This window comes from Molossus molossus, unplaced genomic scaffold (assembly GCF_014108415.1).
Source record: "Molossus molossus isolate mMolMol1 unplaced genomic scaffold, mMolMol1.p scaffold_m16_p_10, whole genome shotgun sequence".
NCBI lineage: Eukaryota > Metazoa > Chordata > Mammalia > Chiroptera > Molossidae > Molossus > Molossus molossus.
Window position 1 is genome coordinate 4,631,225 of NW_023425345.1, and position 140,257 is coordinate 4,771,481.

At 50.9% G+C, this 140,257-nt stretch overlaps 5 protein-coding genes across 11 annotated transcripts in view; 3 read left to right on the plus strand and 2 right to left on the minus strand.

Annotated features, from left to right (window-relative positions):
• Positions 1-28,155: 28,155 nt before the first annotated feature.
• On the plus strand, positions 28,156-48,100 carry CBX7 (chromobox 7). Of its 3 annotated transcripts, none has more exons than XM_036251214.1 (6): positions 28,156-28,278; positions 30,481-30,524; positions 37,060-37,125; positions 41,486-41,552; positions 44,256-44,607; positions 44,995-48,100. In XM_036251214.1, the coding sequence occupies exons 1-6, from the start codon at positions 28,210-28,212 to the stop codon at positions 45,150-45,152; spliced, it is 756 nt and encodes a 251-aa protein (XP_036107107.1). In that variant the 5' UTR covers positions 28,156-28,209; the 3' UTR covers positions 45,153-48,100. The 3 variants fall into 3 exon arrangements, with proteins under 3 accessions (XP_036107107.1, XP_036107108.1, XP_036107109.1); XM_036251215.1 differs by having other exon boundaries at positions 44,998-48,100; XM_036251216.1 differs by having other exon boundaries at positions 44,535-44,607.
• A 4,505-nt stretch (positions 48,101-52,605) lies between these two features.
• On the plus strand, positions 52,606-59,634 carry LOC118623525 (DNA dC->dU-editing enzyme APOBEC-3H-like). 4 transcript variants are annotated; one of them, XM_036251211.1, is made up of 7 exons: positions 52,606-52,697; positions 53,084-53,160; positions 53,846-53,926; positions 57,607-57,763; positions 58,426-58,693; positions 58,914-59,032; positions 59,367-59,634. In XM_036251211.1, exons 1-7 carry the CDS (start codon positions 52,644-52,646, stop codon positions 59,505-59,507), a joined length of 897 nt encoding a protein of 298 aa, XP_036107104.1. In that variant the 5' UTR covers positions 52,606-52,643; the 3' UTR covers positions 59,508-59,634. The 4 variants fall into 4 exon arrangements, with proteins under 4 accessions (XP_036107104.1, XP_036107105.1, XP_036107103.1 ...); XM_036251212.1 differs by lacking the exon at positions 53,846-53,926; XM_036251210.1 differs by lacking the exons at positions 52,606-52,697; positions 53,084-53,160 and adding an exon at positions 53,212-53,680.
• Positions 59,635-81,268: 21,634 nt separating this feature from the next.
• Positions 81,269-91,630, minus strand: LOC118623274 (DNA dC->dU-editing enzyme APOBEC-3F-like). Its single transcript, XM_036250769.1, has 8 exons — positions 91,418-91,630; positions 89,934-90,231; positions 89,389-89,504; positions 84,755-84,777; positions 83,553-83,694; positions 82,097-82,364; positions 81,773-81,887; positions 81,269-81,627 (listed from the first exon to the last, which is right to left on the minus strand). Exons 1-8 carry the CDS (start codon positions 91,628-91,630, stop codon positions 81,561-81,563), a joined length of 1,242 nt encoding a protein of 413 aa, XP_036106662.1. The 3' UTR covers positions 81,269-81,560.
• Positions 91,631-96,210: 4,580 nt separating this feature from the next.
• On the minus strand, positions 96,211-99,930 carry APOBEC3A (apolipoprotein B mRNA editing enzyme catalytic subunit 3A). The gene is made up of 5 exons (XM_036252695.1): positions 99,834-99,930; positions 98,892-99,033; positions 97,321-97,594; positions 96,786-96,900; positions 96,211-96,492 (listed from the first exon to the last, which is right to left on the minus strand). The coding sequence occupies exons 1-5, from the start codon at positions 99,860-99,862 to the stop codon at positions 96,462-96,464; spliced, it is 591 nt and encodes a 196-aa protein (XP_036108588.1). The 5' UTR covers positions 99,863-99,930; the 3' UTR covers positions 96,211-96,461.
• Positions 99,931-138,390: 38,460 nt separating this feature from the next.
• The window catches only part of CBX6 (chromobox 6), a 6,368-nt gene continuing 4,501 nt past the window's right edge, over positions 138,391-140,257 (plus strand). For both annotated transcript variants that reach the window (XM_036252351.1, XM_036252352.1), the window contains exons 1-4: positions 138,391-138,513; positions 138,690-138,733; positions 138,886-138,951; positions 139,093-139,159. In XM_036252351.1, coding sequence (XP_036108244.1) covers positions 138,445-138,513; positions 138,690-138,733; positions 138,886-138,951; positions 139,093-139,159 — 246 coding nt within the window. In that variant the 5' untranslated portion in view covers positions 138,391-138,444. The remainder of the gene's footprint in view (positions 138,514-138,689; positions 138,734-138,885; positions 138,952-139,092; positions 139,160-140,257) is intronic.

A 140,257-nucleotide genomic window follows, 5' to 3' on the forward strand; every position in this document is an offset into this window, starting at 1 on the left:
TATGAAGTATATATGTGTGTGTATTAAAAAAAAAAAAAAAAAAAAAAAACTCCCCTCATCCCTGAACCAACTCCCTCCTCTCCATCCAAAGGCTCCCCCTCTAATATACTCAATGTACACCCTTAATTATGTATGTGCCCTCAACAAGTGTGTAGCTTTTGTAGGGGTGGTATGTATGCGCATTGTATTTTAGGTTTACACATTATGTCAGACACCCCATTTTATTTATTTCCCTTTTTACTTAAAACTAGGTCTTTTTGGTTTGACCCATGTTGTCCTACAGGTGGGCTACCTCTTAACCGCCGCATGCATCCTTCACCTTTCACTTACTCTGAGGGCTGCCCGAGTCTCCTCCGACTGAAGCCGCCGTGCACAGTGCTGCTGGGAGCACCTGGACACGCCGCCGGTAGACCTGGTTGGACCGTGCTCTGAGGGCCACACTGAGGAGTGGTCACGGGCACATGCTGTCATAATTGCTCCAAGTCCGGGCCTGTTGCTTCTGGGGGGGCAGTATCATTCATGCTCCGTAGGCAGTATCTGGAACAGTCTGGTGGGAAAACAAATTAAGATAGCAGTGGGAATTCTTTGGTAAAGCAGGTATTATTTTGGCAGAATGAACAACTGCCCCCTGCATCCATGTTTGGGCTTATGAATAAACAGGCAACATAACTCACGGTTCCCCCGGGTCTCCCCTCATGATCAGGGGAGAGAGAGTCTTGTCTGGTCCACTGGAGGGGCTGAGATATTGGGTGGGAAAACATTCAGAAGCAGGGAGAGACTTCAACCCCAGAGATCCCAGAAGTTGAAATAGCTGCTGGGAATTTGGCATGAATGGGAGGTAAAGGGAACAGCCCCTAGTATAGGGCCCAGCACACAGTAGGTGTTCAATTAAGATTTATCAACCAAATGAAAGAACAAATGAAGGAATGATTGGTTTGTGCCTCTGCTCATGTATGGGGTGGTCTGTGCTGCTGGGAATCCCAACCTTTACTTCCTGCATGGGCTCTGCCACCTGGAGATGCCCACTTGTGAAGGGACATCTGTGTCCTTGAGGCCCCAGACCCCTGCCCGCGATCACCCTGCCTGTCTCTTTACAGCCTCCCGTCATTCACTCATTCATAAAATTCTCCCAGACTCCTAACTTGGCCAGGCCCTGTGCTAAGCTCCTGGGCAGCCTCATTCTCAATGGATTGTGTGGACTTTCCTTTTGGGGCATTTATTGCAATTTGTCACTGTCTTTTTATTTCTGTGATTATTTTTTAAAAATGTAAGCCCTGGCTGGTTTGGCTCGGCGGTTGGAGCGTCGGCTTACGGACCAGAGAGTCCCGGGTTCGGTTCCTGCTAGGGGCACGTACCAAAAAAAAATTTTTTAATCTAACCTGTTAACTAATGACTTTTACTCATAACAGAAGTGGAATTGCTGAGTGTAGGGTGAGCTTTACGTTCAGCTTTAGTAGACAAGGCCAAACAGTCTCCCAAAGTGGTTGTACCAGGTTAGGCTCCCTCCCACAACACTGTTCTGAGAGTTCCAGTCGCTCCACATCCTCACCAGCACTTGATATTTTTCTATCATTGCATTTTTAGCAGTTTGGGTGGATGTGTAGTGGTATCTTGTTGTGGTTTTATTTTGCATCTCCCTGATGACTCATAATGTTTTCAGGCATTTAAGGCCATTTGAAGAGCCTCTTTTGTGAATGGCTTGTTCACAATCTCTTGCCCTGGTTGACACTCTTTTTCTTATTGATTTGTAGGAGTTCTTTACATATTCTGGATATGAGTCCTTTGTCAGGTACATATTTTGCAGACATTCAGTGAAAGGTTCCGAACCCGGGACTGACGTGGTTGAACTGTTTCTAAAAGCTCCCCCTGGCTGCGGGATGCAGGACAGACGTGAGACCAGGACGGAGGGTGCCACGGTGGAAGCGACCAGGGCGGTGGCTGTGTAGCTGGATAGCAGCATCGCGATCTAGAGCTACTTCAGCAGCAGAATTGACAGGCAACATCTGTCACGTCACGTCATGACAAAAACAAGATGCATGTGGTGACAGACAGAGGGGGCGACAAGGCTGGCTTCCAGGTCTCTCTGGCTGGCTGGCGAGCTGACGCATTCTGCCCGCCTGGGTTTGGGCAGCCAAAGGCAGCTTTGTCCTCCCAGGCTCCACCCAGGCCTGTTGGTTGCAGATGCTCTGGGGTCACCGTCGGGACACTGGAAAGAGCACCCAGTATAGAATCTGGGTCTCCCCTGGCAACCAGAAGACAAATTCCCCCCAGCTCCCAACACACACATGGTTGAGCTGGTCCAAGATGACCCTATGCCCCAGATGGGTCGGCAGCTGTGGGATCTGGGCTCAGCCGGGATGGACAATGACCCCCTGTCTGCAGTCTCCTTGCCCCTGCTGAGCCCAGGTCAAAGGATGACAGTCCTGTTCTGGCCCTGGGAATGGGTGGGAACATCCTGCAGTGTCTGGGCTTCTGCTGAGCAGCAGGGACCACACTGGAATTGGACCTGAGTCCCTCCCAGGAAGTGAGGACCCCCACGCCTGTACCCCTGGTTCATTTCTTGACAAAGGTCCTGCCCCTCTCTGTTTCTCAATGTACACTTGGGGAAATCCCGGCCTTCTGCCTCTTCCGGCGTGGGTCAGCCCATGCCAGCACTTCTCTGCTAGGGGAATCGAGCCTCTCATTGTGCAAGGGAGGCAGCACGCACCGTGCGCCGCGCTGGGCCCCTTGCTCACGACGGGATGTCCACCACGCCTCCCAGCGAGCTCTAATAGAGGTGGCTGCGTTTTTCCCTTGTAAATGAGGACACTGACTGGCCCAAGTTCACACAGTCAGGGTGGCGGAGGCAGGATTTGAACTTCAGCCAACTGGACACTGCCACCTCTTTTCCTCTATTTCCCTGGGGCATTCGGATGCCCTCTGAACCAGTTGCCTCAGCATCTCGTTACCCTGTGTGTGGGAAGGGGCCTGCTCTAGGCTGTGCTATGGGCAGTCTTGAGAGAACTCAGGGGCCTACCCTGGCTTGCCGTACCCTGCCGGGTCACGATGGGTGAGTCACTTCTCAGGGCCTCAGCCTTCCCATCGGAGCAATGGGGTAATCCCAACCCGCCTTGCTCCCAGGGTTCTTAGGTGAGCAAGGTGTGGAAGGACCCGGCAGAGCGGAGCCCAGATGGAAGAGGCTGTTGGCTTTTGTCACATGCTACTTGTTTGGATCTTCCCAGTGCTTGAGCTGACCTTTTCTGTTCCCTTTTTTGGAAGGGTCAGCTCACTTCCCCACCCAAGCCCTCTCCAGCCTGCATTTCCCCAGAGTAATCAGTCTCCAGCTGCCCAGTGTCCAAGCAGGCCCTGGGTTCCGGCCGACGGTGGCCGCCCCCGGCCCGGGGCTCCAGGGCGGCCAGATGGGCAGCTGGTACTGGCGGCTGGAAATAGCCGTGATGAAGATTCCCCACTTTCCGGGGCTCAACCACTTCCTCTCTGACAGCACGGTCTCCAGAAGGCTCTGCTGGGTGGCCTGGAGTCACTCCTTGGGGCTTTGTCTGTTGTTCTCGAGTGTGTCCTGAAGCAGCAAATACTGGGGGGCTCCCTCCTTGACATCCATTCCCTGATGGAACGCATGTTACCCAGCCCATGGCTGAGTGGGTTAGACACGGCCCCAGCTCCAGGGGACCCTGGTTTGTTTAAGCCAATTACTAAACCCCATCCCCTGGGCACTGTGATTGTGTCGGGGATGGACACCTGGCCCAGGAACCCTGCTTGAGGTCTCCAGGAGGTAGATTTGCTCTCTCTCTACTGGATGTGAAGAGAAGCAGGTAGACCCAGGCCTGATTGGGGGCCATTCTGAGACCCCCAGGGGAGCAGCCTGGGAAAGGAAGAAATAGAGGCAGAGGCAGAGGTAGCAGGTCCTGCCAGTCTGTTTGCATGGCTGGGTCAAGCTTCGCTTCAAACCTCAACTACCCCTGTGCTTTTCAGTTACTGCACAGCCCAGAGATTTCAGTGTTTGAAGCCAGAAGGTGACTCAGAGGCCTTAAGGTCGACGCCCCTATTTTTCAGATGGGAGCGTTGAGGCCCACGCTCTCCAGCCTCACCTGGCTGCAGGCCGAAGGGCTCCGGCCCACAGGCAGGGGGTGAGAACCCAGCTGTGCCCAGAGTTCCCCAGGCCAGACCTGCGGCCAGGCGTCTGGGGAGTCCTTTCTCCTCCCCCACCCCGGTTCATCTGAGGATGACAGCTGTATTCTGCTTTGCTAAACCCGGAGTAGGCCCAGCATGTGCACGGACTGTAAATAGCTGTCACTGGTGTATTCTTAGTAGCCTACAGGGTCAAGTCCAAACACCTGAGCCTGACATCCAAAACCCGTCCCCTCTACCTTGTCTCCTCATCCTCTCTGCTCCTCCCTTGCAGCCAGAAAGGGAAATCGTGGCCACGCAGACCCTCGTTCCTGAAGAAATGTGCTGTCTCTCCCCGGGCCAAAGGGTGTGTCACTTTCACAGTCGTGAACCTCAAGTTGATCCCGGGTGTTTGTTCCAATTCGCTATTTCTGTACCATAAAGCAAAGGCTTACGCAGGCAACAGTCATTTTATTATCTCTCGTGGATTCTGTGAGCCGTGGGCTTGGGAGGGGCTCAGCTGGGCGGTTCAAGCTCTCACAGGGGGGCAGTCAGGGGAGGCCGGAGCAGCCGGTGCCGGCTGGACCGCTGTCTCCAGGGACTCCGCGCCTGTCCGCGGCCGCTCCACCTGGGCCGTCTGGACGCCCTCCCAGCACAGCAGCGCGGCCGAGCACGCGAGTTCTCCAGGATGGCAGGTTTCCTCACCGGGCTGCAGAAGCAGGCGTTCCATTGGTCACGAGTGAGTCACAGCCTGTCGGGTTGGCGGGAAGGGGAATTAGACTTCACTGCTTAGTGGGGGGTGCAGAAGGTTCTGGAAGTGCTTGTGGGTGGGAGATGTTGCCAGCTTGGGAAATGCAGCCTGCCAGAGTGCTGTTGGGCAAACGGCTACATTCCTCGGGTCTGCTAGCACCCCTCCACCTGAGAGGGCTTTCTCGCCTTTTCCTTTTTCGGCAAACCTCCAGGGCTTCTTGCCTTGTTTGAAGCACACGGCCTTGCTGCCTTTTCACGGACACAGCAGAAGGAATCACGGGAGAACTTCCACAGGCTCTGGCTCACACCTGCTGGGTTCTGTGCTCCCTCCCGGGCTTGTGGATGGAGTCTCTGTGAGTGTCCCCAAGGCCCTTCACGTGGGCCCTGGGTCCCGTCTGTCCCTCCATAATTCACACCCCCCCTGCTCCACCAACACCTCCTCTTGGACTCATTCCCCACGAGAGAACAAACAAAACAAACACCACGCCAAACCCATAACAACCCTTCTTCACCCCATCAGTCAGGTTCTCTGCTCCCAGGTCAGCTCTTACATCTGCGGGACCAGGGACAAGCGTAGAGACGGAGGACCACACCTCTGTCTAAATATAGAAATGATATAAACACATTAACCACCTGTTAACTATCTCCTCTCTTCCCGCTGGAGAAGCAGACCTTCTCAACAGGGGTTTGGCACTAGACTTCTCCCACTTCTGCAACATGGGGGCATGGGAGAGCCAGCCTTGGCCCTGGCCCTGGTGCCCAGCCCAGCCCCCTCCTTCCCTCACACCTTGAACAGCCTTGAGCACCTGTGTGTGGACACCCAGCCCAGCCCAAGCTCTGTCCAGTGTCCCTGAAGAAAGCAGCTGCCCCTTGGCCACATTTGGGAGGGCAGCAGGAGGAGGACCCGGAAGCCTCTGGCCCCTCCCTGCTTCCCTGTATAGCCACGCCCCTGGGAAGAGCTGCCTCTACTTGCCCCCGCCCCCTTTTTGAATCCTCATCTGAGGTATGTTCATTGATCTTAGGGAGAGAGAAACATTGATCTGAGAGAAACACCGGTTGGTTGCCTCCTGTATGTGCCCCGACCAGGGATCAAACCTGCAATGCAACCTAGGTATATGCCCTGACTGGGAATCGAACCCACAACCTTTTTGGTGTATGGGATGATGCTCCAACCACCTGAGCCACCTGGCCCGGGCTCCACTTGCCCTTTTAAAGTCCTTTCTCTCCATTCTTTCCCGAACTCTCCTTCTCTGATCCAGCTCCCACCCACGCTCTGCGGGAACTGCTGAGTCTCCATCGATCTCCACGCTGCTGTGCTGAGCACAGCTCCCCTGGGCCTTCCCCTCCCCAGCTGCTCAGTCTCCTCTGCTGGTCATCTCCCTGACTTCTAAATGTGTGTGTGTGTGTGTGTGTGTGTGTGTGTGTGTGTGGCGGGGGGGGGGGGCTCAATCTTTGGACCTCTGCTTTGTCTACACCCATTCCAACGGCATCTCCTCCCATCTCATGGCTCAGTTTTCTCCCGCAAGCCAATGATGCTCAAATGTGACGCCCATTCAGGCTCCTGGACCTGGCTGTTTGCTCTATGCCTCCCCATGATGTCTCACTGGGTATTTCAACCCCCACCTGTCCGACCTCAGTGCCTGCTCTCCCTGCTCCTGACCACCTTAAACCTGCCTCTCCTCTCTGTGCTGGAATTGACCTTGATCCTCCTCTTTTCTTTCCCCCTCCCCCACCCAATCCACTGCAAACACTGCCAGCTCCTTCACTACTTCTCACCTGCAGCTTCAGCCCAGCCTCGCCCTGCAGCCCCTCACTGCCCCCACCGCAGCTGCAGCCAGGGCCTTCCCGGCTCGAACTCCCCACGGCGCCCACGCTCACTCAGCAAGGGCCGCAGGATGGCCCACAAGGACCTGTGGGCCCCACGCTGACTTGGCCTCCCCTTGCTCTGCGGGGCTCGCGTTTGTGGTGCCCCCAGCTTGAAGTCTTCCTCCTCCAGACCCCACACTTGACTTCCTTGGTCTCTGACCAAATGCCAGAGTGAGGCCTCCCCTGGCTGCCCCCCATGGCTTCCCGCACCCCACCTGGCCCTGTCCTTCCTCAGGGCACTCCGATCCCTGGCATTAGACGGATTTTGCTTATTAATTGTTCTATTGTCTGTTTCCCTCCATTTGAATGGAAGCTTCACTGCAGGACCCCAGACAGTGCAAGGCATGTAGTAGCTACTCAATAAATAGTTCTTGAATGAATGAATGAATGAATGAATGACTTGCTAATCAGTTCTTGCATTCTTTCCCTGTGAAGGCCGACTTAGCTTCAGAGTCTCTCTCTGCTCAGCACTCAGACTGCTAGTGATTTGTCAGCCCTGCCCTACAGCAAACCCATGCTCCAGACAAAGGGCAGGTGCCCCAACTGCCCACCATATTTCCCTCCACTACCACATCCCCTTCCTGAAGCCTTCTTATGAGCAGTCACCTCCTCCCTGAAGCCCTCCTGATTCACCCGTCCTCCCCTTTCTCTGGTGCCCTCTTCAGAGGGACCACATTCCAGCTGTGTCTGCATCACCGTAACTGGTGACTGTCCTACCTCCAGATGCTTGGTGCGCTCACCAGGCAGGCCGCGCCTTGGGCGTTCCGCAGTGCCCTCCGGCGGAGCCCCAGCACACAGGAGGTGCTCGCTCAGCGTTTGCTAACTTGAGCTGAACATCTGGCTTAGTTTTATGTTTAATATTTTCCATTAGGCCTTCGTTTCCTTTATTTTAAATCATGTTTATTTGTTTTCTAGTTCATCTTTAATTTGTTTTTATTGCCTTTATTCTCCTTTTTCTGATTAAAAAACAAACATGTCTTCATTGCAGAAAATGATGAAAATATGCAAGAGTATAAAAGAAAAACAAGATTGTTCATAATTTAGTAATCTAGAGATAATCATGATCAACATTAACATTTGATGTATTCACTTTAACTTTTTCTTCTGGGTGCACATTTTTTCTTTTACTAAATCTTATATTGTGGCCATTTGTTATGTCTGTTTTTCAAAGACATCATATTGCATGGCTATATAATATTCCACTGTAACAGTTTACTGTAGTTTATTTAACTAAGTATTCTACACAGAAATGATCATAAGACATGTAGTGCCTCCCTGTCCTACACACACACACACACACGCGCGCGCTCACACTCACCCCTCCCTCAGACACACTGCCACACACACCCGTGGCTCCCGAGCTGCACAATAGAGGTGACTTCCCAGCACAGGGTGAACAGTGCACTGGTCATGTGGACCCAGCAGGGTGGGGTTCCAGCCTTTTCCTTTTACGTTCCTCAGACAGATAGATGTCGAGACAGACACAGACAGGACAGGCAGACAGGGAGAGCAGGAAGCCGGCAGGGGGTGGGGCACAGGAAGGTAGAGGCAAAGGCTTGGGGTGTTCAAGAGAGCAGGTGATGGGAATGTGTGGTTGTCGGAAGCAGGGCCCTGGCCCCAGACAAGGGCAGGTGACAGATGGGTTCCTCTGCTTCATACTCTCAAGGGTACGCAGAGGGAGGTGCATGGTCACAGAACCAAAGACTCGAATCTCAGAATCCTGAGACCTCAGAGGGTCTGAGTGGGCCTGGCCGGGAGGAACCGTCTTAGGCAACCTCCGACGACGGTCAGTGCAGGTGCTGAAATCCAGTGGTTGGAACCTCTTGGGGTTCCTGACTTGAGCAAAGAGACTTTTCTGCCCCCTTGTGTGGCTCTGTCCCCAGAGCCAGCATGAGCTCTTGAACTTTGCAATAAAGTGGGGCATTGAGTGTGACTCCCTGGAGGGTCTCTAGGACTGGGCAGAGGGGACGTGGGTGGTCCTTGAGCAGCAAGAGAAGAGAGAGGAAGACTGGCCAAGACCTGACCTCCGTTGTGTCCTGGTAGCGCAGCCCCTGCCCCACCAGCCCTGAGCGACTCCTCCAGGGTCCTCAACTGCACAGGGCAGCCTGGGGCAGGGCAGAGGCGCCGCTGCCTAGGGTCGCCTGTGCGTAGGCTCTGTGCCCTGTGGAGGCCTCTGTGGCAGGCCCCTGGCGCTGTCCTGTCCTGGCTCCTTTCCAGATGCTCTGGCTCACAGGCTGAAACCAGAGGCTTTGGCAGAAGAGCAGGGTGGCTTTGGAGGGGACTAGCAGGGTGGCTTTGGAGGGGACTAGCAAATGCCTGGGGTCCAGAGTCAGCCTGACCTGGCTAACTGGGACGCTGGACCAGTCATTCCCCTCCCAGGACCCCCAAACACACCCAGGCAGGAGGCCCCCGAGCCTGACCACCCGGGCCTGCGCGTTTCCAGGTCTTCCCTGTCTCAGGCCCGCAGGCCATCTCTGCGGCTGGAGTTGGCCCCAGATAAACAAACAGCGGGAACCACATAACCTGCGTCTGTGCAGCGCCCTTGGGGAGGAGAAGAGGCTCTGCAAAGAGGCAGTTACTAGACGGTGACACCACGGTGTGGCAGTGCTGAGGGCCACAAGCCTCCCATTTTACAGATGGAGAAACAGTCCCAGAGACGGAAAGCAAGGTCCCAGGTACTAGAGACTAGAACCCAGGAGCCCACTGTCTCTTCCCTCCCACTCTCCAGAGCGTCCCTGGGGGTGGGAGGCAGGCTGGGGGGCCCCACAAGGTAGAACTGAAAGCAGAAACCTCTTCTTGTTGACGGACTGCCTCTAGGTCCCCCCCCCCCCCCCCCGTTCTCTCTCTCCAGGGATGGGGTTTGTCAGCTTCTGTGATAGCCTGGGGTGAGTGGGACTGGTACCAGAGTGTCCCCTCTCACCCCAGATCCAAGGGCACCCCAAGCGGGGTGCTGCTCTGCCACGCTGGGCCAGGCTGGCGCTGGGCCAGTCTCTGAGCGGCGACAGTGAGAGGCAGCTGGCGGGGCTGCCGCCAAGAATGCGGAGAATGCAGAGTGGCTGCGTCCTTCCCGCTCCTCTTCCTCCCCGAGAGGGAACAGGATATTCCCTGTCCAGGGAAACCCAAGTCCTGCCCCTTATGGGAAAACCGCGGGCCCTGTGCTGCTCCTGCGGGGAGCGGGCACCGCTGGGGACGCAGCGCGTCGAGGAAGTGCGAGGCGCTCAGCGCCCGTTCCCTCGGCCTCGTGAGCACGGGAGATTCTGCTCACAGGTCAGCACGGAAGGCTCGGCGGGCCACGCAGCTTGCCCAAGAGCACCGGCTGGCAAGTGGCAAAGCCAGACGTGATCCAGGCCAGTCTGACTGCGACGCTCTCGGCCCTCAGGCCGCGTGGCCTCAACGCCACCGTGGCTGCTGGGGGCCGTCCCCTGGCGCCCGGGCCCTGCGGAGGATGGGGGCAAGCTGCAGAGGCAGCCCCTTCCTGTTGGCAGCTGGTCTTCCTGGCAGTTGGCAAAGGGTCAGTGTGGGAGGTCTGTCTCAGGCCCGGAGGCTGGAAGGTTAGCTCCAGGCCTTTGCCGGGGCCCAGACCCAGCAGTGCCAGAGCCAGGCCGGAGCTGCTCCGGGCCGGTGGGCAGGGGAGGCTGTCCCTTGGGGAAGGGGGCCCAAGGACAGAAGGTAGGGCTCTGGGAAGGCTGAAGGGAGAGGCAGGGGTGGGGAGACAGTGTGAGCAGCACCCCGACTTCAGTCCTGTGACTCTAAAGTTTGCCCCAACTGTGTACCCATCGCCTCCTCCTTCTGGTCCCCGGCCCTTTGTCTGGGCTGCACCTCTGGGCATCACCCTGGCAAGTTCAGGTGCAGTCCTCCCAGCCCTTGACTGAACCGGGGCTACTGGCAGGTGGGCGACAGACAGGACCACGGAACCTTGGGCTGCGCTGCAGGGGGTGCCCAGACCCAGGCTCACCCCAAACCAGGCCCCTAGTCGTCGGAGAACAAGGGGCCATTTACACAGGGGATTAACCCATCAGAGGCGGGAGAGACCTAGGCTCCCAGGGGCCAAGGTACAAGCCCAAAGTCACAGAGCTGTGATTTGAATCTTGCTCTTGTCTCTGGCACCCACCACCCTCAAGGGGGTCTGGGCTGAGCCACTGGCCCCTCACCTTCCCCATGTCTTCACTGCCCGGTCACCTAGCCCCTGAGGTCTGGCTGGTTCTGTCCCAGTGTGTTGTCCTGCCCTGGCTCCTGGTCCCCTGGGGTATTGGGGTCAGGTAAACAGGATCCCAGCGCACTCCCTGACCTTGTTTACCCCCCGAAAGAATGTAAGGGCATTCTTCCCCTTTGCAGCCTGTGAGTCACCGCTCAGCAATGTGCCAGGCTCCCGCCACTGCCTGTCCGGCCCCCATTCAACCCCCTCCGACCCCGGCCCCTTGCCTCCTCACCCAGTGATGTCAACCGTGTCACCCCCTCCCCACCCGCGGGCAGCCCACCGGGCCTTGAGTCACCATGACGACAGCTCACAACAGGAAGCCAGGCGCGAAGGCCTGTGCCGGGGCAGAAACACAGGAAGCAGCGCTGAGCACGGCAGCAGCATTGTCAGCCTCGTAAAAAACAACAGGACAAAAAATTTAATGAGAACAATTAGCCCAAAGAAAAAGGAAAAAAAAAATAGGCCAAAAAAACAAACAAAGCCAAACAGCCTGAAGGCAGGAGGCTGGCGGAGCTCCAAGGACCCCGTGTTTCCCCTCCCGGCACAATGTGGTTAAATAATACTTCCTTCTCAGAAGAAGGCTCCTGGGGTGTCCGGGGGGAGAGAGGTTCTTCCAGTGGCTCCTTTGCTGAGCACCCCAGCTTCTGAGGTCCCTAAGGCTAGCCTGACTCTCCTTGGCTCCTCCCAGTAGCCCTGACCCAGGCCCAGCTCTGTGACCTCCACTGAAGGCTTTGGGGGGCCAGCTGGGCTAGTCATCCCTCCACCCCCAGGTATTATTGCTCCCCAAGTCCTGCAGGGGCCGACAGCCAGCTTAGGAGAAGAAACTGAGCTAGGTACACAGGTGGAAACTCAACTCCTGGCTGTGAGGTTCTGTGCGGTGACCACCTCCCTTGAGCCTCAGTTTCCTCACTAGCTCCCCATCATCCCCACCGTCAGCACCACCGCCCCCCTCACTGAGGTTCATGAGTGGCGCACGAACTCTGTGTGTTTGCTCGGGACCAGAGAAAAAAATGAATGAAGCAGAAGTTACACAGAGGCAAGGTGCCACACAGCAGCTTGGCGTGAGCTCAGACACGCAGGACGCCCAGGGACGGGCAGAGCTCTGGGGACAAACAGAGGCTGGGAAGACTTGGTGGGCTTGGTGGGCTCTTGTGGAGGGGACTGAGCCCTGGGGTGGGTGCAGCGGAGGACCCTCAGGACTCCCTCCCTCTCAGCAGCGAGGGCTCTGGCCCAGTGATTCTGCCGATACTACAGTGTCGCCTGGCATCTGGCTGGTGCCTGCGGAGAGGAGCCTGCGGCGGGGAGGGCAGCTGGAGGCAGTGGGATCCTGGCCTCTCTCTCTGTTATCTGAGCAGGACTTCGGACAAGGCAGGTTCTGGGGCAGAGGAAGCCACCATTCAGGTCCCTGGGAACGTGCTGAAGATAAATCATCCCGGCGGGACAGGGGCAGAGCGCAGGCCACGGCGGCGGTGGGGGCTGACCCAGCCCGCTGTGGGCCAGCAGTTCCTGCCCACGGCCAGAGAGAGAAGGAGCAGAGCAGACAGGCTGGGCCGTGGGAGACTGCAGGCAGAGGTGACAAGGTTGACTGAGGCTCGGATTTGGCCCCAGGCGGGCAGGGAGGCCACCCAATGGAGCGATGGAGCGGACCAGGAAAAGCTAGGAGTTTGTTTAGCAATTATGAAAGAGGTAACTGTTCTGCTCAGGGGCACAGCCTGCGCACAGGTGTGCTGGCGAGAAAGCCAACGTCTTCTGGGCATGGAAACGGGACCCATGTGACTGCGGTGGAATTTGGTATCACCACGTTCAGCGGAGGCCCGATGGGAAAGCGGTGCGAGTCAGACCGCGGACGGCCTCGAGTGCCACGCCCAGGCGTCGGGTCCTGGTACTCAAGGGGCCAGAGGGCCACTCTGCTATCTGGTATTTCTGGACGAATTGGGAGTAGGGGTGGGAACACACAGGGGAAAAGCATAGGAATGAAGATCAGGGACTCTGGGGGCTACTGACTTGGTTTCTTTTCTTTTGAACTCAATAACAATGACACATAATAGGTGCTCAATCAGTATTTATTGACTGAATGATAATCACCCTATACTGACAGATATTTGTATACACTGTCTTATTCATTCTCACCTTAACCCTGTGAAGTAGGCCTCAGTCTTCCCGGGTTTTTTTTTTATCCTCACCCGAGGACATTCTTCCATTTTTTTGTTCAGATAGAGTGGAAGGGAAAGAGAGGAAGCAAGAGAGAAACATCGATGTGAAAGGGACACATCGAGTGGCTGCCACCCGCACAACCCAACCAGGGCCGGGGACAAACTGCAACCGAGGTACATGCCCTTAGCGGGAACCGAACCCTGATCTCTTGGGACCGCAGGCCGACGCTCTAACCGCTGAGCCAAACCCGCCAGGGCATCTTCCCGGTTTTCACAAATGAGAAAATGAAGGCTCAGAGAGGTGGAGGAAGTTGCCCTAGGTTGCACAGCATATAATGCTGGAGCCAGATTTCAGCCCAGCCAACTCCACCTGCCATCTCAGCCATGCCACACCGCAGTGTACCCGGTGCCAGCTCCATGCCAGGCTTTGGGGACACCCAGCTATGCCTCCGAGGAGCCCCTGGCTTAGTGGCTCACTTTTCCCAGCTGTAGACTGAGGGGTGTGGAAGAAGCCCCAGGCCCCTCTGAGCTCTCCCACCACTGTCCTCAGAAGTTGCAGCAGTGGGGGGTGGGGGGGGGGCATGGAGAGCAGAGAGGCTGGGAGACTGGAAGGCTGAGACCCAGGAGGCTGAGAAGAGATCCCATCACTGTGGGGGTCCCCAGGGAGAAGGCGCAGAGCCAGGGCTTGGAAGACAGAGGAGAAGCAGATGTGTTGGGGCAGGAGCAGGGCAGCCAGGGCCAGGAGGGCGTCCTCAGTTCCCGCCCCTGGTCCTGGGGCCCTGGGCCTGTTCAGCTGGAAGCCAGGCCCCAAACACAGTGGGTAGGGTTTGGGGCCGCACCTGAGGGTTTCAGGTGGGACCAGAGAGGATGTGCCTACCCATACCCATCCTCCTGCCTCCTCATCCGGTGCCCCTCATGCACCTGCCCCGGGTGGAGGTGTGGGAAGGACGAGGATCTCTTCCGATCTCCGGTGGAAATCCTCCTGGGGGTGTTGATGGGCTGCAGGAAAAGGACATGGTCCTGTGGGCGGTGTGTCTGCAGCAGGTGAGGGGCAGGGGCTGCGTGGGGCAGGGACTGGGCCGCTGGAGGCCCGAAGGAGCAGGTGGTCTCCTAGGACAGGAGGGGACAAAAGGTCGTCACAAATAGCTGAGGAAGGGGCACTGGCCTTGGAGCCACCAAGCCAGAGTCCTCGTCGTGGTTCTGCTCCTTACCAGGGGTGGGGTCTTTGTTGCGTTATTCTTCTCTCTGGGCCTCAGTTTCCTCAGCTGTGAAACGAGGGGCTCTGACTGTAGGGAGAGGCAGCAGGCCCGTCTATGCCTGAGAGCGTGGACTGGCCACTGACTGGGCCGTTGGGAGGCAATCCTGGCCCCGCAGCCACGTCAGACAGACCTGGCTGGAGGCGTGTTAACAACACACAGTGCAGTGTGGGTCGCAGTGTGGAGTTCTGGCTCCTTCACTCACTAGCTGTGCAGTTTGGGCAAGATGCTCAATGTCTCTGTGCCTATTTCCCACCTGCAAGAAGAGGATTGTAAGAGCACCCACCTCCTGGGCTGCCGGACGTGAAGAGTTAATGCACCTACACTGAGCAGGTTGTGGGTGCCCAGGGAGCCATCCTAAGGTGCTTTTAACTGGGGATCCCCGGACAGCTTCACTTCCAGACCCCGTGTCCACCCTGGTCCTCAGGCAGAGATGGGAACAGGCAGAGGAGGAGGCAGGGAAAGTGTGAAACTGTCTAACCCAGAGGTTGGAACTGTCTTCCTCGGCCTCTGTCTCCTGGCCCTGACCATGGTCATCGTGGTGCTGGGCCATGGGATCTGTCTCTCTCCCTGAACGGGCAGGGGCTTGGCACACAGCAGGGTCTGGCTGGGAGGTGCATGATCACAGGGGGAGAGTGCGTGGCCTGCGTTTCTCAGTGTGGCACTTACTCTCTCGGGCTTCAGTGTGCTCCTCTGTTGAATGACAGCCAGAAGCAAGAGGACCAGAGGGCATCACACAAGGGGAGGGCCTGTGCGGTCTGCACCCAGGAGGTGCCCCTAGTGCTCCTGGCCTGTGCCTTCCCTTCCAGAATCCAGTTCCTCACTCCTCCACCAGCCACACCCCCTTACTGGTTCTCCCTGAGCAGTTCATACTCATGCTCAGTGTCTGCCCTAAAACTAACAAGACGTGACCCCCAGCTCCCACCTATCCTTCTCCCCTTTTCCTTTTGTCCAAATTCCTCTCCCCGCCTCTCTGATGCCATTGCAGTCACTGCAGTCACAGCTCTCAGCCTTCAGCACCTTCCGTGTCTCCCTCCCTCTTGGCCCCAAGACACCCCTTCTGCTGTTCTCCTCTGACCGCTCAGTGGCTCCTTCTCAGTCTGGTTGGCTTCCCCTGCCAGCCTGGAACCTCTGACCTTGTTCCTGGGGCCTCTGCCTGCAGCCTCTTCTCTCCTCCCCATCCCAGGCACCACATCCACGCTAATCCCTCCTTAGCAGGGCCATCTCCTAGCTGTGCAACCTTTACCTAGATGCTTAACCTCTCTGCGCATCCATTTCCTCATCTGTAAAATGGGGCTAATAGTGGCTTCTGCATCCTACGGTGCTGGAGGGATTAACTGAGAAATGAAAGCACCCAGAATATGCCTGCACACAGCGACGGACTATCCAAGTAACACAGCCAGTAAGTGGCTGAGTGGGGACTTGAGCCCAGGCCTCCTGGATTCCAGTCTCGTACTCCTCCATTTTTTGTGTGACACACCTATTACACTTCCCTAGAAGGTTTTGCAGTGTAAAGCAGGCATTTCATCTGCTGTGGTGGAATCTCAGACACATAAAAGCAGATGGAACAAGACCCCCTGTGGACTTGAGGTGACATCCAGGGCCAGCCTAGAGGGACACTGTTGTGTTGCTGTTGTGCATCCTGCAGGAGGCTCTGGCTTTCTTGGGGCTCCTTCCCATGAGGGAAGTTGGAAAAAGCGCAAGGGGCAGCCAGACACCTGGGAGTCTGGCGCCACCTGGTGGTTAGAGTGAGTCCCACTGTCCTCCAGGACTCGATGGGAATCCTGGGCATCCAGCATCCTGTAGCCAGCCCTCTGCAATGCTTTTTTCAACCCTTTAACAGCCTTCCCACCTCCTTCAGCCCCCGCCTTCTGCCCTCTTCTTCCATGCCTTGCTGAAGGCCAGCCTCTCACTGAGTATTTATTTATTCACTCAGCTGGCCCTAGGCATGGTGAGATGAATAAAACGTGTTCCCTGTCCTGGAGGAGCTCCCAGTCTAATGGAGAGACACACACAGATTGAAAGCAGAATCAGGACTGTGATTAAGAGAAGCCCAGAGGCTTTGCTGGGGGTAGGCAGAAGGGTAGTCCAGAAGGCTTCATGGAGGAGGAGACCTTTGGAGGAGGGTTGGGAGGAATGCCAGGAGGAGAACAGCATCGGCAGAGTATGGAGCTCCGGAGCTGAGCCTTTCAGTGGCTTGATGTCGGTGGGTGTTTTTTCCAACACCACCAAGGAAAGGTCACCTCGTTAACACAAACTCAGAGGTAGTTAAAAGGGGTTGTTATGAATATCAAGATACCTCTGCCACTCTTATCACTTAGGAACTTCCAAGGGTTTTAAGAGCTCTGTGCTACAAATAGGGAAGAAGACCAAATATATATTTTTATTATAATCACAATAATTAGTGGGGAGTGATACTGTCGCTCTGGCTGCTGGTGCTGGATGGAGGAGGTGGCAGGGACTGAAGTGAGAGGTACTGGGAGAGGGGGTGGTGGTGACTATAGGGGTTAGGAGAAGGGGATGGAATTGAGAGATGGGCAGGAGGTGAACCAGAGAAGGTTCTGGGACACCATTCAGGATCTGAGAATCTGCATTTTATATTAAAAAATCAGACTTTAAAAATATATATTTAATTTTATTATTGATTTTAAAAATCAAATGTTAATTCATCATTAATTAACTGAAAAACCATATGATCATCCCAATAGATGCAGAAAAAACATTTGACAAAATTCAACACTCTGTTATAATAAAAATGCTCAGCACACTAGGAATAGAAAGAAACTTTCTTAATCTAATAAATAATGTCTACAAGAAAATCTATAGTTACAGCTAATAGCATAATTATTGGTAAAAATATGAGTGCTTTCTTCCTAACCATAGGAAAAGGCAAAGATGTCTGCTTTCAATACTTATGGTCCTTATTGTACTGGAAGTCTTAGCCAGTGCAATAAGGCAAGAAAAAGAAAGACATATAGATTAGAAATAAAATAAAACTGTCTGTATTCACAGACATGATCATCTATGCAGAAACCTGGGTGGAATTTACAAAAAAGTTAATAGAACTAATAAATGAGTTTGGTGATATTGTAGGGTATAAGATCAACATTAAAAAATCAAATTTAGGCCCTGGCCGGTTTTGCTCAGTGGTTAGAGCATCCATCTGCAGTCCAGAGAGACCCGGGTTCAGTTTCCGCTAAGGGCACGCGCCTGGGTTGCAGTTTGTCCCCAACCCTGGTTGGGTCGTGTGGGCGGCAACCAGTCGATGTGTCACTTTCACGTTGATGTTTCTCTCTCTCCCTCCCTCCCACTCTATCTGAACAAAATATCGAAAAATGTCCTCAGGTGAGGATAAAAAAATAAATAAAATTTAGTTCTATTTAGTATTCATAAAAATTGGAAATTAAAATTTAAAAATACAACTTATAATCGCAGTGCAACACTTAAGTATAATTCTGACAAAGATGTGTAGCAACTGTACTCCCCAAACTACAGAACATTGCTGAAAGAATTAAACATGGACTAAATGTTCATGTTGTTAAATGGAGAGTTATAACATTTTCATGGATTGGAAAATTTAATATTGTTAAGACAGAAGTTGTTTCCAAATTGAGCTACAGATTCAACATAATCCCATTAAAAATTTAAGCAGTCTTTTTTTTTGGTAGAAGTTGACAAAATGGATAATTATATATATGTAAATGAACCTTGATCCTTCCCTTACATCATATACAAAAATTAACTAATAATAAATCATATACCTAAAGGTAAGAGTTTTAGTCTTTTGAAAGACACTATTAAGAAAATAAAAGCCCAGCCGGTGTGGCTCAGTGGTTGAGCATCGACCCATGCACCAAGAGCTCGCTGGTTCGATTCCTAGTCAGGGCACATGCCCAGGTTGTGGGCCTGATCTCCAGTGGGGGGCATGCAGAAGGCAGCCAATTGATGTTCTCTCTCATCAATGTTTCTTTTTTTATCCTCACCCAAGGATATTTTTCCATTTTTTGTACAGATAGAGTGGGAGGGAGAGAGAGGAAGGGAGAGAGAGAGAGAAACATCGACGTGAAGGGACACATCGAGTGGCTGCCACCCGCACGACCAACCAGGGCCGGGGACAAACTGCAACTGAAGTACTGCCCTTAGCGGGAACTGAACCCGGGTCTCTCCAGACCGCAGGCCGACGCTCTAACCGCTGAGCCAAACTGGCCAGGGCTATCATCAATGTTTCTATCTCTCTCTCCCTCTCCGTTCCTCTTTCTCTAAAAATCAATAAAGAAAAAAGATTTTAAAAGAAAATAAAAGACAAGTCACAGTCTGGGAGAAAATATTTACAAAACATGTATATGATGAAGGACTTGGAATATATAAAGAATTCTTATAACTTGAGAACAAGAAGACATCAACCTGATTTTTTTTTGAGAGAGAGAGAGGAAGGGAGAAATAGAAACATTTATGTGAGAAACATTGATCAACTGCCTCCTGCACGCCCCCTACTGGGGATCGAGCCTGAAACCCTGGCATGGGCCCTGACCAGGAATCAAACCAGGACCTCTCGGTCCATGGGACAATGCTCAATCTACTGAGCCACACTGGCTGGGCTGATTTTTAAAATGGGAAAAAGATTTGAAAACATAGTTTACCAAAGAAGATATATGAATGGCAAATAAGCACATGAAAAGATGCTCACCATCTTTAGAGAAAGGCAAGTTGTCTACATTATATCAGTACACATGCAATATCAATATATAGTTAAAATGAAAATGATTGATGATATCAAATGTTGGCAAGGATGTGGAGCAACTGGAATTCTCAAACAGTGTTGATGGGAGTGTAAAATAGTCCAGCCATTGTAGAAAACAGTTTGACAGTTTCATTTTTTATTATTAAAGTTGACATACTATATTAAATTGGTTTCAGATGTACGACATCGTGATTCAACATTTATATATCTTTTTTTGTCATTGCCAATCCTCACTGAGGATATTTTTTCCATTAATTTTAAGAGAGAGTGGAAGGGAGGGAGGGAGGTAGAGAGAGAGAGAAAGAGAGAAACATCGATATGAAAGAGACACCTCGATTCGCTGCCCCCCACACAATCCTGACCGGGGCTGGGGATTGAACCTACAATCCAGGTACGTGCCCTTGACCGGGAATCAAACCCACAACCGTTCGGTGCACGGGCTGATGCTCTAACCACTGAGAACACTGACCAGGGCATCAATATTTATATATTTTATGAAGTGATCACCATGACAATTCCAGTAACCTTTGTCATGGTACAAAGTTGATATTATTAACTGTATTTCCTATGCCGTACATTAGATCCCTATGAGAGTTTCTTTAAAAGTTTCCATTTACATCCCAGTGATTCCACTTCTCGGTTTCTAGCCAAGAGACACAAAAATTACTTTCTAGGCTTGCTCAGCAGGTACGGTTCTGAGATTTCTTTCCCCTTCATTCCTGCATAAATCCCTTTGTTTATTTACACCTTCCTCCTAGTTCAGTGGCTCTCAACTTCCTAAGGCCACACCCTTTAACACAGTTCCTCATGCTGTATGTGGGCGTATCTGCATGTGGGGGGACCCGCCTGGAGACGGATAGAGGAGCGGTGTCTCGGTTCCTAAGACCATCGGAAATATGTGTTTTCTGATGGTCTTAGGCGACCCCCGTGAAAGGGTCGTTCGACCCCCAAAGGGGTCGAGACCCACAGGTTGAGAACCATTGTCCTAGTTGGTTTCCACCTGTTACAGAGACTGAAGGCGCTTACCAAAGCCACGAGCTCCTCCGCTCCCTTGGAGCCGGGGAAGCTGACCCAGTTCCTTACACCCGCACGGTGCTAGTTCTGGCCAATGACATGTGCCGGGAAGGTGTGTTACTTCTGTGGAAGTGACGTGCCTTCCTTACTCTCTCATCCTTTGTCCACCAGCACACTGTTCCTGTAGGGAACTCTGAGACCCCAGGGATGGCAGACTGACTAGGTGAAAGAAGTCTGGGTCCTGAATGACTGTGGGGAGCAGCCTCCCCCACTTCCTGCCCTGGCCTCCACTGACCCACACTGGACTCTAAGGTGGTCAAGAAATGAATCTTTAGTGTACTTAACTGCTGAGACTCTGTGTGTGTGTGTGTGTGTGTGTGTGTGTGTGCGTGTGTGTGCTCGCGCGCGCGCGTGTTTGGTCTAATAGCTAGCATTACTTCCCTTAATACATGGCCATTCTTGCTGAAGTCGATTCTCAAATAACTTCCTAATGGGTGTTTAGGAGGTAAATCTCCAGAGTTCTTGCATGATCTTGCATGAGTTTGCCTAGTGAGGCAAACCTGCTAGTTGCCTACCTGCTATGAAAGAAACATGGTGTGATGGGTGGAGCTGGAGCTCCATGATGGGGCCACGTGGCAGCAGTATAAGGTAAAGGCCTGTGAGATCAGAGAGATGCCAGCCCTCATCAATCTAAGCTACTGAACAAGCAAGCAACGCTCCCCATGGAGCCTTGTTAGATGAGAAAAGTAACCTATTTATTTAAGGCACTAAGTTGTATCTTTTGTCACATAGAACACTTTTAACTGGCCCAGAAGGTATATAATTTTAGATTCAAACTAATTTTCCCTTAGAATTTGAACTTTCTCTGCTGTCTCTGGCCTCTCTGTTGTTGGTGATGCCAGACTGATTCATGTTCCTTTCTTTGCGATTTTTATTTTATTTTATTATTTTTAAATCCTCACCCAAGGATATTTTTCCATTTATCTTCCGGTAGAGGGGGAGGGAGAAAGAGAGAAACATCAATGTGAGAGGGATACATCGACCGATTGCCTCCTGCACGACCCCAACCAGGGCCGGGGACAAGCCGCAACCCAGGTATATGTGGAATTGAACCCGCGACTCTTTGGTCTGCAGGCCAACGTTCTAACTGCTGAGCCAAACCAGCCAGGGCTTTGTGATTTTTTTTAAACAGAAAACTTTTAAGTTCATGTTCTTTTTGTCCTTGATATTCAGACATTTCTTAGAGTGTCTAGGTGTTAGTCTTTTAAAAAAATCCATTCCGTTCATCACTTGATGAACTTTCGATTTGATGTCTGTGTCTCCGTTCAGCTCTGGGAAATTCTTTTCTACCATTTCTTCGTTCTACCCTCTGTTCTCCCACCTTCTCTTTCTGAGACTCCTGATAGCTGATGTTGGACCAGGATCAATCTTTTCAAGCTTTTATCTTTGCTTTCATATTCTCCATCTTTGTGTTCTGTGTTTTAGGGGCCACTAACTGGTTTTGAAAATGTCAACAATATGTTTAAGGTTGAATAACTCTTATTTTTATTTTTTTTATCCTCACCTGAGGACATTTTCCCATTTTTTGTACAGATAGAGTGGGAGGGAGAGAGAGGAAGAGAGAGAGAGAGAAACATCGACGTGAAAGGGACACATCGAGTGGCTGCCACCCGCATGACCAACCAGGACCGGGGACAAACTGCAACCGAAGTACGTGCCCTTAGCGGGAATCGAACCCGGGTCTCTCCGTACCGCAGGCCAACGCTCTAACCGCTGAGCCAAACCGGCCAGGGCCAACTCTTATTTTTTGATTGCTCCTTTCTCCTAGCATCTCCTTCTTGTTTTCTGCATGTGGTATCTCCTAAAATAACTCTGAGGCACTTTGACCACAAAGTTACCTTTTATATCCTGACTTGTTTTTATTTTCTTTTGAGTTCTTTATTTTCTGTTACTCTTAGTATTTCTCATTCAGCTTCAGTTCTCCCTCAACTCTCTGTTATTTTAGGATAAAGACAGAAACCCTTAACCCAGCTGAAAATGCTCTCTATAGTCTGGCTCCTAACTTGAAAAAAAATCCTCACCTGAGAATATGTTTTATTGATTTTAGAGAGAGAGAGGAGGGGGGACAGAAGAGAGAGAAAAAAACATCGATGTGAGAGAGAAACATTGATAGGTTGCTTCCCGTAGGTGCCCCAACTGGGGACCGAACCCATAGCCTGTGTATGTGCCTTGACCAGGAATCAAACCCACAACCTTTTGGTGTAAGGGATGATGCTCCAACCAACTGAACCACCTGGTCAGGGTCTGGCTCCTAACTTTTCACAAACATTTCTTTAAAAGTTTCAGAAACATTTCTTTTACATTTAATTTTTGGAGTGTGATACACAATACATCCATAAGAGAGTAGAAAACATGCAGACATTTAAAGAATAATAATATGAATAATAATAATAAAGCAAATGTCCACATAAACAACTTCTAAATTAAGAAAGGGCACCTCACCTGGGCTGGGTGCTCCTCCACACCACCCTTCCATCTCTCCCCAGGAGGAAGTCACCCTTCTGATCTCTGCAATAATCATTTCCTCGCCAACACATTCCTAAAACGGCGTTTCGCCTTGCCGGGTTTTGAACCGGAGTAGTTAGGTGGCACCGTTTGGTTTGCATTCTCGTTTCTCTTGCTAAACATTATTTTGAAAGGTTCATTCAAGTTGATGTGCAGTTCCTTCCATTTTAATACTGGATAATAATCTACTGTATGAATCTTTCAGACTCTAACAGCCCAGCCCACGGGATTTGGGGGCTGTTACCGGTTTTTACAAATATTGTCTCTATGCACATTTCCAAGCAGGTCTTCTGGTGCGCATGTGCAAGAATTGCTCTCAGGTGTGTCCCTAGGGTGCAAACTGCTGGCTCACATCGTGTGCAGGTTTACATCGACTCAGTGGTGCCAAACTCATTTCCAAAGCAGTTGAACCCCTTTGAATTCTTACGGGCTGTGTCCGTGAGTTCATGCAGGTCCACATGCTTGTCAGGACTCGCCATTATCAAGCTTTCAAATGTTTGCCTATCAGATGGGGGTGAAGTTGTACCTGGTAGTAGGTTTATATTTGCATTATTCATGAGGTTGAGGAACTTTTTCTTTTATTGATCACTGGTGGTTCCTCTTTGTGAAGTACCTGTTCCATCTCTTGCCTCCCCTCTGCACGCCTGCCTTCAGTGGATTTCTATCCTCCTCATTGAGTCCAGGGACTCCTTACATGGTCTCCTAGGTCAAGTTCTGCGTGCTTAAAATAGCTTCTTTATCTTTTTCCCTATAGAGTCTTTTGATAAAGCCAGTTTGTAATTTTAATGTAGTTGAAGTTATCGATGTTTCTTCTATGACTTCTGCTCTTTGTTTCTTGTGAAGAAATGATTCCCCACCTTATGTTAACAAAGACATTTTCAAATATCACCTAAAAGTTTCACTTTCCACATTGAAGCTTTTCAGTAATGTGGAGTTAATTTGGGGGCTGTTGGAGATGGAACTTCATTTTTTCCCATGTGGATAACTAGTAACCCCAGCACCATTTATTGAAAAGTTCATACCCACTCACCAGCAGATTTTGTCTCTCTGTCTCTGTCTTTCTCTTTTATGGGCTTTCATTTTTGTTCCATTGTCCTATTTGTCTATTCTTGTATCAATAGTGCACTGCCTTATTTGCTGTTGCTTTATAATGTCTTGGTATCTGCTAGAGACGATGCCATCACCACTATCTCTCCCTCCTCCTCTTCCTCCTCCTTCTCCTCCTCTTCCTCCTTATTCTCCTCCTCCTTCAGGGAATTCCTTAGCTAGTCTCAGCCGATGGACACTTCCATATAAACTTTGGATTCAGCTCATGCAGTTCCAAAACTAAAAATAAAAAAATCTGTGGTGATTTGCATTAGGATCGTCTTAACTCTATACCAATTTGGAGAAAATCGACATGGTTTTAATACTGAGTCTTTCAATCCATAAATGTGCCTTCACTCTCCATTTTTACATCTTCTTTAATGTCTTATAATAAAATTGTATGATTCTATTCCATAAGGACCTTGCACATCTTCATTAGATTTGCTCCTAGGTACTTGACATATTATTATTATTATTTATCCTCACCAGGGGACATTTTTCCATTTTTTGTTCAGATAGAGGGGGAGGGAGGGAGGGAGTGAGGGGGGGAGAGAGAGAGAGAGAGAGAGAGAGAGACATCAACATAAAGGGACACATCGAGTGGCTGCCCCCCCCCCGCACGACCAACCAGGGCCGGGGGACAAACTGCAACGGAGGTACGCACCCCTAGTGGGAACTGAACCCGGGTCTCTCTGGACCGCAGGCTGATGCTCTAACCGCTGAGCCAAACCAGCCAGGGCGACATATTTTTATTATATTATAAATGATCTTATTTTACTTCATTTTCTTTTTGTCTATTGCTTGCATAAAGAAACACAAAACAACAGATATTTGTATATTGATGTTTTAAATTGACTCAGTAATAAATAATCTGAAATTTTTTTTGATTTTTCTATATAAATCTGAAAATAATGACGGTTTTGTTTATTTCTAATCTTTCCACCTTTGTTTTATTTTGCTATCTTACTGTCCAGTAGAAACTTGATGTAAATCATATATGCAGGCCACATGTATAATCTGAAAATTTCTAATAGCTACATTAAAAAATTAAAATAGGCAGCTGAAATTTTTATATTTCATATAACCCTATGTATTTCAAAATTTAACTATTGTTTCAATATGTAATCAATATAACATTATTAGTGAGACATTTTAAGGTGGGTATTTTTATTTGTTTTTTGTTTTGTACTAAGTCTTTAAAATCCAATGTGTATTTGTGTTACTCTTACATCTCAATTCCGACTAGTTACATTTCAAGTTCTCAGTAGTCACAGGTGGCTAGTGGCTACCATATTGAGCAACACAGGTCTGGGATAGCCAGTGCAATGTTTAATGGAAATGGAGATTGCAATCATTCTTGCTTTGTTACCCATCAGACGGGGAATGCTTTTAACACTTCACCAAATTTTAATTAGGATGTTTGCTGTAGGTTTCTTGTAAATAACTTTACTGGGATAAAGATATTACCCTGTATTCCCAGTTTGCTACAAGTTTTAAAACATAAACAGATGTTGAACTTTCCCTGCATCTTTTGAGATGACCATATATATGTCTTTCTCCTTTAACTTTTAATGTGATGAATTGACTGATTTTAAAATGTGATGTCAACCTTGCACTTCTGAACAAGACCCAATTTTGTCATGATGTATCATCATTTTTATATACTGTCAGATTTGGTTTGCTGTTTTGTTTAGTATTTTTGTATCTATATTCATGGGGGACATTGGCCTATAATTTTATTTTTTGTACTGTACTTATTCAGTTAAAAATACTTTATAATTTCCATTATGATTTCTGTTTTGATCCATCAGTTATTTAGAAATGTACTTCTTAATTCCCAAACATATGGGGCTTTTGAAGTTATCTTTGTTATTGATCTCGGTTTATTTGTGTTGTGGTAAAATATATATATATACTCTATCTGATTTCAGACAAAATTTCTTGAGATTTATTCTTTTTGTGAATATTCCATATGTCTCGAGAAGGAAAGTATTCTGCAGCTGAAGCCATGATGTTCTATAAAATTCTGTTAGACAATTTTCTTAATCATATCCTTATAGAATGTTATGTCTGTTTGTTCTACTAATTACAGGAGGGATGTGTTTTAAAATCTCCCACTATAATTGTGATTTGTCTATTTTTCTGTGTAGCTCCTCTTTGGCTTTCTTATATTTTAAGATTGTATTTGCATGCAACTTTGAACTTGTTCTTTCTGGTGAACTGGAGCATTTTCATTATGAAGTGACCTTCTTTATCTCTAGTTTTTTTCTAACATTAAAATAACTGCAGTAGCTGTTTGTTCATTAGCCTTTGCATGCTATCTTTTCCCCATCCATTTACTGTCCCTCTTTCAGTATCCTCATGTTTTGGAAGTGTCTCTTGTGGATGTCTCCTATAAATTACACGCAACTGGATTTTACCCAGTATGAGAATCTTTATATTTTAACCACAACATTTAGTCTAGTTGCATTTATTGAATTATAGTGCATTTGAATTTATATCTGTCATCTATTTATGTCCCACCTATCTTGTATTTATTTTTCTCTCTATCTCTGCTTACTTTAGGATTAATTAGGTTTTCTCATTCTATTTTTGCCCTCTAGTAATTTGGATAAATATTATATATTGCACTTTCATTCTTTTAATGTTTATCCTGGTAATGACAGTTGCATTATTAGGTCATCAAGTTTAAATGTATTTGTTGTCTATCTTCACTTTCCTCCTGAAGAATATAAGGATCTTAGAACACTAACTCCAGTCACCCAAGTTATGTGCCATTGTTGTTATGTATTTTAGCTCTATTTTTATCCAGAAGACATGGCTATTGTTTTGTATTATCAATGTTCTTCATTGTTCTTTATTCCCTATTGCATTAGACCTCTGTCTATGCTCCTCTTCCTCCTGTCTGAAGTACCTCCGTTGGAATTTCCTTTAAGGAGGGTGTGCTAGTGATAAAATCTTAGTTTTTTTATTTGTGTTATTGTTTCCCTTCGTTCTGGCAAGATATTTTCACTGCGTACCTAATTTTTGAAAGAAATTTTCACTGGGTATATCATTCTAAGATGATGGTTATCTTCTCTCAGAACATCGGAGATATTTATCATTCCTCTGCCTTCTGGCTTCCGTTGCTTCTGATAAAAAACCAAGTATAAAATTGTCGCTTCTTTTTTATTCTTTGCTCCAGACAGAAGCGTTTGGACTTATTTCTGAGAGGAATAGGGAGCTATGAAAGATTTGTAAGCTCTGGTCACCCAGCCAGATCCGCCCTTTCGAAAGCGCACTCTGGCGTAGAGTGGATTCGGGATCGGAGGGGATGGCAGCTCAGTGAGAAGATCGCTGTCGCCGGCCAGAGGCAGGACAAGGGCCAAGGGTGGCAGAGAGGCAGGACCTGGGGTCCACTGCGGTAGGCGGCGGGAGCCCGAGGGGCCCAGGCGACTCCGGGTCCCTGACGAGGATGAATGGAGGTGCCAAAAGAAAACAGAGGGGTGGTTTGGGGTGGGTGGTTATGAGTTCGTCCCGGACTTCAAGATCCATTCATTCCCCAGGAAGTTGAATACCGACTATGTGCCAAGCGCCCTTGGGGAGCGTGGCAGCCAAATCCGTTCCCGTGTGTACCTTTTATCCGCCACGGCCACTCCGGTCGCAAATTATAGCCTAGGCGGGGGCCCTCGAGACAGCACTCGCGTCTGACCCGGCGCATCTGCACGACCGCCCACGGACCGCCGGACGGATGGATGGAACGACGGACGTGGAGGGGCCTGTTCAGCACCGGCCAAACTGCGCCGCTGCGGAGCCGGATCTAGGGAGGCCGCGGTGCTGCGACTTCGCCGCAGCTTGGGAAACCCGGGCCGCCTCCGCCTTCCTGGAGCGCGGGGTCTGCGCCGCGGCCCCGCCAGCTGCCAGCTACTTTGTGGGAGGTAGAGCAGATGGCCTCCCGGCTCTGCCCGTTTCCTCATCTGCCCAACCCGGGCCATGCCGTTTCCAGCCCATCAGAGTCACCGGGAGGATTTTAGGAAACGCGTCTGGGCGTTAGAATCCCGAACCGCCCGGGAGTCGAGAGGTGCCCACGCCAAGAGTTCGGCCGGCTGGCGGCCTGGGTGAGCGGCGCGCAGACCCTACCTCCCGGGGGCGGGGCGGGGCTCCAGAGGGGGCGGGACCTGGCTCCAGAGGGGGCGGGACCGGAGGCTAAGGAGAGGCGGGGCCTGCCGGGCGCGAGCCGAGTCCCCGCCCCGCCCACTCCCCGCGCGCTCGTTCGCTCGCTCGCGCCGAGGAAAACGTTGCGCAGGTTCAAAAATGGAACGTCGTCGGCGTGAGGGAGCGCGAGGGGGTGTGCGCGCGTGCGCGTGCGCGTGCGCGCCCGGCCGAGGGTGACCGGGACCCCGCCGGCCCGAGCATCGCGCGCCGCAGCCGCGGCCCCGCAGCTCCGCCCCCGGCCTGGCCCGGCCCGGCCACGGGCCCGTTCGTCCGCCACCCCGCATGGAGCTGTCAGCCATCGGCGAGCAGGTGTTCGCTGTGGAGAGCATCCGGAAGAAGCGCGTGCGGAAGGTGAGGCTGCCGGGGGGCGGCTCCCAGGACCCCTTTGGGGTCCCCTCGTTTTCCCAACACTGTCCCCTCCACGCTGGGGGCGAGGGGAAATGTAGGGCGGGGAGCCCAGGCAGCCCCGCGCTGCTGGGCTTGTCTCCCCAGCCCGTGCCTCAGTTTCCCCCGGCACCTTGTAGAGCGAGCAGAATAAAAATTGTCGCCCGGGATGTTGGGAGCAGCTGAGCCCGCCAGAACTGGAGATTAGGACCGGGCTGTAGGGATCCTGAACTCCATCCTTCCTCATCTTCCCCTGCTTCTAAATGTGGGGAGACTGAGGCCCAAGTTGAGGAACCGACTTGCCTAGTGCATTAGCGTCGGAATTGGGTCTCGAACACAGGACTCTGCACTGTTGGTACCAAGACCTTTGAAGTTTGAGGCGGGGCTTCGGAACACCCTCCAGCCTCTGAAGTCTAACCGCTGGACTTGGACCTTTTCCGATCCTCTCTGTACCCCCACCTCCATCTTTCTCATTCTCTTTCAGTGCACACCCCTCTGTTTTCCCCACCCCAACTCTCAGCCCCGCCCGGCAGGGCTCAATGAAGCCGCCCACAGCGCTCTGGCTTCCTCGAAGCTCCTCCCCCTTCCTATCCAAAACACAACACCCTGCAATTAAGGACGGTTCTGCTGGGTTCGGGTCCCCGCGTCTTCCGGCTGGACTTGGGCGGTCCACACTTCCTGTGCACATTGCAGAGTGGGCTCGCCTCAGATTGGAGGTTGGGGATGGAAGTCCTTGGGGAGAGTTCCTGTCCTGGAGGCACTCTTCACCATCCTTTTCCCTGTCTCATTTCTGCAGTCCCTTGGGAGGCTCCAGCAGCAGGGTTGGGAAGGGTCTTAGAGGTCACCACCTCCCATTTGAGGCAGAAACTGAAGCCCAGGCAGGAGAAGTGAACTGATCAAAATCACAGGACCAGTCAGAGATGAAGGGAGAGCGAGGAGCTCAAGTTGGCAGATCGCCAGCTCATCATTTGAGAGAAAAAACTTAGTCCTGGCATCTTGGGCCAAGACTCAAGGTCATGGTGGGCCATGAGCTTTCTTCTTCTTCCATCTCTGATGGGGTTGAACACTCTTCAGGTTGGGGCTGCCCCTCCTCCTTCTTCCATCATCCAGACTTGCCTCGATTTTAATTTATTCCACAGAGCCCAGTGCTTTTCATGGAGTGTAGCCCAGGCAGGTACAGTGGTTACCATCTTCTACACCAGACCTGAGGGGTAGTGCCAGGGAATGAGAAGCATCATTCTTTCAGCCGTTCATTCAAAATAAATTTATTGAAGATCTGTTATGTCCCAGGCACCTTCTAAGCCTCAGGGAGGGTACACCCCTTCCCTCCCAGAGCTGGCATTCTGGCAGAGGAGATGCACGATGAATGAGGAAACGCAAACTAATGTCTTCCAGTCCCCACTTTCATGTGCTACACAGAAAGACAACTGTGAGGTGGGAGGGATGGCATTAGAAAGCGTGGCCAGGACAGGCTTCTTTGAAGAGGTGACATCTTGGTCTCAAAGTTCGGTGTGGAGGGGTTTCACCTAATGGTTGGGGTTGGACTGGAAACTTTTAAAGGCCCCTGTCAATAAGAGGAAGGGAGCGGCCTACCTCTATTTTCTAACTACTGGAGGGGTGACCATCATTTCTGTAGGTGGAGATTTTGTCAGCCTTCTCTGGGGTCCTTCCAGGGTCTTTTGAGTTGAGAGACCTAAAGTCACTGGCCTGTCACCTCTGGGTCAGAGGCAACTTTTTCTAGGAAGGGGCTGGTGGAATTAGAGCTGAGGAATTTACTACAATTTGGAGAGTCTTCTGATCTAAAAGGGAAAGAGAGTTATGGTCTTAGCACTTAGATTCTAGACACTGGATCTTTGGTGATGCATACCCCCACGTGGTCTCAGTTTCCCCATGTGTGACATGAGCTCCAAGTTTCTGCCACAGGAGCCCCAGAAGTGTTTGTGGCCAGTTGCACTTCTGTGCTCTAGTAGGGAGGGCCATCTGGGGTGGTCATGCAACAGCCAGAGTTTGGGAGGTTTCTGGGTTGGTGGGGATCTAGTGGGGGGTTCTCTGGTCTGTGTGTATGTGTTGGGGGACATCCATCTGCACGGGAGATTAGGCCTTGCTGTCCTGTGAGTGGTCATTGGGGCAGCTGTATATCTCACTGTGTCTGCTTCTCTTTTTCCCCAGGGTAAAGTCGAGTATCTGGTGAAGTGGAAAGGATGGCCCCCAAAGTAAGGTCCTTTGTGTGTGTGTCTGCCTGCCTGTACATCCCTCCATCCACCTTTTGCCCTCTCTCCTGCCTCGCTTTTAGCTCCAGCTGCTCTAGTAATTGGCCAGTGGGACTTGATTAAATAATCTTCTCTGGCTTTCAGTTGCCCCTCTGCCAGCTAAGGGGCTTGGAGCACATGAGGGTCAAGGTGGGCTCCAGCTTCTCTTCTCAGCTGCTCCTCTCCAGTTAAGTTCCATCTTCTGGTTGGAGGCTTTTTCGGGCACCTGGGAGGTGAAGGCCCAGCATTTTGGGTTCAGAGATGCCTGCTGGCCAGGTGGAGGGATCCCCAAGCCATAGCAAGTACAGTGCTGGACAGGGGTTTGTGAGACTGGGTAAGACAAGGCTAGCTAACCGGGTATGAGTCCTCAGTGCCATAGAACTAGGGACAGAACCTGAGCCCACCTTGCCTTGGTCCATTCTATAGACCAGGTTCCCATACAGCCTTGTGAGGCAGGTGGGATAGTAATCTCTAAAGATGAGGAAACAGGCTCAGAGTAGGTAAGCAACTTGCCTTGGGTCACACAGCAAGTGGGGTCAGAGTTGAACTAGGCCACCCCATTTTCGGGTATCTCCTCTGTGCTTCCTCCATCTTAGAGTTGGGGAGCAGGGAGCTGGTCTAGGACCCCTCCCAGTCTCTCCACCTCTCCTGCGGAGGTCCAATCAGGAACCTTCACACCAACCAATCACCTCCCAGCAGGGAGTTGAGGGGGGTGGAGAATAAACAAGTCGTGGGGCCTCCCCATTGGTCTGTAGGTGCCCCACCTTCCTGCCCTGCCTCCTAGAGACTGACTCCTGGAATCCCCCTCTACTCAGAGCCTCTGCTGTCTGTGCCAGGAACTTTCTGCTGTGCTGGTGGTAGGGGGCTGACCTGGTATTGGGTCCTGGGAATGTCTTAGGGGCACGGTGGCAAGAGACAGTAGAGAGGAAGATGATCCGTGGTGCCTCAGCTTCTTTATCTGCAAAATGGGTTCAATAGTCCAGGCTTTGCCCCCCTCACAGGCTTCTTCACTTTATGGGGTGAAAGGCCTGGGTACATGTTCATGGTGACCTGCAGGCATCCTTATGATTGGAGTTGGTGACTGGCAAAATTTGTCTATTTCTCCTGTCCCTGATGCCCCTTCCCAAACACCCCAGGAGTGAATGAAGGTCCCTTTCTCCACAGATGTGATGTGGACTTCCAGCCTGGGTGCAGGGACAGTATGAGTGTGGGAGAGCTAGAAAAGGAAGATGCCAGGGCAGGCAGCAGGAGCACTGGCTTCCCCTAGCTTCTGCACCAGAAGGCATTGCATTGGAGTGTGGTCCCAGCCTAGTGGCCTTCAAGGCACTGTTGGCTATTTTTCCTTTGGCAGACTCCATCTTTTGAAAGATTTCCTTCTCTAAACAAAGGCACTTATCAAAAGTTCCTTCTCCCACTTTGATTAATCCCAAATGAATATGTCTGCCCATCAGAGCTTCCATCAGCAGGAAGGACCTAGTGCTCCAAGAGCAGTCCCTCCATGTTTCTGCTGGCCAGAGCCCCAACCCAGGGGCCTGCTTGTTTCTTAACATGAGGAGACCACCAGATGTGCCCTTATGACTACCTTTTATGACCCCACAAGGGGTTCTGGGAGCCCTGTTTGACCAGATGACCATGTGCACCTCTGGCTCCCTCACACTTTGGTCCTGGGTTCCTATCCAGCTGTGAGCCCTTGGGCAGGTCCCCAACATAGTGGGAACTTTGCTTCCTTATCTCCAAACTAGAATAGTAAAGCCTCTGTCACAGCGTTGTTATGAGGATTAGATGATTGGCCAGAAAGTACCTGGTACATTCTCAGCCAACCAAGCACTTAGTAAATGTTTGCTATCAATAGAGTTAGGCAGCTTGGCTTCTAGGTCCCCTGCCCCGCCCTCAGCCAGGCGAGGGACCTGGGAGATTCCATTCCTCACAGGAGCTCAAAGTGGCCTAGAAATCATTTAGATCAGTCCTCAGATGGGGAGGCTGAGGCCAGAGAGGGGTGGTCATTATCCGAATATAACCGTCAACCCCGTGCAGCGTAGTCCCCACTTCACCTGGGGGGAGGGGGGGCATAGCTTCATTTAGAGGGAGAAGCAGAAGGTCCAGGGCTTCTTTGTAACCCATTTGGTCTTCAGTCTCCCCTCCTCAGTGGGTCTGGCTTGGAATAGAGGCTGATAAAGCAGGTGGGGAGTGGATAGTTGGGCAGGCTGCAACCTGCAAGCCTAGGAGCCATGGCTAGGGCATTACCAGCCTCAGCGGGGAGGGGAATTCAGATTCTCCTGCTCTGCAGCCCCCTCCTCACCCTGGCCAGGGAGGCTTATGTTACCAACAGAAACAATAGAATACTCACTTTGCCTATAATCTCTCCAAAGGGGAGACAAATGACTGCCTTTCCTCCCCAGCAGGTGGGGCAGAGGAGCTGTCTTGCTAGTTCTGGAAGGAACAGCCAACCAAATGGCACCGAGAAGGGCTAGGGGCACAGGGAAGGGCTGTCGTCTTGGGGCAGAGGATGTTAAATCATCAGCGGCAGTTGCTCTCAGCCCGAGAGACCCTCAGATATCCCACTCTTACTGCAATCAGCTCAGGACTGCTGTCCTTCCTTTCCCACTAGTGAATGCTACTGCATCTTCTAGGGTGGACCACCTCCATGGAGCTTTGGTAATGATATTGTCAGTGGGCACAGCAATAACTGGGCTGCTCATCAGTAAGCCCCTAGTATGATCAGGCTTTGGCCTATTTAATTGACTCATGGCAACCCATTTTACAGATGGGGAGACAAAAAGCCTCAGCAGAGGAGCCCTTGCCCGGGGTCATATAGCTGGGATGATTTGAACTTCAAGCTGTCTGACCCCATGGCTTGGAAGCCTAGCCCCTTTGATACACAGTGGGCTCTCTGGTAAAGGTGACCGAAGATCTTTTGTGTGTTGGCCTGGTGGCCAGTTCAGTGGGAAGTGCTCAGGCTGCGGAACCAGACCAGACTGCCTTTGAACTTTGCTCTATATATTTAACAACTGTGTGACCCAGGGCAAAGCCCTCAACCTCTATGCACCCCCATCTCACCACTTGTGAAATGAGGCCCTAGCCTCACAGAGCCTGGCCATGGGCTGCCCTAACAGTTCCAGAGGCAGAGAAGGCGCTTTTTTCTCCTCTAAGACTGCGTTTGGGCAGCCACAGTAGCAGAGTCCAGGATTCGGGCCCTAGTAGGTTTTTGTGCTCTCTAGGTTTTCGAAATTGGCTTAATTAATGCATATTTGCTTTTATTACGTACCATACTGAAATAAGTGCTTCACTGGGCTTAACACAACTAATAGTCATATCAACCCTAAAAGATAGGGACTATTTTGGTACCCACACTTCACGCATAGGTAAACGGAGGCCTGAATCACTTGCTCAGAGCCACCCGTGCTGGCTCGTCCCCGAACCCCGCGGTGCTGGGTCTCATTCCAAGCAACATTATATTGTAGTGGGATGCTGCAGGAGGCCTTGCTCTGTGGGGCGCCCCGCCCCCAGCATGGCGGGATCCTGCGCATACCAAGCTCCAGCAACCGCTTGTGCCTGTTTACCCAGCCCGGGGCTGGGGCTGCCGGTCACGTGGCCGTGTTTACCTCTCAGCGGGCACGCGCCGTTCCCGCCCCCTCTCCCCATTGGTTGGCCTGGTAATCCGTACGTGCCACTCCTGCGTGCGCGCGCGCGGCTCCAGGGCTGCCGGAAGAGGGGCGGGGCGGGGTTACATGGGCCCTCCGCCTCTCTCGGAGCGCTCCGTATCCGCCCTGCCGGTACCCACCTCCTCTGCACGCCATGTCAGGCCCGCCCGCTGTCGCCTAGGTTGTGGACCATGCCGCCTGCGTGCTCCTGTGCTCCTTGCGCCCGGCTATTCCCAAATTGGGTTTGCCTCTAAATCGCCACTCTGAGGAGGGGCGCTAGTGGCCCCCATTGTAGGGGAGCCCAGGGTGTTGGACAGATACTTGTGCAATCCACTCCCCTTGCCCTCCTCTAGCATGGAGCAGGGCCGGGCCTCCTGATGGCAAATTTGATCCCGCATGGACCGATGCCCCAGGCCAGTAACAGCCCCCTCTGAATCTGCCAACGCTTTCTCTTTCTGTGCCTCTACTGTGTGCCAGGCCCCCATGTCAGATACTGAGGGCCTGCTCAGTCAGGCAGTGCCCCTCTCCCAAGGACATCCCAGCTCCGCGTGGAGCCAGATACAGTGACAAATGAAGTACCCGAAGGTAGAGACAGGGTGGCTGAGATTCAACTGAGTTCCAACTCACTGTTTCAGTGGCCTTGGCAAGTTGCTTACCTTCTGGGTCTCAGTGTCTTCATTGGGGTCACCTATCTCATAATGGTGCTAGGAGGAGTGGATGGGTCCCCGGCAGGAGTCTGCTCTCATTGCTTTCTGGTACTGTCTGTGGTGGGGCTAGTGATTCTAAAATGAAGGAACAGGTCCAGAGAAGGTTAGGGACCTGCCAGGAAGCACACAGCAGTGACATCAACAAAAATGGGCAGGGCAGAAAGGACTAGGGTCAGGGAGACATTTCAACAGTTAGAGAAGGAGGGAAAGAGAGGCGGCCCACAGCAGGAACATGATGCTCCCCTTATCACTGGTTCAGCTGAGCAAACTCAACCTTCCTTTTGGGGGAAGAAGGTTTGGAGCCTCTGCTAGCCTCTGGTTGCTCATAGTTTGGGTTTTACCCAAAATATATACATAACCAGTTTCAGTTTCACATTTCTTCAGGGTAAGCAAAACTGCAGTGGCATCTAGAGCCATTCCCAGAACACCTGGGGGTTGGACCTGGGCTGTGTGCTCTGAAGAGGGGTTACAATATGCCCACCAGGATGCCAGCTGCATTCACCAGTAATTATGGCAGGTGCCAAGTGTAGCACTAAGGCCATAGAGGGGCTGGTTCGTCCTGCTGGAGTGGGACAGTTGGGAGAAGATCTCAGGGAAAGCTATAAGGACCTAGCTCTTAAAGGATGAGTAGGAGTCCTCTGGAGGGACTGTCATCCCAGACAACAGTGCAGCATGTACAAAGGAAGAGAGGTGTGATGTGTTTTCTCAGGCTCAGCATGTGGCACTTGGGTATGGGCTAGAAGGTCCTCAGGGCATGGACCTTCATTGCTAAGTCACAGAGCCTGACTGGGTCAATGTGAAGTAGCTATGCAGCACTGTCATTGGAGAAAGGAGCAGAGGATTCTGTCCTTGGGCAGCTGTTGTTCATGTCTAGACTGGACGACTGTAGGTTTCACAGTGCCAGGACAATTTAAGATGAAGGTTTCGGCTCAGCTGGTTCGGAGGCCACAAGGGCAGGGGCAGTGCCTAGCCTCTTTCTGCTTCCCTGATACCTGCTCATCTCCCTTCTTATCCAGCAGAGCTGGGGGCCGCCTCAGCCAGAAACATAGTCCAGTGCTTAGGTTTTGTTTGTGCATATACATATGCACATATACGTATGGGCATAATTGTATATTTGTATATATCTTTATTTGTATGCATGTACATATAGACACATATATATATGTTTTAAGTTTTTAATTTTTATGTACTAGCATCTGTTTATAGTGAGGGATACTGTTCTTCCAAATATGGAAGTCATATACCGTTATTTTTTTAAATAAAATTAAATACGTGAAAAAGTGAGCTGCTTAAAGGCAGATACTAAGTAAATAACAGAGCAGATGGAACAAGGATGGCTGAGCTCAGGAAGTGCTGAGCTGTCTCAGCCCAGGTCTGTCCCAGCGGGGGATACTCTCTGGTCTGGGAGTGGTGGAAGATCCTCTGGGGAGAATCCTAGGGGGTCCTAGCCCTATGACCATTGCACCAGTCACTAGACATTTACCAAATTCCTGCTGTGTACTAGGCCCCGATACAAGGGCACTTCTGACCTGGCCTTGATGCACAGATGAGTGCCCAAAAGGGAGGGAGCAACTCATTCTGGCAAGAGAGGCTGTGCTGGGGCTGGGGTTTGAGGAGGGGGTGGGGATAATAACAGTGATAAGCACAGAATACTTCATGTATGTTAGGCCCTACTTTGAAAACGTAGACATATGAATGCATTTTTCAGCAGAATCTTTTGCAGATGGGGAAACCAAGGCACAGAGACCTTAGAGAAGTTGTTCAGGATCTTATAGCTATCAAGGGTAGAGCTGGGATTTGAACCCAGGCAGAAGGTCTCAGAGCCCCTGCCCTTTACCACAGGCCCTGCCCTCTTCCAGGCACCCTGTGCTACTGAGGAGGACACGAGGCCTAATTGGGAGTTGGACACCGATATTTATAGGGTACTGTGATCAGTGCTCAGAATGAGGGGAGTTCTGGTGTGTCATTAGAACTCCTAGGAGACCCCTGACCTAGTGTGGCTGGCCGGGGACAGCTCCTAGGAGTAGGTGACAATTTCCTGGACCAGTAGGGGGCAAGGGCCTACAGAAAGCGGGCCCTGGTGGAGCAGCTGTGGCTTCAGTGAATGCCAGGGGAGAGCAGGGCAGCTCTGACCTCTCGTTTCTCTCCCAGGTACAGCACGTGGGAGCCAGAAGAGCACATCCTGGACCCCCGCCTGGTCATGGCCTATGAGGAGAAGTAAGAGGCTCAGCCTGCCCCGGGGCTGGTCAACAGACAGGCTTGGAGGTTTCCTGGCGAGCCTGCTGCTGGCTTGGCCTGGAACAAGGGGCATGGGCATAGGCACAGGGGTGGGGTTCTGGCAGGGACAGCGCAGACTAGTCTAGCTGGGGGAAGGTGGTGGGCACCAATTCCAGGGAGGCCAGAGTTCCTGGTTAATTTCCTGTTGCTGGGTGATGTTGGCTACTTCCCTCCCCTCCCCAGGCCTCGGTCTCTCTACTGTAACTGGGCCACCCCAATAACCCCTGCTGCGGCTTCTCCATAAGATAGGGGTTTCAGCTGAGGTGATGAATGTAAAAATGTGTCATGGAGATGCCCTTTGTGTGAGGGTCAGCAGTATCAGTAATGCCCATACAGGCCACTGGGGAGAGATCAAAGACATGCTCTCTGGAGATTCCCTTAGCAGAAGACAATCTGATGAAGCTCAGGAAAGGCCTGGGGTTGGGGGGTAGCTTTGGAGCCAGGGGACCTGAGTTCTGGTCCCCACCACTTTGCCCTCTCCTAGCTGAGTGGCCCTGGGCAGAGCCACCTGGGTCTCAGTCTCCCCCATCTGCCAAGCGCTCTGCTGAGACACAGGTTAGTGATTGGCAGCTCCTCCGATGGCCATGAGAGCACATCTCAGCGAGAGCCTTTGACAACATGTCCTTTCTGCTGGTGGGGGCCCTTTGAGCAGAGTCCAGCCATTCCCTGCTGCTGTGCGAGTCCGGTCTCACTGGGCCCTGCCAGCAGGCAGCCCGCGCCCCGCAGCTTCTCCCCAACCACTGACTTTTACAGTGCAGACCGTCTCCTAAAATCAGCCCTTCTGGTAGCCTCCTGAGACAGGGACGAGGTCTCCTCTGACAGGTGGGGAAACAGAGGCTCTGAGGAGCTGTGACACTTGTCCAGGAGCCTCACAGCTGGGAAATAGCCCAACCAGGACTCAACCCAGGCTCCTGACTGCATGTTGGACGTCCTTCCTCTGGCCCTCGTGCCCCCTTCTCCTCTCTTCTCCCCAGGACGTCTCCTGCTGCCGATTCAAAGGGCCAGCTCTCACAGTCCTGCCTTTAAAAATGAGGGTGTCCCTGGCCCACTTCTTTCTGATTCCCGAGAGCTTGTGGGGTCTTCACCAAAGTGGTTGTGACCCTGGGAAGTCCTGTGGGATGCCCTGGAATGTGGTGAGGATACGTGGGCAGGCACCGAAGGCCTGGATTAGAGTCCTGGCGCCTGGCTCTGCCACGCACCAGCTGTGAGGTGTCGAGCAAGGCCTTTCCCTCTGAGCCTCGGCTTCCCCATCTGTGAAATGGGGATAACATGCTGACCTCATGGGGCTTTCTTGAGAAGTAAAGGTATGTGACAGCACTTTGTAAACCCATGAGTGCGGACACACGTGTGGATATTTTCTGATGGTAATTGGGGTCAGCTAGTCATTCTTTGGTTCATTCAACAATCTTGACTGAGATCCTAGTATGTGCCCCGCACTGTTGCAGGTGCTGGGGTCCCAGCAAGGCACAAAAGCAACGCATGTCCCTCCCCCATGTGGCTCACATCCCAGTGTGGAGACACGCTATAAAAAGTGCACTAATAGCCCTGGCTGGTTTGGCTTAGCGGTTAGAGCATTGGCCTGTGGACCCAAGAGTGGGTTTGATTCCGGCCAAGGGCAGGTACCTCGGTTGCAGTTTGTCCCCGGCCCTGGTCAGGGTCGTGCAGGAAGCAACCAATCGATGTGTCTCTCTCACATCTGTGTTTCTCTCTCTCTTTCTCTTCCCCCGCCCTGCCCCCTCCCTTCCACTCTAAGCATAAAAATGGAAAAAATATCCTCGGGTGAGGATTAATTTTTAAAAAAGTGCACTAATAAATATATACGATATCAGATGGTGATCACTGCCTCAGTGATAGGGTAGGGGTCAGGGAGGGGGATAGGTGGGGTGCTGGTTTCCTAGGCTGATAGTGGTTCATCAGAGACCTGAATTAAGTGAGGGAATAAACCCAGTGGGTGTTTTAGAGGACGTCTGGGCAAAGCACAGTGAGTGCAAAGGCCCTGGGGTGAGGCCTGTGTATGAGGAGCAGCATGGAGGCAAGTGTGGCTCTGAGTGTGGCTGATTGGAGTGATGTGAGCTGGGAAACTGGGGGATGAGGGAGGGTTGGGACAGCCAAGGGAGGGCAGGGGCACCTGAAGCTTGGGCTGGCACAGTGCAGAGAATGGCATGATATTTTGAGCCGAAGTCAGTCATTAAGGAACAAATTCGGAGCTTGGAGACGTCTACAGGCCCACTGTGTGGCTGTCTCACACCTTCTCTCAGTCTTAGTTAAAAGGGAGTTGTGTCCACTTACCACATGCTGTGTTCCTGTTAAGAACCCTGCCTATTAATACAGCGTTATTGAGAGCATACAATAAAGTAATGGATTTGAAGCTTGTTCCTCTTAAGAGCCCTGGTGATCAGCTGAGGAGGGAACCTCTTGCTCCGGACAAGAATACTGAGGCCCAGAGAAAGGAAGTGACCAGCCAAGGTCTCCTGTGGGTCAGGGTAGAGCTGTTCCCGAAACAGAGTCCTGGGTCCCAGCACTGGGTTCTGAGAGAAGCTTCTCAGCCTGAAGGGCTTGGGAGGTTTGTCCTGGTGAGCCGCCAGGAGCAGCATCACAGTCTCCTGGGTGCTTCTATCAAATTCTGGTTCCAGGTCCCCACAGTAGACCTGCTGAAGCCAACTCTGTGGGGCCCGGGCGGCTCCACCTGGTGTATTACCTCCAGGAGCCCTGGAGACTGATGTCCCTGAGGGTGGGCAGCTGCTGCCTAGAGGAAGGGGAACGGTGGATACAGTCTCTCAGGATTCTTGGGTTTCGCTGAGCTCAGATTTTAGACAGGCCTAAGGTCACACACCCAGCAAGGGGAAGTGCACTGTTAAAAAAAAAACAACTTCCGTGACTGCAAAAGTTTTTAAAAGAAAGGGTTTATTGGGCCATATGTAGGCCCAAAAGGGACCAGGTCCTGGGGCATAAGGTTGAAGTCAGCAGCTGCAGGGCTTGGTGGAGAGGCGACATGTGCACCGTCCTCGAGTTGACAGGGGCCTCTGGACACGGGCGGGCAGATGTAGGTTTACACTTGTTCGTGTGGAAAATACTAGAATAGCTAATACAGAAATAATACAAGATGAGTTTTGTTTCTCATACTGTCGCCCACCCCGTGCATTCTGTTTTGGGGAAGAAAGATGTAAATTTGGAAAGATTTTACAGATAAGGGGGCAGGAAATAGTGAAGTGGGTGAGAGACCGGAAGGAAGAAATACTTTCCGCTTTTGATCGGTACGGCCCTGAAGGTTCATGCCTGCGCAGGTGTGGTGGTGGCCGGTGGTGTCTGGGTGGACTCCTGAGGTCGATTCAGGATTCAGCGGACATGTGGGCATGTGAGCCATCTTTGGTCAGCGGCCCCCACCCTTACCAGGCGGACTCGCTGTCTCTTTCTCCTACTGTCTGGCTCACGGGAACGGAATTCACAACATCTCAGAATTTTTCTCTTGTCGGGGCGAACTCCTGCCCTCACATTCCTGCTCCGACCATGTGGCCTCTGCCCTGGGGCCACAGAAAGTGTGAATGGAACGAAGTGCGATGGGCAGAACGAAATGACTGACTTTCCCACCACTCCAGGCACGGTTGTTGGCAGCTCTGTGGTGATTTCTGGTGTGTGTTGGTGTGGCTTTGTTTGCAGCTTCAGGTTGTGCCTGTGTTTGTGCATTTGGGATATGGGGAGGCACCCAGCAGTCTGTCATCTCCTAGGGACTCAGTGTAGGCCACTGTAACTCCCTTCCCACAGGAGACAGTCCAGACGAGTAGAAGCCCGTTCTCCCCACCAGTCATGGAGATCCCATTGGGGGACCCCAGGTGGAGGGAGGGACATGCCGATTCTCTATGGCTGCCCTGGCACCTCCAAGGCAAACTTGATTAACAGGTTTCTGTGTAACTCTCCTTAAAGTGGAAGCTGGAACTACATTCTTGGGGGGGGGGGTTCCACTAGCATGTGGAGCAGAGCTCTGGCATGACCCTGGAGCCTAGTAAAGAGCCACATAGTTTTGGAGATGCCACCTGAGTCCCACCCCAGCAGTTGGGACCAGTGGCTGTGCCCTCGCCTTTGTAAGCTAGGAAGACCGAGGCCCTGGGAGTTAAAACAAGGGACCCTGTTGTTATGGCCTAAAGAGAGCAACAGGGAAGAAGTTCTACCCCAGGATTGGGGGTGGCCTGTGGAGGATGCCCCCTCCCCCATAGACTGTAGAGGCAGGGTGGAGCGGATACCCTACTTTCCCTTAAATGTCACCAGTGTTTTCTTTTCTTCTGCCATCTGCTTTGCACCCCAGGGAGGAGAGAGACCGAGCGTCGGGGTATAGGAAGAGAGGTCCGAAACCCAAGCGGCTTCTGCTGCAGGTAACCCACCAGCGCTGGTGCCCACCCATAGGTCCCCATGCTCACCGTGCAATTGCCCAGCTAGTTGAGCCAAACCACTCCCTCTCCTCAGCCTCACCCAGGGATCTGTGGGCGGGAGGCACTTGGCCTCCACCCGAAGCAGAGAAGTAGTTGGGGAAAGTCGGAATGTGGGGCTCATGCCCCAGGAAGGCAACGGGTGGGGGTGCTGTGGTGGGAAGGTGGGTGGACATATGGCTAATGGGCTCCTGGACTTTTAAAAGCTTAGAATCTTATAAATGAGCCTTTTTGATATTCAGAGTCCCCAAAACACATGATTGTAATTGAGATCCTTAGAGACAAAAACTTTAGAATTGAGAAAACATGGGAGCCTGGAATTGTAGGATGCAAGTAGAGGAGGCTCTTGGCATTCTGGACCCATAGTCTTGGAAGGTCTTAGAAATATGTCATTTTTGAGTGAGAAGAACCCTATGGGGCTTTCTTTTCCTACTCTCTGCCACAAGTGGGCCTAGACTCTGACATCCTGTTGCCTAGGCCTTGGGGACACTTTGCTGACCCCACTGCTCTACACTGAAAGAGGATGGAGTTTGAAGTAATGTTGTTTTGTGATTTGAGGCAATTATGTTATGTGATTAGCTTTTCTGAGCCTAAGTTTTCTCATCTGTAAAATCAGAATGATGGGAATACCTGCTCTCCTGAATTTAGTAAGTCCCATCCAGGTGTTTGGAATAAAAATAAGTCTTCTAGGTCCATGTGCTGTGTGAGCCATGTCTTCCCTCCTGTCCACTCTTGATTGTGTATCACTTGAGGCTTTTGCCAGAGTAGATGGGCCTCTCTTCTTGCAGTGGGTGGGTTCCACAGGGCTTGATGTAAATTGGGTCCCAGGAAGGAAAGGGACATCTGTCAGACATCTCCATGCTCAGCTTCGTGCCCAGTGCTCTACAGAATGGCCATACTTCATCTGCACAGTAAACCTCTAGAGAAGGTGTATTATCATCTATTTCTGTGTAATCAATTCCCTCCTAGCTAAGCAACTTAAAGCAATAAACACTTGTGATATCACACAGTCTCCGTGGGTCAGGAAATTGGGAGTGCTTTAGCTAGCTCTTTAGTGATTCTAGTTTGGCTCACAGTCATGATGTCGGCCAGGGATGCACCCATCTGAAGGCTTGACTGAGGCTGGATGATCTGCTTCCAAAGTGCTACGCACAAGCGCTACTCACAGGCGTGTCAGGGCAGATGTTGCCAGGGGGCCTGGTTCCTTACCCTGTGGCCCTCTCCAGAGGGCTGCTGAGTGGCCTCACAGTATGGCCACTAGCTCCCCCAGAGTCGGTGATCCAAGAGAGAGAACAAGGAAGAAGCAGTGTCTTTAATGGCCTAGCCTTAGAAGTCCCACACTGCAGTGTTCAGCGCACGAGGGGACCACACACAGGTGCGAGTCCCCAGAGGCAGGCATTGCTGGGGCCATCCCGAAGGCTGGCTACCATAGCTTCTTCACTGTTTCACGGAGGAGGAAACAAGCCCAGGTGGGCCGGTGGTTTCCTAGGGTCACACAGCTGGATTAAAACCCAGATCTGAGTTCTGACGCTCCTGGATCCCTGTTAGTAGCTGTAGTTCTCTCGTGGTGAGGTAGAGAAGGACAAAGATGAGTCCACCTTGCAGAATGGGGGAGAGTTTACTGGGCTTGTGATGGCCTGCGAGCCAGGCCGAAGAAATGGGTTTTGATAAAGCAGCAAATAGGATAAAGCATTGAAGCATTCTCCCAATCCCTCCCAGTTCAGCCCTCTTCCCATCACCAAGGCAGCTCACACTCCACGCCCACAGATGGGCATGAGCAGGTGGGACTAGAGAATGGAGCTTGCACATGTGATCTTTGTTCCCACCTGGACATGTTTGGCCTACAGGTCCCATCTGATGGCCCCTGTTTTTTTTCCTGGGAGCTCTCGGCCTCTGGTGAGAGGTAGCAGTAGAAGTTGCTACACCAGAGTGATCTAAGCCTTCCAACATTCTAGCACCAAGGATCTTTCCTGGACTTGTATAAATTACCCCCCAAAGTCAATAAGACAAATCCCCAAATTGTAAAACACCAGCCCTTGAGTAGTGGAAGAACCTTCCTTTCAGCCTGTTTTAACAAGAATGAGGCAGGCCATCAACAGAAGCCTAGGCCCGGATGGGGCCACATAGCAGCTCAGGGCTGAGCAGTGCCCTAAAGGGATCTGGGGTGCCCGCAGGCTACTGGCAGTGCCCTGCGCCACCCAGTGCTGCGTGTCCCCCTTGATTAACTTGCCCCAAGAACCTTCAGAGCCCTCTGCCTCACATCGTCTCCCTGGGGAGCTGTCTGTCTCAGCTGTGGGGGTCCTTCAGTGAGCAAAGATTCCTTCTCTATGATGAAGAAGAACTTAATTTATCTGCTTCAGAAATCCAGATCTGTTTTTGTACCTCTTGTACCTCCCCTGTGTACCAAAGGCATATGCCTGTGGCCCTCCGTTCCTGAGCCCTTCACAGCCCCAGGGGGGATGAGGCCCTGTGGGCTGCAGGACGGGCTGGTTAGGGTGGCTCTGGGCTGGGCTGGGGGCGGGGTGATGGCTGCCTCTGGGCCATGAAGCATGGGGAAGGGCACTCAGGCGGGGGGAACAGCATGAGCAAAGGCGCGGCAGTGGGTGGGAGGGCAGGGCTGACCCGCCGTGCCCTGGCTTGCCCCCGCAGCGGCTGTACAGCATGGACCTGCGGAGCTCCCACAAGGCCAAGGGCAAGGAGAAGCTCTGCTTCTCCCTGACGCGCCCACTCGGCAGCGGGAGCCCTGAGGGGGTGGTCAAGGCGGGGGCGCCTGAGCTGGTGGACAAGGGCCCTTTGGTGTCCACCCTGCCCTTCCCGCTCCGCAAGCCCCGAAAGGCCCACAAGTACCTGCGGCTCTCACGCAAGAAGTTCCCGCCCCGCGGGCCCAACCTGGAGAGTCACAGCCATCCACGGGAGCTCTTCCTGCAGGAGTCACCGGCCCCGGACGTCCTGCAGGCAGCCAGCGAGTGGGAGCCTGCTGAGCAGCCCCCTGAAGAGGAGGGTAAGGTGGTCCAACCCGTGGCCCAGGCCCAGAGACCCTCAGAGCTGGAAAGATCCCTTGAGTCATCAGGTTCAGCTGGCCTAATGCCCAGAGAGGGCATGGTGTGCTCCGGAGGCCACACACAGCCTGCAAGGTCCCTGGTGCCCAGCCCAGAGCTCTTTCTGTGGTCCTGCTCAGGATGACTTCTGGTCCAGCCAGGAAAGATACATGTAGTGACCTCCTCCCATTTGTCCAGTCCTGAGCTAGGCCCTGACCTGGCTGGAGACTCAGAGGACAGCCTGGCGTTGGGGGTGGGGAGTAGTCTGCATGCTGCCACCTGTTCCCAGCTTCCCCACCTTGTTGTCAGCACTGTCCTCTATCTGTCCTGTCTTTCTTCCATGGCTATAGCAGATGCAGACCTGGCAGAGGGGCCCCCTCCCTGGACACCTGCGCTCCCCACAAGTGAAGTGACAGTGACCGATATCACCGCCAACTCCATCACCGTCACCTTCCGTGAGGCTCAGGCGGCTGAGGGCTTCTTCCGAGACCGCAGCGGGAAGTTTTGAATCACCGTTTTTACTTTCTTAAACTGTTTTCTTTTGGGCTTGGGGTGGGGACTTCCAGAGATGGGGAAGGGTTGAAGGTGGGGTAATTATTTTATTTAAAAATATGGAACAGGAGAAGGGGGAAGATCCCAACACTCTCCCACCATCCTGCCCCTTGCTGTGTGAGTGATGTTTACAGAGATGCCTCCAGGTCTGTTTCTGGTGAGGGAGAGGGGAGGCCTGGCACTGCGCTGTCAGTTTGGGTACAATGTCCAGGGCAGAATGGGGACAGGGCCACCCTCCCTTGGACACCTCCGTCACCATTCTGCTCTAGACACAGCAGCTCGTCCTAGTTACTACAGGAGACTGGAAAGGCCCAAAGCCTCCCCCAGCAACCCACCCCAGCCTTTCTGGTTGATTTTTCCTTTTCCCTATTTTTGGTGGGGAGGGGTCTTTATTTGTAACTTTGCACTCCAGCTTGCGGTGGGGTGGGAGGCTGCCTTTGACCAGGGTGAGGTCAGAGAGAAGGGGTAAAAGGAAGGGTTAGAGATTGCTGCAGTGTCCCGTGTGCCCAGTTCCTGCAGGGAGGTCCCTGCCTTCCCCGGGGTCTCAGCAGAGCTGCACCTCCGCCCGTCCCTGCCTGTGAGAAACACTCGTGTGCACGCCCAGCTGCACGGGCTCACGCACACCCCACCCTCTTGCCCCAGTGAGTGCGTGCATGTGCCTGCAGACGTGTGCAGTGGGTCTTGCAAATCTCCACTTAGAAGCTCCGATCAGGTGAATGTGGGGTGATTCACAGCACAGAACAACTTGCCACGGGCACCACACACTCTCCCCTTCTGGCACAGCCCATTGCGTGACAGGACCTAGCCCAAGTCCCTTTGCTGGAAGCTGTCGGCGGGCCTGGCCATGGCCAGCCGGGGGTGTGAGCTCCCTGCGGACGGGCCAGGCCTCCGAGCAGCTCTGGCTGAGGCACTTGGGCCCTGTGCTTCCTCGCGAGGGGCTCCTGTTCTCTCTGACTCAGGTGACTTTCCAGCCCTTCCCGCTCCCCTTTCTTTGCCCTCTCCTCAGCTCAGCCCACGCTGGGTGTGTGGGTGGTGGTCAGGGAGGGAGGGCATGTCCCACCACCTTCTCAGGGCAGCCTCAACTCCCTGCATCCTTCCTCCTTACATTCTGTACCCCTCTCCACCGCCGTCCATGCCGAAGCTGGGCTGGCCTTGTTCCCCGTGGTGGGGCCTCTGCCATGTCTTCCTGCGGCCGGGCCCACTCCACCCACGCACAGGAGGCTGCCTGCCGGGAGGAGGGGCACTCACTTTCTAGTTTGCACACGTACCCTGTGGACTGGTAGCTTCCCTGGCAGTGAGGAATGACTTCTCCCCTCCCCAGCCCTCTAGGGGAGAAAAAGCCAGGTGACTGGGGGGTGAGAGCTGGGGGTGCCAGAGAGCAAGTGAAGCCTGGCCCCCCCACCCTTCCGCACCTGCGCTGTGCCGTTTGAGGCAAGGGCAGGGTGATTCCTCCCCAGACCCCTGCTTCCCAAGCTCCCAAACCAAAGACAGCCTGCACCCCATTTCTGTTTCGGGTGCCCTGCTGGCAAGATTCTCAAGTCCCTGGTCTCTCTCCTCTTCCTCCTGAATCCTTCATTGTCCAGGGTCAATTTAGTGCTTCCATTGAGGGACAGTCCCCTCCAGAGTGACTTGATTCCCCCCAGCCTGGGGAGTTGAATCTAGAGGATTAAGTGGGGTGGGTCAGGGAAGGGAGGGGCAGCTGCGGGACCCTGGGAGGGGAAAGGCAGCTGGAGTTGGGCACTCTCCCGGCGCGGTGCTGGAGGGCGGGGCAGGGAGGGCCCTGAGTGCTGTCGGCTCCTGGTGAGCAGCTTCCAGTGTAGGTCATGCTCCACACGCCAGGGGACACGGACCTCTCTGTCCCGTGGGCACTTTCAGAGAGCTGTTTGTGCAGTTTGCAGAATCAGGACCTGGGGGCCTTTTGTAGAATGAGGCAGACGTTTTTCTTTTGGCAGCAACGGAACACTTCTTACTCAGCCTTTCCCCGGCGCCCTGTCTCAGAGAGGGCTCAGCCCTGCAGGAGCCTGCTCCCTGGGAGAAGGGCTGTGGTCCATTAGGACCCCCTCCCCCAGGACGTAGACCTCTATGAGGGGTCGGGTGTGGCCTTGCAGGCCTCTCCTGGCCCTGAGTGTTCCAGCCTGAGAGGGGAAAGGGGAACACTGGCCTCCCACTCACCCCACCTCCACCCAGGCCAGTGGTCGAGGGGTGGGGGCTTAGAAAGCTTGGACCACCTGCCTCTCTTCCCCAGCTCCCACCCGTTTGAATGTAGGTGGTACTTTTCTTTTGCTATGAGATTGGACAAGAAGGATGTTCTCCACCCCTGGCAAGGCCACTCGTAATGCCGCCGCAAGCCCTGTTGGACAACACACTGGTCATCGCCCCGTTGATCCCATTGCCAACTTCTCTCCTGCTGAGGGAAGGCCCTATGCTTCTGTGTCGCTTTGCTTTATAAGTGGCCAGCCTGGCCTCCAGGTCTCAGCACAAGAACGCTTCCTTTGCACAGAATGAGCAGTGAGCTTTGTTCAGACGAAATGAATGTACTTGGGAGGGTTGGGCGTGAACTGACCCCAGCACGTGCCTTTCTGAGTGGTGTGTGCTGGGGGAGCCAGAGTGGATGCAGAGCTCGGTTTTATTTTTGTACTGACATTGGGAAGAGACTGTGTAGCATCTATTTATTTAGATGATTTATCTGGTAAATGAGGCAAAAAAATTATTAAAAATACATTAAAGATGATTTTAAAAAAAGTTCTTGTGCATTCAGTTCCTCTTTGATGGCATCACTGCTGTGCCAAGGAAAGAGCTTGCCCTCCAGGGCGAGCCTGGGGTTTAGGCCCGAGGTCTGCCAGGTACTGACCATGACCTTGGACAGGTCAGTTTTCTGTGACCTTCAGTGTAGAATGAAGACGAATTCAGGAGTGGGTGGGAAGTGGGTGGGGACTGGGAATGGGGTAGATGGGTGCACCCAGCTGTGTGGTCAGGGTTAGAGGAGAGGAGTGGCTGGGGTGGGCTGGCCCAGGGTGTGCTTCTGTTACCCCTTGTTCATGTGTGGGCGGGGGGCACACCTGGCCTTGCTGGCGGCTCCTAGACCGCTCCCTTAGGAAGTGGGGGACTCTCCTGGCTGGTTTGGTTCAGCGGTTGGAGCGTCCGCCTGTGGACCAAAGGGTGTGGGTTCGATTCCGGTCAAGGGCATGTACCTGGGTTGTGGTTTGGTCCCCGGTCCTGGTTGGGATCATGCAGGAGGTGACCAGTCAGTGTGTCTCTCTCACATCAATGTTTTTCTTTCCCTCCTACTCTATCTGAAGACAAATGGAAAAATATCCTCGGGTGAGGACTAAAAAAAAAAGAAGACCAAAGTGGGAGACTTAGCATCCCTTGTCCTTAGCTTTGAGCATTGACCCTAATTTGGACCCCCAAGAAAAGTCCCATAGGCACCCGGTACACATTCCACCGGGCCTCAGGTCTGTTTCCAGAGCACAGCCTTCTGTGTGGGCTCTCCCACTGCATCTTTCACGGCTGTGTCAGCCGTGGTGAGGTGGCCCCTGGCTGCAGAGGCCTCTGGCTGGAGGCAGTGCTCCTTGTCCTCAGTTCTTGTCTTGTAGGAACAAATTCAAACAAGGGACAACAAGTAGCAAAGTAGGCGAGGATTTATTTGCAGAAACGAAATGCATTCAGATATAGTCAGAGGGAGAACTCAGCCGCTGAAACCAAACCAAGTGCCCCGCTCATTTGGGGTTTGGGGAATTTATACCCCTAGGCGGGAGTGTCCCTAACTGTCTCCTCCCTTATTGCTAAAAAAAAATACATGTATCTTGCCCTGGCCAGTTTTGGTTTTTTTGTTTGTTTGTTTTATCCTCATCCGAGGACATTTTTCCATTTTTTGTACAGACAGAGTGGGAGGGAGAGAGAGGAAGAGAGAGAGAGGGAAACATCGATGTGAAAGGGACACATCGAGTGGCTGCCACCCGCACAACCAACCAGGGCCGGGGACAAACTGCAACCGAGGTACATGCCCTTAGCGGGAACCGAACCCGGGTCTCTCCGGACCGCAGGCGGACGCTCTAACCGCTGAGCCAAACCGTCCAGGGCTCCCTGGCCAGTTTTGCTCAGTGGTTAGAGCATCGGCCTGTGGAGCAGAGAGTCCCGGGTTTGGTTCCTGCTAAGGGCATGTACCTCGGTTGTAGTTTGTCCCCGGCCCTGATTGGGGTAGTGTGGGGGGCGATCATTCAATGTGTCTCTCTCACATCAATGTTTCTCTTTCTTCCTCCCGCTCTATCTGAAGATAAATGCAAAAATGTCCTCGGGTGAGGAAATAAATAAATAAATAAATAGTCTGTTTTTTAAAATGTATGTGTGTGTGTGTGTCTTCAAGCTATAAGACTTCTTCACCTGGGTGCTATACCACCAGCTGGACCACATCCTGGAGAGACTCTACATCTCCCTCACACAGGACCTGTGGCCTTCCTTCTGTGTCTAGTTTGGGGTTGTCACGTCTCATTCATATCCCCCACGCCCTAAATGCCTTACCAGCTATATCTTTCTAGCTGCCAACTCTAACAGGTGGAGACAAATACTTAGGTTATGGTTAGCTGGTCAAGTCAGCACAGCTAGGAGGTACTGAGCCAGGAAAGTGAACCGTGTCTCACGACAGTAGCCCCCTTATCCATAATTTTACTTCTCGTGGTTTCAGTTACCCATTGTCTGAGAATATGAAAAGGAAACTTTGAGAAATAAACAATTCAACATTTTAATTGTGTGTCTTTATGAGGAGCGCGATGAAATCTGCCTTCCCACCTGTCCTGCCCAGGATATGAAGCATCCCTTTGTCCAGTGTCTCCACTTGGTATATCCTCTCCCATGTGTTAGTCACTTAGTAGCTGTCTCCGTTAGTGTCCAGGACGGCGGCACAGGCCCCACTGGGGTCGTGGCCGCAGCGAGTCCTCTCGGTCCCACCAGGGACTCCCCACTACAGCCCTCTTGCCGGCCTCCTTGAGTCTCATTAAAACCCTGCAAAGCATGTGGTAAGTGGACATCACTCCCTTTTCACCGAGACAGAGAAGGTGTGAGACAGCCACACAGTGGGCCTGCAGACGTCTCCAAGCTCCGAATTTGTTCCTTACCGATGGACTCCTGCTCAAAATATAACGCCATTCCTCCACCAGGACGTACTCCGCCCTCCCTGCACTGTGCCAGCCCGACCTTCAGATGCCCCTGCCTTCCCCTGGCTGTCCCCAACCCTCCCTCATCCCCCAGTTTCCAGCTCACATCACTCCAATCAGCCACACTCAGAGCCACACTTGTCTCCATGCTGCTCCTCATACACAGGCCTCACCCCAGGGCCTTTGCACTCACTGTGCTTCACCCGTACGTCCTCTAAAACACCCACTGGGTTCATTCCCTCACTTAATTCAGGTCTCTGATGAACCACCACCAGCCGACCACCTAGGAAACCAGCACCCCACCTATCCCCGCCCCCCCGACCCCTACCCTATCACTGAGGCAGTGATCACCATCTGATATCATCATACATGTTTATTAGTGCACTTTTTATAGCGTGTCTCCACACTGGGATGTGAGCCACATGGGGGAGGGACATGCGTTGCTTTTGTGCCTTGCTGGGACCCCAGCACCTGCAACAGTGCGGGGCACATACTAGGATCTCAGTCAAGATTGTTGAATGAACCAAAGAATGACTAGCTGACCCCAATTACCATCAGAAAATCCACACGTGTGTCCGCACTCATGGGTTTACAAAGTGCTGTCACATACCTTTACTTCTCAAGAAAGCCCCATGAGGTCAGCATGTTATCCCCATTTCACAGATGGGGAAGCCGAGGCTCAGAGGGAAAGGCCTTGCTCGACACCTCACAGCTGGTGCGTGGCAGAGCCAGGCGCCAGGACTCTAATCCAGGCCTTCGGTGCCTGCCCACGTCTCCTCACCACATTCCAGGGCATCCCACAGGACTTCCCAGGGTCACAACCACTTTGGTGAAGACCCCACAAGTTCTCGGGAATCAGAAAGAAGTGGGCCAGGGACACCCTCATTTTTAAAGGCAGGACTGTGAGAGCTGGCCCTTTGAATCGGCAGCAGGAGACGTCCTGGGGAGAAGAGAGGAGAAAGGGCCATGAGGGCCAGAGGAAGGACGTCCAACGTGCAGTCAGGAGCCTGGGTTGAGTCCTGGTTGGGCTATTTCCCAGCTGTGAGGCTCCTGGACAAGTGTCACAGCTCCTCAGAGCCTCTGTTTCCCCACCTGTCAGAGGAGACCTCGTCCCTGTCTCAGGAGGCTACCAGAAGGGCTGATTTTAGGAGACGGTCTGCACTGTACAAGTCAATGGTTGGGGAGAAGCTGCGGGGCGCGGGCTGCCTGCTGGCAGGGCCCAGTGAGACCGGACTCGCACAGCAGCAGGGAATGGCTGGACTCTGCTCAAAGGGCCCCCACCAGCAGAAAGGACATGTTGTCAAAGGCTCTCGCTGAGATGTGCTCTCATGGCCATCGGAGGAGCTGCCAATCACTAACCTGTATCTCAGCAGAGCGCTTGGCAGATGGGGGAGACTGAGACCCAGGTGGCTCTGCCCAGGGCCACTCAGCTAGGAGAGGACAAAGTGATGGGGACCAGAACTCAGCTCCCCTGGCTCCAAGTCCACACCGCTGGACCCAGCCTTAACAAAGTACCACAACTGGGTGGCTTTTAGCAACAGCAATGTGTCCTCACAGCTCTGGGGGACAGACGTCCGGAGTTAAGGTCGGCAGGCTGGGCTTTCTCTGAAGGCCCCTGTGTCTGCTGCAGGGGGGACCTTTGCCCTCTGGTGTTGCCCAAAATCCTTGGCTCGAAGAACATCCCTCCGGCCTCTGTCCCCACATGGCCTTCCCCCTGGAAGTCCGTGTCTGTGTCACCTCTTCTTGTAAAGGCACCAGTGGTATTAGATCAAGGGCCCACCCTACTTCAGTATGGCTTCACCTTAAATAATCACATCTGCAAGGACCCTGATTCCAAATAAGGTCACATTCTGAGGTTCCGAGAAGGACATGAATGGGGGAGGCAGAATCTCCGACCCGGTCCACACATATTTCACGTGCACGTTGAAAACTTCCTCACATACGTGGTAGAGACGACTAACTGTCCCACTGTATTAAGGCTCCCATTTCGGAGTGTATAACCCCTGATTTTTAGCAGCTTATCCAAAATGAAGGCTGCATTTCCCAGACTCCTTTGCTGCTAGGTCTGGACAAGTGACTAAGTCCCGGTCAGGGAGATGTGAGAATGAAGTCCATATGGCAGCCTCTGGGACCCCGCCTTAGCAGCTAGCTTGGCCTGTGCCCTGTCTTCTCCTCTCCCCCATCTGGCTGACAGAACACGATGTTACAAGTGTCTGCTCGCTGGGCCAGGAGGACAAAGTCCCCACATGTCCCGGGGATGGCCTGGCAGGACGCTGGGAGCCCCTGGGTCCTGAATGACTGCAGTCACCGTCCCAGCTCTGCGGCTCACACCTGGACTCCTGTGTGAGGTAAGCGGCCGCCCAGGGCGGCGGGCTGCAGGAGCCCAGGGACACCGTCACCCTGAAGAAATGTGAAACTGAAACTGTTTACATATGTATTTTGGGTAAAACCCAAACTATGAGCAACCAGAGGCTAGCAGAGACTCCGAACCTTCTTCCCCCAAAACGAAGGCTGTTTGCTCAGCTGGAACCAGTGATAAGGGGAGCATGGTGTCCCCGCTGTGGGCCGCCCCCCCTCCCTCCTCTAGCTGTTGAAACAGCTCACTGACTCTAGCCCTCTGTGCCCTGCCCACGTCCCCACCACCCTGCCCACTTTGTGAGTGTCATTTCTGTGCGGTTCCTGGCAGGTCCCTAACCTTCTCTCATTCTCGGTTTCCTCATCTTGGACTCACTAGCCCCACCAGACAGCAGCAGAAAGGAGTGAGAGCAGGTCCTGCCGGCACCCGTCCACTCCTCCCAGCACCGTTATGAGGTAGGTGACCCCGATGAAGACACTGAGACCCAGAAGGTAAGCAGCTTGCCAAGGCCACTGAGACAGTGAGTTGGAACTCAGTCGAATCTCAGCCACCCTGTCTCTACCTTCGGGTACTTCACTTGTCACTGTATGTGGCTCCCCGCGGAGCTGGGATGTCCTTGGGAGAGGGGCCCGCCTGCCTGAGCAGGTCCTCACTGTCTGACCTGGGCCTGGCACGCAGTGGGGCACAGAAAGCGCTGGCAGATTCAGAGGGGCCGTTACTGGCCTGGGGCATCGGTCCTAGCACAGTGTCAGATTTGGCAGCGGGAGGCTTGGCCCTGATTCGTGCTGGGGGTGTGGTTTGCACAGGTGTTTCTAACACACTTGGTTTCCTACCAATGGAGACCATAAGCGCCCCTCTGCAGAGTGGGGAGCCAGAGGCCACAGGGAGGGTGAATCTGCTTTGCATAAGGCTGGGCACAAGCAGAACAGAAGTGCGTCACAAGCCGGGCACACAGCCGGGGCGAAGGGGTGGCAGGTGAAGCATGCAGAGGGAGGGGACTCAGGATGGGCCGGAATCCTGCACTATTTGGGGGACAGTGGGCCCCTCTTGTCCCGGCACACCAGCCCATCGCATTCTGCCCCACCCGCCGCAGCCCCCACCGCCTCCCCTGCTGTCCTCACTTTCACTTTCCCTTTGCAGTGACCCTGGGTCCTGGGGCCCCGCGGAGCCCGTCTCCAGCAGAGGTGGCGCTCTGCCCAGAGGGGGGGCAGAGGAGAGAAGGTGAGTCTGAGCCTGAGGAGGCTCACACCCAGGCCCCCTCTGCAGGAAGGGCTCAGCGGAGAAGGCTGGGCGGCCCTCAGACAAGGGACTCGCCTAACGCAGAGGCCCTGGAGAGGAGATAGAGCCAGATGCCCATGGCAGCCTGGCCGGTTTAGCAGCGGTTAGAGGGCGGCCTGCGGTCCCGAGAGACCCGGGTTCGGTTCCCACTAAGGGCACGTACCTCCATTGTAGTTTGTCCCTGGCCATGGTTGGTGGTGCGGTGGCAGCCAGTCAGTGTGTCCCTTTCACGTTGATGTTTCTCTCTCTTTCCCTCTCTCTCCCTCCCACTCTACCTGAACAAAAAATGGAAAATGTCCTCCAGTGAGGATAAAAAACAAACAAATAAACAAAACAAAAACAGACTGCCCGTGACAAGGCAGGCCCGGGGCAACCCTGCTGCAGTCAGGCTAAGTCAAGGGCCCGAGTGGAGGGAAGAAGGTGGCTCTGAGGACCCAGAGAAGCCCAGTCACCCCAGGGCCTCCCACCCTGGGTTACCATGGCCGGAGAAAATGGTTCCACCACTTCAGACAGTTGTGGCAAGCCTGCCACACAGGCCAGGGCCAGACCGCCCGGACCAGGCACCACTGTCCGCCCACCTCCTTGACGCAGGCTCTCCTCCTGCCTCCTGTCCACCCGCCCTGGGCTCTCTCTCTCTCTGTCTCTGAGCCATCTCTGCAGGGCCTGCTCCTGCCTCCTGTCCACCCTGTCCTGGGCTCTCTCTTCTCTCTCTCTCTGAGCCATCTCTGCAGGGCCTGCTCCTGCCTCCTGTCCACCCCGCCCTGGGCTCTCTCTCTCTCTCTCTCTCTCTGGGCCATCTCTGCAGGGCCTGCTCCTGCCTCCTGTCCACCCCGCCCTGGGCTCTCTCTCTCTCTCTCTGAGCCATCTCTGCAGGGCCTGCTCCTACCTCCTGTCCACCCCGCCCTGGGCTCTCTCTCTCTCTCTCTCTGAGCCATCTCTGCAGGGCCTGCTCCTGCCTCCTGTCCACCCCGCCCTGGGCTCTCTCTCTCTCTCTCTCTGAGCCATCTCTGCAGGGCCTGCTCCTGCCTCCTGTCCACCCCGCCCTGGGCTCTCTCTCTCTCTCTCTGGGCCATCTCTGCAGGGCCTGCTCCTACCTCCTGTCCACCCCGCCCTGGGCTCTCTCTCTCTCTCTGGGCCATCTCTGCAGGGCCTGCTCCTGCCTCCTGTCCACCCTGTCCTGGGCTCTCTCTTCTCTCTCTCTCTGAGCCATCTCTGCAGGGCCTGGTCCTGCCTCCTGTCCACCCCGCCCTGGGCTCTCTTCTCTCTCTCTCTGGGCCATCTCTGCAGGGCCTGCTCCTACCTTAGGCCCAGCCCTGCCTCTGCAGCAGCCGCAGCACCTCCCGCAGCCTGTCTCCACGGCACTGTCATATCCCTCAGCAAGGCCACCGGGGCTTCCTAAAGCCCATTGTTCAAGCTCTTCTGTCCACGTCAGGGTCAAGGACAAGTGAAGCAATTGTTGGAGGCAGCTAAAAAGCAGATTGATTCATTTTATTTTAAAAACTTACCCAATTTCCAAGGAATGTTCTAATTTCTGCTCCATGGAGGGAAAACAAGAAAAGAAGAAAACTTGTTCACCATGAAGACACGGCCAAGTGCGAAATATCAGATTGACCCGTGAGCACTTCTTCTGGTTGTTTCTGGCCCCTACTCCTCTAGCTCTTCAAGGCCCAGGGTCAGCATTTGTGCTGTTAAGGTCGTGCGCCTGTCTAGAATCTGAAACAGTATTTCAGCCTGGAGTGTCCACGTTTGCCCGCCCAGTAGGGAGTTTCCCAGAATGTGGGAACTTCAGGGCTGAAATCAGGAAGATTTTGTCCTAAGTGTGCTCTGAGTGGGTGTCTTCCTTTTAAGCCTCACCCTGAGGGCAGCCGGTGGCCCTCACTGGGAGCACAGGCTTGTGGCGATGTCCCTGGTCAGTAATAGGAGGCCAGTCTTAGATGGTCTCTTCAGCAGTTGTCATCCAACTCCACTGGAAGATTCACTAACTAGCATGCAACGTCAGAGGTGGGTTTCCATGGATGGAATTAATGCTTCTGTGAATTAGCATAACAGATATCAGAAATGGTTCTTCACGGGTACAGTCAGTGGTGTTTCAGTGAGTTGGCAGGAAATATGGGGGAGTCGTTTCTGGCTTTGCAGTAACAGGGTATGCAAATCAATTGCACCCATGAAGGGCACCCTCGGCTTGATTCCTGCATTCAGAGGTAAGTGTCTGAGATCTGCAGTCACCTGAGAGTGACTCAGTGGTCAGCCAGGTCACAGTAGCCATAGGTGGACTGTCCAGGACAGCAGACTGGGGTTCCATCAGGCCTCCCACGCTTGTTCACACTGGTGTCCACTTGGTTACGTATGTCCCCGTGCAGCCAGGTCTGGCCAGAGCGAGCTCCAGACACTCCCTGGGGGCGTGGCAGGAAGGCGCTGAGTTCTGGGCCCCTACTTCTACCTGTGCAGAGAAAACAGCATTTCTTTTTTTTAGAAAGAGAGGAAGGGAGAGAGAAACAGAAACATCTATGTGAGAGAGAACATAGATGGGCTGCCTCCTGCACACCCCCTACTGGGGATTGAGTCTGCAACCCAGACATGTGCCCTGACCAGGAATCGAACCAGGACCTCTCAGTCCATGGGACGATGCTCCATCCACTGAGTCACACTGGCCAGGCAGAAAACAGCATTTCTCAAAAAGAATCCATTGGTTCTGCATGCCCGTGTGGGCTAGGTCACTTTGCAAATGTAATACTCAAATTTTTTTTTTTATCCTCACCCGAGGACATTTTTGCATCTATCTTCAGAAACAATGGGCGGGAGAGAGGGAGGAAGAGAGAGAGAGGAACATTGACGTGAGAGAGACACATCAAGTGGTTGCCACCCACACGACCCCAACCGGGGCCGGGGACGAACTACAACCAAGGTACCTGCCCTTAGCGGGAACCGAACCCAGGTCTCTCTGGTCCGCAGGCAGATGCTCTAACTGTGGAGCCAAACTGGCCAGGGCTGTAATATTCAATTTTTAAAAAGCAAGACATAAAATGGAATATTCCATAAAGTATAACCACAATTAAGGTGAGTAACAGCTATGTGAGTTCTTCAGCCAGAAGTTTATGTCACAATAGTCCCTTGATAACACCAATGTTTCCTGTTTGTCTGCCTCTGTGTTCTTTGTACACACAAAATTGTGACGCACACACCCAGGCAAAGAGCACAGAGGTAGAGGAAGCATCAACTTCCACCCCTCAGTCTCCAAAGAGAAGGTTCTGGCATTGGACACATCCTGTGGGATCTGGGGCTCAGGACACAGGCCTATGAGCCAAGGAAGGACATGTAGTGACCAGTTGTCAGGGTGCGGCCCCCACCCAGCCCAGCCGCCCTGCCTTCAGTGGTTTCCATGATGGGTGCTGGTGGGGGCTCAGCCGGCTGGAGATGGGAGGCAGCATGGAGGTGGCAGATCTCTCTCTCCTCTTCCTTCTCCCTTCCCAATCCTCCTGGCCCACGAAGAAAGAGGAGATACTTCCTTACCACCCCCAGAGACCCAAAGAGACCCAAAGAGTTGGGTTCAGAAGGTGACAGAACCTGGAATGACATCAGGGGATGCTCTCTGCATCTTCAATGTTCTCTTTCCTCTTGTGCAGAAACACAATGAACCTGCTAACAGAAAGCACCTTCTGCTACCAGTTTGGCAACCAGCACAAAGTCAAGGAGCCCAACGGCAGAAGGAAGACCTACTTGTGCTATCAGCTGAAGCTCCCCGATGGTCAGACACTCCACAAAGACTACATTAAAAACAAGGTGCCCAGCGGGCTCCCTGGGCCCAGGGCAGGAGGGATAACCGCAGCCATTGTGCAGGGAAAATACTGGGACTGGCTGGCTCTGAGTTGGCCCTGCTTCCCCGGAACTCTGTGTTCCTTCCGTCCTGGGCTTAGAGAAGCCATTCCCTCCAGCAACGCTCTGCTTGCCCGTGTGACAAGCTGATGTTTACTGGTCCTCCATCTCAGCTTCGCAAAGCCAAGTGCTCTTCCGAGGACTGGGTGCTTCCCTCCACCTGAAGACCTCATAACACACCTGCTTTCCGCTTGTTTTCCGAGCTGGCTGTCCCTCCTCCTGCTGCTCTGGTCTGCTTCTGGGGGCCCTTAGGTTCAAACATCTCCAGACAACTTCCTGGACAAGTGTCAAAACAGGTCCTTAGAGCGTTCAGGACTCTGCCATGGGGGTGTCTCTTTGCTAAGCCATCACTTCTCTGGTCCGATTTGGATCAAGCTGAGGATGCTTTGGGAGTCTTGAGTTACTGGACGAGTGAGTTAATGAAGGAATGACTAATGAAGGAAGGAAGGGGGTTCTTTTCTGTCTTAGGCAAGTTTACATATTCAAAAGTTCACAAGGTAGAGGTCATGAACCTCTGGACTCTGCCTTTTAACCAACCCATCCTTCTCTCTGTCTGGGACCCTCTCTAGAAAAAGCAACATGCAGAGATTTGTTTTATTGACAAGATCAACTCGCTGAACTTGGACAAAACCAAGAGATACGACATCATCTGCTTTATCACGTGGAGCCCCTGTCCCTTCTGTGCTAAGGAACTGGTTGCTTTCATCAAAGATTGTCCCCACCTGAGCCTGGAAATCTTCGCCTCCCGCCTGTACTTCCACTGGATCTGGGGATATCAGGTTGGGCTGCAGAGTCTGCGGCAGCCCAACATCCAGGTGTCGGTCATGAGAGAAAAAGGTAGGAAGAGTGACAGAGCTGTCATCAGGTGGGAGAGTGCGATGCCAACAGGGAAGAACCCCTGGGGGTGGGGCATGACTGGACAGGAAGGGTGGTGGCCCAGGTGAGGCCCAAGATAGGATACCACCTGGGAGGGACAAGTCCAGGGAGAGGAAGGGGGGGAGGGGGAGGCTTGCCGCTTCCCTGCCCCTTGGGCCTGACTGGGACCCTCTTTCATCAGAGTTTGCTGACTGCTGGGAAAACTTTGTGGACAACCAGGGAAAGGATTTCAAACCCTGGGAGAAGCTGACTCAGTACAGTACAAGGATAAGGCTCCGGCTCGAGAGGATCCTCGGGAAGGTGAGGAGCTGCCCAGCGCGGGCCCCAGGCCCCCCGCATCACCTTCCCAGCCTCAGCTGCCCCTTCTCCACGTCATTCTCTCCTTGTCCTCTCTCCCACTGCCCCACCCTTTCCTTTTCCCCGCACCCTTTTTACTCTCCTCTCCCTCCACGGCCCCAGGTTGCTTCCTTCTCTTCCTTTCCTAAGATTCTTGTCAGCTTTCTGTTTCTCTCAAGGCCACGCTGGCCCTCGCTGAGCTGGCTCGGTCCTTGTCCCGGCGTCTTCAGCATCCCCCGTCCTGCCCGTCCTCCCGGCACAGCATCCAGTCAGTGCTTCCTCGTCCCTCTCTCAACAGACCCACAGAACACACCTGGCCTCGGAGCAGAGCTCAGAATGCATTCAGGATGAAAACGACTGCGTGGATGCCATCAGAAACCTGAACTTGGATGCCCATCACCCTCATTACGAAGAGTGGACCCAAGACGCGTGTTCCTGAAGCACCTCCATGCTGCGTGAACTGCTGAATCCCAGGAGCAAGAAGTGAGCTCCGGGCATGGCCGCCCCTCGCCCAAGTCCAGAAACCCTTTCTTCCTCCTCTTTCTTCTGCTTTCTTTTCCCTTATAAGTGGCTGTAAGTGTTTATGATTAAAATAATAAAGATGATTTTTAAGTCTGTAAAGTGTTGGTTATTTTCTCAGGGGGAATCAGGTCTTCATTAAATGAGGATCAAGGACTTCTACAGCACCAAGAAAGACTTTTATTTGAAAACTCCCTGTATAGCCCTGGCCGGTTTGGCTCAGCGGTTAGGGCGTCGGCCTGCGGTCCTGAGAGACCCGGGTTCGGTTCCCGCTAAGGGCGCGTACCTCGGTTGCAGTTTGTCCCCGGCCCTGGTGGGTTGTGTGGGTGGCAGCCACTCAATGTGTCCCTTTCACATCGATGTTTCTCTCTCTCTCTGTTCCTCTCTCTCCCTCCCACTCTACCTGAACAAAAAATGGAAAAATGTCCTCGGGTGAGGATAAAAAAAAAAAAAAAGAAAAAGAAAACTCCCTGTATAGTCTAGAATAGTTGGATCATTTCGTGGTCCAAGTATTCTCTGTTCCTTCTCAGTATTTAATAAGTGTCTAAAAAATAAGGTGAAACTCTCCTTAGCTGGTTTTGCTCAGCAGTTAACGTCGGCCCTCAGACCAAATTCCTGGTCCGGGCACCTGGCCTAGTCAGGGTGTGTTTGGGAGGCAACCAGTTGATGTGTGTGTGTGTCTCTCTCACATCAATGTTTCTTTCTCTCCTCCCCGCCCCACTTCCACTCTATCTAAAAATCAATGGACAGCCCTGGCTGGTTTGGCAGCAGCTAGAGCATCGGCCCATGAACCAAAGAGTCACGGGTTCGATTCTGGCTAGGGCACGTACCTTGGTTGCGATTCGTCCCCAGCCCTGGTCGGGGTCGTGTGGGTGGCAACCAGTCGATGTGTCTCTCTCCCATCAATGTTTCTCTCTCTGTGTCTCTCCTCCCACCCCTTCCATTCTATCTAGAGATAAATGGAAAAAATATCCTCAGGTGAGGAATAAAAAAAGTAAATAAGTAGAATCAATGGAAAAGTATCCTTGGGTGAGGACTAACAAAAAAAATTAAAAATAAGGTAAAACTCTGTGAAGTGCAGTTGTCCCATAAAATTGAGTGGGGGTAAAAATAGCACTTTGGTGTTGTTATTCGGCGTTCTTAATTGAAGACGCAAACACAAACTCGGGCTTACTGAACCTTGAGGAAAGACAGAGGATTAGATTCGGGGGTGTCAGAGCCAGGAAGGAGCCACCAGATGCTGAAAGCTTGTCGAGTGAAGGCAGCAATGTTGGTGGCAGTATGTTCCAACCAAACCAGCCAGCCCTGGAAGGCGGGTGCTGGCACAGAACTCTCGCCTTGGCTGCCACCCGTGCCAACACCCCCACCCGAATGGAAGAAAGGAAAGAGGACAGGAAACAAGTTATAATAACTAATGAACACAGGATAAGATGAAAAGAGTAAAATCAAGTGTATCCCACTAATAGGAACAGAAAAAATTCTTCCATATATTCTCACAAGAAACACTTTTGAAAAATAGATATTGAAAATACAAGGGATGAACAAAGAGATACCAGACAAATGAAAACTTAAAAAGAAAGGAAGAATGGCAATATTACACAAGGTGGAATTTAAGGCATAAGCAAGTTAAAGAGGGACGTACTATAATGACAAAAGACACAATTAAAAAGTAAAATATAACAATCATAAACTTGTACGTACCAAACAACATAGCACCCAAAAACATAAAGGAAAACTTATTAAAAACTTTAAGTTTTTAACCAAAGAAGTAAAAGACCTATTTGCAGAAAACTACAGGTCATTGAAAAAAGAAATAGAGGAAGATATAAAAAAGTGGAAGCACATACCCTGTTCATGGATTGGAAGAATTAACATAATTAAAATGTCCATACTACCCAAAGCAATCTATAGATTCAATGCAATCCCCATCAAAATACCAACGACATATTTCATAGAACTAGAACAAATACTTCAAAAGTTCATATGGAACCAAAAAAGACCCCGAATAGCCACAGCAATCTTGAAAAAGAAGAACAAAGTTGGAGGGATCACAATACCAGATATCAGGTTATACTACAAAGCGACTGTAACCAAAACAGCCTGGTACTGGCACAAGAACAGGCATATAGACCAGTGGAACAGAACTGAAAACCCAGAAATGGACCCAAGGCAATACGCTCAATTAATATTTGACAAAGGTGGCAAGAGCATACAGTGGAGTAAAGACAGCCTCTTTAATAAATGGTGTTGGGAAAATTGGACAGCTACATGCAAAAAAATGAAACTAGACCATCAACTTACACCATACACAAAAATAAACTCAAAATGGATAAAAGACTTAAATGTGACCCGTGAATCCATAAAAATTCTAGAAGAAAATGTAGGCAACAAAATTTCGGACATCATACGGAGCAGAATTTTCACTGATACATCACCTAAGGCAACAGAAATAAAGGAGAAAATGAACACATGGGACTACATCAAACTAAAAAGCTTCTGCACAGCAAAAGAAACAATCATCAAAATGGAAAGGCAACCCACTGTATGGGAGAACATCATTGCCAATGATGTATCAGATAAGGGGTCAATTTCCAATATATACAGAGTGCTCATACAACTCCACAAAAGGAAGACAAAGAACCCAATTAAAAAATGGGCAGAGGAGCTGAATAGACACCTCTCCAAACAGGACATACAAATGGCCAAGAGACATATGAAGAAATGCTCAACATCACTAATCATCAGAGAGATGCAAATTAAAACAACTATGAGGTATCATCTCACACCTGTCAGAATGGCCGCCATCAACAAATCATCAAACAACAAGTGTTGGCGAGGGTGTGGAGAAAAGGGGACTCTAATACACTGCTGGTGGGAATGCAGACTGGTGCAGCCGCTATGGAAAACAATATGGTGCTACCTCAAAAAATTAAAAATTGAACTTCCATTCGACCCAGTGATCCCACTGCTGGGAATATACCCTAAGAAGCCTGAAACACCAATCAGGAAGAATATATGTACCCCCATGTTCATAGCAGCACTATTTACAATAGCTAAGATCTGGAAACAGCCCAAGTGTCCACCAGTAGACGAATGGATCAAAAAGCTGTGGTACATATACACAATGGAATACTATGCAGCGGTAAGAAAGAAAGATCTCTTATCCTTTGAAACGACGTGGAGGGACCTGGAAAGTATTATCCTAAGTGAAAGAAGCCAAGCAGAAAAAGACAAATACCACATGATCTCACTTATATACGGAATATAATGAACATAACAGTCTGAGGAATACAGTAGACCCAGACACATGGAAGTAGGGCACAGACTGACATCCCTCAGAAGAGGGGATGGGGGGTGGGGGGGTGGGAAGAGATAAACCACAGAACTTATATGCATGTATGCATGACCAATGGACATGGACAACTAAGCCGGGGACAGGGTAGAGGGGGGGTGGGGTGGGGGGTGCCAATGGGGTAAAAAGGTAAAATATCTGTAACAAAAAAATAAATAAATAAAATTCAAAAAAAAAATAAATAAATAAAATAAAATAAAAAAGTTACCATTGTAGTTGAGTGACAGTTGAGACTTCATCTTGTATTTTATTCTCTTAGTGCCTTGGATGCACCAGGGAAGAATGAAACGTTGCTCTCCTTCCTAGAAGGGAAGCTAAACATTAGTGTGACCACAGGGCTCTGTATGAGTGGTTCTCGAAAAAAAAAACAAAAAAAAACTTTAAGTTTTAATGTTGTGGCAATGTTTATAGCCCAGGGAATAGGTAGGATTGGTCTAAGTCTGTCATATAATTCTACTCTCCTTTACTGGACACTTTTTTAGCCTATCTTGAAGCTAGGCCTGGCTGTAGGACCCAGTTATGAGGAATCAAGCATAAGAAATTATCTGCCTGAGAACATTCTGTTTTTTATTTTATTTTTTGTTTCAAAGACATTTCAAGCAATTTGGGTTTAAGTGCACTGTCTCTCCCTTGTTTTTCCTGCCAATGATTGGAGTAGAATATGTGATGTCTGGAACTGTGATATTTATCTTGAAACTGTGATATTATCTTGAGTGTGAGGACAAAGAGCCAACATGTTGAGAATGGTGAAGCAAAAACCTGGGAAGAGCTCTAGTCTTTGACGACATTGTTAAGCCACTGAAACACTGTCTAGTCTAGAAATATCTACCTCCAATCTCCTTGTTACATAAAATAGTAAATGTCTACATTATTCAAGTCACCATCACCCAGATATTTTGTTATTTGTAGTCAAATGTGCCCTAACTGATGTAACTTCAAATCCACACCTACAGGACACAGAAAAAGCCAAACTCAGAAAGAAAAAAAAAAAGAAACAATAAATTAAATGTTTTTATTACAAAAAAAGAGAGATGAATAGAGTAATATGCTGTCCGTTTTAAGAAATTAGATAAAGCAATAAAAGAAATCAGAAGTAGAAAATTAACAAAGATAAAAGCTGAAATTAATTAGAAAAACTACTAGATTTAATAAATAAATTTGGCAAAGTAACAGGATACAAAATTAACATCCAGAAATTGATGGCATTCTTATATAACAATAATGAACACTCAAAAAGGGAAACTAAAAAAAACAAAAACAAAAAACATTCCATTTACCATTGAAAAAAAAACAACCCCAAAAAACAAAACTTAAGATACCTGAGAATAAACTTAACCATGGAAGTAAAAGACCTGTTCTCATAAAACTACAGAATATTGGGGAAAAAAATAGAGGAAGATATAAAAAAGTGGAAGCATATACCATGTACATGGATTGGAAGACTTAACATCATTAAAATGTCCATATTACCCAAAGCAATCTATAAATTCAAAGCAATCCCTATTAAAGTACCAATGGCATATTTCATAGATCTAGAACAAATACTCCAAAAGTTTATATGGAACTAAAAAAGACTCTGAATAGCCACAGCAATCTTGAAAGAGAATAACAAAGTTGGAGGGATCAAAATACCGAATATCAAATTATACTGCCAAGCCATCATAATCAAAACAGCCTTGTACTGGCACAAGAATAGGCATATAGATTGGTGAAACAGAACAGAGAATCCAGAAATCGACTCAAGACATTGTGCGCAATTAATATTTGACAAAGGAGGCAAAAGCATAAGTGGAGAAAAGACAGTCTCTTTAATAAATGATGTTGGGAAACTGGACAGCTACATGCAAAAAAAAAAAAAAAAAAATGAAACTAGACCACCAACTTATACCATACACAAGAATAAACTCAAAATGGATAAAAGACTTAAATGTAACTTGTGCAACCATAAAAATCCTAGAAGAAAATGTAGGCAGCAAAATCTCAGACATCATACATAGTAGAATGTTCACCGATAAATTGCCTAGGGTAAGAGAAACAAAGGAAAAAATTAATAAATGGGACTACATTAAACTAAAAAGCTTCTGTATGGCAAAAGAAACCAGCATCAAAATTAAAAGGGAACCCACTCTTTGGGAAAATATATTTGCCAATGATATATTGAATAAGGGGTTAATATCCAAAATCTATAAAGTACTTATACAGTTCAACAAAAGGAAGATAAACAGTCCAATTAAAACATGGGCAGAAGACACTTTTCTAAACAGGACATACAAATGGCCAAGAGGCATGAAAAAATGTTCAAAGTCACTAATTATCAAAGAGATGAAAATTAAAACAACAATGAGGTATCACCTCACACCTGTCAGAATGGCCGCCATCAACAAATCATCAAACAACAAGTGCTGGCGAGGGTGTGGAGAAAAGGGGACTCCAGTACACTGCTGGTGGGAATGCAGACTGGTGCAGCCAGTAAGAAAATCATGTGATCGTATCAGTGATGCTGAACAAAAGCTCATAGGAGTCAGCCATCATTAAAATACTAAGTAAAAGAGAAATAAAAAAATACTGAAGTGTAGAAAAAGATTTTTAGAAAAAAGACAACAACAAACATTATTATAAATGTCAAAATATTAAAACCATTTCAATTAAATTGGGAACATTACAGGAATGGTGCCTATTTCCACGTATTCAACATTGTCTTTGAGTTCTAATGATTGCAATAAGACAAAGAAATTCTATAATTAATGTAAACATTAGAAAAGAAGGCATTAACTTCCTTCTGTTGTTGATGATGATCTTATACCTTCCAAATCCAAGAGACTCAAATTTGGAAAAAGAAAAAGAAAAAAAGAGAAGCAGAAAATACTCCCAGTAAATAAACCTTTTTCTCTATATGAACAACAATCATCTGGAAATAGAAAAGGTGATTCCCAGCCAGTGTGGCTCAGTGGATTGAGCATCATCCCATGGACTGAGAGGTCCAGGTTCAATTCCTGGTCAGGGCACATGCCCAGGTTGCAGGCTCCATTCCCAGTAGGGGGCGTGCAGGAGGCAGCTGATCAATGTTTCCCATGTCAATGTTTCTATCTCTCCCTTCTTCCCTCTCTAAATAAAAATTTTTGTTAAATATTTCAAAAATAAATTAAAATAGAAAAGGTGCTATTATACTTACAATGGCAATAAGAATTATTAAATCAAATCAACATACAAAAATCAGTTGCATTTGTAGGCACTGACAATGAACATTCTGAGAAGGAGATGTAGAAAACAATCCCGTGTACAATAGAACCCAAAAGAATAAAATACTTAACCAAGGAGTTAAAAGACCTATACATGGACAACTACAAAATAATTGCTGAGAGAAATTAGAGAAGACACTAGTAAATGGAAAGATAGCTCATGTTCATGGATTGGAAACTTAATATTAAAATGTCCATATTATGCACACTGACCTATACCTACATTGCAGTTTGTATCAAAATCTCAATGTCACTTTTGCAAAATAGAAAATACATCCTAAAAGTCATATGCAATTTCATAGGACCCTGAATTGCTATGCAAACTTAGAAAACATATAACATGCTGGGGAAATACCACATCTCAAAAATTAAAATATGACAAAGACAAACTGAATAGTTCCCGATGCCACAAATAAATATTTATTATTATTAAAAAGACTCAGCCCTGGCTGGTGTGGCTCAGTTGGCTGAGTGTTGTTCCATGTCCCAAAAGGTTACGAGTTTGATTGCTGCCAAGGCACACGCCTGGGTTGTGAGACCCCATCCACCGTCAGGAGCATGCAGGAGGCGGCTGACGGATGTTTCTCTCTCTCTCTGCCCCCTTTCTCTCTCAGAAAAACATATGAGGGGGGGATCAGCCTGATGAACAAAGATTTCAGTTTCACTTCCTTCATTGGTGCATCTCAGTAAAGAATGAGTCATTAGATGACTCAGATCCTGTATCATCATCAGACTGAAATGTTTTATGTGTGTATGTTTGGTGTGTTGTTTCACATGTCTGGAGGGTTCAAAAGAATCAATCATACCAGATCAGCAATTGCCATTTAAGTGTTAAGGGGCTACGGTTAATCTAATTAATAATAATGTTTACCTGCTAAAGGAAAATAGATTTTCAGAGTTATATTACCTTCATAAATTGTGCAATAAACAAAGTACCAATACTCTTGAGTATTCCCCTCCGTGGACAAAGATCTCCTAGACAGTAAACACAGTATCAGTAACCTATTATATTCGTTGAAATTAAGATCCCCTGAAAGTAACTGAAACCCCAAACCTAGGGGCTTAAACTACATGCAAGTAGGACCTCCGAGGATGGCCATGCAGTTGGTTCACCTCACAAAGCCAAGGCCTTCGGTTCGTCTCCTCTGCCACGTGAATGGTGTCCCTGGGCTCCTGCAGCCCGCCGCCCTGGGCGGCCGCTTACCTCACACGGGAGTCCAGGTGTGAGCCGCAGAGCTGGGACGGTGACTGCAGTCATTCAGGACCCAGGGGCTCCCAGCGTCCTGCTAGGCCATCCCCGGGACGTGTGGGGACTTTGTCCTCCTGGCCCAGCGAGCAGACACTTGTAACATCGTGTTCTGTCAGCCAGATGGGGGAGAGGAGAAGACAGGGCACAGGCCAAGCTAGCTGCTAAGGCGGGGTCCCAGAGGCTGCCACATGGACTTCATTCTCACATCTCCCTGACCGGGACTTAGTCACTTGTCCAGACCTAGCAGCAAAGGAGTCTGGGAAATGCAGCCTTCATTTTGGATAAGCTGCTAAAAATCAGGGGTTATACACTCCGAAATGGGAGCCTTAATACAGTGGGACAGTTAGTCGTCTCTACCACGTATGTGAGGAAGTTTTCAACGTGCACGTGAAATATGTGTGGACCGGGTCGGAGATTCTGCCTCCCCCATTCATGTCCTTCTCGGAACCTCAGAATGTGACCTTATTTGGAATCAGGGTCCTTGCAGATGTGATTATTTAAGGTGAGGCCATACTGAAGTAGGGTGGGCCCTTGATCTAATACCACTGGTGTCTTTACAAGAAGAGGTGACACAGACACGGACTTCCAGGGGGAAGGCCATGTGGGGACAGAGGCCGGAGGGATGTTCTTCGAGCCAAGGATTTTGGGCAACACCAGAGGGCAAAGGTCCCCCCTGCAGCAGACACAGGGGCCTTCAGAGAAAGCCCAGCCTGCCGACCTTAACTCCGGACGTCTGTCCCCCAGAGCTGTGAGTGTTACCAGCGGGCCGGCCTCAGGCTGGCTTGGATTGTGTGGGTTCCTGACTTCATGCAGGAAGGATTTCATAATATGAGTCAAGGTGATTCTGAGTCAAGGTGATGTCGAGAGTACGTTTGTTACAGCTGGGGACAGCGAAATGGAGGAAGGACGTAGGGTGGAAGAAGCAGCAGGAGAGCCCAGGCGGTGCTCTGCTTTGACTCTAGAAATGTTATAGGAAAGAAGGGAGCCTGGCGGGGCTGCTGTCAGCTCAACGGGAAGTCAGAGAAAAGGGGGCCTTGGAGACAGGATCAGGAGGTGAGCCCAGGTCACGCTGCCGCTGCCCACTGCTCCCCTGGTTGCAAGTCTCGGAGGGATCCTTAGAAATAAAGAGTTCATGACTGGGCAGGGGCCTGGGGGCGCACTGAGTCTTTGTCCTGAGGGTTTTACATCCCCTTTTTCCCCCCTGTAGGCAAGAATCTCAGGGGAGGCTTTCAGTAGAATATTCATCAGATGTCCAGGTGCATTTTTAATATGCTGATGCATCACAATGAACGTGTAGAGGAGTTCTGGATTCTTCTTTGATCTGTTTCATTTTTCTCTTAGGTCTGTGTGGTTTTCATGGGGTTTTCGTTATGTGTCCTTGGGTTTAGCTGGCAGTAATGGCATGAATTGGGTCTCTGTTCTCTACTTCTCCAGGCCATGGTATTTAAGCTACATGTTTCCCGGTTAGGGAGCAGGGTGGAAACTACTTGCTCTCAAGTGTCCGTGGCTGGGGAAGATAAGGTCTAGCGATTCACAAGCTGACTGTAAGCTACCCGAACTGTTTGGCCTTGTTTAATTTTCTTGTCTCAGTTTCCCTATTCCACTTGCCCAGGACTTTCCCCAGCTCTTTAGTATCCTGCCACGGAGGATACATTGCTGCTGCCTAAAGCCACCCAGTTTGTGGTACTTGGGTATGGTACCTTAGGCATACAGGAGTTTTCTTTTTTCTTTATTGATTTTTAGAGAGAAAGGAAGGGAGAGGGGGAGAGAGAGAGAGAAACATCCATGAAAAAGAACATCGGCCCTGGCCGGTTTGGCTCAGGGATTAGAGCATCGGCCTGCGGTCCAGAGAGACCCGGGTTCGGTTCCCACTAAGGGCACGTACCTCGGTTTGTCCCTGGCCCTGGTTGGTCATGCAGGTGGCAACCACTCGATGTGTCCCTTTCACATAGATGTTTCTCTCTCTCCCTCTCACTCTATCTGAACAAAAAATGGAAAAATGTCCTCTGGTGAGGATAAAAAAAAAAAGAGAACATCAACTGGCCACCTCCTGCATGCCCCGCACTGGGGTTGGGCCCACAACCTGGGCATGTGTCCTGACCGGGAATTGAACCGGCGACCTCTTGGTGTGTGGGTCAGCACTCAACCACTGAGCCACACCGGCTGGGCAGGAGTTCTCCTTTATCCAAGGCTTTGCTTTCTGTGGTTTGAGTTACCCATGGTCAACTACAGTTCAAAAAGATCAAAGGGAAAATCTAGAAATAAACAATTTAGAAGCAGAGGGTGAAGGGGGCAGGAGCCAGAGCTGTTCAAACCATCCTATGTCCTCTTCACTGTTGTGCCTTCTGACCCTGAGGCTACGTCAGAATCCCACTTGGGAAAGACCCCGCCTGCAGGAGACAACCCGGTCAGTCACTTCTGGGGAGCCGCTGGCCCAGCTGACCACTCTGTCCACAAGTCACAACATCCAGAGTGGGGCTGTTCTCCCATGGGGGTGGCCCACCCTCCCCTCCCTCACCTGGCCTCCCGGATGTGCCCTTTACCTGCTACCTGTTCAGCTGGATTGGTCTCTCTGCCACTCTGACCTCAGCCACTGTTAACCCTCCTGGGACTTGCTCAGCCTTTCTCACCTGTGTGAAGAAGACTGCTCCATGATGTCATTGCTGTTTTGCTTGAGAGCAGGACCGAGGCCATTACGCAGATTGCTTACGGCAGAATACTCTTAGAGACTGTCTGATAGTAACTGATGCTCATTCGGACATAAACAGGCCCCTCCGCTGCCTCCTGCCGAGGGCTGCTTCCTGGAACAGGTTGCTGTCCTGACCTGGTCAAGCGTGTGAAGTGACTTTCTGTACCTGGTAGTATTCACACCCTGGTACCCATGACCATCCACCACCCTCTGTAATTATTTGGTGAGTGTCAAGCAGCTCAGGAAATATCCCAAGACCTGCCCCTGTGTAACTTTCCCTTAATAACTCTATCGGTTGCCAGACTGGAGAGGTCTGCCTCTTTCCTCTGCCTGCCGCTCACAGAGGTAGGTTGTCAGTCACAGGGCTTTCCCCGAGTCTGTGTGTACAGACCATTTGTCAGACGGCCCCTTCCTGGTTTCCGGTACTGCTATCTATCTTCCTCTTGTTCGAGCTCTCATTTTACTGATGGGCTGCTTGATTGCCATTTTCCTGGGGTTGTGGGGGAAGGAGAGGTAAACACTCGGGTTCAGTTGGCCTACTGAACCAGAGGTGCAGGCAGTGTTGGCTGAGTCATTGCAGGGATGAAAGAATACAGAGAAAAGTGAGCAAATCGCTGAGTGGATGTAAATGTTCACTCCTTCTTGAGAGCAAAGCATATAATTGTCAACTCTCTCGGCGGGCCTGCCGCGGTCATAGCAACGCAGTGAACTACAAGCAGACACTGCTTGGAGTGAGGGGGAGCATCGCAAGGCAGCAAATGCTCAAGGTCTCTGGATGCAGCCAATTTATTTGCAAAGTGGTTCCCTAGGTTGCATGGTGTTTTAGGTAATTAAGTCCTTGAGATTGAGTCTCTGCTCACCCTACAGCCAAGCCCAGCATATTTCCTGTCTCTCGTTGTTTTCATCATGACAAATACATTCATGCTTGGCATATTGCCCATTGTTGCTCCCAGCACAGCTTTCCAAACCCCATATCCATGCGCACCTTATCTAGTCACACGCATACTTTGATCCTTGGCTGGCCAGGCCCCGAGAATACACACCTCAAGGTTACATTTTGTTCATCCACCAAACCCCCAACCCTATATATAATATTCTAGTAATTGAGGCCTGGCAGGTGGACAGCTCCTGGGGTCAGTGGTTACTCAGCTGAACCTTGCCCCAACCTTCTCCACTTCCCTGAGACCCCACTGGCCACTCGGCCTCCTTGGCAGGACTCTTTCCTGTCTGTGGTGGGCAGGGGCCCACATCCTACCTACACTCCCTCCAAATCGGAATGCACCCCATGAGGAGAAAGGCTGAAGAAACCACTGTGAAGGACAGACAACAGGGCAATAAAACAAAAGAACATACAGCTAAAGTACTGTGAAAACTTGTAGTTAAAAATTTCCCTCTTGGTAACCTTGCCCTGGACCCTAAGGGGATTACAGGAACTAGGTAGGAGGGAAGGAGACAGGCATCGGCCGGAGCTGACCACTACACTGTGCAATAGAACTGCTCACCCCTCAGACACAATGGCTGACCGCAGATATCCGCTTCTGTGCGTGCTTGCTCGCTGGCAGACCCTTAGCCCAATTCCTTAACAGGGGCTAAGACAACTGTATAAGCAGCCCTCCCCCTGAGCTCGGGCTGCTCTCTCCTCTGCATAGGGTGGGACGGTCGCCGGCGGCTAATAAAGCTCTCTTCTTTTGAACCCAGTTCGGAGTCTGAGTCTGGTCTGTCTCGTTGGTCTACAACATTTGGACGTCCCAGCAAGATAGACAAACGAGGTCCCCCACGTCGGCGGGTCGACCTCCTAAGACCCCGGGAGACAGGTCCATCCCGGGAGCGGACAGGCGGTCTAGGGGAAGGCCTCGGAGAGACGTTCCTCCGTCCCGATGCCATTCTGCCCTGGAATTGTCTCCACTCCAAATCCCATCTAGAGAGCATCTGGAAACCCTGGGCCCAGGTTCGGTTCAGCAGACGGGACGTCCCCCGGTAAGTCTGTTTCTGAAAACTCTGCAGAGTGAGGGGAAGTGGATCTGCTGGACGCAGCATAGAGATCCTGCCCCTGGGCCGTCGCTCTTGGCCCCGGTTCGGTTTATCTGGCAACTTCCTTGTCAGTCTTATTTGTTTGTCCTTTTGTGTTTTGTGTTTCTGTGTTGTGCTGGCCTGTGTCCTTCAAAATGGGTCAGGGATCTTCAGGACCTAAGACCCCTCTTCAATGTCTCCTTGATAACTCCTCAGATTTCTGCATGCGCGCCTCAGGTCACCACGTCATGGTGGGGAGCCGCAGTCCAGCTGCAGCGGGGTCCGGGGGGCCCGCAGGGGGTGGGGCGTCGGCGCTGGGAGACAGATGACTACACGACTCAGAGCAAGTGTGGCACTGTTCCGATTTATTGCAAATTTCTATGTGCTTATATATTTTCTTTTTTGGCATAAATCTAACATTTGAGGTTAAAGAAGCAGGGAGTTACACTCCATAGTACCAGGATGTTAGTTTCATTTTATCAGAATTAATTGATAACTTTTTGTGTTTATAGATACAAAGAAGGGAGTAGAGTAACCTGTAATATGAGACAGAGTTTTCTATAGGCCCTTTGTCTGAGATTAATAGTTGAACTTTATTTAAAATCTAGTTCTGGGTTTTTAGATCAGCTAGTTTCTGATTTACCTCCGTAACTAACTCAGGACAACATTTCTTATAAAACCTATTCAATTAATTACAGTGATTGAGATTCCTTCTGTTCCTTTGTGCGTAAACAAGGGGGGCCTTGGCATGCGATCGTTCCATGAGGGAGCTTGCGTAAGGAACGTAGTCCGTCTTGGTTAACTATTCTTATTCTGTCTGGGGAGGAGGCACAGGAGTATAAGGTGCCTCTATTAGTTCTACCTGTTGCAATTCATCCATGAATTGTTTATTAGGGACTTTTGGGGGAAATTTTTACCTAATTGAATTAGTAAATTATTAAGACAGTCTGGACAAGCAGTGGTGACTGTTTCAGGGGAAGCTGGAGTTTCTTCAGAATTTAATTGAAGAAGCATGATTTCAGATACCTTGTTTGTTATTCCCAGGTTAGTCATATAGTAGAATAATAATTGTTATAATTCCCATAATACCGATTAACCCCACCCCCTGCCACGTCCTCCTCCTAGAAGATGCGTCCCTGAAGCTTTCTTCTCCACGTCCGGACGTTGTCAGGCAGTGTGGCTGGAAGAGACTCGGCAGTGGACCCTGGGTCCCCGCGCACTCTGCGCGAACTGGAGCGGCCCCCTTTCCGGGTCGCCTGGCCCTCTCAGGCACTTTTGATTTAGGCTATGTGTTTGCAGTTCGGGGCGTCATCTGTGGGAATCCCGGACACCCAGACCAAATTCCCTATATTGATGTTTGGATTGACATGGCTACTGACAAGCCTAATTACATTAAGAAATGCTCCTGCCCTAATAGGAAGAATATTTTAATTGCCCAGCTTCTGCGGAAGCCTCAGAAGCCCTTGGCTCCTGCTCCCTCCCGAAGGCTTTACCCTGTTCTTCCAGGTCCCCCAGAAGACCCCTTCACTGACCCTTTGGACCACCCCCTTATTGGCCTCCGCCACCCACCGCTGCCGTGGCCGGAGAGGCTGAAGCCCTTCGGCCGCTCAGTCCTCCCCATACCCGTGGCGGCACCCCTTCTAACCCCTCCGCAGGCGCCAGACTCCTCGGCTGCCGTCCGGCCCCTCCGTCAGGTTGCTCCACCACCGGCTGGAGACCAGACTCGGCCCTTCATGGTCTATGTCCCCTTCTCAACAAGCGATCTGTATAATTGGAAACAACAGAACCTTTCCTCCTCTGATAAACCCCAAGGTTTAATCTCTCTCCTAGAGACAGTCTTCCACACCCATCAGCCACTTGGAATGACTGTCAGCAATTGTTGCAGGTCCTGTTCACCTCCGAGGAGAGGGACAGGGTCCAGAGAGGCAGGCCACTATCTCCTTCGAGCAGGGGGGCTCCACCCTGACCCTGGGGGAACCGGCGGTTTCTCTCCTGCTCTCTGTGCCTTTATCTGAGGAGTACCTTCAGTTAGGAGAGCCCCCCAGAGAAATCCTGAATGCTCTCCTCGAGAGATGGGAAAAGGAGATACCGGGGGTGTGGACGGAGACTAACCCCCCTGGCCTAGCTAAGCATCAGGCTCCAGTTGTAGTACAACTAAGCAGCAATGCCTACCCCATTCGGGTCCACCAATACCCGATCTCCATGGGCCAAGCTAGGAATAACTGCGCATATTAATAGACTCAGAGAAGCTGGCATTTTAAAACCTTGCCAGTCGGCCTGGAACACTCCCCTCTTGCCAGTTAAGAAGCTGGGACTGAGGATTTTAGGCCAGTCCAAGACTTAAGGGAAGTAAACACTCGGGTGGAAACCATCCACCTCACGGTTCCGAACCCTTACACGCTTCTGAGCCTGATCCCTCCTAGCCGTGTTTACTATACTGTCTTGAACCTCAAGGACGCCTTCTTTCCAATTCCCTTATCGCCTCTCAGCCAACCCATCTTCGCTTCGAATGGGCTGATCCGGAAGGGGGATTCTCAGGACAACTGACCTGGACCTGATGCCTCAAGGACTCAAGAACTCTCCCACCATCTTCGGTGAGGCCTTGAGCAAGGACCTCCAACTGTTCCGGGAAAGGTACCAACACGTCACCCTGCTACAGTATGTAGGTGATTTGCTTCTAGCAGCCGCTTCTCGTCCTGAATGTGAGGAGGCCTCGAAGGCACTCCTACTAGAGCTAGAACACTTAGGACATCGGGTCTCAGCCAAGAAAGCTCAATTATGCACCACCACCGCGACCTACCTGGGTTATGAACTCAAAGAAGGACAACGGTCGCTCTCCAATAGCAGGATAGAGGTGGTCTTGAAAATCCCTACCCCCACGACCAAGAGGCTGGAATTTCTTGGGGCTGCAGGGTACTGCCGCCTCTGGATCCCTAGCTTTGCCGAGATCACTAAGCCTCTCTATACCAGCACCAATACCTTAATCTGGACTGAGATAGAACAACAGGCCTGTGAGAAACTAAAAACAGCCTTAATGTCTGTGCCAGTCCTAGCTCTGCCTGTATCACTAAGCTGTTTCAGCTCTTCCTCTCTGAGACTCGAGGCATTGCCAAAGAGGTCCCAGTCATTAGGGCCCTGGAAGAGACCAGTTGCCCACTTATCTAAGAGATTAGGCTTGGTAGCCTCCGGCTGGCCCAGCTGCCTGCGGGCCATAGCAGCTACTGCTGTTCTAGTTAAAGAAGCGTCCAAGCTGACTCTAGGGCAAGGCCTCCAGATTATTGGGGCGCACTCTGTTGAGGCTCTCCTCAGGAGCCCTCCGGACTGGTGGATGTCTAACGCTCGGATCACCCAATACCAGGTACTCCTCTTAAACTCCTCTTGAATCCAGTTCCTGAAGACCTCTGCCCTCAACCCAGCCACCCTGCTGCCTGACATGACCCTCAGGCTCCCTTCATGACTGCTCAGACATTCCTGAGACTCTAACTAACCTGAGGTCTGACCTAACTGACAACCTCTCCCAACTCCAGAGCATGCTCTCTATACAGAGGGGAGCAGCTCCATCTGGGAAGGGGTCCGATATGCGGGAGCAGCGGTAGTCACGTAAGACAAGGTCATCTGGGCCCAGCACTAGGGCACGGGGCTCCAGCTCAGAGGGCTGGACTAGTTGCTCCCACTCAGGCTTGAAGATGGGCGAAAGGCAAGTCAGTAAACATCGACACTGACAGCCGCTATGCCTTCGCCACAGCCCATGTCCACGGGGCCCTCTACCAAGAAAGGGGACTCCTAACCTCAGGAGGGAAACATCAAAAATAAAGAAGAAATTCTTGCCCTCCTAGAGGCCATTTGGCTACCAACAAAAGTGGCCATTATCCACTGCCGGGGCCACCAGAACTCCGACACCCCTGAAGCTAAGGGGAGTGCCTCCGCCGATCAGACAGCCAAGGAGGCTGCCCTAAGACCAGTGGGGCCACCAGAGATCCTTCCTGTCCTTCCGAGGAAAAGCCTCCCCAAGGAGCCCGCCCACACCCAAGAGGAGGGAGAACTTGGACGGAGGCTCAGCTGCAACCAGGGGCCGCGCGCGCGGCTGGAGGCTTCTCCCCGACGGGAGGATCCTCTTGCCTGCGGCTCTAGGCCAAGAGCCGATCTCTCAGCTGCATCAGGGCACCCACCTGGGCAAGACTACACTCTCCAGTCTCATAGCCCAGGACTTTGATGTCCCAAACCTCAACAGATGGATAGAATCTGAAATAAGGAGATGCCCTGCCTGTGCCCAAGTCAACTCTCACCCTTGGGAAACAACAGACCTCGGGACCCGAGAACGAGGCACAGCTCCTGGTGACCACTGGGAAACTGACTTTACTGAGGTCGCCCTGGCCAATACGGCTACAAATATCTGCTTGTTTTCATAGATGCCTGCTCCGCCTGGACTGAGGCTTTTCCCACCAAGACTGAAACTGCAACCACGGCAGCCGGTCACTGCCCTCTGAGATAGTCCCCCGATTTGGCCTCCCTCTAGCTCTGGGGTCCGACAATGGCCCGGCATTCATTGCTCAAACCACAAAATTGTTAGCTAAAGCTTTAGGGATTACTTGGAAATTGCATTGTGCCTACAGGCCTCAGAGTTCAGGACAGGTAGAGAGAATGAATAGGACATTAAAGGAAACTTTAACTAAGCTCCACCTTGAGACAGGCGACAACTGGGTAAGGCTCCTTCCCTTTGCCCTCCTTCGTGTGCGCTGCACCCCTTATCTTAAGGGTTTCACCCCATTTGAAATCATGTTTGGCCGGCCTCCCCCTGTTCTACCCAAAATCGAGGACGAGGTCTTAGCCAACCTGGGTAACCATAACCTCCTCAGCTCTTTGCAGGCAATCCAGAGGCTGAGAGAACAGACCCGACAGCTAATCAAGGACACCAGACCCCAACCGGGGATACCCCAGTTACCGCCGCACGACTTTGCCCCCGGTGACTGGGTCCGGGTCAAGAAATATCAGCCTGCTTCCCTCGAGCCTCTCTGGACTGGCCCTTCTCTTGTTATCCTGACTAGGCCCACTGCTCTGAAGGTAGCAGGATGGAAATTTTGGATTCACCACAGTCAGGTAAAGAAAGCACACCCTGCCCTGGCCGGTTTGGCTCAGTGGTTAGAGTGTCCGCCTGCGGTCCAGAGAGACCCAGGTTCGGTTCCCGCTAAGGGCATGTACCTCGGTTGCAGTTTGTCCCCGGCCCTGGATGGTCGTGCGGGTGGCAGCCACTCGATGTGTCCCTTTCGCATCGATGTTTCTCTCTCTCTCTCTCTTCCTCTCTCTCTCCCTCCCACTCTATTGGTACAAAAAATGGAAAAATGTCCTCGGGTGAGGATAAAAAAAAAAAAAAAAAAAAAGCACACCCTGAGCAAATACCTGAGTGATGGGCCTTCCAGCGGATCCCCTGAAGGTAAAGCTCTCCAGGGTGTCCTCCTAGACTCTTTCCTGACTCTGATCGCAGGTAAGGCACCTACCCCATTTAGATGGACCCTTATGCACACCACAGAGGGAACCCTCATTGCTACCGACCTGCCTTATGCTGCGCCCTCATTCAATTTGGACCTTTATACCCTCCTCGGACCTGCACTAGGCATTGGCCTTAACGTTGAGGGTGCAGCCGGCGAATACTCCCCGGTGATCACAGGCCTAGTCGGCCCCGGACGCCAGGGGCCACAGACATCGAGGAGGCCCAGACACTGAGAAGGGCCTCTGGCACACTCAGCACTCTACACGCCCAGACCAGGAAAGCCCCATGCGGTTCCCTTTCTGACCACTACTGTGCTCAGTGGGGATGCGAGACCTCGGCTCTCGGACGGACATCCTGGAGCTCACCCGCACATCTCCTCCCCAGACTTACCACCCCCAGCCCCCGGGCCTGGGCAGGACCACAGTCGGCTCCTGTAACCCAGTGCAGCTTGGGGATAAGATGGTCACCGACCCCTCCTGGTTTACGGGAAAAACCTGGGAACTCCGGCTTTATGTGTTCGGGCCAGACCCAGGAGCTGCCTTCACTATTCAAAAGTCCCCAGTTAAGAAATCACTCTTGCCCATGGGTCCCAACTCAGTCCTCAACCATCTATTGCCTAAGCCTGCTCTTCCCTCCATTGTACCCTCGGAGGGGACACTCCTACTTCCTCCCCTAAGGGCATAGCCCGCTCGCGGGCCAGACCTACCCCGAAGCCCAAGGTTGAGAATCCCCCCCTTAGCCCTGGCCGGTTTGGCTCAGCGGTTAGAGCGTCGGCCTGCGGTCTGGAGAGAATCCCCTCCTTCCCACCCTTGATGCAGTTTTCTCCTTGGCTGATGCAACTAACCCCAAACAAACTCGAGACTGTTGGTTTTGCTCGAAACCCTCACCACCTTATTATATAGGTATCGGTACCAATGGGACAATAGGAAAAACCCAACACTCCATCCGGAACCAGTCACTCCAAGATGCACTCAGGGGCAGCCACTGCTGTGAAGGTACGGCCCCCGCCTGACCCTCGGAGACCTACAAGGACAGGGGACAAGCTTCATCATCGGCAACTACGACCTAAGCTCTTCCCGTTATGCGGACTCATGCGGGGACACTACCACCCTAACCCCATCAAGCCCCTCATCACAAGAGACTTGGGTCCTAACAGCACCCCCTGGGACTTGGTTTGCTTGCGCCTCAGGACTGACTCCCTGCGTCTTTCCCGTTGAAACCAAAGACTTGTGTATTGTTGCTAACATTATTCCGCAGATTTATTTCTTCTCTGGGGAGGCTGGAAGGGAACATCTACTAACCTCGGACATCACCTTTACAAGAGAGCCCCGATCCTAATCCCTCTCTTAGTTGGATCAGGCATTACAGGGTCGACAGCGGTGGGGTCAGCAGCTCTCTTAAAAGGCCATTATGACCTAGGCAGACTGTCAGCTCAGGTTACCCAAGATATAAATGACTCGAGGACCAGATATCTCACTTAGAGAAGTCTCTTGACTCCCTTGCCGAGGTGGTCCTTCAGAACCGCGAGGACTAGACTTACTGTTCCTTAAACAAGGAGGTCTCTGTTCAGCCTTAGGAGAAACCTGTTCTTTCATGCTAACCACTCTGGTGTTACTAGGGAAAGCTTAAGCCTGGTCAGAAAGCGGCTGAGCGAACGAGAAAACGCTCAGTCAGCCTCCAAGAATTGGTATGAGGACTTATTCGGCTGGTCCCCATGGCTCACTGCCCTTATCACTGCCCTCTCGGGCCCCTTAATTCTCCTCCTGTTAATGTTAACCTGTGGCCCAATCCTGATCAATCGCTTAATGCAATTTATCAGGGAAAGAGTACAGACTGTTCAGCTCACGGTCCTGAGCACTCCTTACCAGAGACCAGCCACGGCAGAAGAGACTGAAGACACTTATTTAGATTCAAGGATTTGAATTAGCCCCAAGACCAGTGAGGAATGTGAAGGACAGACAACAGGGCAATAAAACAAAAGAACATACAGCTAAAGTACTGTGAAAACTTGTAGTTAAAAATTTCCCTCTTGGTAACCTTGCCCTGGACCCTAAGGGGATTACAGGAACTAGGTAGGAGGGAGGGAGACAGGCATCGGCCGGAGCTGACCACTACACTGTGCAATAGAACTGCTCACCCCTCAGACACAATGGCTAACCGCAGATATCTGCTTCTGTACGTGCTTGCTCGCTGGCAGACCCTTAGCCCAATTCCTTAACAGGGGCTAAGACAACTGTATAAGCAGCCCTCCCCCTGAGCTCGGGCTGCTCTCTCCTCTGCTAGGGTGGGACGGTCGCCGCGCGGCTAATAAAGCTCTCTTCATTTGAACCCAGATCTGAGTCTGAGTCTGTCTCGTTGGTCTACACCGCCACTGGAAGCCACTGGCCGAGGACAGGAGAAATGAGACTTCCAGGGACGAGCCGCAGGGAAAGGATTTTAGCATCACCCCAAATGGACGCCACCTGACTTGGGAATGGAGAAGGGAGGAGCAGAGGGAGGGTGGGGTGTGAGGACGACAGGCTGAGAGGGGGTGGGGGGGCTCCCTGGGCAGCGACGTCTGGAACACAAGCAGGTGAGTCAGGGTCAGAACCCGAGAGACAGAACACAGGACCAGGCTCATGCTCTTACCACCCCCCCTCAGTCAGAAAGATCCCTGGTCATTGTATGGGCTGTACTGTGTCCCGCCACCGCAAATCGCTATGCTGAAGTCCTCAGAATGTGACTCTATTTGAGATAGGGCCTTTATAGAGGTGATTAAGTTTATTTATGTATTTAAAAAGTATTTTTGTCCGTACCTGAGGATATGTTCACTTAGTTTTGGAGAGAGGAAGGAGGAGAGAGAAACATCGATGTGAAAGAAAAACATGCATGGGTGGCCTCTGATATGTGCCCCGACCTAGGATCAAACCCGAAACCTTCGGTTGCACAGGAGGGCGCTCCAAGCTCCGACCCATCTCACCAGGCTAGGTGATTAAGTTTCAGTGAGACACAGGGGGAACCCTGATCCAACTGACTGATGTCCTTACAGGAAGAGGAAGTTGGACCCCTAGGGAAACCAGGGACTCAGCAGGGGTCAGGCACAGACGAAGGACTATGTGAGGACAGAGAAGGCAACCACGTGCAAGACACAGAGAGGCCTCAGGAGCAACCCGCCTTCGGACACCTGGATCTTGGTTCCAGCCTCCAGAACTGCAAGGGTGTGCGTGTCTGCTGTTAAGTCACCCAGTCTGTGGAGCTGCTGCCAAATCACCTCCCAAAATTCCGGTTTGTGTGCCCAACATGCTAGTAGCCAAGACACTGAGACACCGGTGCTCGGAGACAGAGGCAGGTTTATTCCATGAGGCCAAAGCGAAAGGAGAGGACAGCAAGGCCTCTCAAATTTGTCTTTTCCAAAAGCCAACGTAGAGCATTTTTATGCAGCCAGGGAGTGGGGGGAGGGGAGTGGCGGAGAAGCTAGAGAGGAGTCTGGCTTCTTCAGGCTGAGAGAGCGCTTTTTCTTTTCTTTTTAGTTATATTATTATGATTTAACATTTCAGAGATGCTTGAGCGCGTTTTCATATCAGAGCTGGGGGCCAGCAGCTGCCTCAGAGACGCTCTCTTCTGCAGGACAAACTCAGGAATTCTCCTCGACTCCGAAGTCATCTCCAGCTTGACAAAGAGACACACTCATCAGCCACTTAGGACTACCTTTCCCGGAACAAGGGAGGAGGGCAGGAAGAGCTCCTGCCACTTGAACAAAGGCCTAACTAAGAATTAAATGATTTATTCTAGCTGCTCAAAAGACCAGGGGTATAAAGTCCCGAGGGGCTGCGCTGCGGCATCTGCCATGAGGAGCCTGGGCAGCCGAAGGCAATGCAGCCGTTCTCGGGGAGCTCAAGTCTGTCTTGAAGGATGTTTCTCCAGTCTTCGGCTGGTCACACTTCTACACATTCATGGCCACTTATGTTCAGTTTAATAGCAAGATGTGGTTCATGTGGTGAGATGGAAGGACCCAAGTCAGGGGAGCATCTTTGCTGGGGGGAGAGGGAGGCAGGGGTGGAGGGAGGAAGTGGGGAGCACCTGAGGGAGCAGAGAGGTCCTGAACTCAGGTGAAGGCAGTGGAAGTGGAGGAGGAGCAGGAGTGAGAGAGGAGGGAGAGTAGGCCGAGGAAACCATTACCAGAGGATGCTATTGAGCTGCTCCTGCAGAATATAATAATGTCGACGCACATTTCTCCAATAGCTGAAGTTCTTTCCCCCGTTGTACACAAAGATATTCCAACAGTATTCAAAATCTGAGGCAAAGAGGGGAGGAAGCAGTCAGGTCTGGCCTCGGACCCTTTCTCTCCTGACCTCCCCGGCCTCCCCTCAGGGTCTGGCCTCCTCCCTGCCAGCTGCCATCACTCCTGCCTCAGTTTCCTACTTTGCCCTTCCACTCACCCTCCCTGGGCAATTCTCGGTCCTAGTCCCTCCACAGCCCTGCCCCGGCTCCCTCTGCTCTCACCCTCTGGAGACATCATGGCCACCTGGGCCCCTGCCCCCTGCAGGGCTCGCAGCCCCTGGTCGTCAGCGGGCTCAACCCGGTAGAGGCGCGCAGCAAAGATGCTCAGGCTGACGTTCTCGTGCTCACACAGGACGGCAGCCACCTCCTCTGCACAGTCGAAGCAGGGGCTCCAGGACGTGTACCAGGTGACATGGTATTCTGCATCAGGGGACTCAATCCTGTCACAGAACCAGTTCAGGAAGCAGAGTTCTGCGTGGCTAGAATCCTCCTGGTACAGATGAAAAAGAAAGGGTACCCTCTGGGCCGGCAGAGCACGCACGTGGCAGGGCTGGCAGGGTGGGGACCAGGGCACAGGGAGCAAGAGTCTCAGGGGCATGTTATTGATTGCTTCATCCCTTTGTACACTCCTCCCTTCCCTGTTCTTATTTAGACATCCCTTCCACACTCATCCATGAACTCCAACATGCACTCTCCCATTCGTTCATTCTACAAGCATTCTGAGTGCCTGCTCCAGGCCAGGCCTCTGGGGTCCAGGCTTGTGCCCTGGGTGCTGTCTGCTGGGGACGGCCACGGAGCTGCGCTGCCCACAGGGGAGCCCCTAGCCACTTGAAACGGGGCTCGCCAGAATTCAGATGTGTGGCAAGTGTGAAATACACACCCATCTCCATGCCTTAGTAGGAGAAAAGAATGTAAACTATCTCCGGAGGGACTTTTATATTAACTGCATGCTGAAATAATACCTTCTCTATCTTACAAAGTACATGATCAACATTAAATTCATCAGTTTCTCTCAGAGTTTGCATCCTGGGCACTAGAAAAGGCTAAATGACCCAGGTGACCAGATTAGCTTCCATGGGGTAGGACGGCTACAGGGACACCCCGCCCATCCTGCCCTGAGTTCTGAGCAGTCTGCAGTCTGGGTGGAGAAGGGAGGGCTGCTCAGCGGTGGGACCCTTCACAGGAGAGGTTAGTGGCTGGCTGCTGGGTGGTGGGCTTGCTCCGTGTCTGCTGAGGCTGCTGTCCTCATCCAGGCAGACCTGGGCCGAGGGCTCAGAGCAGGCTGGGGGCTGGCAGGACATGGGTGTGGGTTCTCCCCTGGGGGTCACACATCCTGGGCCTGGAGGACTCAGGGGTGTGGCTGGGGAGGAACCCAGCCAGCAGGGCACTTCCTGGGACCAGATAAGGCCCCGGTTTTCTAAGATGCTCTTTCCTCCCAGTGTGCTCCAGGGCCCTGGATGAGGTGGGGACTGACAGCCAGCACAGTCTAAAAGAGGCCTCGTGGATAAGTCAATGCCATGGTGTCCACGGATTCAGGAGGGTCAAGCAGGGCCCTCAAGGGCTAAACCTTAGGACATTGCAGTGGGGAAAAACCTCAGGCACTTTACACATTATAATTTTTTCACATCTTTCTCTGGCTTAGCCCCTGCCTTTGATGACAGTATAATGGGGCACATACCTGATTTCGAAAGACCCCCTTGGTAGACCAAATGAATGAGCCCTGCTCCCAACATTCCACTTCGAAACAGAGGTAGGTGGAGTTCCGCCCGGAGGCATATAGCAGGTTGCGGAACTGGAAGTTGAAGATGTTGGGATATAATCTTCTCAGTGGGTTGCAGGAGGCAAGAGAGAAAAGAGAAAATTCGGTGTCTCCTGGAGTTTCTCCCATCTGGAGTCTCCTAAACAGGGCCCCCTGGATGCCCTGGGTGCTGTGCCTTCCTGGAACCCCTTCCCTTCCAATTTCCTGCTGCCCCCAGGCAGAAAGACTGGGGGAGGGGGGACCTGCAGGGACAGCAGGGACCCGCGACCTCTCCTATAGGACCCCGGCTTGCTGCTTTGAACAGCACACACCGCACCTCACCCCAGATTCCTGCCCAGCCTCCCCCAAATCATTCAAAAATGTAAATGAGTAACAAAACCCTCTCCACCCTCAAAGGGAGTGAGAGATATAAACATCAATTTTAGAGAGAAACATCAATTGGCTGCCTCCTGCACAACCGCTGCTGAGGATCAAGCCCTCAACCCAGAAATGTGCCCTGATCAGGAATCAAACCAGGACCTCTGAGTCCATGGGACAACGCTCAGACCACTGACCTACACCTGTGGGGTGAATTATAGATTTTAATATTAAGGTTCAATTCATGACTGACTTCATCTATGTATGTTTATTTATTTATTTTTAACATATCAGCCTACCACCTAAATTTGCAGGCTCAGCGACTGCTCTAAGAGCTACTGGTATTCGAACTCCTCTATTCCTCCCAAATCGAGGGGAGCCAGCCCATTTTATAGAGAAGAGATGGGGGGGGGCAGAGAGGGGAGGAGCCTGCTCAAGCCCCAGGGCTGCTAAGTAACAGAGCTGGGCTCTGCCCGGGCAAAGCCAGGTCCAGCCCTTACGTGATGGGGGCTGGAGCGGTGGCCTGTGGCCCAGAGGCTCTCTTCCCCCTCATGAGCTGTGAGCATTCGCGGCACTGCCCCCACTTCCGGCTGGTGGGACGCGTACAAACGTAGGGTGGTGGGTGCGTCTGGGAACAGGCTGACTCACAGTGGAGATGTCCTGGAGGAGAGGACTTACCTGCCTGCTCAGAGAGCCACTCTCACCTGTGCGTACGGGTCAGGGGCATAGAAAGTGCATCAAGCTAAATGCACCAAGTGCCTCACTCGTGCTTCAGTCCCAGTTCTAACTGTTCAGAGGGCACAGGAGAGACCACGGAACAGGCAGCCCGGCAGGCAGGGAGGGGACCACAGAGCAGCCCCACAGACTTACGGACTGAGGTGGACCAGGAGGACAACGGGACTGGGGAAGCTACAGGAGGGGCCCTTCAGAAGCAGTGGGCGGGACCTCCCCAGAAGAGGGCAAAGCCCCGATGGAGTGGGACCTGCAAAGAAGGAGCCCAGAGAGGGAGAGAAGCCAGGCTAGACCGGGGGGAGGGCAAGGCTGAGGGCAGGATCCCTGGGGGCTGCCATGTAGAAAGGGGCTCCAGAGGGGGCAGAGTGGGGGCAGTACCTGCGCCAGGGTCTCTGGATGTAGCTTTCTTCCCAGACCCAGTTCCTCCTTGCCATTTCTCTCCAGTGCCAAAACTGCGTTTTTGCTCACAGAGCCTCTGCTTTAGGAAAGTCCCTTGTCTGAGGATCGCCCAGACTTCTCAGCTGAGCCCCCTCCTTCCTGCTTTGGCAGATGGTGGGAGGGCCCTGGGGTGTGAGCCTCCTCAGGTTCAAACCCAACTTCTCTCCTCTGCCCTCCCTCTGGGCAGAGCGCCACCTTGCTGGAGACGGGCTCCTCTGTGCCCCAGGGTTACTGCAAAGGGAAAGTGAAAGTGATGATAGCAGGGGAGGGGAGGAGGATCCGACTGGCCCTTCTGATCAGAGCAGGAAGCAGGCCCTGCCCCCCTGGAGGGGCAGGCTGGAGCCCTCTCCACCCTGCACCCACCCAAGCCTTGCTCTCCACCTGCCTGTTGAATGATGGAGGTGATGAGACACTGTGGACCTTGGATCCGGGACAAATGTGCTTTGAGTTCCTAGTTCTATGCTTGGTCCTCCGCAAAGGTCCCCTCTGCCTTCACATGGTGGGGAGGCCAATGGGGGCATGCTGCTGTCCCTCTCGCTTTATAAGAGGTTTTAGACATTCTGGATAGTAATCCTCTCTCACGTACATGCATTGCAGATGCTTTATTTCAATGTGTGGTGGGCTCTCACTTTATGAAGTTGTTCCATATACAGATGTTTCAACCTTCTTCATTTTCAACTGTATTCTTTTCTTTATGAATGTTGAGGATAAGACATAGATATCTAATTTTTAATTTTATATTGGATAAACAATGCAAGAACATTTAATAACTCTCCTTACACATCATTTGGTCCTACTAAAGTGTAATGCCACAACCTTGAGCGAGTCTGTGTAATGGGGCGGGGTGAGGGCTGCCCCGACCTCTCTCGTCCGCTCCACTGCCTCATGTGACTCTGGGCGGCTGCCATGATGCTCTGCTAGGTCTTCAGAGAAGGTCCAGTACGCAGTATGCAGATCCACCTGACGTTCTTCTCCCGTGAAGTTGTATTGGCCCTTTATGAGTCTACATGAATTTAGGGACACGCTTTGGTGTTCCAGGAGATCCCTTCTTATCACCGAGTAGGTCAGTTTGGGCAGGCATGGACATCTCTTTGCCATGAACGTGGTATATAGCTCAATTTCTATAGGCCTTCTTTTATGCTGTCAGTGAGTCTGAAGTCAGGTTAAAGAGGACGTAAGATAAGAGGCAGCCATGAGGAAGAAGAGGTGGAGAGTGTGTGGGGAGGAACAGACAGGATAAACAGGAAGATATACCACTCTGGGCATCGGACCGAGGCAAAGCGGCCTGGAGAGAGGAAAGAAAGGAGGGAGGAAGGGGGAGAAAGGGATGAGAATCTGGCCTCTACATTGTCTACCTGCGACCTTGGGAAAAGGGAAAAAGGACTTCTCTTCACACCAACACGGTGTTAGGAGGAATTCCCTGCTCGGAGAACTGGTGCAGTCTGGGTAAGCCTGGGCATGAAAGGGCTTAGCCCAGGTCCCCAGACAAGGTGAGTCTGCACCAATAGGCCAAGGTTACTTTGAAGACAAGTGAATCGACTCCTTCCTCAATTCGCCCCGCCTCACTAGGGCAAGGTGCCCTCACCGTGGGATTCACAGTCACCTGGCACAGCTGCAGCAGGGTCAGGAAGAGTCACAGGAATGAGGCCATCAGCCTAGAGGCTATGCTGGGACCCCTAGGGAGAGGTCAGGTGAGATGCTGGGTTAGGAGACAGGAGGAGCACCCAGGGTCAGAGAGCCTGCAGAGGAGAGGGAGGGATCCCCATCAGGGAAGGCAGCAGGGGGAGCTCAGGAGCAGGAACTGACCCTGTCCTGGGTCACAGCCATGACCACCTGCTGAGGCCCCCATGTTACCTGTCACCACTTATTCCCAGCACCTGACTTCACCGGGTGTGAGTGGAATCTGCTGGAGGACTGAGGGATTATTTGTAAACTGAGTGATTTATTGAACCAGAGATTTCTCTCTCCCTCTCTCTCAATTTTATAATAACCTTGCCTTTGTTGAAGATTATCTCAAACATTGTTCTGAATGCCCCACAATCAACTGTCATGCCAGCCCCCAAGGTCAGTCACTGTTACTCTCCATGTGCTACAGGTGAGGAACCCCAGAGCCAGTCCCGTTCCCTCTGCAGCACCCATGGGGTCTCCAGAGGAAACACCTCTGGAAACTGATTGACGGGGTATCCCATCAGCAGCCCTTCACGCTAGGTCATTGCTATGGTCCTGTCCCCTTTCTGCTCCCTTGGAATCAGGCATGATGTCTGGAGGTAGGCAGCCATCTGAGGCTTGGAGGAGACCAGCAAGAAAGACAAACCCCTAGAGCAGAGCTTGGGGACAGGGCATTGGCCCTGGTGCCCGTGCCAACAGCAACCCTGAGCAGCTGAGCCAGGCCCACACCCTGCTAGCCCCCCCACAGGTCTTGTTCTATGAAACAGGGACTTTCAGCCCCTCTAGGCAGCTTGCTGACACTGGCAGCCACAGTCCCCTGACACCCAGCTTTCTGCCTTAGGCTCCTTCTTGCCCCTTGTCATCCCGCCATTGGCCCTCGGTCCTGCTTTGCCCCTCTCCTGTCCTTTTCTTCTATCTCTCCAGGTCACTTATCAGTTATTTCCTCTAACTTGTGTCCTCCCTGACTTAGTCCTGTCCTCCCACTTTGGCCACGGTCATCATGACTGCCCTTATTCTTTATCCCTCCAATGTCTCACACTAATTGATTCATCCCCTAGCCCCTGACAGTCATTGTGTGAGGTTGTGACACAGGTGGCCTCGACATGTGAGCTGAAGTCTGTGATGAGAGACCTGGGAGCCTTCGCTGCCCGGAAAGGCTTGTGCAGAGCACCCAGGTGCCTGGGGCTCACTTGGCATGATTCAGGCTCCACGTAGACTTTGCTGGACACACATGTGGTGCCTCCTTGGGTCCTGCTGGGCCCAGGTACTGTTAAGGGCAGAAATGACCCTCTGGCAGGGAGGCCCCTCCCTCTAGTTTCCTCTCCAGAACACCAAAATTAGGAATGACCTGAGGACTGGAGTAATTCCCAACCCCCTTCCTGTCAATTTGGATTTTTCTTCCCAGTAGTTACACTGAGTCTTTCTCTTGTCTTCTCTTATTGCATGGGCTGTCATTTCAGAAACAGCTCTGTTATCAGTATGGTAGTTTGTCAATGAATTTAGATTTTTGAATTTTAGATTCTGTTCCAATAAACATTATTGATTTTTATTTGACCATTGGAATTAGTGTGACCATTGCCCTCCCATGAAGGTCCCTGCAACAGAGAAAGGTATTTGCACATGTCTCTTAAACTATTTGGACTTTATGATACATTTACAGAGAAAAAACATTTTGTTGGCAATTCTTAATCTTTTATTTTATTGCTTTGGGTTTAAAATCAAAGAAAATAATTATTTCTCTAAAAATCAACATGGATTGTGATAGTATTGAATAAAATGTTACTGGGGTATATTCACACACCATAGATTTTAAATGAAGAGTAAATGAATCAAATTTTTAAAAATTTCTTAGGAGCTCATTGCCTTTTGCTGGTTTCTTTGGATCAGTTTGGAGATGGCGGCAAATGGTGAGCTTTCATTTCTTGATGAAAGTGTTTGATTCGTCGTTCGCCAGAAGACTCCTGCCTTCTTTAGAGAGATGACATCCAGCCTTCAGTTTTTCTGATTGTAGATGGAGAAGGTGGAGTTGTAGGGAGCCGATAGCGAGACAGGCGGAAAGGTGAACAGAGAAGAGATCTGGGGCAGGTGGAAAGATGGGGAAGGAAGGAGGGACACAAGGAGAAGAGAACGCAGAGGGACCTTGTGAGAGTTGAAGGGAGGGATGGTGCCCAGGAGGGAGCGGTTAACCCAGTGGAGGCCATTAGCAGAGGAAAAGAAAGACCCAGGGATGCCCTGGCTGGTTTGGCTCTTTGGTTAGAGCATCAGCCCACGGACCAATGAGTAGCAGGTTTGATTCCGGTCAAGGGCATGTACCTGGGTTGTGTTTAGGCCCCAACCCTGATTGGGGTCGTGAGGGAGGCAACCAGTCAATGTGCCCCCTCTCGTTGATGTCTTCTCTCTCTCTCTCTCTCTCTCTCTCTTCTCTCTCTGTCCCACTCTATCTGAACAAAAATGAAAAAATATCCTCAGGTGAGGATTAAAAAAAAAGAAAGAAAGGCCCCGGGAGAGAAGGTGAGGAGAGAGGAGGGCTTCAGGGAAAACAGGGAGCGAGGAACCTCACCTTGAGAATGTTCTCCAGCTGCTTAGACAGGTATCGACTGTTTCTATGTATCTTTTTCCAGGGCTGGAATACTAGTTGCTGGTGGTCCACGAAGGTTTTCCAGCAGTAAAAAAAGTCTGACAATCACAGGAGAGATAACGATGAGCTTCAACTCTGGGGAGCATGAGGGACCACACAGTATCTGACACTTAATGACACACTCACTCAATCATAATTTCACTGCTTTTTTTTCTCTTTTCGTCTCAGAAAATTAATTGTCACTTAAATTCTTTTTTCCAACCGGAATCTGAGGCAGCCCAATTCTGTCTCTTTCTGGAAGCCCCCTTCTTGCACATGTTCTTACCCTCCCTCCCCTGCCCTGGCCCACCTTTTCCCCTTGAACTCTCTCCTCCGGGGGACTCCCCAATCCTCTCGCATCCAGCACCACGTCCTCCTCGTCCTCCTCTGGCAACTAACGGAGGTTCTCCTTCCTCTCTGGGGAGTCTAGGTTCTTCCCACCTGGTCCTAGTCCCCCCCACATTTCTGCCTCAGCTCCCTCTGCTCACCATCTGCAGACATTATAGCCACCGAGGCTCCGGCGCTGTCCAGGCTGAGAAGCCCCTGCTGGTATTCTGGTTCCCGGGAGAAGTAGAGGCGGGCAGTGAAGATGCTCAGCTGTACATGCTTGTGGTCCTTCAGGTACTCCACCACCTTCCTTGCACACTCGAAGCAGGGGCTCCAGGACATGTACCATTTGACATGGTATTTCTCATCACGGGGCATGTTCTTGACCAAGAATACTTCCTGGGTTTTGAACCAGTCCAGGAAGCAGAGTTCTGCATGGTGAGGCTCCTCGGGATAGAACTGGGAGAGATGGAGAAGGAAAGGGTACCCTCTGGGCTGGCAGAGCAGGCACGTGGCAGGGCTGGCAGGGTGGGGACCAGGGCACAGGGAGCAAGAGTCTCAGGGGCATGTTATTGATTGCTTCATCCCTTTGTACACTCCTCCCTTCCCTGTTCTTATTTAGACATCCCTTCCACACTCATCCATGAACTCCAACATGCACTCTCCCATTCGTTCATTCTACAAGCATTCTGAGTGCCTGCTCCAGGCCAGGCCTCTGGGGTCCAGGCTTGTGCCCTGGGTGCTGTCTGCTGGGGACGGCCACGGAGCTGCGCTGCCCACAGGGGAGCCCCTAGCCACTTGAAACGGGGCTCGCCAGAATTCAGATGTGTGGCAAGTGTGAAATACACACCCATCTCCATTAGTAGGAGAAAAGAATGTAAACTATCTCCGGAGGGACTTTTATATTAACTGCATGCTGAAATAATACCTTCTCTATCTTACAAAGTCCATTATCAACATTAAATTCATCAGTTTCTCCCAGAGTTTGCACCCTGGGCACTAGAAAAGGCTAAATGACCCAGGTGACCGGATTAGCTTCCATGGGGTAGGACGGCTACAGGGACACCCCGCCCATCCTGCCCTGAGTTCTGAGCAGTCTGCAGTCTGGGTGGAGAAGGGAGGGCTGCTCAGCGGTGGGACCCTTCACAGGAGAGGTTAGTGGCTGGCTGCTGGGTGGTGGGCTTGCTCCGTGTCTGCTGAGGCTGCTGTCCTCATCCAGGCAGACCTGGGCCGAGGGCTCAGAGCAGGCTGGGGGGCTGGCAGGACATGGGTGTGGGTTCTCCCCTGGGGGTCACACATCCTGGGCCTGGAGGACTCAGGGGTGTGGCTGGGGAGGAACCCAGCCAGCAGAGCACTTCCTGGGACCAGATAAGGCCCCGGTTTTCTAAGATGCTCTTTCCTCCCAGTGTGCTCCAGGGCCCTGGATGAGGTGGGGACTGACAGCCAGCACAGTCTAAAAGAGGCCTCGTGGATAAGTCAATGCCATGGTGTCCACAGATTCAGGAGGGTCAAGCAGGGCCCTCAAGGGCTAAACCTTAGGACATTGCAATGGGAAGAAACCTCAGGCACTTTACACATTATAATTTTTCCGCATCCTTCTCTGGCTTAGCCCCTGCCTTTGATGACAGTATAATGGGGCACACACCTTGTTTTCAAAGACCCCCTTGTTAATGAGCACAGGTAAGCGGTTCTGGGTTCTTTCCACTTGGTAGCAGAGGTAGCAGCCATTCCGATATGGGGGGGTGGGCCAGTTTGTAAAGTGAAAGTAGAAATAATCACGATATAAACTTGTCATTGGATTCCTGGGGCAAAGAGAGAAAAGAGAAAATGCAGAGAGAGTTCCCGGAGTTTCTCCCATCTTTCTCCTGAACGGGCCCCCAGGCCCCGGGGTGCTGCACACCCAACAACCCCCTGCCCAGCATTTCCTGCTGCCCCCAGGCAGGAACACTGGGGCAGAGGAAGAGGAGGGGCACAGGGACAGCGGGGACCCTGCCTTCTTTCACAGGTCCAGCTGGACGGCATCAAACAGCACACACCCCACCCCAGCCCAGAACCTGTCTACCATCCCCAAACCATTCAAAAGTCCAGATGAGTAATACAACGCTCCTCACCCCCAAATTATAGATTTTAACATTAAGATTCAATCCATGACTGACTTTTAACGATGCAAGATTATTATTATATTTTAAGTATCAGGTTAACGCCTAAATTCCGAAGGCTCCAGCTACTGTTCTAAGAGCTACTGGTATCCGAACTCCTCTATTCCTCCCAAATCTAGGGGAGCCGGCCCATTTTATAGAGAAGAGATCGGGGCACAGAGAGGGGAGGAGCCTGCCCAAGCCCCAGGTCCAGCCCTTACGTGATGGGGGCTGGAGCGGTGGCCTGTGGCCCAGAGGCTCTCTTCCCCCTCATCGTGAGCTGTGAGCATTCGCGGCACTGCCCCCACTTCGGCTGGTGGGACGCGTACAAACGTAGGGTGGTGGGTGCGTCTGGGAACAGGCTGACTCACAGTGGAGATGTCCTGGAGGAGAGGACTTATCTGCCTGCTCAGAGAGCTCCTCTCACCTGTGCGTGCGGGTCAGGGGCATAGAAAGTGCATCAAGCTAAATGCACCAAGTGCCTCACTCGTGCTTCAGTCCCAGTTCTAACTGTTCAGAGGGCACAGGAGAGACCACGGAACAGGCAGCCCGGCAGGCAGGGAGGGGACCACAGAGCAGCCCCACAGACTTACGGACTGAGGTGGACCAGGAGGACAACGGGACTGGGGAAGCTACAGGAGGGGCCCTTCAGAAGCAGTGGGCGGGACCTCCCCAGAAGAGGGCAAAGCCCCGATGGAGTGGGACCTGCAAAGAAGGAGCCCAGAGAGGGAGAGAAGCCAGGCTAGACCGGGGGGAGGGCAAGGCTGAGGACAGGATCCCTGGGGGCTGCCATGTAGAAAGGGGCTACAGAGGGGGCAGAGTGGGGGCAGTACCTGCGCCAGGGTCTCTGGATGTAGCTTTCTTTCCTGTTCCTCCTTGCCATTTCTCTCCAGTGCCAAAATTCCTTTTTTGCTCACAGAGCCTCTGCTTTAGGAAAGTCCCTTGTCTGAGGACCGCCCAGACTTCTCAGCTGAGCCCCCTCCTTCCTGCTTTGGCAGATGGTGGGAGGGCCCTGGGGTGTGAGCCTCCTCAGGTTCAAACCCAACTTCTCTCCTCTGCCCTCCCTCTGGGCAGAGCGCCACCTTGCTGGAGACGGGCTCCTCTGTGCCCCAGGGTTACTGCAAAGGGAAAGTAAAAAGTGATGATAGCAGGGGAGGGGAGGGGGATCCGACAGCCCCTTCTGATCAGAGCAGGAAGCAGGCCCTGCCCCCCTGGAAGGGCAGGCTGGAGCCCTCTCCACCCCTGCACCCACCCAAGCCTTGCTCTCCACCTGCCTGTTGAATGATGGAGGTGATGAGACACTGTGGACCTTGGATCCGGGACAAATGTGCTTTGAGTTCCGAGTTCTATGCTTGGTCCTCTGCAAAGGTCCCCTCTGCCTTCACATGGTGGGGAGGCCAATGGGGGCATGCTGCTGTCCCTCTCGCTTTATGAGAGGTTTTAGACATTCTGGATAGTAATCCTCTCTCACGTACATGCATTGCAGATGCTTTATTTCAATGTGTGGTGGGCTCTCACTTTATGAAGTTGTTCCATATACAGATGTTTCAATCTTCTTCATTTTCAACGGTATTCTTTTCTTTATGAATGTTGAGGATAAGACATAGATATCTAATTTTTAATTTTATATTGGATAGACAATGCAAGAACATTTAATAACTCTCCTTACACATCATTTTGTCCTACTAAAGTGTAATGCCACAACCTTGAGCGAGTCTGTGTAATGGGGCGGGGTGAGGGCTGCCCCGACCTCTCTCGTCCGCTCCACTGCCTCATTTGACTCTGGGCGGCTGCCATGATGCTCTGCTAGGTCTTCAGAGAAGGTCCAGTACGCAGTATGCAGATCCACCTGACGTTCTTCTCCCGTGAAGTTGTATTGGCCCTTTATGAGTCTACATGAATCTAGAGAAACACTGGTGTTTTATGAGATGCCCTATTATCAAAGGGTAGGTCAGTTTTGGCAGGCATAGGCATCTCTGTGGCACTGAGACTGTCCATCCATGAACGTGGTATATAGCTCAAATTCTATAGGCCTTCATCTATGCTCCAGTGAGTCTAAAAGTTAAAGGGGAATCTGGAAGGTAAGAAAAGAGGAAGTCATAGGGGTGAAGAGGAGGGAAGTCAGTGTGGGGAGGAAGAGACAGGATCAAAAAGGAAGTTTTAGCACTCTGGGTGCATGGACAGACACAAAGAAGCCAGGAGACAGGAAGGAATGGAGGGAGGAAGGGAAAGAAAGGAATGAGAATCTGGCCTCTACATTGTCTACCTGCAACCTTGGGAAAAGGGAAAAAGGACTTCCTCAGAGCAATAAGGTGTTAGGTGGAATTCCCTGCTCGGAGAACTGGTGCAGTCTGGGTAAGCCTGGGCATGAAAGGGCTTAGCCCAGGTCCCCAGACAAGGTGAGTCTGCACCAAAAGGCCAAGGTTACTTTGAAGACAAGTGAATCGACTCCTTCGTCAATTCGCCCCGCCTCACTAGGGCAAGGTGCCCTCACCGTGGGATTCACAGTCACCTGGCACAGCTGCAGCAGGGTCAGGAAGAGTCACAGGAATGAGGCCATCAGCCTAGAGGCTATGCTGGGACCCCTAGGGAGAGGTCAGGTGAGATGCTGGGTTAGGAGACAGGAGGAGCACCCAGGGTCAGAGAGCCTGCAGAGGGGAGGGAGGGATCCCCATCAGGGAAGGCAGCAGGGGGAGCTCAGGAGCAGGAACTGACCCTGTCCTGGGTCACAGCCATGACCACCTGCTGAGGCCCCCATGTTACCAGTCACCACTTATTCCCAGCACCTGACTTCACCGGGTGTGAGTGGAATCTGCTGGAGGACTGAGGGATTATTTGTAAACTGAGTGATTTATTGAACCAGAGATTTCTCTCTCCCTCTCTCTCAATTTTATAATAACCTTGCCTTTGTTGAAGATTATCTCAAATATTGTTCTGAATGCCCCACAATCAACTGTCATGCCAGCCCCCAAGGTCAGTCACTGTTACTCTCCATGTGCTACAGGTGAGGAACCCCAGAGCCAGTCCCGTTCCCTCTGCAGCACCCATGGGGTCTCCAGAGGAAACACCTCTGGAAACTGATTGATGGGGTATCCCATCAGCAGCCCTTCACGCTAGATCATTGCTATGGTCCTGTCCTCTTTCTGCTCCCTTGGAATCAGGCATGATGTCTGGAGGTAGGCAGCCATCTGAGGCTTGGAGGAGACCAGCAAGAAAGACAAACCCCTAGAGCAGAGCTTGGGGACAGGGCATTGGCCCTGGTGCCCGTGCCAACAGCAACCCTGAGCAGCTGAGCCAGGCCCACACCCTGCTAGTTCCCCCCCCCCACACACACACAGGTCTTGTTCTGTGAAATAGGGACTTTCAGCCCCTCTAGGCAGCTTGCTGACACTGGCAGCCACAGTCCCCTGACACCCAGCCTTCTGCCTTAGGCTCCTTCTTGCCCCTTGTCATCCCACCATTGGCCCTCGGTCCTGCTTTGCCCCTCTCCTGTCCTTTTCTTCTATCTCTCCAGGTCACTTATCAGTTATTCCCTCTAACTTGTGTCCTCCCTGACTTAGTCCTGTCCTCCCACTTTGGCCACGGTCATCATGACTGCCCTTATTCTTTATCCCTCCAATGTCTCACACTAACTGATTCATCCCCTAGCCCCTGACAGTCATTGTGTGAGGTTGTGACACAGGTGGCCTCGACATGTGAGCTGAAGTCTGTGATGAGAGACCTGGGAGCCTTCGCTGCCCGGAAAGGCTTGTGCAGAGCACCCAGGTGCCTGGGGCTCACTTGGCATGATTCAGGCTCCACGTAGACTTTGCTGGACACACATGTGGTGCCTCCTTGGGTCCTGCTGGGCCCAGGTACTGTTAAGGGCAGAAATGATCCTCTGGCAGGGAGGCCCCTCCCTCTAGTTTCCTCTCCAGAACACCAAAATTAGGAATGACCTGAGGACTGGAGTAATTCCCAACCCCCTTCCTGTCAATTTGGATTTTTCTTCCCAGTAGTTACACTGAGTCTTTCTCTTGTCTTCTCTTATTGCATGGTCTGTCATTTCAGAAACAGCTCTGCTATCAGTATGGTATTTGTCAATGAATTTAGATATTTGAATTTTAGAATGTGTTCCTATAAATGTTATTCATTTTTATTTGACCAATGGAATTAGTGTAACCACTGCCCTCCCACGAAGGTCCCTACAACAGAAAAAGTTATTTGCACATTTGTACATGTCTCAAACTATTTGGACTTTATGATACATTTACAGAGAAAAAACATTTTGTTGGCAATTTTATTGCTTTGGGTTTAAAATCAAAGAAAATAATCATTTCTTTAAAAATCAACATGGATTGTGATAGTATTGAGTAAAATGTTACTGGTGTATATTCACACACCATAGATTTTAAATGAAGAGTAAATGAATCAAATTTTTAAAAATTTCTTAGGAGCTCATTGCCTTTTGCTGGTTTCTTTGGATCAGTTTGGAGATGGCGGCAAATGGTGAGCTTTCATTTCTCGATGAAAGTGTTTGATTCGTCATTCGCCAGAAGACTCCTGCCTTCTTTAGAGAGATGACATCCAGCCTTCAGTTTTTCTGATTGTAGATGGAGAAGGTGGAGTTGTAGGGAGCAGATAGCGAGACAGGCGGAAAGGTGAACAGAGAAGAGATCTGGGGCAGGTAGAAAGATGGGGAAGGAAGGAGGGACACAAGGAGAAGAGAACGCAGAGGGACCTTGTGAGAGTTGAAGGGAGGGATGGTGCCCAGGAGGGAGCGGTTAACCCAGTGGAGGCCATTAGCAGAGGAAAAGAAAGGCCCAGGGAGAAAAGGTGAGGAGAGAGGAGGGCGAGGAGGGTAGGAGGGGTGGAACAGGAACAGAGGAACCTCACCTGATAATTTTCTCCAGCTCCATTGACAGGTAATTTCTGGTTTTATCCAGGTTATCTTGGGGCTGGAATTCTTGGCCCTTGTTGTCCACAAATGTTTCCCAGCAGTACTTCATCTCTGATATGGAGCAGAGGAAGTCAAGGTGAGCTCCAGTTTTAGAGAGTAGGGAGGGGCCACCCAGGAAGTGACTCTAAGGGACACACTCTCTGCCTCCTTTCTATTTCCTCCCAAGGGACTTAGTTTATCCCTCAAATTCTTTCTTCCAACTGGAATCTAAGGCAGCCCCATCACCTTCTACCAGGTGGTACCTGGGTCCTATTGCACACCTGCCCACCCTCTCTCCACTCCCCAGGACTACCTCTCTCCCTGAATTTTCTCCTCCAGGAAACTCCCCAGTCCTCCTCAGATCCCACCCACCTCTGTGGGCAGCTAACAGGTTTGTCCACTAGACATTCTCAGCCAGCCCCCCTCTTTCTAGCAATTTCCCCAGGGGCCTCTGTCCCTGCCACCTCCCACCCTTACGAGTCTCTTGCTGACCTTTGCTGGTCATGATGGCAATTTGGGCCCCAGCATTCTGCAGTGCGAGCAGCCCTTGTTTATACCCGCTGATGCTATAGATGCGGGCACAGAAGATGCTCAGGCTCACATGGCTGTTCTCGACCAGGAATGCAGCCAGTTGTAGGGCACAGTCATAGCAGGGGCTCCAGGAGATGAAACAGGTGATTGTGCAGAGCTTCTCGTCCAGGTTCCAAGAAGGGATCAGATCCAGGAAACACAACTCTGCATGGCGGCGTGGCCCAGGGTTTCTGCCCTGAGCACAAGAGGGAGAAGAGTCCTCTGTCACTGGCTATTAACATGGGGAGGGGGAGGCCGGGACTAGGGTGAGACAGGTGAGGCACTAGCCTTGGGCACAAAATTAAAGGGGGGGGGGGTGCTCAGCATCAGCATCAAGGTGAATGACATTTCAGTGCAGGATTTACTTGTCAAAGGTTAGGCGAAACCCTCGATAAACACGGAATCAGCATTTTAGCAAGGTCCAGGTCGGCAGTGATGACGAGTCATCTCACATCAGCAGACCAGGGCTCTGCCCAGCACTGCAATTGATCAGTCTTCATTCAAGATGTTGATATTTCGTTCACCATGGAATTTGCATTAATTTTTATTTTTAAACTATTGCATCAAATATGATTTTATCTTGATTACTGAGTTGCTGGACCCCCTCTATTTTGTGCCCGAAGTTTATGCCTTCGGGAGCCACACCTAATTGGGCCCTGCAGGGAGGAGATGAAGAGCTGAGGGCAGTGAGGAGGCAGGTGAGTGCCAAGGCCTGACGCCACAGCAATGGGTGCTTCCTCCAGGGAGGGATTTACCCTGCTGCCCTATCCCACCCTCCCTCCTGTGCGCCAACACTTCTACAAGCTTCGACTCTGGGCTTCACCCTGTGCTGAGCCCAGGGGTGATACACCTCTGCAGGGAGGGATGGGGTGAGGGGCACCAAGGCAGAGGTGCCCGAAAAACAGGATGAATGTCACTGTTTGGGGCTTATAGGGCTTGGAGACCTGTCTACCCACAGAGGGGAGGGTTTTCAACCAGGGGTTCAGAGAAGAGGAATAAGTCAGGCCGACCGTGCTGGGAGGGGATGGGGAGCTGGGGACCAGGAGGCAGCCCTGGGCTGGGTGTAGCTAGCAGTGCAGCCGTGGGACCAGCTCCCTGCCAGGATCGAGTGACTGGAGGGAGCATCAAGGGAGATCATAGGCTCCCTGGCGAGAGGCTGCCCTGGGCAGGGTCCAGGGGGAACCAGACCCCTTGTCCAGATGCCCTTCCCTCCATCCTGACCCCCTCAGAGGCATGGCAGGAGGGGCAGGCTGAGCCCTGGAGCCTGGGGTGACACTGGGCTGGTGATTCCAGGCCCTTGGACACTATGACTACTTTCTTATGTGTAACGCAAAGCTGCCAATCACAGCAGAATTTGTCCTCTCTGTCTCTAGGCAAAACCACAGCAGCTACGGGGACCAAAGGGACAACGTTTACGGGACATCCCTTGTGCACTGAAAACCTCCTCCCTGAGTGTCCCAGGATGGGGAGGCCCTGCCTCTGTGGCCCGTCACCTGATTGCGCAGGAAGCCCTTGAACTCCTTCACTGGGTCCTGAGAGTCGTCCTTGAACACCTTCACCTCATAGCACAGGTATGTTTGGTGCAGCTGTGTTTCACCGAAGTTGTGCGTGAAGGTGTATTTATCCATCAAGTGTCTGTGGACACAGGCAGGAGGAACCCAAAGGCGTGGGGCTCTTCTGGGGATCACCCAGTTCTCGTGCCCTTCACCCACATCCCTTCCCCTTCACCTTGAGCTTCCCAGCCAGACCTACAGAGGATGGGTGTCCCCTCACTGAGCTAGAGCCACCTAACCTTCCTCTCTGACCCTGACCCCTTCCTTCTAGGGCTCCTGGGGACACTGGCTCAGACCTTCCTTCCGGGTCCCCCCAGGAGCAGTGCCAGGGCTCAGAGCTCTGACAGGGGCCTCCCCTGGCATCGCCGCCCTGCCCTTGCCCGCTGGCCCGTGCCCTGCTGGGTGCAGGCCCAGCGGCACTTTTCCTCTTGTCTTCAGGCTGAGCTGCCCAGTCACCAGCCAAGCCCCTCCCCGAGTGGGACCATCAGGGAAAAGAGAAAGCAAACTATTCTTCTAAAAAACATTCGTGGTATTTTCTTTCTAATTATGAAAAGAGTAATGCCCTTATAAAAACAAAAACATAAATTTGAATGCGACCTCCTAGTCCACAGTTCAGAGCAGAAAGAATAGATCTCCTAGGGGGTGGAGGGGCAGGAGGAACGGGGCAGCACGGGTGGCTCCCCAGGGTCCGGCCCTGGGGCCTAAGGGAAGCGGGTAGGACCAGCAAACTGAGCATCAGCCGAGGGGTCCTGGCTGGACACAGAAGGGCCAGCAGGAGGGAGGTGGAGAAGCAGAGGAGTCCCCAGGGGAGATGGCAATTCCCCATCAGGGAACCTGGGGGAGGGACTCAGAAGCAGGGGTGCTCCCAGGAGCAGGGGGTACCTGTCACTGGGTGCTTGATCGGCCTCCATGTTTCAGTTTTTTCACTGTCCTTGGCTCTGTGTCCTTTGCTTCTCCGCCTGGTCACAGCCTGTGGCCTCTGCCTGTGATGCTTTCAAGGACCCAGGTGCCTTATATGCCATCAGAGCACGAGGAAGCTGCTGAGTTGGCAATGCTGCACCCCACCCCTTTCCTGACTCAGGCCACTCATGCCACCCACATGGAGTCACAGAAGAAGGAACCTCTTTTCTCAAATGTCATCTCCTATGCCCTCAGGGACAAGTTAGGTTTCTATGTCTCTGTTCTGACAAAGGCCCTACCTGGACTCCATGACTGACCTGGGCCAATGAGGTCTCAGGAGGTTGGGGTCACGCTGGGCAGCATAGCACAGCGAGGCAGGAGGTGATCGGACATGTGTTCATACCCTGAGGAAGGTCCGGGCACAGGACACAGAGCCCCCAGAGGACAGGTCCCAGGGCGCCCATCTCTGAGTCCCCCGCAGCAGCCAGTGCAGGGCATGGTCCAGGCTCCCTGCAGCCTGCTGGGCAGAGGGGCCTGGGGGCGTGCGCGAGGAGGGGACTCTGCTCGGAGAGGCAGCAGAGGGCTTCATCTCGGTGCAGGAAGGGAAGGGAGGGACAGACATGTGCTGGGCTCTCCTTAGGAGCCCACCTGTGTCTTAGGTGTTCGTGTTTGTCCCTGAGCGGATGCCCCCTGTCCCAGTGACTGTCCATCCTGGTTCCTCCTAGACACCCCCGTGCTGGCCCAGCGCTGCCCCCCAGGGCAAGTGCCCAGCTCGGGAGAGCCGGGCCGGCCCACTGAGTCCCAGCCTGGCTGCCTACACCGCAAACCACGCTGCTCACCCTTTCAAGCTGTCTCGTCACATCCTGAAGGTGGAAACCTTCCATAGTGTCCCCCTTTTTCTCAGGTGGGCGCCCCTCCACACACACGGACAGATGTCCTCTGCACTGAGGCCCCTCCCATCTCCTATGTCCTCTCGACCTGGTGCCCCTTAAACCAGACTATGTTCTCCTGGTTGGTGGCTCTGGTGGTTTCCAGGGTGTGGAACACGTATCTGGGTGTATGTGTGTGTTCTACCAGTGTCCCTACTTCAGAGGTCATGTTCTCCACCCACAGTACACTGTCCACACCCAGGAATTTCCAGACACCAGGCCTGGGATCCCTGAGAATTGCCCCGCACTGTCCCCGGGCCTGCCTTCCGGACAGGGACAACGGCGCTCTGCTCCAGGCCAGCTCCCCTGGAACCCGAGGCCCCCCGTCACTCAGCCCACAGCTTCTGAGCGCCCACGCCTGCCCGGGGGCCAGAGGGCCGGCCTCCTCCGCACAAACCCTGTGTTGGGGCAAAGGGTGACCAGAAGAGCGTGGGGTCCTGATGCACCGGCCTTGTGCCCTGGGGGACCTTGAAAGGTGAAGCCCCCATGCCCACCCCGTCCCTTCCCAGGGGCTGCTGCAGCCAGAGGGCCAGCACCTGCCCGGGGCTCAGCTTGGCGTCGCTTGCCCCCCAAGCACATGTGCTCTTGAAGGCTCTTCTGGAGTCTTGTGGGGAGACCAAGGAGGGGTCATCATTGCAGGGAGAGCACTTTGCTCCCCCGTTGCCGAAGGAGGTCTCACCCCCAGTCTAGCTCCTCAGCCAGCAGCAATGAGGGCTTCTCTTCTGGAATGTTCCCTGGGACCCCCTCTGTCTCCACTTGTCTCACCCCAGCCTGGCCAGTCACCCTGACCTGCTTGCTGCTGTAACACTGACCAGCCGGCCTCGCTTGTCTTCCCATCTGGGAGCCAGTTTCGCAGCGAGTGACCAGTACATAGGCGGCCAGGAGAGTCCTGGACGACTGGAGGGGACGCCACAGGTAACGATGCTTGGACCTTCTCCCAGAGGTTCACGTCTCGCATTATCTGTCTGAGTCCAATCGAGAAGGGGCAGGAGGATAGGGAGAGGTCAGCTCATGCTCGTTCCCTGCCCCTCCCGAGGCCCCGCCCGCCAGCATCCTCTCCCCGGCCTCCCTGGAGCCTGGCTGCCTGGGTGCAGCAGAGCCCGGCGTCCCTCGGGCCAGGGCAGACGTGGCCTTGCGAAGGCGCAGGAGAACCCAGTGGTGAGCGGGGATTCGAGCTGCGCTGGGCACTGCGACGCGATGAGCGGAAAGCGCGCGTCTCTCCAGTCTGTGACGTGAGAAGTAAGAAAAGAAATCCTCTCTTCTGGGGAATGACAGTCCGTCCCACGTCTGCCTCTGGAACACCAAGTGAAAACTGTAAAGCAATTCCTACATCCTGCTGGAGTTTTTCACCAAAGTGCGCAAAGGTCCGAGCAGAGAAGGAAGGACGGGGCCCCCAGGGAGGGGCGGGTGCGCGCGGGACAGTAGAGCCCTGAGCGGGTGCAGGCTGGGCTGGGGCTTTTCCTATTCCCTTGTCAGGGAAACTGGGGGCAGGGTGGGGTGCCCCGGGAAGCCCAGACTGAGGTCAGAGAGACAGGGCCTCCTCTGCCCTCACCCCTCTGGGGCCAGGGTAGATGGTCTGTATGTGTCTGGGTCCAGGCTGCTCTGTCTGAGGTCCCAGGTCGGCCTTCCTGTGGGTGGCCTTCCTGCCCTACCGCCCAGCCTAGCAGTGTTCCCAGGCTGTCACATCCCCTCTCCAAGCCCTCAGGCCTTGTGTCATGGGCAAAGCTTGGAGCCCAGGAGCCTGGAGATGGAGCCCTAGTGCGCTGTGGGACCTGGGGAGAGGGGCCCAGGGGCAGCGCAGTAAGACCACCTGCCCTCCACTGCGGCTTCCCGTCTACCCAGACCCTGCCCCTTGTGGAGTTTTGGTTCCTTGCTCACAGAGATGACGATGGTGTCAGATGATGATGTCAGAGCCCAGAAATTAAAACCTAAGGAACAAATTCAACGTTGAGGTTCTTCCCATAAAGTCCGCTTGGAAGGTGTCGACATCCTCTGTTTTTGTCAGAGAGGAGGTCAGCATCTGGGTGTGTGTGTGGAACCCCGAGGTGGTTCCCTTTTTGTCTGGTCCCTGTGAGCCTGCACCCTTTGTCAGCGGCAGGACTTGGCTGGGCCCGTTAGCCAGGGACAGCTGTGGGAGGCCTGTCTTCTGCCATGTCTGTGGCTTCCAGGGTCCTGGGGGTATCTTGAGGTGGAGCTGGCTGATATAATCCACCGCCAGGGGGCCCCGCCTGGAGATGGACGCAAGGTGTCCAGCCTCACTACAGCCCAGAGGAAGGGTCGGCTGCTCATCCTCCCTGCTCAGAATCCTGCTTCAGCCCCTGGCTGCCAGCGCTGGCCCCTGGCCACCTCTCCTACTGGGCTGGTCCTGAGTCTGCCAGGTGCCAGCGAGGTGACCCTCCGCACAGAATCAACACTCGACAACTGGCTCACGTAATTGATATTGCTCACTTTACCAACATACACCTGCTCCAGAGAGACCCAGATGGCCAGGGAGAGGAACCTGTGATCCATCCGACATGACCTGTTGTTTTTATTCCCACTCCCAAGTCTGAATCCCCTCGGGCCCTCCCGTGTTCACCTGAGTCCTGAGAGGAACGTCACTGGAGGGTGTTTCTGTTCCTCAGGCTCCGACAACCTGACGTTGTGTTGTTCGGGAAAGCTGTGGCTGTCACCTGTCACTGGCTCTGAGCCAGGGAGGCTGTGGCTCTGTTCTCAGAGGGTCCCTCCTCTGGGGGGGGGTGAACAGAGGCCTCAGGTCTGTGAGTTGCTGGGTCCATTTCTGACCCAGCTCCCTCTGCTGGGTATGTAGTAGGTGCTTGGTGTGCACCAATTCGACGACTTGCAAAGACTCGGGGGTGATGGAAGGACTTTGGGGAAGCAGCAGTCTGGCTTCCGTTCAGCTCCCGAGCGAGGAAACAGCTCATGGAAACAGCTAAGGCACCCTGAGCCTCACTGTGCTGGGCCAAGTTCTCTCCTCGCTCCTGTTTTCCTCCTGTTTATGGGGAGTCCTGAGAGCAGGAGGTGGGGCTGTGGGACGGAGGATCCACTCAGGAAACCGAGGTGAGGAGTCTGGACAGGGCCACGGACAGGAGAGGGGCAGGACCGACCCAGAGAGAAGGGCCTGGGAGAGAGGAATTTCCCCAGAAAATTCTATTTTATAGTCAGAGATGCTCCCAGGACTCGGCTCTCAGCACTGGCCTCCTCCCACTGGTGACCTCAGACTCCCAGATGGCTGCCCAGCTCCAGGCATCGGCGCTCAACCCAGGGAAAAAGAAAGAGGGCGGGGCAAAGCCCAGACCTGCAGGTCTGGAAATCCTGTTGGTGACAGGTGTGATTGTTTACCATGAGGGTGACCGGGGAGAAACCCACAAATCCAGTTTCTATTGGTAATTTCCAAGACCTCCTTTGTCCTCCCTCTTGGAGGCCTTCCTGCCCCCCATCTGGGCTTCCCCAGCCCGCCCCCCCCCCCCCGCCTCTCCCAGGCCCTTCTCTCTGGGTCGGTCCTGCCCCTCTCCTGTCCAGACTCCTCACCTCAGTTTCCTGAGTGGATCCTCCTTCCCACAGTCCCACCTCCTGCTCTCAGGACTCCCCAGTGTCTGAGCACCTCACTAGTTTTTCCTGTGACAAGTCTCTGCAGGGAGGCTGGGAGTCCGAGGACGGGGACTTGAGTCAGGGCCCAGCCTGCTCCATGCTCAGGACCTTGGACTTGACCACCTCGGGCCTTGAGCTCCTCCCTTGAACCCGGGGATAATGACAGTGACTGACCATGGGCCTGTTGTGACAGTTAACCGACAATGTGAACATCAAATGCTTAGAACAGTGTCTGAGATAGTTACTCCTCCACAAACAATCATTTTTTTCCTTTAAAAAGAGGCAGATCCCTCGTCGATAAAGCTCAGTGCTCCGAATCGCCTGCTCACACCGCGTGCAGCCAGGCCCCGGAAGACCTCAGCACGGCGGTGGCGGCTGAGACCCAGGACAGGCCCGGTTCCTGGGGAAGGAACTGAGGAAGGGGGGTGTCTGGGGCTGTATCCAGGCAGGGTGCCGGGGAGAGAGGAGCAACCACCGGGAAGCAAAGCCGCCCCCTGAGGATGGGTGTTCGGCCCTGGGGCAGGAGGCTCAGGGAGCAGAGACACCCACTGCCTGGGCGACAGAGCTGTGGCCCAGCTCTGGTCTGTCCCCAGGGCATGTGCACTGCACCCTGGCTCTGTGGCTGTGGCTAATGTGTGTGATTCCAGCTGGTGGTCCCATCTCAGGTGCCACATATATGACAGAGACTGGGCTTGGCACATAGCTGTGCCTGGGCAATGGGCCCAACCGCTGCCCTGCTCACCACACACACGTGCGCGCTACAAAAAGAAATCTAGGGTTCTCCAAACACACCCAGAAATCCATCTCTGCATGACAGGAAACAGAGGATGTCGACACCAAGGAGGGTTTGCAAGAAGCACCTCATCGTCGAATCAGTTCTGTTTCTGTTTCTGGGCTCTGGCAAGAGCCCCACCTCTGTTCCTGGAAGCCAGTGATCAAGATGCTGTCACTCTGGGAAAAGCCAACAACCCGGCCAGGAGACACGGGTCCCCACACTGCTGTCAGAGTGCAATTTCCAGGGGGGCCCGAGCTCCATCTCTCTCAGGCCCCTTCTCCCCAGGCCCACAGTCTCGGAGCTTCGCCCTGAGATCCTGGAGAGGGTCCGCGACACAGCCTGGAACACAACTGAGCCCCTGGGCCAGGCATGGCCAGCCTGTCGCCATCCTGGCTCCAAGAGGGGAAGGCAGAGCTGGGCCTCATGTAGAGAAGCCACTTCCGAGCTGGGCACATGCCCTGGGGGGGGCGCTGGGCCAGCAGGGGGATCTAAGAGGATCCAGGATGGACAGTCACTGGGACAGGGGCATCCGCTCAGGGACAAACACGACCACCTAGGGCTCGGGTCATACTTGAGCCTGGAATACAAAGTCCCCACGTTCCTCGTGGCCTGGAGGTGGAGGGAAAGGGCACGGTGACCCTTCCTGAGGCAGGCGCATCCTTCTGCTCCCGGTGCCTCCTGGCTGCGCCCTGCCCCTCGGGAGCCTCTCGTTTCTCCTCTGTGTAAGGGGGGCATCGCGTCGTGTCCAGTTCCTCATCCTTACCCGGGGCTCCTAAGGAGAGCCCAGCACATGTCTGTCCCTCCCTTCCCTTCCTGGACCGGGATGAAGCCCTCTGCTGCCTCTCGGAGCAGAGTCCCCCCCTCACCTGGAGGGGCTGGAAGCCAGGTGGTTTCTAGAAGAAGGGACGCAGGGGAGGCAGCACGCTTCCCTCTGCTGTGTCACAGGCCCGTGGTCAGGATGCTGCCACAGCCCTGCTCCCGGCTCAGCCCCCAGTGCTGTCTTCTCCGGCTCGTCTGCTCAGGACCCCCGAGGGCTGCTCACCTCCAGATATCACGCCTCATCCCAGGGAGGGCACGAGAAAGGGGACAGAACCAACCCCAGAACTTCTGAGCCTGTGTGTCCTTTCAGTGGATAATCGCAGTTACCTCTGTGGCTGGTGGGAAATGCGCTAATTCACTGCTTCTACTAGTGATTCATTCAGAGCCCCAGCGACCGCACTGGGGACAAGACCAGACTGTGCCCACTTGGAGGGACATAAAGGCAAAGGATTTACACTTCTACATAAAGGTTATTTTCCCATCCTCTCCGAGGGAGAGGGAATGAGGCGGCCCATGTGGAGGAGTGGGGCAGGGGTGCTGAAGAAGGGGACAGAGCAGGAGTGGCACACTGCCACCCCGTGCCAGATGGGGGCAGACATTGTCGGTCACCGGCATGCATTCCTCCATTCGCCCTCCCCCTAGCTTGAGACCTGGTTTCCCAAGATGACACATGTCGGTGTCATTTAACTGGTGGCTTTGCCATACTCTGTTTCTTTGAGAGCACCGGAGGCCACCCGTCCAGTGTAAGTCCTGACACCTGGCGTCACGGGGCAGTGACACGAGATGGCACCACAGATTCACTCCTATTAAATGTAGCTAATAAAACTGTGATTTTATTTTATTTTTTAATTTTTTTAATTAACATTTTTTTGTTACAAACATTTCTCCTTTTTACCTCATTGACACTTTCCTCCCGAACACCCCCCCACACACTGCCCCGACCCCAGCATTGTTGTCTGTGTCCATGGTTACACATACACACATATAAGTTCTGTGGTTTATCTCTTCCCTCCCCCCGACCCCCTCTTCTGAGGTTTGTCAGTCTGTACCCTACTTCTGTGTCTCTGGGTTTATTTTGTTCATCAGTTTGTTTTGTTCATTATATTCCACAAATAAGTGAGATCATGTGACATTTGTCTTTCTCTAATTGGCTTGTTTCGCTTAGCATAATACTCTCCAGGTCCCTCCATGTCGTCTCAAAGGAAAAGAGATCTTTCTTTCTTACCGCTGCATAGTATTCCATTGTGTATATGTACCACCGCTTTTTTATACATTCGTCTACTGATGGACACTTGGGCTGTTTCCAGATCTTAGCTATTGTAAATAGTGCTGCTATGAACATGGGGGTACATATATTCTTTCTGATTGGTGTTTCAGGCTTCTTAGGGTATATTCCCAGGAGTGGGATCACTGGGTCAAATGACAGTTCAAGTTTTAACTTTTTGAGGTAACACCTTAGTGTTTTCCATAGTGGCTGCACCAGTCTGCATTCCCACCAGCAGTGTACTAGAGTCCCCTTTTCTCCACACCTCGCCAACACTTGTCGTTTGATGATTTGTTGTGAGGTGATACCTCATTGTTGTTTTAATTTGCATGTCTCTGATTATTAGTGCCGTAGAGCATTTTTTCTCTGTCTCTCGGCCATTTGTATGTTCTGTTTAGAGAGGTGTCTCTAGCTCCTCTACCCATTTTTAATTGGTTTCTTTGTCTTCCTTTTGTTGAATCATATGAATACTCTATATATTTTGGAAATTAACCCCTTATTTGATGTATCCTTGGTAATTATGCTTTCCCATATAGTGGGTTCCCTTTCCATTTTGATGGTTGTATCTTTTGCTGTGCAGAAGCTTTTTAGTTTGATGTAGTCCCATGTGTTCATTTTTTCCTTTGTTTCTCTTGCCTTAGGCGTAGTATCAGTGAAAATTCTGCTGCATGTAATGTCTGAAATTTTGTTGCCTACATTTTCTTCTAGGATTTTTATGGATTCACAAGTCACATTTAAGTCTTTTATCCATTTTGAGTTTATTCTTGTGTATTCTTGTGTAAGTTGCTGGTCTAGCTTCATTTTTTTTTTTTTTTTTTTTTTTTGCATGCAGCTGTCCAATTTTCCCAACACCATTTATTGAAGAGACTGTCTTGACTCCACTGTATGCTTTTGCCACCTTTGTCAATATTAATTGAGCACATTGTCTTGGGACAATTTCTGGGTTCTTTGTTCTGTTCCATTGATCCATATGCCTGTTCTTGTGCCAGTACCAGGCTGTTTTGATTACAGTGGCTTTGTAATATAACTTGATACCCGTTATTGTGATCCATCCTACTTTGTTCTACTTTTTCAAGATTGCTGTGGCTATTTGGGGTCTTTTTTTGGTTCCATGTAAACTTTTGGAGTATGTGTTCTAGTTCAGTGAAATATGTTGTTGGTATTTTGATGGGGATTGCGTTGAATCTATCGATTGCTTTGGGTATATGGACATTTTAATGATGTTAATTATTCCAATCCATGAACAAGGTACAGTGATACCTCGGTTCTCGAACATAATTCGTTCCAGGAGGACGGTCGAGAACCGAATTGTTCGAGAACTGAAGCAATGAAACCCAATAGGAAAGCGTGACTCCACAAAGCGTGACTCTCTCTCTGCACTCACACTGATGACGCAAGCGAGGCGCGCTGGGCCGAATGAACGCCATTCGGCTCAACTCGGCTCATCTCGGAAGTTCGAGTTCCAAATATTTGTTCGGATTCCGAGACAAAAGTTTCTCGAATCTCCTGGTCGAATACCGATTTGGTCGAAAACCGAGGCGTTCGAGAACCGAGGTATCACTGTATATGCTTCCACTTTTTTATATCTTCCTCTATTTCTTTTATCAGTGACTTGTAGTTTTCTGCAAATAGGTCCTTTCCTTCTTTGGTTAGTTTATTCCTAGGTATCTTAATTTTTTTTGCTGCAATGGTAAATGGGATTTTTTTTTTACTTTCTCTCTCTGTGAGTTCATCGTTGGTGTATAAGAATGCTGTCAATTTCTTAACATTAATTTTGTATCCTGCTACTTTGTCAAATTCATTTATTAAATCTAGTAGATTTTTGATGGAGTCTCTAAGGTTTTCTATGTACAATATCATGTCATCTGCAAATAATGACAGTTTCACTTCCTCCTTTCCAATTTGGATCCCTTTTATTTTTTCTTTATGTCTAATTGCTGTGGCTAAGACTTCCAGTACTATGTTAAATAAGAGAGTGAAAGTGGGTATCCCTGTCTTGTTTCTGTCCTTAAGGGAAATGTTTTTAGTTTTTGCCCATTGAGTATGATATTGGCTGTAGGTTTTTCATATATGGCATTTATTATGTCAAGATATGATCCTTTTATTACCACATTGTTGAGTGTTTTTATCAGAAATAGGAGCTGGATTTTGCTGAATACTTTTTCAGCATCTATTGATAAGACCATATGGTTTTTATCTTTCATTTTGTTTATATGGTGTATCACATTTATTGATTTGCAAATATTGCTCCAGACTTGCATCCCTGGGATGAATCCCATTTGGTCATGATGAATAATTTTTTTGATGTATTGCTGGATCTGATTTGCTAATATTTCATTAAGGATTTTGGCATCTGTGTTCATCAGGGATATTGACCTGTAGTTTTCTTTCTTTGTAGTATCTTTATCCGGTTTTGGAATTAGAATTATGCTGGCCTCATAAAATGAGTTTGGAAGTCTTCCATCTTCTTGGATTTGTTGGAATAGTTTGAGGAGAATGAGTGTTAGATCTTCTTGGAATGTTTGGTAAAACTTCCCATAAAATTCTCTGAGCCTGGGCTTTTGTTTGCTGGGACTTTCTTGATTACATCTTCAATTTCCTTAGTTGTTATTGGTCTGTTCAAGTTTTCTGTCTCTTCCCAGTTCAGTTTTGGAAGACTGTGTTTCTAGAAATTTGTCTATTTTGCCTAGATTGTCCAATTTGTTGGCGTATAATTGTTCATAGTATGTTTTAATGATCTTTTGTATTTCTGTGGCATCAGTTGTTACTGCTCCTCTTTTGTTTCTTTTTGTTTATTTGGGTCCTCTCTTTTTGTTTCTTGGTGAGTCTGGCTAAAGATTCATCAATCTTGTTTATCTTTTCAAAGAACCAGCTCTTTGTTTCATTGATCTTTTGAATTGGGTTTTTTTGTTTGTTTGTTTGTTTTTTGTCACTATGTCATTTATTTCTGCTCTGACCTTTACTATTTATTTCCTTCTACTTGCTCTGGGGTTTTTTGTTTGTTTGTTTACTTTCTAGTTCTTTAAGTTATAGGGTTAGAAGTCAATTAGGAATTTTTCTTGTTTCTTAAGGTAGGCCTGTAGTGCTATTAACTTCCCTCTCAGGACTGCTTTCGCTATGTCCCATAGATTTTGTGTTGTTGTGTGTTCATTTCCATTGGTTTCCAGGAAGTTTTTAATTTCTTCCTTGATCTCCTTGGTAGCCCATTTGTTGTTTAATAACATGCTATTTAGCCTCCAAGTGTTTGGATGTTTTTGTTGTAATTGAGTTCTAGTTTCATGCCATTGTGATGTGAGAAGATGCTTGATATGATTTCAATCTTCTTGAATTTGTAGAGACTTACTTTGTGTCCTAACATGTGGTCTATCTTTGAGAATGTCCTGTGTGCACTTAAGAAGAATGTACATTCTGCAGCTTTGGGTGACATGTTCTATAAATGTCAATTAAGTACAACTGATTTAGTTCGTCATTTAAGGACTTTGTGTCCTTGTTAATTTTTTGTTTAGAAGATCTATTCAGTGGTGTCAGTGGTATGTTAAAGTCACCCACTATGATTGTATTGCTATTGATCTCCCCCTTGAAGTCCTCCAGAAGTTTTTAAATATATTTTGGTGCTCCCGCATTTGGTGTATATATGTTTACCAGGGTTATATCCTCTTGTCAGATGGATCCTATTAATATTATGTAGTGACTGATCCTTTTAATATTTTGTAAATATTCTTTGTCTCTTGCCCTGGCCGGTTTGGCTCAGCGGATGGAGTGTCGGCTTACGAACCAGAGAGTCCTGGGTTTGGTTCCTGCTAGGGGCATGTACCAAAAATATATATATATATATATATTTGTCTCTTATTATGGTCCTCATAAAACTGTGATTTTAAACCTCATCATTGTAGAAAATGTGCAAGATCAGGTACATATCCGACACACTGACCTTATCACTGTGAATATTTAGAATGGTTTAGTAAAAACTATAGTAATAACAAATACAAAATATATATATATAATATTTTTGTTGTTTATTCTCTCTGAGGAAATTTTTTCCATTGATTTTTAAGAGTGAAAGGAGGGAGGGAGGGAGGGAGGGAGGGAGGGAGGGAGGGAGGGAGGGAGGGGAGAGAGAGAGAAACATCGATGTGAGAGAGACACACAGATTGGTTGCCTCCCACAGGTGCCCTGATTGGGACTGAGAATCGAACTGTGACCCTTCAGTACTCAGGTCAACACTCTCACCACTGAGCCACACCAGCCAGGGCAAAACATATATAATTTAACAGTAAGTCTGGGCATTTTACCTGTCGTTATATACTCTACACGCATGCCAGTTCTAGAGTTCAAGGACAATTTGAATTTTACAGCACCGTTTTGGAGAAGCATAGATTACCCTCAGCTCAGACCTGAAACAAGGGACCTGGTGGCCACATGTGGATCTGCGGAGGGGTGGCGTGTTAGCTGCTGACAACTATCCTCGTGGGTGCACAGCTGACTGAGGACAGGCAGGTCGCTGGAGATGTTTCTTCTATCTCCACGTCACAGCAGCACCAGCCTCCGGGGAGCATCAGCTTATCTCCACAAATATAATAGGGAATGAAAGAAGTCACATCTAAGAGAATTCATACTGTCTGATTTCACTTCTGTGAAGCTCAAAACCAGGCAAAAATGTATCTATGATAATAGAAGTGTTGTTAACACGGTTCCCTCTGAAGGGGGAACAGCTGGGAGGGGACAGGAAGGACTCCCCACCTGGGATTCTGGAAATAGCCCCACCTCGTTCTGGGGGATGGTTATACTCCTTGGAAACCTAAGACCTTGCACTTAATTGTAAGTTGTACCCCCCCATAAATGAAAGAAAAAAGACAGTTACAAAGCCTGTATTTTCAGTAAGGACAAGGGTTTCCTACAAGACATAAAATATATCCCAAATGAATTCACAATGAAAATGCAAATCAAATACAAGCAGATTCACCATGATTGCTCTTAGCTTTTTTTTTTTTTTAAATTATTTTTTTACCATGAGAAAAAAACCTATTTAAGTTCAAAAGACAGATTAAATGTGGTTGAAAATGAAATCATAAAGAAGAAATCAGGAAGTGAAGCAGTCCTTGCAACATAATAACTAGAAGAGCTGTACAGTTCCTGTCATCAAGAATGTGGTATGAACCAGAGACTAAAATAACACAAGTATCTTTGGGAACCTAGTCGGTGACAAGGGTGGAGCCACAGTTCCGTGGGAGCGAGGCGAGCATCCATTCTGTTGTCCACTGGACAAGATACTGCCAACACCTCCGCAGGGAAGCCAGACTGACCCCTCTCCCTTTGGACTCTCTCAGACCCCACCTAATGAGCCCAGCTCTGCCTTCCCTGAGCCAACAGAAGCAGAAAAGACCTCCTCCACTTTCACCTCTACATCTAAACACCTGCCTCCTCTCGTACCCACATTCATTCATTCAACACACATTCTATTGGGCACCTATGTGCTACGTGCTATTCTAGGGGCTGGATATACATTGAACAAAAGATAAAATTCCTGACTCCGTGGCCTGCCATAGTCTATCTGTTCAGTCTGTGCTCTGGGGCTTTCATAAATGAAAACTCACCTTTGAGCCGCATCTCCCTCCACCTCTCCCTAGAAAAGTAAAGCATCCTTTCATTAAAAAAGAGTTCAGTCCTGGCTGGTTTTGCTCAGTGGTTAGAGCATCAGCCTGAGGTCCAGAGAGACCAGGGTTCGGTTCCCGCTGGGGGCACACAATTCGGTTGCAGTTTTCCCCGGCCCTGGTTGGACCCTGCGGGAGGCAGCCACTCAATGTGTCCCTTTCACGTCGATGTTTCTCTCTCTCTCTCTTCCTCTCTCTCCTCCCACTCTATGTGAACAAAAAAATGGAAGAATGTCCTCGAGTGAGGATTAAAAAAAAAAGAGTTCAGTCCTAGTTTCCTGCCTCCTGTTTGCTTTCGTCCCTCGGCCATCTGGCTCCTGTCCCCTCGCCCCAAGGAAACTGCTCTTGACAGGGGCACCAGTGATCCCCATGTTGCCAGAAGAAAGGGATATTTTCCAGTCCTCGTTTTGCCCCTCCACCCAGCAACAAGTGACATACTGAACACAGCCTCCTTGAGATGCTCTCCTCTCCCAGTGTTGGTGACACCTTTGTCCCATGGTTTTCCTCCTGCTTCCGCTCACTGCGTAGCTCCTCTTCTCCCACCATCCCTAGGAGACTCCACCTGCCCTCCTCCCCCTCCACCCCCCCCCCCAGGGCACATATATGTCTCTACTCCTACTGCTCCCCTGAGCTCAACGCTTTCCTACCAGATATCTGCCCTCGGACATTCGATGGGCATTTAACCCTCCTGAATAGAACTCCTTGTGGGGAAAAAAAAATTATTTTTTTCAGAATTTCCCAACTGCATAAAGGCCATTTACCCATGAGCCGTGAACTTGAGTCGAAACCCAAACAGTTATTTTGGTTCCTCTTTCTCTCACTATCCAATCGATAGTCAAGTCCTTCCCATTGATTTACCTCCAAACCCACTCCCATCTGTCGTTAATCTCCATCCCCACTGTCTGCACCATCACCTCTCACAGGGTTGATGAAAGAACCTTCGGCTTCCACTCTTTTTCCTTCATTCAATGTCCACATAGAGTCTTGTACTTGTTTTAAGTCTTGTACTTACTTGCCTATGACCAAGCCCCCAACCACCTCCCTGCTCCCACACTGCACTTCCAACACACTTCTCTTTTCTGCTTCCCTCCTGCCTCAGGGCCTTTGCACTTGGGTTATCTCTGTCCCAGGTCTTCCCAGGGCTAACCTTTCTCATCCTTTCTGTCTCAGTGCAGAAGTCACCTGCTTTGAACACCCTATTTAAATAGCTCCCCGCCACCCATCAGTCTCCACGAGAGCCTCCTTTTATTCCCTTCCAGTAATTACCTTGATCTGAAATTATCTTACCCACTCCCATATTTTCTTATTTCTTTTCTGTCTCCCTCCACCATGACACAGTCCCTTGAGGTGGGAAGCCCCTGCACCGTCCTCAGATGTGCATTCCCAGTGCCTTAGAGCAAGCCTACCACGCAGCAGGTGCTCAGTTAAAATTGTCAAAACTTAGCAAGTAAACAAATAAAGTGATGGGGAAATGAGGCACAAACTACTTCTTTCTCTGTAGAAGAGGGAAGTTAGAGAAGGTGGGGCAGGGTTGATGGTGAGAGAGAGACTATAAACTTCCCTATGACATATCTCTGTATTATTTGACTTGTTTCATTAAACAATTACTTCTTGAATCATTAAATACTAATAACATCACTGCACAAGAAGTGGACAAAGACAGGGAGAGACAGGTTCAGGCTGCCAAGGCCAAAGTACACTCGAACATCAAACACCAACTGTGGCCCTGGCCAGTGTGGCTCAGTTGGTTGTAGTGAGAAGTCACCTGTTCAATTCCTGGTCAGGGCACACACCCGTGTTTCGCTCGATCTCCGACAGATGTTTCTCTCTCCCTCCCTCTTCCTTCCTCTCTAAGTCAATAAAAATATATTACCAGCTGTGAATACATCTCTGGGAGAAGGAATTCTGGTCCAGAGCCAGTGGTCAGAGCCCTACATCGGAAAGTGGTCACCAAAGCATTGCTTCACCCGAAGTGGTAGGGTAAGCCTCACTCCCATACCCAGGATTCTGTAAAAACAAAACGACACGTGGCTGGTGTGGCTCAGTGGTTGAGCGTGGGCCCATGCACGTGTTCGATTCCCGGTCAGGGCACATGCCCAGATTGTGGGCCAGATCCCCACTGGGGGGCAAGCAGGAGGCAGCCAGTCGATGTTCGCATCAATGTTTCTCTCTCTCTCTCCCTCTCCCTTCCTCTCTCTCTAACATCAATAAAAAACAGTTAAACACACACACACACACACACACACACACACACACACGGAAAGGAATCTGGCCAGGTAGTGAGAGATGAGGCCCTGAAAACAAACCAAAATGATGGGGACTCAGTGTTTGTTAGTCATCCCCTCAAGGGTTTCCAGTAAAACCCAGATTTCGGTCTGGCCCCTGGAGAGCACTCCTGCACTGCATGTCCAAGCCGGGCCCCAGGAGCCAGGTCCCCTGTGTGAAGAGAGGCCAGGACCAGGGTGTCGCCAGGCCAGTGGAATGGGAGTCGCACAGAGGGATGTGGCAATGCCCGGCCTGTCTCATGAGTGTTGGTAAAGAGAAGGGAACTGTGTATGGCAGCCGGGTCCGAGGAGAGTGTCCTAGCGCAGGCTCACAGGGCACCCTGGGCAATGCCAGCAATGGGCCTGCAATTGGAACATGAGTTTGGTGGACATGCGAGGGGCACTGTGGTATGGAGACCGAGCACAGGCTTTCCAGCCTTCTGGATCTTTCTGTCACTGCCCACTCTGACATTCACCTTCTGGGTGGCCTCGGGGATACCGTGGCTTCACTTGTCGGTGCTGCTGTGTCTTCAGCTCCACAGCGATAATGACACTACTTTCCACTCACAAGTGCTTCAGTGGTCAGATGGAGTAATTGTGCACGGCCTGGCCCGGGGCTGGTAGGGCTCCACCAGCGTGCCTCCCCCTCCCCTCCCGAGGGCCAGGGATGAAAGCAGGATGGTCAGTCCCAGACCAGTGAAGCGACCCCACTCAGTGCACCCCGATTTGTGGGAAGCCTTGGGCTGGGGCCCTGCAGGGCACAGAAGTCAGTCCAGACTGCTTCTGCCCTCCAGAGTGCCCAGGAGGACACTGCTGCTCACCCACTCCCCGACCTGTCTTCTTCCTCCTGGACTTGGTTCCTGCCACCCGGATTGACCATGTCTGCGCCTGAGGGCTCCTTGTCAAATGTGCAGCCTCTGGCTTCTGGGAATGACGGGGGGGGGGGGCGGTGGGGTGCCGGGCAAGGAAGCCTTCCTGGGAGCAAGCAGTGGGGCCAGGACTTCGGCTGGTAGAAACACGGCACCAGCTGAGTCCTGGATGACCTACAAGCAGGTCCCAGTGAGGGTCGTGCAGGAGGCAGCCAGTCAATGTTCTCTCTCATCGATGTTTCTCTCCCTCTCCCTTCTTTTTTCTTTAAACAATAAAGAAAAAGTTCACAAAACATACAGAGAATATCCTGATTTCAGATCTTATGACCAAAAAGACAAGTACCCTAAAGTTATGAGGACACCATCAACAGTGAGAAGAACATTCTCTTGGCCTTTAATTCCTGCTAACTGATTATTTCTATTAAAACTACAACCTATGTTAGCAATGTTTAAAATTGTATAGCTTTGTCATTAAAATGACACATTCAATGAATTTCTGACAATATAGACAATGAGCAGAGTCTGAAAATAAAGTCATCTTCAAGAAGTCATTGAAGAAACTCAAAGGAAGCTTACGAAAGGAATGATACATTCTACATCGTCGGAGGATTCCACTCCGAAAGAACTAAAACATTTCTCAAACTCTCTAATTCTATCTTGCCTTTTAGATGCAACTGTCGGTCATTTGGTTTAAGCATGTAATACATATTTTACAACATCATTTCCTTCATCAGTGACAGCACGCCTTTCCAGCTTCTGGGGAGACCAGAGTTGTGCTTTTCCTCCTGCTTCGTGATCCCCAAGTGTATCAAACTGCATTTCTTCCCCAGCTATGCTTCCTCTCACCGCTGTCTGCACTTTCATAGCCTAATGCATATATTTTACAAGGTGACAAGGCAAAGGCAACAGCATAGGGAAGCCGCGGTGCACGCCCTGCAGTAGACACGGGGCTTGGCAGGCTGCCCACAGCACTGGGCACAGCCACACCTGCGCCAGCTGGCCCGTCGGAGCCTCACTCAGCTGTGGGGAGGGTGCCGGGAGCTGCGGATCATCACATCCCACAGTATGGATTCGATGTCTACTCATGTTGCCTGTCATTCTGGGGCCTGGGGCACAGCAGTGACATGAAAGCCAGGCCCCTTCTCCCACATAATCATAGCAGTGGATACTGTACAAAGGAGTGGGGGTCCACCTGAATACAGCAAAATGTCAATTTTATCATCTAAATGACATAAATGACAGAGCAGTAGATAGATAGATGATAGATAGAGATGGATGGATGGATAGATAGATAGATAGATAGATAGATAGATAGATAGATGATAGATAGATAGATGATAGGAGATAGCACGAAAATGTTAAAGCAAACAGGGAAATGATCACAACACGTGAATTTGGGTAAAGGGTGTGCGGATGCTCTTTATATGCAACTTCCTCTAAGTTTGAAATAAAATAAAATGTTTAAACAAATTAAAATGAAACAGTCACTATCTCTAGGAGGGACTATGAATCATTTGCTGTCTCAGCTGATCTTTGCTTTTCCAATTGCCTACAAGGGGTGGATGTTGTTACAATCACAGAAGCTACTGGGAAAAAGTCTCTTGAAGCTTTGTTTCTCCGCAGGCCCTGGCGGGGGGGGGGGGGGGGGGGGGGGGGCAGGGCGGGGGGTGGTGCTGGAGGCAGGCACCGGCTAATTAGGTCCCCTACCTCTTTCAGCCCACAGAGTCCCTGCAAAGGGTGGGTGCCTTCTGTTGGCTGATTGCCACGGTGTCAGGCGAGCTCCTTCCCTTCCCTTGGTGTAACCCAGAAAGAAGTCTGTGGGAGTATCTGGAGGGAAGCGACCAGGGTTCGCATCGTTTGCGGGCGTCCACAGAATCTCCCCACATCTCCAACACCAGTGACCGCAGGAACATCAACATATGTCCTGCGCTGCATTCGCTGCATTTACGGCACGAGACCTTGTTCTCAGAACAGTGCCACCAATGTTCCTGAAGTGCATCAGCCCTCCTTTCTAATAGCAATTGTCAGCCCTCCTTTCTAATAGCAATTGTGTAATTTTTTTTATCCTCACCCGAGGACATTTTTTTTTTTTTTTTTGCATTTTTTGTTAGAGCGGGAGGGAGAGAGGGAGGAAGAGAGAGAAACATCGGCGTGAGACACATCAAGTGGTTGCCATGCACACAACCCCAACTGGGGCGGGAGACAAACTGCAACCGAGATACGTGCCCTTAGCGGAACCGAACCCGGGACTCTCTGGTTGGCGGGCCGACGCTCTAACCGGCCAGGGCGCAATTGTAATTTTTAAATGGTTAACAACTTGTAGCCTCGATTCTGCTCAAATCTGCGCAGGCGGCTCCTAGTTTTCCTTGGGATGCGGTGTCCTGGTAAACCTGCCCTCCACAGCACAGGCTTTGCCGCGGCTCCATCCTCCCTCCAGCCGCCCACGCCGGTCCTTCTCTCGCTGCAGCTCCGGCCGCCGCCCGAAGGGGGCGGTGGCGAGTCGGGGGTGCGGGCGGCGCGCAGAGACCGGCCCGGCGGTCCCAGGGGCTCGCGGGGGCCTGGGGGGCGTCCGCCGCTCTCCAGCGAGCCCCGGCCTCCGCGTCCGTTCCCCACCCCCGCACCCGTCCCGGACTCCCGCACCCGTCCCGGACCTCCGCGGCCCTCCTGCCCCTTGCAGCGCCCCCCTCGCTCACGACCCCTCCACGCCACCCGGGGAGAGCGAGGCTCGCACCCCGCGCGGCGGTGCCGGGTTCTCAGCCGCCTGTACAGCAGCGCCGCGCCCCGGAAATCTCTGAATATTACACACATCCTTGTATTTTAATTTCCACGGAGACTTTAGGCCCAACATCAGCTTCAGTGTGTGTGTGTGTGTGTGTGTGTGTGTGTGTGTGTGTGTGTGTGTGTGTTTAAATACTGTTGGGAGCCCTGGCTGGTTTGGCTCAGTGGTTAGAGCGCCGGCCTGCGGTCTGGAGAGACCCGGGTTCGGTTCCCGCTAAGGGCACGTACCTCGGTTGCAGTTTGCCCCCCGCCCTGGTTGGGTCGTGTGGGTGGCGATCACTAGATGTGTCCCTTTCACCTCGATGTTTCTCTCTCTCTCTCTCTCTCCCTCCTACTCTATCTGAACAAAATACAAAAAAAAAAATGTCCTCGGGTGAGAATTAAAAATACTGTTGGGGTTGTTTTTGTTGAAAATCCATACCATTAAAGGGTTTACTGAGAATATTCTTGATTTTTGGTGTGTGGTTGGCAAACAAAAAAATGAAAGAATAGTGACGAGGCTAATGAAAGCTTGCAAACATACACGTCCTTCAGTGTGAAAGAGGGCCTTACGGAATGGGGGGCAGGCACGCTCACTGGACTGCAGGGTGCCGACCTGTGTCAGCTGTCAGGGTGAGAAACTGGCAAAGGGATCCATGTTCTTTCTTTCTTTATTTTTTAAAAATATGTTTTTATTGATTTTTTTTTTTTTTTTTTTTTAGAGAGGGGGGGGGAAGAGAGACAGAAATATCCAGACTACCTCCTGCAAGCCCCCTGCTGGGGATGGAGCCCACAACCCAGGCATGGGCCCTGACCAGGAATCGAACTAGGACCTCTCACTCCCTGGGATGATGCTCAATCCACTGAGCCACACCCGCTGGGCCATGTTCTTTATTTATATGTGCACCTACCTGTTCTGATCAGAACAGTCTCCAAGATCTCAGTGACTTAAATCTTTGAAACCCTTTTCTTGCTTATGTTAACTGTCCATGGTGGGGGTTAGGGAGGTCTCTACCCTGTATTCCTCTCTAAGGGAGGTGGGCTGACCCAGAGCCTCCACCTGGACCATCACTCAGCAACTTGGCAGGGACAGGGCACATGGCCTTTAAAGTTCTACCTGGAGGTGATGTGTCACTTTTGCTCACATTTCACTGGCCAAAGCTAATCTCAAAGGTGTTGGAAAGTGGAGCTCCACCACGGACCCAAGGAAGGAGGACCGGAATGTTCCCAAGCAGCCCTGAGGCCCATCCCATCATCCTATTCCCGTTCTTTGTGAACGTTAGAGCCAATAAATAAGCCAAGGGAAAGGAAAGAGGTATGATAATCAGAAAAGGGCTACATTTGTAATTATTTCTAGTTTATTTCTATATTCTATCTCCGCTTAAGAAAACAGAGGGTCACAACCTGGAGGAAGTTGGCATCGGTGTCCCTGCCCAGCAGAGGTATGAGTTGGCATAGGCACAGATTAAGAACTTGCATGGTGTGTCCCTTACACACCTTACCTACCAGCCACCTCCAGGCTGAAAAGGTAGAAAGCGTCTATAGAAAGGTGATAACTGACAGAAAGAGACTTAAGACAAAATATAGATGGTCTCAGAATCCTGATATATTTTTTCAAAGACTTGCCTGCTCTTACCCATCTGCTTCTACATCTCCCCCGTCTCTCTCTCTCTCTCCCCAAAAAGTGCCTTTGCAAGGCTTTAAAACATCAGGAGTAAAAATAAAATCTTAAAAGCTACCAGTTAGAACATATATATTGCCTAGAAAGGAACAAGAATCAGACTGAGGTAGCTTACAAGTTGTTGATGTTTGCTATTTTTAAATCTTTGTGGTTACTATTATGTTCCATTAGATCTCCCATTCACAAAAATGGACCAAAGAGGTTCAAGATGCAAAGTAATGATGAAAATAGCAACATAAATCCTCAGAACACCTTAAACACAATGAATAAACAGCTCTCCAGTGTAACTATGAATTACTAAACTATATATTCTAGGACAAAGGAATTCGTGGGCAACGATTTCATGCATGTAGCCATAAATGAAAATGTGAGTACAAGTTCGATGAGAAATATTTGAAATGTTCATTTTATCACATTTGCCCCAGTCCTCAATATGTTACCATTAAAATTAAAGTTTTGAAAATAGTACTTTAAAGCCATAAAAAAAATGTTTTCCATTATCTTCCAAAAAAAAAAAAACCAACCCAGTTTTTCCAGAACAAACACAAAGTAATGCTTTCTAATATAAGATTAAGCATTCTTGTTACTAAAGGTGCAGAGGAGACCAAAGCTACAGAAACATCATTCTAAGCTGCTGCCCTCCTAAATGCACATAAAAGTCAGTCATGCAATCACCAAGATGACTGTAAACCAGCTGCAAAAAGAATGATAAAGACTATGCTTGCAGAGAAAGCCAAAAGGACTCTTGACAAAACTCCTTTATCAGATCACATTGTGGTGCATTGCACATACGAAGTAGAAAAGCAATTAATGCATCTGCGAGCGAGGGGCTACTCTGCCTTGGAGCAAGCCATGTGTGGGGCGTAAAGCAAGCCCTTGGCACCTGTGGGGTTTCGACATAAAGGAAAAATGCTGCCTGGCTGGCCATTTTGCTGTCGTCCCAGAGCATGAGAAGAGGCTTTTCCTTATAGATTATTTACCCTGTGAGTCATGCGCTAGAAATGCTGCTTTGGGATCAGCGCCAGAGTTGAAGTGGCCATTCTCTGCCATGAGGAAAGGCTGTGCTCTGTGAATAAAAGAGGTCGCTCCACATGCTGCTATATTCACAGAAAGGAGTTAATGGCCCACAAAATGCATCTAGACCTTGGTTTGGAGTTAAAGGAAGTGATAAAAGATGCCAATATCATCTAACCCTGACAGGTAAGTGCACATCTTGTCAGCGTTCTGTGAAAAAACACCAGACAGAATACAGGGCAGTACGGTTCAGTCAGGGATGACAGACACCCCGTTCGAGGTGGATGAAACAATAAACGGAGCTAATCGAATTATTTTAGCTCTGGCTCCTTTTCGTTGCAGGTGTTTTGGCTCTGTCCTCCTTGTGTTGGCTTCTTTTCAAACCAGACCCCTTTAGGTAGAAAAATGTTTACATACCCTGGCCAGGTGGCTCGATTGGAGGTTTCCCATGTACCAAAAGGTTGCGGGTTCAATTCCGGGTCAGGGCACATACCTAGGTTGCAGGTTCAATCTGGTCGGGGCCCACTAATGCCCCATCCTATCGTAATGGCAAAAAGCCCACAAAGCAGTGACGAGGCGGTCAGGGGGGAGGGAGATCTCACTGATATGAAACTATTCTTAACATTTAAAATACTATCTTGCAATTTTAAATTGTTGATGAAACTCCGTTGTTTTTTTTCTTTCTTTTTCTGCTGCAGATCGGTCTGTGGTGTGAAAACTTTGAGGAGTTGTGCCTTATGAAGATGCTTCAATGATGTAATACCTGATGAACACCCTTGCAAATCCATGTTCTTCTAAGTAGCAAATACTTAAACAGTTATTGCGAATGTATCCCCCTTAATAAAACTCTCTTTTTCTGTTCCCTTCATAGGGGATGGAGTCGGTAAGCGGCAGGGAGAGAGCCAGAGGCAGTGGCCAGTCTTTCTGCGGGCTCCAGGCTCTATTGCTCTGAAGTCGGTGCTGATCGGGCACCAGCCCCACACTATCTGTTCCCTGCAGGCTGACCTCACCAACACAGCGCCTCTCTCCACCTTGTCCACTCTATTTCTGCTTCTCCTTCTTCAGTTCCTTCATTTCATCCCCTCATCAGTCTGGGTTCTCTGTTTGCACAAGGACTATCATGCCTGTCCCCAAATGGGCCCCTCAGCCCCAGGCCTCCCTGACCGCCCAGGTCCAGCAGCCACAGCTAACCTAGAAAACCACAGCCTCTCGAGTCAACAAAATGCATCCAGGCCTTGGTTCTTGATGAAAGGAAGTAATAAAAAATCTCCAGAAGAGAGCCATGGAAGGCTGAGGGGCCCATCAGTGTGGGGGAGCTAGGGAGATCGCAGCCAAGGGGACATGGGCTCAGTACTTCAAGGTGTGTCTACAAAGCCTTTGGAAGACATCCTGACATCCTCCTCTGAGTGTACCTTTCAAGGACAGTTCATAATAGCAACACAGACTATGCTGCCCAATTAGTGAAGAGAAGCACCCAAGTAGACCACGTGTAATCAGAAAAAGTCCCCAATAGACTGGAAAAGACTCCATTCCCTGGTGACATGAGGAGAGAGATGCATTGGCATGGACCCAGACCTGGCTGCACCTCTGGATCTGATTGAAGTCTGGGTGGCTGGCAAGCTGATTCACCCAGGAGCTGGAGAAAAAGACCTGGCTGTAGCTCAGACCAAATCTCGGACCTCATCACCTGAGCTATATATTGTTCCCCTGCCAGAGATGTTGTGTTTTTATTGGCAGTCCTACTAACTTCTTCTGTCATTGGAAGTTTCTCATTACTTTGCTGTCCAAAGCTGGAACATATATGAGGTATTGAGATAGGGGAAACCATGGGCCCTGCTGAGGTTTGAGCCCATCTTCGTTCCCTCTGTGACCTTAGGCCTGAGCTCTTGGCCCCAAACCCTGATCAACAATAATTGCCATCACAAAATTAGCTTCTCTTTCTTTCTAACCTTTTAATGTGATTTCCGGACATTAAACAAGATGCTTGTATGGTGCAAGACCATTTTCCCCTTATGGAATTTGTGTCTCTTTTCTTGCATAAGAAGGAATTAGCTGGTAGTAGTGAGGAAAACATGGCCTTTGGGATCATGAGGACTTGAGTTTTACCCTAGACTCACCACATAAGAGCAATGGGATGTCACTCAGGAGGCTTGCCTCTCTGAGCCTGATTGCTGACTGGAAAACTTGTGATAAATCTCCCATAAAGATTAAATTTAGAAACCTCAAATCAAATGGCTGGCACAGTTGAATCTAAAGTATTAGCCCCTTTGCCCTCCTTCAGGGCAGGGGTGAAAGCAAAATGTATTCCCAGTACCTAGTTCCGGCTCTTTCTCTCACACCCAACATTTAATCAATTCAACCAACAATTATTGACAACTGCCATATACAGGGCGAGAAATTCAGAGTCCTGTGTCTCCACCCTCATCTATAAACTTATCATCAGAGGGAAATGGTGGGCTCATGTGCTTCCCAGCTTCCCAGAGGTCTTGGTGACTGTAAAGCTTTGTAACTAAGGATCACAAGAAAAAGTCCCACTTTCTTCTCTCTGAAAACGTCTCAGCAGCAGGATTCTCCTAAAACTCAGTCTGCTTTCCTCTCTTCTCTCTATCTCTCATATTCTGGCAGACTGATCCCCAATTCCTGGGAAGGGTTGAATAGGAGACACCACCTATAGAAAATGGAATAGCAGTGCAATAGAGACCAGCCGCTAGGGTTCAGGACCATGGACAGAGCCAGATGGGCGCCTCTGGGCCCAGACAGGTGAGTCCTATTAACCCTTGGCCTTTACTGCCCTACACAAGAGTCAGTCAGACAGAAGAGCCCCACTGCTTCTCATAGTTTTGGCTCCTGCTGCTGGAGTAACTAGATCTACAACAGAGCTCGTGCTATGAACTCCTGCAACCTTCCCCTTAGGACTGGAAGATGGGTCTGAAAACCAAGATACCCAGGAACACTTTCCATTCAACTCATGCATAGAAGAGGGGAAGATTCAATTGTAAGTTTCTGGGGTAAGCAGGGACTGGGCATTTGTGGGCTTTCCTAAGAGCAGTTTCTAAGCCAAATCACAATGCCTTTTTGCTTCAAGCCTCCTACTCAAGGCAGCCAATGACTTTCAGGCACAAGAGTGCCCTAGCCAGGGAAGACCAGCGCTGAGCCAGAAGTGCGGCTGACCCTTTCCTACTGGCCTCTCTGTGGCACCTGGGAAGGTTGACCCTTTCCTCCTCATGACTCCATTTTTAGAGTGATGTTTCTCATAGTAAAACTCCTTGATTGACAGTCCCTCTTCTTTCTGTCCCTCCACCGAAGGCCTTGCACAACAAAGTCTGGACCACTCTGTTTGCTCTCTCCTATGTCCTCCCTTCCTTCTCCAGCCTCAGGTTTCACTTCCCTGTATTTGCCTCCAAAATCTGCTCCACCATTCTGGAATCTGGACTCTTAGGCTAGCAATGTGGAATCACTTTTGATTCTTCCTGACCTTCCTCCCTTGTTAGATCTGCTAATGAAACTCTTTATCCTTTCATTAGAAGAAGTCTCTAAACCAATTATTCATCCAGTATTTTCTGAACCAAAATATATGTAGACTGAAGAATAGGGTCTTATTTTCCCGTATAACTAAAACTGCCATATTATTGTGTATTGTTGTATCTCATTCATTTCCTTTTTTATCTATATTTTTGTTTTAATTTTGCTACTGAAGCATAAGTAGAAGGGGGGGGAACCTACTTATATTGCTCTCTTTAAATATTCTTTCCAAACTCTGAGGTGAATTTGTTTGCTTTTCTTTTTTATGCCCCTTCACCTTTTTTACCCATTCTTCAACCCCTACCCTCTGGCAACTATCAGTTTGTTTTTCATATCTGTCTGTTTGTTTTGCTTCATTTTGTTTATTCATTTGTTTTATTTATTTTTTCTTTATTGAGAGAGGTTTAGAGAGAGATGAAGGGAGAGGGAGAGAGAGATAGAAACATTAATGAGAAAGAACACTGATTGGCCGCCTCCTGCATGCCCCCCACACTGGGGAGGGGACCCACAACCTGGGCATGTGCCCTGACCAGGAATCAAACTGGCGACCTCTCTGTGCATGGGTCAATGTTCAACCAGTGAGCCACACCGGCTGGGCTCATTTGTTTTATTTTCTAATATTCCACAAATAACTGAAATCATATGATTTTTGTCTTTCTCTGTCTGACTTGTTTCATGGAGCATAACACCCTTAGGCCCATTCATGCTGTCACAGGAATAGGGTTTTAAATGATAGTACAGACTTCCGGTTGAAGTCAACGAGGTGACCACATACATCCAGACTTTCCTCCTCTGGAGACCCCCTCCAAGGTGATAGTAAAGAATAACAAGGGAATAAACTCACAATTCAAAAGAGAAAGGAAAGGAAGTCATAGAGAAGAAAATAATCTGAAAGATTGAACAGAGATGGAGAAGAGAACAGTGATGATGCTTAGATTATGCACGAGGGAACTCCAATGAAGAAATGAGCAGATTTGCCTCCAAGATACTGCTCACAAAATGAAGGACAGGGCCTGTGCCTGTTTAAACTTCCCTGATTGTGAAAAGATCTAGAAGCCTAAGGGGTGGGAGGAATACAAACCTGTGACCAGAGGCAATGCCAACCCCCCACAGCTGTGTAATTGGATCAGGCAAAGCCCAGTGTAACTGCAGAACAGGAAACACCTAAGCTACCCCTGTGAAATGGGCTCAAAATGGGGCCTAAAAGATCCAGCAACTGAAAAATGTGGACCAGAGAGGGTGATGCGGTGGAGGACAGAAAACCAAAACCAAAACAATTTCCTGTCAAAGTCTGCAAGTCCAAATTCCCAAAACCTACAAAGAAATCTAATGCTGAGAAAGGAGGCCAAGAAAACCAACAGACGAAGTCACTCCAGATTAAGTAATTTTGTAGAACAATATGGTGTGACGTTACAGCAGTATAGAGAATATTCACAGATCTGAATGCCTGCACTGACTCGAGGCAGAGAGCCTTCCTCCTGGCATTTCTCAGAGAGGGGGGTGATGGACAGACCCCCCCATGAACCACTGGCACCCCGTGTGAGACTCTGTGACCTTTCACCACTTGCTGGACCCCTGCCCCCTGAGAATAGTCCAAGGGTCAGACCTGAGTCCCTACAGGCTGGTCAAGGAGGCATCCCGGCAGCCAGCGGGAGGAAGATCACATTGTACAATTAGAACACGTGCCTAGTGTAGTAGGCTGGAAAATGGCCCATTCCCCACAGGTCCACGTCCTCATCCCCAAACCTGTGCATATGTTACCCTATATAGCAGAAGGGGTTTTGCTATATAGGGTAACATATGTGAGTCAACTAAGGACTTTAAAATGGGGAGATTATCCTGAATTATCCCTTGTCATCACAAGGGTCCTTGTAAGAGGGAGGCAAGAAGATCAGAATCAGAGAAAGGGGACAGTAACAACAAAGGTTACAGTGGCGTGCTCTGAAGAAGGGGCCATGGGCCAAGCACTGCAGGTGGCCTGGAGAAGCTGGAGAAGGCAAGGAAGTGGACGCTCCCTTCAGAGCCTCCCGAAGGAAGCAGCCCTGCTGACACCTTGCTTTAGCCCAGTGAACTGACCTCCAGAACAGTAAAGCAATAGATTCGCGTCGTTTTAATTCATTAAATGTGTGGTCATTTGTTACAGTAGCAGTAGAGAACTAATATACCTGCCAAAAGGGATTGCTTACTTGTATTATTGGCAAAAAGCTGCTCATAGTATCCCTTTACTATATTTTAAATGTATTCTTTGTCTCAAATCGTGTTTCCTTTTGATAGTATATGGTTTCATCTCTCTGTTTCCTAACAGTCTCGCCAGAAATTTTTTTGTTTCTTTTGTGTCTTCAAAGAACCAGCAGTTGGCTTCGCTGGTCACATCTATGTTGTGGTTGTTTTCTATTTCATGTATTTCAGCTGCTATCTTCTGCGTTTCCTTTTTCCTACTTTCTTTGAGTTTATTCAGCTGTTCTCGCTAACTTCTTGTGTTGAATGTTTGGTTTACTGATTTTCGGCCTTTTATCTCATATTAGCCTCTCATACATTCTGATCCGTGAAATTTTTATTATTATTATTATTGTTCTAAGTATGTTCTAAAATTCTTCATGCTTTCTTCTTTATCCATGAATTATTTAAAAGGGTCTTTTGATTTCTACTTTTTGTTATTGACTTCTTGAATTACGTGTGGTCAGAAAATGTTATTTGTTCAATCCAACTTTTTGACATTAACTAAAGATTGCTTTCTGGTGAGATAAATGGTCAATTTTTATACATGTTCCCGGTGTGCGTGAAAAGAATCTGATGCCTTTAGTTGGTGAAATGTTCTAGAAATTCCCATCACGTGAAACTTGTGATCCCATAATTTCCATCTTCTCTATTCTCATAGATTTTTTTTTGGCGGGGGTGGGGGGGGGTTGCTTGCTGCATCTGAGTTACTGAGTGCGGTAAATTAGACACAAGAACAACCGGCGACAAAAGGACCAGCTGAACTCACAGCAACGAACCAGCCAGATGAATCCAGAAACTGTTCTGCAGGACATCTTAGTCCCTTCAGTTTACATTAGGGAAGTAAGGACTATTCTAAACGGGGAAAACAAACAAAAAGATCTACAGATATAAGCAGATTGGACACTGGATCCTAATTTAGGAAAAACCAGCTATAAAGGATATTTTGGGGATATCTGATGTGGGGCTCTCGGCAGCCCAAGGCTCCTCTTGCCCAGGTCCAAGGGGATCCTAGCATCCTGCCTTACCAGATGGCCAGTGCTTTGGTTGTGCCAGAGGAAGGCTGACATCACCATCAACCTATTCCAATGGTAACAAAAGCTCCAGTTACTAAAATAACAAGAGTGATCTTCAGCACCCGGAAGAATATCTGATAAATGGCAGACACTTGAAAATATTGTTTTGAGTGACTTGCCAGTGGACTTTAGAAACCGGCTGTGTGGCTGGGCTTGCTAGAAAGGCTCTCTAAAGTCTCTGATGATGGAGTAGCCTCTTCCTTCCCCAAAAACCCCCTCCATTGTCCCACCAACCCCAGAGCAGGCTCATCATTACCCTGCCAGCTCTCTCGGTGACCTGTTTATGGCTCTGCCTCCTAACTGCACAGCTAGCTCCTCACGGGCAGGAACTCTGTCTAAGTTCCCTGGGTCTCCCCAGCAGCCAGAAGAAGACTTCCTGGACCATGGAATCGGGGAGTCCGCCTTGGCACAGCCTCCATGGGCTCCACTTGCAAAATTCTTGGCCCAGCTGCCTTCACCTGCTTCATCTCTCTTGAGAAAGGGACACTCCAGTCCGTCACAGGGAAATACATGTCACGGGCAACCACGGCCCCGACAGATGGACAGGAGGACAGAGCAGAGGGTTCCTGTGGCCAAGCTCTTACTGTGTCTGTCGACACAGGGCAATTTCAGCTGAGGACAGGCAACGGCTCCACCCTGGCCAGTTATTCAAGTTGGCGACCACTGGGGACAGCTTCACTGGGGGTATGAGGCTATGACACACCCTCGTGAGGACCCAGTGGAATAAACCGCTGTAAGGGAAGTTGGGGAGCCCCTGGGTTTGCAGAGAAAAGAGAATCAGGGGGTGGACTTGATAGGACAAAAGCAGCAGTATACCCTCTGCTAATGTTTATAATTTTTCTCCAAACTCTGCTCACCAGACATATTCTACGAAAATAACTGGGCACGTGCAAGAAGACATTGCTTAAGGACCTTCATCACAGTTTGTAATTTTTAAAAAACTGGAATATAGATCTATCGATTTAGGATTGCATAAATGAATAATTGCCTATCCATACAGTGGGTTACTGTGCAGTGGTTAAAGGAATAATGGAGATCTATATTTATCGATATGAAAAGAGGCACATACATGATACATACATAAGACATATACATATGTGTATATATACATTACAGATGATATATTTGCTTGACTTCCTAAGTATAACTCGCTGATAAGCCTTCTCGAGTATTTAAGCAATTCTGACAACCCTAACACATTTAGCTTATAAATATCGTGACTTTGAAGTTCAATAAACTATCCCAGTATCACATATAAAAGTACTTACTCCTCACAATAGCCTTATGAGGTGTGTCCTATTATCATCCCAATTTAAATATGAGTCACAGTGCAGTTACGTGACTACCCAGGACCACAGAGCTAGTGCATCATGACCCAGATGGAACGCAGGTGGTCTGGCTCCAGTACCTGGCCCGTAACTACCACAGTGCAATGAAAGAAAGAATTCAATGGAAGCAGCGTACTTCTAAAATAGCTCACTTACACTCAAGCTGATTTTAATGAAGCCTATGTGGCGAGGTGGGGGAAAGGGCCAAAAGTGTACTAAAATAGAATTAAATATCTACAGCTTATATCTTAATAAAGCTGTTTTTTTAAAAAAATGAGTGTTGGCCCTGGCCGGTTTGGCTCAGCGGTTAGAGCGTCGACCTGCGGTCCTGAGAGACCCGGGTTTGGTTCCCGCTAAGGGCGCGTACCTCGGTTGCAGTTTGTCCCCGGCCCTGGTCGGTCGTGCGGGTGGCAGCCACTCGATGTGTTCCTTTCACATCGATGTTTCTCTCTCTCTCTCTCTGTTCCTCTCTCTCCCTCCCACTCTACCTGAACAAAAAAATGGGAAAATGTCCTCGAGTGAGGATAAAAAAAAAAAATGAGTGTTGTTTTATTTATTTTTTTATCCTCACCCAAGGACATTTTTTCATTTTTTTTGTTCAGATAGAGTGGGAGGGAGAAAGAGGAAGAGAGAGAGAAAAGGATACATCGAGTGGTTGCCACCCACACGACCAACCAGGGCCGGGGACAAACTGCAACCGAGGTACGTGCAATTAGCGGGAACCGAACCGGGGTCTCTCTGGACCGCAGGTTGACGCTCTAACCGCTGAGCCAAACCAGCCAGCCCGTGAGTGTTGTTTTAAACCACTAAGTGGTAGGGTGTTTTGTTCCATTGTAAAAGGTTATCAATATATCCCTGTTGCTAAAACGTCTCCCCAGTATCTCTTCAGACTGAGAGTCAGGCCACTTCTCAAAATGTAAAGATCAACTAACACTGTGCAGTTGACATTCTGCTAATTCAGAATGGATGTGCCGCCCGGGCACACATCTGAACAGCAGACACCAAGCCCATGCCAGTGTGTGTGACTGTGTGGAGTCGTGACTGAACAGCCCAAGTCCTGAGAGAGCGCCAGAGTTATCTGAGTAGTTAGAAGTTAAGTCATCTTAACCAAGATTATTTTTTTTTTAAATCAAGGCCCCAGGTAAGAGTATGGACTCGGAGTCCCAGGTCACCCCTTCACTGCCCATGAGACCCTGCACAAATTACTTCATCCCTCCATGTGGCCATTCCCATAGCTGGAAAATGGCTAAAAATAATAGTCCCTACCCCAAGACTTGCTAGAATTAAATAAATTAATACATGAAAATCTCGTGCAACTATTCCTGGCACATAGTAGGTCTTCAATAAACATTAGCTATTGATAGCCTAAAGTTCAAACATCTTTAGACATTTCAATATCTTTTTAAAAAATATGTTTTTACTGATTTTTTTAGAGACAGAAGAAGGGAGAGGGGGAGAGAGGGAAACATCAATCAGCTGCCTCCTGCACACCCTCTACTGGGGATCGAGCCCAAAACCTGGGCATGTATCCTGACTGGGAATCAGACTGGTGACCCCTCCATTCATGGACGATGGTCAATCCACTGAGCCTTACCAGCCAGGGCAACTTTTTATATCTTAAGAGGCAAAGAAATACAAAACCAATCAATGATGTAGAAACTAAGGTGAGAGTTACAGATTTCCACAAACAGAGAAAAGAATTAGGTAATGATATAATTTGAACTCAAGGATATGGACCAAAGCAGTTCCGAGGGCTTTGAGATGACCCCGCGTGGTCTTGGGATAAGCCTCTATACCTAGGCCTCTGAATGGCCCATCAGGGTCACGGACAAGAATCCCAACCTACAGCTCTTGGGTCATTATGTGACATCAAACAGCCAAGAAGCTATTCTCAAAAATTGCTTCAAATGAAAAAATGGTTTCCCTAGTGAGTAATGGTTTTACCCTCGGGAAGATTTGAATTAAGTACAGAAATGTAAAAAGAACAAAAACTGAAGTGTTCATATTTTTTGTTAAGGCATTTTTGCTATTTTATCCTGATAATGTTCAAGAGAACTTGGTTCGTTAGCATCATAGATCGTCTTGCCCTGGCCAATGCGGGCCGGTGGTTAGAGCGCTGGCCCGCGCCCCTCTCCTTACAGTGAAAGAGTCTGGAGAAATCGATGCCTCCCACTCCTCCCCAAACAACTGGCAAGTATTTTTCTAAAAAAGTCCCAGCAAAACAGGAAGAGCAGGAAGAGGACAAGTTTGCACAGAGCTGGCTCCACTCTTCAGGGAGATGAAAGCAAACAGCCGGGGACTTTGTGTTTCTTCTCATCTGTTTTACATTCCCTGAAGGAGGGGGATCACGCAGGCAAGGGGGCCCACGTGAGCCAGCACCGTCCCTGGATTTTATCTGTGATTGCTCAGAAGTCAGTTCTCCCGACCGTGGCCTTGACCATCAGTCCTGCTGGCCTCACTGGGGGCCACCAGACTCCACAAGCCAGACTATTGAAGACAGAAACCAATCACTGTATTTTAGGGTCTTTGTACAGAAGCTTGACATTTGCCCAAACTAACTAGCAGACCAAGGAAATGTCTTCCTCCTCCCTGTTCATCTCTCAGTTAGAGGATGTCCAAGCTTGGAGATTCTAGACACAGCTCTTTCCACTTTAATTCACAGCTTTCTGCCTCCCTGGACATACATGGAGCAGGTTTGGCCATGGCAGATTTGAGAAGCAGCCACCACTTGGTACTCAGGACCTCTCCAACATCCCAAGGCTTTGCCTCTGTATCGAGCTCACCCTACCAGGCCCCTTCCCCTCTTGTGGTGAGTCCTCTCCCACGGCTTCCTTACTACACTCAGAACAGAGCCCAAGCTCTCCTCCACGACCTGCGAGACCCTGTATGTGGGGACCCTGCCTTCCTTGCAGACAGTCTCCCAACCACTCCATTCCAGCCCCACTGGTCTCTCTCAGATATGCCAAGCATGCCCCTGCCTCAGGGCCTTTGCACTTGCTACTCCATCTGCTTAGGAAGCTCTTCTCCCACATCTATGCAGCTGACTCCTTTTCCTCATGCAGATCTCATTGCAGATATGGCTCTTCAAAAGACCTGCCCTGACCTAGCTGAGCGCCCCATTCACACACCCTGTCCCTCTCTATCATGCAACCTTATGTAGTCTTTTTCTAACACTTATCTGGCCTGAAAATCATCTTTTTGTTTTGTGTGTTCATTGTCTGTTGCCCTCAGAAGAATCTAAGCTTCCTGAGGACTGGGGTCTGTCTCTTCTCTGCACCCTGTAAATATTAGTTGATTGGCTACCCAGCGTCAGGGAACTGAGGGGCACTGGGGTTCCTACCCTTAGGGAGCTCTTGCTACAGAAGGAGAAAACAATCACCAAACAGAACTCTCCTGTGTTCCTGGAGCTCTGCAAACATCCACATGAAGCAAAAGAAGGCTGGCCAGTTCTACCCAGGGCGCCATATGTGGCCCCATACAGAAGGACATCCCAGTACTGAGTTTTGAAACACATATAGGTATTTCCCAGGTGAACCACAAGTGCAAAGATGTGAAAAAGCAGGGACCATTCAGGAAACAGCAGGTGGTTCCATGAGACCAGAGGAAGAGATTGTGGGTTGGGGGGACAGGGGACAAGACCATCAGGAAGGCCCGCTGGGCAGAAGGAGCTTGGGCGTCCTTCCTAGAGAAGGCAGTGACTACTCAGAGGCTTTTCCCCTGCTGATATCTTGGCTCTTTCCAGTGTTGAAGTGTCTTAAACAGAGGAATGACTTGGTCAGAACGGCCTTTCCAAAAGGTGCCTCTGCCAAAATTGGAGCTCCCCGTGTCCCTTGCCCAGTTATGACCGTATTCAGGCATATTTCCAAAACACTCTACTGCCCTCCTCCTAAAAATAGTTAGCCTCTCCTTGGGGGCACACAATTTCACAGCACGATATTTCAGAAGGAACTATACATGGTTCAATTCTTTGGGACTCATATTGTCACCTGACTGCGTGTCTTTGGCTTTTTTTATCCACAAAAAAAGCTTCGTGAAGTGCACCAGATAGGTACTTGATCCCTGCCCGTGGAGCCGGCCGTCAGCCAGGCAGCAACTCGATGGCCGGCAGAATGTCAGGTAGCATTTAGGGCTAAGAAGAAGGAACAACATGGCTAAGGGGATAGAGTGATGGGGAGAAGGGGGGCACTTTAAACAAGGAGTCAGAGGACACCTTTCTGAAGAAATAAGATTTGAGCAGATTTTAAAAATGAGGAAATAAGTCGTGTGTCCATCAGGAGAAATCCTGAGTGCCCTGTGTAGAGGGATCAGCCAGTGCCAAGGGCCTGGGGTGAGAACAAGCTTGGAGTTTACAGAGTCCATAAAGTGCCACACACATGGTCTTGTGGGTCAACCCTGTACCATAATATCTGCTCTCTGTCCAGACCTCCTGGGATCCCTTTGTCATGTCCCCACCCCAACCCACCATGTGTTTTTCCCTCCGACAGCCAGCATCTGCGGCTCTCCTTTCCAAGACCACCCAGGGCGCTGAAGCCACTTTGCACACTGAGGTAGGAAGCAGGCAGTGCTGGGAACTGACATCTTCCCACCCTCCGCCTGCAGCCTCCAACCAGTGGGGACAAAGATGGAGGAGTAACCTACACTCCAGAGCTCCCAGCAGCAGCAGGCTGGGCCCCCCACACAGACGGGGCTGCACCTGAGACGACACTCTGCTCTCCGCTTGGCTTCTCCCCTTTCCGGTCCTGCTTCTCCCACTCCCTTGACACCAAAGAGAAACATATAGCCGGTAATGTCGCGGTACGTGGCAGTGAATACGTCTGCAGAATGTCATTTTCCGTTGTTTAAATAATGATGACAAAAGCATACACTTGACTGTTGGATTAAACACACATAGGGTGCTACCCCCTCTGTATTTTAGCCCACACTCCAGGCCTCCAGGACCCCGGACTGGGGACAGAATAAAGGCCTGTGGCTTGTGGTTCTAAGATCAGGATGCCCTTTGGCATCAGGAAGGGGATGGTCCCCTCTGGAAAGCCAACTTGGATGGATCATCAGGAGGAAAGGAGCTAAGAGATTCTTTTCCAATTCTAACATTGCTCAAAGCCTCAAGAGAACCTGAGTGTGTCAACCACACTGGGTTGACATGTAAGCCCATGACAAAGCCACTTTTCCTACACCCCTTAGCCCTTCCTCACCCCAAGCACAGGCAAATCCTTTTTATCCGATGCCTCGCCCCCTCCCCCTGCATAACACAGGCTCCAGTGCATTCATTCCTCCTTCATCCAGTGGACATTTATTAAGCACCCACATGAGCCAGCTGGTGGATGGCACTAAGGCAGATGCCCAGAATCCTACAGGTGATCGGCTAGAAGGAGCATCTGACCCCAGGGATCCCATCAGCTTTGAGCATGATCTCTGTCCCAAATGGAGACCCATGATCTCTGTTCCAACAGTGATGGCTCTGAGTCCCCTTTTCAATGTGACTTTGTCACTCCTCCTACCCAAGGTGGAGTCTATTTCCCAATCCCTGAATCTGGAATGGTCTTATATATTAGTTTTCTATTGTTTTGTAACAAATTGCCACAAAATTAATGGCTTAAAGCAATACTCATGTATGATTCCAGTTTCTGCAGGTCAAAAGTCCAAGAATAGATTTCTTGGTCTCCAGTTTACAGACAGTTGACTTCTTGGCCTTCATAACCACATGAGCCAATTTCTATAATAAATATCCTTTTTAATATCACTATATACATGCTATTAGCTCGGTTTCTCTGAAGGACTCTAACTAATACATCTAGACTCCCAAGGCATCCTATACATTCCTTTTGTGGATGGCTAGACAGTGCTGCCACCCCAAGGTGTCCACTTTCTAATCCCCAGAACCTATGAATACGGTACCTTACATACCCTATACAAACGTTATCCTATGGTAAAAGAAATTTTGCAGATAAGATTAAGAAAAGGATGTGGAAATGGGGAGATTACCCTCGATGAGTTTCGTGGGCCCATTATAATCACAAGGGTCCTCCTTAGAAGGAGGCAGGAGGTCAGTCCTTGGATCAGCTGTCAATTCCAATGGAGATTGCAGCTAAGAAATCAAGAAAAGACTGAGCCTTGGAAGGACAGCGATGGAAGAGTCAGGAAAGATCATCAAAAGCAAAGATGTGTCATTAGAGACCAAGGCTGAGATCCTCCGCACCCTCATATCCCCAATTACCACGTACGGACATGAAAGCTGGGCCATGAAGCATACTGATAGGGAAAAAAATGGATTCCTTTGAAATGTGGTGTTGGAAGAGAGCTCTCTCTACAGATATCCTTGACCACCAGACAAAGAAGTGGACTGCAGAGCAAATTAAGCCCGAAACTTCCTGAAGGCACACACACAAAAACGGCAAAACTGAAGCTGCTCTCCTTCAGGCACATCGTGAGAAGGCAGGTTCTTAGGAAACACACTGCTGGGAAAACAGAAGGCAGCAGGAAAAGAGGAAGACCAGACGTGAGAGGGGTTAACTTCATAAAAGAAGCCATAGGCACGAGTCCACAGGAGCTGAGCAGGGCTGTTGAGGACAGGACATGGTGTACATCACTCATTCATTGCGTTGCTGACTAAACAGCATGTAATACACATAACAGGAGGTCAGTCAGGGGAAGGCAAAAGTAAAGATTGGAGCGATGCAGCCATGAGCCAAGGAATACCAGCAGCTTTTAGAAGCTGGATGAGGCAAGGAATGGATTCCTTTCTAGAGCCCCCAGAAGGAACCAGCCCTGAGGATATCTTGACTTTAGCCCAGTGACACTGATTTGGGACTTCTGTAAAATAACACATTTGTGTTGTTTTAAGCCACTAAATTCGTGGTGATTTGTTACAGTGGTCATAGGAAATTAACGCATCCTTATTCTAGCACTAGTCACACTAGATGGCAGGTGTCTTTCTTCTCCGACTGAGTGAGAGTACTTCAGGCCTGGGCAACTTTGTTTCTGATTATTTAACACAAAGCCTTAAAGAGGGCTCACAAAAGTTGCTAAATGAACTAACAAATGGATTAATGCTTATCAGCTCCATTCTGCTGCCTGTCTCCCCAGCCTGAAAACATATTCAATAGCTACACAGCTCACCTGCCCATTCACCCCCACCGCCCCCAGAAGGGCACTATTCTTACACCAAAGCCCACATTAGCCTGGCCAGCAAACAGCTATTTCTCAAGAGCATGTTGATTTTCAGCGGAGAGGATAATCTCTCCAGATGTAACAACCGGATAAATCTGTAGAGATGCAGGAATAAGAAGCGGAAATTTTGATATGGTTGCTTTCTAACTGCAAGAATCGGTGTTGCATCACAGAAATGTAAAAATCATCTCTTCTGATAAATAAGTAATGAGAGCAAGAGACAACCCTGATCCTTACCACCTGCCCATTCCTCTCCACCTCCATCTCGACCCCACCACAGCCACTAAAATGATGGTGAAATCTGTACAGTATTTAATGACACCAGAAGAGGTCTACTGTATATCATTAAGGAAGAAAAGCAGAATGCAGACAGTTTTAATCATACACGGTCCCATTTTGTCAAAAAGAAAGAAGTTAAATATATACATATGTTTATATAGGCATAGAACAGAGGCTGGGAGAAGATTCGTGAAGATTTTACAATGGTTTGATGGAGATTATGGACAGTTGCTTTTTTTCTTACCTTTTTAAAAAATGTACAAAGAACAAGACTGTTGATGTAATAAAAAATAAAGTTTAAATAATTCAAAGTAAAAGAAATGGGGCGTCTGTGTGGTGGGGCTACGTGGTGTCCATTCGGGGACAGCCCAGGTCGCTCAGCCCCTCCCCAGAGAGGAAGCTGGGGTCCGGCCTCCGGGGAGTAATGGCGGAGTCACTCGAGAAACTGCAGGCGGCAGGAGAGTGACGTGGCCAGGGGACCTGGGAATCAGAAAACATAGACGTGATCTTGAGGGTGGTTTCTACCGAATAACCCAAGGATGACCTGCTTCGGGCTCAATGTGGAGTGTGGGGAGCCCGTTCTCACCCCGCCCCCCACCCCCAATTGCCCCATCGACTTCCCTACGGTCTTCACCTGGCCTCTTGGGTGAAGGCAGGTGCCGCCCAAGACCTTGGCCTAAGAACAGATGCACACGATCACCTCGGCCTTCCTGGGCTCTGTTCATCCCCCCGCCCCTTTCCTGCAGTGGCGTATGTTTTAATTCATCTGAACTGGTTACAAAACCACACTCCCACGAATACATAAATAATGGATTGGTGGGGGGGGCAATGTTTTAAAGAAATTCCCGCAGGGCCTGGCAAGGCAACAGCAAATGCATTTCTGCTGTATCATATTTAACTGTTTGCAAACTTCTGCTGGGAGATGCGCAGTGGTTGCAAAGACTCTCCATCGCCCTTCCCGATTTGGGACCTAATGAGGCTTGCTTGGAGGAGCAGGGTTAAAAAGAGGGAGTTGTCAGCTATCAGGGGCTGGGACGATGGGGAGGGGAGTGGAAAATGTAAGACCGCACTGCCCGACTTCCCACAAGCCCAGCATCCACCCGGCTCAGTGCCACGGCTCCCACCGCCAGGCAAGGCCCCTTTAAGAGCCAGCGCGCGCCCCCGCCCGGCGAGCGCTCACTTTCCCTAGCAACGGCCCCAGGGGAGGGGGAGGTCCTGGCAACGGCTCGCCCGCCCGAAGGGTCACGTGACGACCCACAGCTGGAGCGCGAGCGCGCGCCCCGCCGCGCGTTCGCCCGTCGGGGCCTGTGCGCTGCGGCGCGTGCGCGAGCGGTGCAGCACCGGCCGCGGGAGCAGGGAGTATTATGGGCTGTGGGTGCCGCTGAGCAAGATGGAGCTGTCTGCAGTGGGCGAGCGGGTCTTCGCGGCCGAATCCATCATCAAACGGCGGATTCGAAAGGTGAGCCACCTCCCGAGGCGGGGCGCCTTGTCCCGCAGCCGTTGACCGGGTCCGCGGGCCATCGGGGCGAAGCGGTCCCGCTAACCGGCGCTGTCTCGCCACCCCCGTGCCGCCGCCTCCTCGGGTCCCTGCATCCTCCCCACCCCCACTCTCCCCTTTTTTCTTCTGTTTTTCAGGGACGCATCGAGTACCTGGTGAAATGGAAAGGGTGGGCCATCAAGTGAGTGTCGCGGGGTCCAGGGACGAGGGGGGAGGGGAGGCAGTGGACACTGGGCCTTTTTTTTTCCTTGGGGGGTGCCCACTTTTGCTCCCTCACATGTGCCTCATCCTCTCTGGTTTTCATTTTTATTTTCTGCATGTGTGACTCGGCAGGTATAGCACTTGGGAGCCCGAAGAGAACATCCTGGACTCGAGGCTCATTGCAGCCTTCGAGCAGAAGTGAGTTTGGGAAGCTGGCAGGGGTGGCGGGGCCAAGGCTCGGCTGGGGCGCCGCGCGGGGAAACCGGGGAGCCGGGGAGGGCTGCACCGAGTGGGGCCCAGGAAGGGGCTCTTTTTAACCTTTTTCGTTTTGCGCCGCAGGGAGAGGGAGCGTGAGCTGTATGGGCCCAAGAAGAGGGGACCCAAACCCAAAACTTTCCTCCTGAAGGTAACCTGGCCCAGCCCCAGCAGCCCCCTTTCGGGCCCCTAGCCCCGGCACAGCTTGGGGCCTGCAAGGGAGGGGGAGGTCGGCGGCCGCCCAGGCGGGCGGGCCTTTCCAGACGGGCTCCAGCTGGGCAGGGGGTGGTTGTGAGCCCCTCTAGGAGCCCCTGGCAGCGACCCTGGCCAGCTCCAGCTTCAGCAAGAGGGTTCTGGGAGTTGAGGGCCGGGAGAGGAATAATCCTCGCTGACAAATCTAGGGTTTAGGGAGACCAGCAGGGCTCCAGAAAGGAAGTGGATGAAGCAGGTGAGGGCTGCCCACCTGAGCAGGTGGCAGAGAGGTAGCTTCTGTGCCTGAGAGTCTTCATCTCCCCCAGCCTTGAGCCATCTCCTCTTGGGCTCTGCTTGGAATTAGAACCCAGGGGGAGAGTGAATGTGGTCTCCCTCATGGCAGGGAACAGGAAGAGGCATTTGGGAGCCACCTGCCTCCCTGTACCCAGCTTCCCTTTCTCTCTCAGGATTTGTTCTGCATTCCTTCCCTCCTCACCCCGGGGCGGGAGGGGGAGTTCAACTTGAATTTGACCTTAAATCAGTTCGCTTTGAGTTCACCACCCAGGCTGGGCCACTGGCTTCAGGGCTCTGAGCCTCAGTTTCTCTCTACCGCTGGCTGTTTCTAGAGGGGCTCTAATGAGAATGGGGAGTGGGGAAGTTGAAAGCATAGGCACATTAGCCTTGGCAAGGGAGGGAGACCTAGCTCCAGAGGAAACCATCTTAGTTTTGGGGATTTTATTTTATTTTATTTGGTGAGAAAGAACAGAGTCTGGAAAAGGGAGGGCAAGATGACCCAAAATGGCATGCAAGGCAGCAGGTGGGCCTCCCTGGGCAACTACAGTCTCTGAGTTAGTGCTAAGATTGTCTCAGGGCCCCTTCCCATCCTGACAGACTGTGACTTTGTGGCGATTGGTATAGGAAGGACAGAGAGGGCTCTGCAGAGAAGAGATTGTACAGAATGCAAAAGCTCAGAATCACCGATTTATACGAAAGGCTCAAAGCCCAATGAGAATGGGGTGGGCCTCTCCACCCTCACCTCCCCACCCAAAAGGACTGT

Bases quoted from the DNA above. Each gene is read 5' to 3' on its own strand.
- CBX7 (XM_036251214.1), top strand. From the start codon at position 28,210: ATGGAGCTGTCAGCCATCGGCGAGCAGGTGTTCGCTGTGGAGAGCATC. The intron at 28,279-30,480 runs GTGAGGCTGCCG...CTTTTTCCCCAG, and splicing joins GGAAGAAGCGCGTGCGGAAG to GGTAAAGTCGAGTATCTGGT. The intron at 44,608-44,994 runs GTAAGGTGGTCC...CCATGGCTATAG, and splicing joins GCAGCCCCCTGAAGAGGAGG to CAGATGCAGACCTGGCAGAG.
- LOC118623525 (XM_036251210.1), top strand. From the start codon at position 53,316: ATGTCCTTGGGAGAGGGGCCCGCCTGCCTGAGCAGGTCCTCACTGTCT. The intron at 57,764-58,425 runs GTGCCCAGCGGG...GACCCTCTCTAG, and splicing joins AAGACTACATTAAAAACAAG to AAAAAGCAACATGCAGAGAT. The intron at 59,033-59,366 runs GTGAGGAGCTGC...CTCTCTCAACAG, and splicing joins TCGAGAGGATCCTCGGGAAG to ACCCACAGAACACACCTGGC.
- LOC118623274 (XM_036250769.1), bottom strand. From the start codon at position 91,630: ATGGGAGAAACTCCGGGAACTCTCTCTGCATTTTCTCTTTTCTCTCTT. The intron at 83,695-84,754 runs GTGAGGCACTTG...CCCACTGAGAAG, and splicing joins GAACTGGGACTGAAGCACGA to ATTATATCCCAACATCTTCA. The intron at 81,888-82,096 runs GTGAGAGCAGAG...TCTTTGCCTCAG, and splicing joins GGCCATGATGTCTCCAGAGG to ATTTTGAATACTGTTGGAAT.
- APOBEC3A (XM_036252695.1), bottom strand. From the start codon at position 99,862: ATGGAGGCCGATCAAGCACCCAGTGACAG. The intron at 99,034-99,833 runs GTACCCCCTGCT...CTGTGTCCACAG, and splicing joins GATCAAGCACCCAGTGACAG to ACACTTGATGGATAAATACA. The intron at 97,595-98,891 runs GTGACGGGCCAC...TCTTGTGCTCAG, and splicing joins AGGGCTTCCTGCGCAATCAG to GGCAGAAACCCTGGGCCACG.